At 54.0% G+C, this 137,352-nt stretch overlaps 4 protein-coding genes across 10 annotated transcripts in view; 3 read left to right on the top strand and 1 right to left on the bottom strand.

Moving 5' to 3' along the window:
• ADGRB2 (adhesion G protein-coupled receptor B2) overlaps positions 1–17,635 on the top strand; it is a 37,524-nt gene extending 19,889 nt beyond the window's left edge. Inside the window, exons 5-33 of one of the 3 annotated variants that reach the window (XM_025387259.1) lie at positions 1–39; positions 329–493; positions 1,677–1,841; positions 2,444–2,608; positions 2,692–2,859; positions 2,934–3,035; positions 3,182–3,288; positions 4,129–4,323; positions 4,492–4,560; positions 4,636–4,744; positions 5,038–5,365; positions 5,735–5,840; positions 6,042–6,085; positions 6,346–6,472; positions 6,947–7,050; positions 7,170–7,272; positions 7,968–8,118; positions 8,301–8,370; positions 8,798–8,864; positions 9,026–9,111; positions 9,411–9,509; positions 11,552–11,723; positions 12,084–12,179; positions 12,540–12,579; positions 13,273–13,892; positions 16,104–16,139; positions 16,458–16,553; positions 16,654–16,710; positions 17,135–17,635. The exon at positions 1–39 is cut by the window's left edge and continues 45 nt beyond it. In XM_025387259.1, coding sequence (XP_025243044.1) covers positions 1–39; positions 329–493; positions 1,677–1,841; positions 2,444–2,608; positions 2,692–2,859; positions 2,934–3,035; positions 3,182–3,288; positions 4,129–4,323; positions 4,492–4,560; positions 4,636–4,744; positions 5,038–5,365; positions 5,735–5,840; positions 6,042–6,085; positions 6,346–6,472; positions 6,947–7,050; positions 7,170–7,272; positions 7,968–8,118; positions 8,301–8,370; positions 8,798–8,864; positions 9,026–9,111; positions 9,411–9,509; positions 11,552–11,723; positions 12,084–12,179; positions 12,540–12,579; positions 13,273–13,892; positions 16,104–16,139; positions 16,458–16,553; positions 16,654–16,710; positions 17,135–17,320 — 3,872 coding nt within the window. In that variant the 3' untranslated portion in view covers positions 17,321–17,635. Of the gene's footprint in view, positions 40–328; positions 494–1,676; positions 1,842–2,443; positions 2,609–2,691; positions 2,860–2,933; positions 3,036–3,181; positions 3,289–4,128; positions 4,324–4,491; positions 4,561–4,635; positions 4,745–5,037; positions 5,366–5,734; positions 5,841–6,041; positions 6,086–6,345; positions 6,473–6,946; positions 7,051–7,169; positions 7,273–7,967; positions 8,119–8,300; positions 8,371–8,797; positions 8,865–9,025; positions 9,112–9,410; positions 9,510–11,551; positions 11,724–12,083; positions 12,180–12,539; positions 12,580–13,272; positions 13,893–16,103; positions 16,140–16,454; positions 16,554–16,653; positions 16,711–17,134 lie in introns of all 3 variants that reach the window. The other 2 variants (XM_025387249.1, XM_025387266.1) reach the window with 2 other exon arrangements.
• A 22,253-nt stretch (positions 17,636–39,888) lies between these two features.
• Positions 39,889–91,782, top strand: COL16A1 (collagen type XVI alpha 1 chain). Of its 2 annotated transcripts, XM_025353934.1 has the most exons (72): positions 39,889–40,223; positions 41,848–41,954; positions 43,946–44,020; positions 44,131–44,248; positions 45,420–45,543; positions 45,853–46,119; positions 46,722–46,802; positions 46,934–47,059; positions 47,880–47,933; positions 48,231–48,257; positions 48,797–48,832; positions 49,872–49,898; positions 50,884–50,946; positions 51,229–51,270; positions 51,396–51,440; positions 51,542–51,577; positions 51,962–52,024; positions 52,485–52,529; positions 52,615–52,710; positions 52,903–52,941; positions 53,556–53,600; positions 53,735–53,761; positions 54,278–54,388; positions 54,770–54,805; positions 55,050–55,085; positions 55,164–55,274; positions 55,648–55,683; positions 58,136–58,171; positions 58,280–58,324; positions 58,644–58,775; positions 59,557–59,592; positions 59,781–59,888; positions 60,180–60,302; positions 60,408–60,461; positions 60,664–60,705; positions 61,043–61,078; positions 61,165–61,218; positions 61,410–61,478; positions 63,339–63,383; positions 63,475–63,501; positions 64,246–64,305; positions 64,497–64,544; positions 64,663–64,716; positions 69,020–69,073; positions 69,292–69,324; positions 71,488–71,604; positions 71,690–71,731; positions 71,825–71,911; positions 72,639–72,683; positions 73,641–73,685; positions 75,432–75,485; positions 76,059–76,112; positions 76,649–76,702; positions 78,197–78,241; positions 78,343–78,396; positions 78,660–78,695; positions 79,043–79,105; positions 81,558–81,629; positions 81,826–81,879; positions 82,509–82,553; positions 82,754–82,798; positions 83,096–83,149; positions 83,577–83,630; positions 85,256–85,306; positions 85,642–85,731; positions 87,168–87,203; positions 87,823–87,867; positions 88,807–88,995; positions 89,430–89,496; positions 90,244–90,420; positions 90,610–90,687; positions 91,433–91,782. In XM_025353934.1, the coding sequence occupies exons 2-72, from the start codon at positions 41,882–41,884 to the stop codon at positions 91,633–91,635; spliced, it is 4,851 nt and encodes a 1,616-aa protein (XP_025209719.1). In that variant the 5' UTR covers positions 39,889–40,223; positions 41,848–41,881; the 3' UTR covers positions 91,636–91,782. The 2 variants fall into 2 exon arrangements, with proteins under 2 accessions (XP_025209719.1, XP_025209727.1); XM_025353942.1 differs by lacking the exon at positions 64,497–64,544.
• Positions 91,783–99,032: 7,250 nt separating this feature from the next.
• Positions 99,033–114,328, top strand: PEF1 (penta-EF-hand domain containing 1). 4 transcript variants are annotated; one of them, XM_025389421.1, is made up of 6 exons: positions 99,410–99,427; positions 108,694–108,736; positions 108,899–108,991; positions 110,883–111,038; positions 111,551–111,694; positions 113,350–114,328. In XM_025389421.1, the coding sequence occupies exons 4-6, from the start codon at positions 110,963–110,965 to the stop codon at positions 113,577–113,579; spliced, it is 450 nt and encodes a 149-aa protein (XP_025245206.1). In that variant the 5' UTR covers positions 99,410–99,427; positions 108,694–108,736; positions 108,899–108,991; positions 110,883–110,962; the 3' UTR covers positions 113,580–114,328. The 4 variants fall into 4 exon arrangements, with proteins under 4 accessions (XP_025245198.1, XP_025245196.1, XP_025245206.1 ...); XM_025389413.1 differs by having other exon boundaries at positions 99,033–99,427; positions 108,694–108,991; positions 113,442–114,328; XM_025389411.1 differs by having other exon boundaries at positions 99,033–99,427; positions 108,694–108,991.
• A 2,679-nt stretch (positions 114,329–117,007) lies between these two features.
• HCRTR1 (hypocretin receptor 1) lies at positions 117,008–126,473 on the bottom strand. The gene is made up of 9 exons (XM_025389409.1): positions 126,292–126,473; positions 125,360–125,420; positions 124,787–125,127; positions 124,458–124,636; positions 123,082–123,325; positions 122,577–122,692; positions 120,436–120,662; positions 119,077–119,198; positions 117,008–117,409 (listed from the first exon to the last, which is right to left on the bottom strand). Exons 3-9 carry the CDS (start codon positions 124,983–124,985, stop codon positions 117,219–117,221), a joined length of 1,278 nt encoding a protein of 425 aa, XP_025245194.1. The 5' UTR covers positions 124,986–125,127; positions 125,360–125,420; positions 126,292–126,473; the 3' UTR covers positions 117,008–117,218.
• Between the last annotated feature and the right edge of the window lie 10,879 nt (positions 126,474–137,352).

The raw sequence follows: 137,352 nt of genomic DNA, 5'->3' as shown, positions 1-137,352 counted from the left end.
GGTCTGCAGATGAGCCTGGGCTATACATGGCACAGACAGGTAACTCGGGCCCGCCTCCCTTCCTCTGCGGCGGGGGCCCGACTGTGTGTGTCTGGTGGCGTGTGTGCTTGGTGTGTGCCTGTCTGTCTCTGTCCTGGAGTTCAGTCGCATCTGTGCCACATGAAGCTTGTGGGAAGGGCTGGGTGGCCTCCTGAAGAGTCTGTTACTTGGGGTCAGGGTAGGAGGATCCCTCTGATGCCTGCCCCCACCTTACTGCCGCTCCCCCATCCCTATGAGACTGAGTGCTTGGGAGGTGCCCCCTGCCGCCGACGCTGTCCCTCTCTCGTAGGCGACCCGGCGGCTGAGGAGTGGTCCCCGTGGAGCGTGTGTTCCCTGACGTGTGGGCAGGGTCTGCAGGTGCGGACCCGCTCCTGCGTGTCCTCCCCCTATGGGACCCTGTGCAGCGGGCCCCTGCGGGAGACCCGGCCCTGCAACAATTCAGCCACCTGCCCAGGTAGGCCCATCCTCCTCCCCACCCCATCTGCCTGCAGGGTTAGGTCCTGCCTGGGACTCGGGCAGATTAATCTCCAAAATGGTTGGTTGCCTCCTCCTTTCCTTCAATAAATGTGGCTGCTCCCCACACCATGCCCAACTGTGCACCATGCCAGCCTGGCGCAGGGCACTGGGGGCACAGATGGATCAGACCAGGGCCCATGCTACTGGGTCCGGTTCTGGGCACATCATTCCCCCAATGCCTGCATCCTGGTAACCAAGGCTCATGTTTTTACCCACTCCGCTCTGGCCATATCGGTAGCTTGCACACTGTCCCACCTCCCTGCATTTGCTGATTCTTGTCCTATCCTTCCTCCCCCACCTTGGCTATTCAAATTCAGCCTGTCCTTCAAGATCTAAGACAAATGCCACTTCCCTGACCTTCCCCTCCCTCCTTTGGACTCCCCCTCTCCAGGGAGCCTCCCCCAAGCCTCCCTCAGTTGAGTGTGTAGTTGTTAAGGAAATGCATGTGCTTGCTTGAGACAGTAAGGGCAGGGCAGCCTCAGCCAGTCCTGCTCCTTGCTCCCTGAGGGGGTGAAGTGGGGCCTAGGCCATGCCAGTGGTATTGTGGATTTAGAGCAGGGCCTACCTGGGAAGGGCTCTTGGTACCTGGGGGTGCGGCAGGAGTTTGCAAAGCCCTGGGGCAAAGCTGTGTTCCAGAGTGTGAGCTCGGTGTGTCGGTGTCTGTGTAGAGGTTAATGTTTATTTGTGTGTCTATGCGCTTGGGGCTGGGAAGGGCACTTCTCTTGCCCCCGGACTGCTGTGTTGTATTGAGGCTCTGGGTCTAGGGGTGGGGTGGGGAGGGGTGGAATGGCGTGGATCCTGGGTCCTTTCCTGAATTTTCCTGTGCCCTCAGGAGAGGACCCCTGGTTCTCCTCCTCTGTTGGTCCTGGCCTCCTTGTCCAGGCGTCCACAGGGGCTATCCTATGTGAATTAGGACCAGAAGCCTTGGTCTTGCACATCCCTTCGAAGGGTCGTGCCTTGGTGGGGCCCTGGGAGATCCCCCTGTCAACAGAACCCGGGGCAGAGCCAATGAGGAGCAGCCGCAGAGCTGCGGAGCTCCTGATTGGTGGGCGGATGGGCAGGCTCTGGTGGTGGGTGGGGCCATGGTGCCGCCCAGCCACCGGCCACGTGCTTCCTTGCAGTGCACGGCGTGTGGGAGGAGTGGGGGTCCTGGAGCCTGTGCTCCCGCAGCTGCGGGCGGGGGTCCCGGAGCCGGATGCGGACCTGCGTGCCCCCCCAGCACGGCGGCAAGGCCTGCGAGGGTCCCGAGCTGCAGACTAAGCTCTGCAGTATGGCTGCCTGCCCGGGTCAGTAGCGCCCGTGGGCTTCCATGAGGGCGCTGGCCAGCCCGGTGGGGGGTTGGGAGACCTGGGGAGGCAATCAGGTCCAGTGACCTGCCCCTGGGAGCCCCGTAAACTTTGACCAAGCATGGGGAGACTGGAGAAGTATGCCTGCCTGTGTGCGAGGTGACCCCCTAGCCCTGACTTGAGTTAGTACCCTGTGACTCCATCAAAAGGGGACCACTCTTTCTCCAAGTCGTGGGCTGCCCTTGCATTTTGGTGCATGGCCAGCTGGACTGTGAGAGGACACAAAGTTCGGCTGAAGTACTGGCAAAGATCAGAAGACACCCCTGCAGCCCCTTCCCTTAGCCAGAAGTGAGTTGTGCCTGGTGCTAAGAGGAGAGATGTCCTGTATTTCTGGAACTGGTGGCAGGCAGGCAGCATGAGGCCCAGGCACTACCTGCTCACTCCAGCCTCCCTCATAACCCCCTCCCCTCCCCACTCCAGTGGGTCTGGCCTGGCTCAAATCTGAATGCCTAGCAGGCTCTGGGTCTCCCTCTGGTGCTCCACACCACCAGCCCTCACACATCCTGCTCAACAGCCACCCCTGCTTGTGTCTCCCCATGCAGTGGAAGGCCAGTGGCTAGAATGGGGTCCCTGGGGCCCATGCTCCACGTCCTGTGCCAATGGGACCCAGCAGCGCAGCCGGAAGTGCAGTGTGGCGGGCCCAGCCTGGGCCACATGCACGGGTGCCCTCACTGACACCCGGGAGTGCAGCAACCTCGAGTGCCCGGGTGAGTGCTTGGCCCGGGGGTGGCAGGTGGCAGCTCTGGCCATGGGGGCACCTGGGCCCACTCATGCCTCCCCTCTCCCACAGCCACTGATAGCAAGTGGGGGCCATGGAATGCATGGAGCCTGTGCTCTAAGACGTGTGACACAGGCTGGCAGCGCCGCTTCCGCATGTGCCAGGCCACGGGCACGCAGGGCTACCCCTGCGAGGGCACCGGAGAGGAGGTGAAGCCTTGTAGTGAGAAGAGGTGTCCAGGTACTGCCCTAATGACCCTGGGGGCTGGGGGCCCCATGTACGGGCCCAGCTGAGCCTTACTCCTGCACCCACAGCCTTCCACGAGATGTGCAGGGATGAGTACGTGATGCTGATGACGTGGAAGAAGGCAGCTGCTGGTGAGATCATCTACAACAAGTGCCCCCCGAACGCCTCAGGTAAGGGGCAGGTGGCTTTCCCCGTTCATTCTCATTGCCCCCCTTCTCATTGTCCCCCTTCTGCACCCCCAGCCTCTCTGAGGTGTGGAGGAGTGTGGGTGAGAGCTCAGTGCCCATGCCCAGACCTCTGTCCTATTGCCCTGCAGGGTCTGCCAGCCGCCGCTGTCTCCTCAGTGCCCAAGGCGTGGCATACTGGGGGCTGCCCAGCTTTGCTCGCTGCATCTCCCATGAGTACCGCTACCTGTATCTGTCAGTGAGTGCGCCCTGCTGGGCTGGGGCACCGCAGAATCTGTCTCAGACTCTGCTAAGGGGTGGAGGGAGCGTGATTCTCACTTATTCCCACGTGCCTTGGCATATGCTGTGCCCACTTCTGCCTGGCTGTGCCTCTCCTTGTCTGGCAAACTCCTACTCATACCTCAAGGCCTGACTCTCAAGTGTCTTCTTTTATCCCTGGTGCCTACCTCTGCACTCCTGCAGAATGAGCTCCTCAGTCATTAGGTGCTCATCCAAGTATCTGTGTGTGCTGCTAGACTGGGGCCTCCTGGAAGGCAGGGGAAACATTGAATTTAGTTTTGTGTCCCCAGCGCCCAGCCCAGGGCCAGTCATAGGGTAAGAGCAGTGTCAGCAAATATGTGTACACGTTTGACTGTAACTGGGTATTAATTGTGTGAATGCATTTAGAGCTTGTGTTGAGAGAGAGTGAGAGAGAGAAAGAAAGAGACTGTGTGTGTGTGTGCGCGCGCGTGCACGCACGCGCCCACACATACACACTCATTACACATGACCCCTTTGGGATGGGGAGGTACCCTGTTCCCATACTGTGCTTATATCTTTCATATGTACATCTGAACACCTTTTTTTCTCCAGGTGTTTCTATTTCAGTCTTTTTTAAAGTACCCTTTGGGATTCTCTCTGTCTTTATGAGTCTCTTTCTCGGATTCTGTCTCCCCTGTGCGCCCCTTTGAGCCTCTTTGACCCTTTCCCCCTTTCTTTCCCTGTGGATGCAAGCAGTGGGTGGACTGGAGTGGGATGGGCCAGGGTCTGGTTCCAGCTCCTGACACTTCAGTGACTGTGGCCCCCTCATCACCTACAGCTTAGGGAGCACCTGGCCAAGGGGCAGCGCATGCTGGCGGGCGAGGGCATGTCACAGGTGGTGCGCAGCCTGCAGGAGCTACTGGCCCGGCGCACCTACTATAGTGGGGACCTGCTCTTCTCTGTGGACATTCTGAGGAATGTCACTGACACCTTTAAGAGGGCCACCTACGTGCCCTCAGCTGATGATGTGCAGGTACCGCCTAGGAGGAAGGAGGGCGGAGGGTGGAGAAGGCCCAGACTGAAGGGGGAGGCCAGGCCCCTAGGCAGAGTCTGCTGCAGAGGCAGCAAGTTTGGCTGTAGTGGGGGAAACCCCCTGTTCCCTGGGGCTAGGACCCCCTGCCACTCATTGCTCTCTCCCCAGCGCTTCTTCCAGGTGGTGAGCTTCATGGTGGATGCGGAAAACAAGGAGAAGTGGGACGATGCTCAGCAGGTGCGGGGCACAGCTGCCAGCTTCTCCTCCCGTGACCCACCCTGCCTTGGACCCTTACACACTCTCTGTCCCCAGGTGTCCCCTGGCTCTGTGCACCTGCTCCGTGTCGTGGAGGACTTCATTCACCTGGTGGGCGATGCTCTCAAGGCCTTCCAGAGCTCTCTGATTGTCACGGACAATCTAGGTAGAAGGAGGCAGGCAGGGGAGGGGGTCCTGAATGTGCCAGAACTCAGGAGGTTCCGTCTTTCCTCTACCTAACCCCATATTTGTGTCTTTCTCTCCACATTCCACCCTCTCCTTCTTCTCTGTGTGGTCTGTTTCTCTGTGTACATCTCTCTGTCTCTGTGTTTGTACCAACTTCGGTGTCCTCATCTTCCTTTCCTGGTATGTGTTTCCCTTACATCTCTCTCTTCCCCTGGTCTGCCACCCTTTTCCTCTGCCCCCTGTCTGTCTCTGCCCACCCTTCTCCCACTGCAGTGATCAGCATTCAGCGAGAGCCCGTCTCAGCTGTGTCCAGCGACATCACGTTCCCCATGCGGGGCCGCCGGGGCATGAAGGACTGGGTGCGGCACTCAGAGGACCGCCTCTTCCTGCCCAAGGAGGTGCTCAGCCTCTCCTCCCCAGGGAAGCCAGCCACATCTGGGGCAGCAGGCAGCCCTGGCAGGGGGAGGGGCCCAGGAACGGTGCCCCCTGGCCCGGGCCACTCCCACCAGCGCCTCCTCCCAGCAGACCCCGATGAGTCCTCCTACTTTGTGATTGGTGCTGTGCTCTACCGCACCCTTGGCCTCATCCTGCCGCCCCCCAGGTGAGTCCTGGGGATGGGTGGATGGGGCTGCTGAGGGTCCAGGAAGGCCCAGGTAAGGGAAGGAGGACTGAGCCAGTGCTGGCTGCAGAGATCCACGGCAGCCTCCTCCGCCTTCAGGAACCCCTTGCCTGGCTCTGGATACGTGCTTCTCAAATATATCCATGCTGCTCCCAGAGGCTGGGCTGCCACCCAGGGCGTGATGGACAGAGCTCTAGACCTCACCCGAGGTCCTGGACCCCACTGAACTAGGCCTTCCCCTAGGTCTTGGCTCCCTGGAAACCTCTGCCCCCCCAATCCAAAGCGGCTTCAGGGTTTCTGATGGGGGCTGGCACCCGCTGGCAGGAGCTGACTTCAGTACCTGTCCCCCAGGCCCCCACTGGCCGTCACATCGCGGGTGATGACAGTGACTGTGCGCCCCCCTACCCAGCCTCCAGCCGAGCCCCTCATCACTGTGGAGCTCTCCTACATCATCAATGTGAGTGGAGATCCACGCAGAAACCCTGGGTGCACCCCAACCTGGGTGGCCAGAGGCCTGCCTGGTGGGACGCGCTCTGTCCCTGATGGTGGGCTGAACCTTGGACCTGTGTAGGAGGTGCTGTGGCCCCCATGGCATGGGCAGTGGTGGGGTGTGGTGAGCTTCCCTCTTTAGACTGCACTCATGTCTTCTGCTCCCTAGGGCACCACGGATCCCCATTGCGCCAGCTGGGACTACTCCAGAGCGTGAGTTGGGTGGCTCCTCTGGGTGAGGAAGGGAGCAGCCCTAGGGCCCCTTGTCAGAAAGGGGTCTCCTGCCTGAAAGGCAAGAGGGATTTTTGGTGCCATCCTAGCCTAAGGGGTCAAGAACATATCCTGGGCCTCCCTGCTGTTGCCTCGTGGATGTGGCCTTAGTGTGGATTTAGCCTGTCCTTGGGCAGTGGCCAGGACTGGGGGCAAGGCCATGTAGCTGGCCTGGGGCTCACTGAATCTCTCCCCTACCCAAGAGATGCCAGCTCAGGAGACTGGGACACTGAAAATTGCCAGACCCTGGAGACCCAGGCAGCTCACACCCGCTGCCAGTGCCAGCACCTGTCCACCTTTGCTGTGCTGGCCCAGCCGCCCAAGGACCTGGTGAGTGGAACAGAGGCGCCTGGGCTGGACAAGGGAGGAGGCCCTGGGCTTCCAGCAGCCATCAGTGATGGTGTTGGCAGGCACCTGGGTGATCCTGAATGTGCATCTGCAGGTGCACTTGTGGGATTGCACGTGGAAGTCTGTGTCCCTGGGATTGTGCTGACAGCAATGATATTTGCCTGGGGGTATGCAGCAGTGGCCAGTTGTGTGTGTGTGTGTGCACATGTGTGTGTCTGGGTGTGTGGAAGAGTGCAGGTGACTGAGCGTAAATATGTGTCCACATGGATACCTGGGTCTGTTCTGTGCATGCATGAGTACAACATCTAGAAGGTGTTGCCCTTCTGCCTATGGGTATGCCAGTCTGTGGTAGATGAAGGAACGGGGCACCCCTGCAGCTCCCCTCTCCCAGCAACCCATCTGACCATCTACCCATCTGACCGTCTGCCCATCTGACCGTCTGCCCATCTTCTCCAGACCCTGGAGCTGGCGGGCTCCCCCTCGGTCCCCCTGGTGATCGGCTGTGCGGTGTCGTGCATGGCACTGCTCACTCTGCTCGCCATCTATGCCGCCTTTTGGAGGTAGGTCTGACACCTGGCTCTGGTGGCTGGTGAGGGGGGAGGGGCGCAGGAGGTGGCCAGCCACACCAGGTCGGGTAGGGCAGCCAGCGCCTCTGTCTCTGCCTGCTGTGCCCCGGCAGGTTCATAAAATCTGAGCGCTCCATCATCTTGCTGAACTTTTGCCTCTCCATCTTGGCATCCAACATCCTGATCCTCGTGGGCCAGTCCCGGGTGCTGAGCAAGGCAGGTGCAGGCTTCCAGGGCTGCCAGGGTGTGAGCGGGGTGGAGGGTGGAGGGGTGAGGGTGGAGAGCGCAGTGTGTGTGTTTGCTTGTATGTCCATCAGTGGTGGCGTGTGCGTGCCCCATGCTGAGATTAGAGTGTGTATGAAATAGTGTGTGAGACCGCATGTGAAGACGTTGGAGAGGGGGTGTGTACTCAAGTGAGGAACGTCTGTGAACATCAGCAAATGTGTGTGTGAGCTGAGCGCCGGGTGTGTTTTGGGCAGGTGGCATTGGGCCTCCTCGTGTCTGTGAGCGTGTGGGAGCCCGAGTGAGGCCTCCTTTGCCACCTACCTGTGGATGACCTGTGCAGACTGTTCCCTATGCCCCCTTGGCCTTCTCTGCACAGCGCCAGGCACGGGGCCTGCCCGGCTGTGATGTGGCAGGTGCTCATGTCTGTCCCCCTCCCTGCCAGCCGCGTCTGTGCGTGGGCGGCCTGCCCACCCGCCTCCCTAGATGCCGAGTGCTGTGTGTGTGTCACCAGGCCCGTGTCGTGCTGTGTGTGGGTGCAGGAAGGCGGGGGAGCCTGGCAGGGCTCTGTGGGGGGCGGGGCTCAGGTGGGCGGCTGTGGCAGCGCCCAGCAGCGGGCGTGGGAAGCCCGGCGCCTCCTGCCCTGGCGGCTGCTCAGGGCCACTCCCTCCCATTCCCTCTCCCTGCAGGGCGTGTGCACCATGACGGCTGCCTTCCTGCACTTCTTCTTTCTCTCCTCCTTTTGCTGGGTGCTTACCGAGGCCTGGCAGTCCTACCTGGCTGTCATTGGGCGGATGCGCACCCGCCTCGTTCGCAAGCGCTTCCTCTGCCTGGGCTGGGGTGAGCAGGGCCAGTGCTGGACTCTGCTGCTGGGCCTTGGTGGGCAGGGGCAGCCAGAGAGGTTCAGCTTTGGCCCTGGCCCAGCTCTCTGGGCACAGGGGTCAGCTGGGCTGGGAGTCTGGGAGAACAAGGGGTCCCTGAAGACCAGCAGCCGTCTCACTCTGGCGCCCCCACTCCCCCAGGTCTGCCTGCCCTGGTGGTGGCCGTGTCTGTTGGCTTTACCCGAACCAAAGGATACGGTACATCCAGCTAGTACGTGGGCCTCCCGTGGTGGGTGGTAGGGGTTAGTGGATCTGTTAGGGAACGGGACTGGGCGGCCAGCTGAAATCCTGGCCCATGCCTGTTGTGGGTCTTTGGGCAAGTTCCTCCCCATTTCTGAGCCTCAGTTTCCCTGACTGAGGGAATGTGCTGGGACTGGGTAATCCCTAAGGGACTGTTTAGCTCAGGAGTCAGCCTTGTGTCATCCCCATGGGAGCCCTGGGGGATGAGCCTAATGTTCTGGACCTTTGTTGGAGGGGAAACCGAGGCTCAGCAGGAGCCAGTGGATCACTCTCACTGTGTGGGGCTCAGACTGCACTGGCCATGCGGGCATGGCAGCCTGGGAGGACTGAGGGGTGGTGTTTGAGGGTGGGGAGGGAGGCTGCCGGGTGTCTGACACCCTTCTTCTCCCCCACCCCAGCTGCTGGCTCTCCCTGGAGGGCGGCCTGCTCTACGCCTTTGTGGGCCCTGCAGCCGTCATTGTCCTGGTACGTGCCCGTTCAGCATCCTGGAAGGGGCGTGGCCCCAGAGGGTCATCCTGTTTCTCCCTCTACCTCCTCCCTGCACTCCAGCTCCCATGCGGGAATTTCCCTGCCAGGAGGGCACCTGGTGATCCTGTCTCCCCCACTCCACTCCACTGGGCCCCCAGGTGAACATGCTCATCGGAATCATCGTCTTCAACAAGCTCATGGCACGTGATGGCATCTCCGACAAATCCAAGAAGCAGAGGGCCGGGTAAGGGGAGGGCCTCTGAGACTTGGCCTTTCTGGAAATGGTGCAGGGAGGGAGGGACATGGGTGCTCTTGGAGACTCAGGGCTCGATGATGCGACCCGGGCTCCCCAACCTTGGTTGCATCAAGGTTGCAGGCAAGGTGGGCACCTGGAGTGCTCAGCCGCAGCCCCTCACCCACCCTAACCCAGCTCTTTCTCTCTCGTCTGCCCTCCCCTCCCACCCCACTCGGGGCTCACTCTGCCCCATCTCCCGGCTTCCCATGTGTTTCCCCTCCTTCTCCCATGTCTGTGCCGCCCCCGAGGTCGGAGCGGTGCCCCTGGGCCAGCCTGCTCCTCCCCTGCTCAGCGTGTGGAGCGGTCCCCAGCCCCCTGCTCAGCTCAGCCTCGGCCAGGAACGCCATGTTAGTCGTGCCCCCTGGGGGGCGGTGGGGGTGGGTGGGGCAAAGGAATTGGGGGGGCAGTGCCCATGGTGGGGGGAGGAGGAGGGATATCAGCCCAGTGCCCTGGAAAGCTTACCCTTTCCTGCCAGCCGCCACACACTCTCAAGGGCTCGGCAAGAGGTGGCCAAGGCGATGAGGAGTGGATGTCTGTGCTTCCCATAGGTGCCCAGTTCCTTCGCCCACCCTTGGATCCCGCCCCTGCCCTCACTCCCAGCTAATGTTCTATCCTGCACAGCCCCACACCCCCAACCTACAGAGACTCAGACAATCTTAAGCCTTAGAATTTTTGAGCTATAGAACCTTAGAATTAGAATGATAGAATCTTAGAATAAGACAATCAGAAGCTAAGCATGTTAGAATGAGTGAATCATTGAGTCTTATCATCTGTCATAGAATCTGAGACTTAGCATTTCAGAGGCATTGAATCTCACCCTCAATTGGAGACAGAGAATCATGGAGGTAGAGAATTAATTCACTGAGACCCCCGCCCTAGCATCTGAGAATCTTAAAATCCCAGTTATGCGAGGGTGAGACGAATCCACAAAGACCGTAGGCCCAGCCTCCCACCCAGGGCCTGAAATCCATCCGAGCCTCCCTGCTTAGTGAGGTCCAGCTTTATCTTGCACACCTGCAGGGTCAGGGAGCTCAGAGCCTCTGGAGGCGGCTGGCACCGTCACTGCGAAGCTCCCTCTGTCTTGGGCTGCCGTCTGCCTCCCTCACCCTGTCTGCACTAGCTGTTTCAATGCTTGGGCTTTGGAGTCGGTCAAGCTGTGTTTGTATCCCAACTGTGCTTCTCCCTGCCCAGCTGGGCACACTCCAGTTTCCTCATCTATAAATTGGGATAATAATCCCATGCCTGTTAATTGGAGTTATTTTGATCACGATTTGAAGTAATATATGTAAAGTGTTCAGTGTAGGGCCTGGTAGAGAATTGGTGGTTAATCAGCGTAGCTCTTATTACTGTGATTAGACCCTCTCTTGGTCTTGGCTCCACCTCCAGGGGCTTCAGAGCCCATTGTGCCCGCCCCCTGCCAGGCTGAACAGCCCTGAACTGCTCTTCCTAGGGCAGGTCTTGGCCCCCTGCCCATCTCTCTGCCTTGGCCTCCCCCGGCTGTCTCTGTGGAATGGTGCCACCCTCCGCCTTGCCCAGAGCTGTGCCTGACTCTCCCACTGGGGGTGTTTGCAAAGGAGAGTGGGCTGAGTGTGGCACCTGGCCCGGGAGGGTATGGTGGCCCCGCTGTCCCTCATGTGCTGTAGCAGGTTAGGGAGGGGTAGGAATGGCTCGGACGCCAGGCCCCATCTGCTTTTTTTCTGCCTTCCCCTGGCAGGGAGGCCCCAACCCCAGCTTTCAGCCCCAGCTCTGATCCTTCTGCCCAAGGCTCTGAGCAGTCCCTGGGAGCCTGGCACCTTCTCTGTGTGTGTGGGGAGTTCTGCTTCACTGGTCCTGGCCCCCGGTCTTCTCCCTGAGGATTCATGCTCTGGATGTCCCCGGCGTGCTCTGCCTCTTTAATCTTTCTGTCTGGGTGTCTCTGTCGCATGCGTTCTCTCACTGGTTATTGTCTTTTTGTCCCTCTTCCAGTCCTCCTCCCTAGCCTACCCATTTAGGCTCTGGGGATGCCATCCAGGCCCTTTGCATTTTAAAAAAGCTTCTCAGGTGATTCTGTGCAAGTTGGGGCTGAAACAGCATCTGCTTCTGTCTACCTCCTCTTCTTTCTCCCCGTCCCTTTCCACTGTCTGTGGCTCGGTCCCACTGTGTCTGTGTGTCCCTCCCCACCTTCCTGGTCCCTGCTCTGACCCTGTAGTTCGCTGCTTTCGGTCTCTGTTCTGTTTCTCTGGCTCCGGCTCCTCAGCCCCTCTCTGCTTGGGGACATTACTGAGGCCCTGGGGTTTGGGGCCCTCCCAGTCTTGGGCAGCTGAAGGGCTCCAGCTGAGTGGAGGCCTAGGCTCAAGCCATCCTGTCCCCTGGAGTATCACTCTGATGGGCTCTGCCACTGTCCCCTCAGGGCCTCACTCTGGAGCTCCTGCGTGGTGCTGCCCCTGCTGGCGCTCACCTGGATGTCTGCCGTCCTGGCTATGACAGACCGCCGTTCCGTCCTCTTCCAGGCCCTCTTTGCTGTCTTCAACTCTGCGCAGGGCTTTGTCATCACTGCTGTGCACTGCTTCCTGCGCCGAGAGGTGGGGCTGGGCCTCTCCCGCCCCTGTGTACCCACCACACCTGCCAGGCCCCTGGCTTCTTCCCCACTGTGCAGACCGGGAGGGTCAAGGCCCTGACCAGGGTGTTCCAGGCCCCATCTGGGCAGCCCTTAGTGTGGAAGCTGATAGCCCGGGGTACCCACAACTGTCCCCTATGCTTATCCTTGGCATCCTGGGTCTCCTCCTCCCCTTGCACCCCACCCAGGTGTCATCACCTTCCCCAAGGCTGGATGTGTTGCCTGCTTTCCACACTTGCCTGGGCATCTGGGGTGGGAAGCACAGCCAGCTGTGGTCGGGGGCCCTGCAGTGGCCGCAGGCCTAGCAGGCGCCCTCTGTCCCCAGGTCCAGGATGTGGTGAAGTGCCAGATGGGGGTGTGCCGGGCTGATGAGAGCGAAGACTCCCCTGACTCATGTAAGAACGGGCAGCTGCAGATCCTGGTGAGTTAGGGGCCTGGGCAGGGCCTGGGCAGATTCTGGGCACCCCACACCCCAGTCTTCCTGCCCTAGACCATTTACCTTCCCCATCCATGGCAGGGTTGGGATAGGGATTGGGTTTGATTCAGGCTCAGCCACTAATGCATGGGTGGCATTGGGAAATCCTTCCCCCATTCAGTTTTCCCAGCCATCAGGTAGGGCTGGGGTAGACCATGCCTGGGCTCTGCTGGGCTGTGGACTGGGCCATGGGCAACCCTCAGGCAGGCAGACTGGGCAAAGCTGGCTGGGGAGAGCCTGAGCCTCCTCCCACCCTGTTACATTAATCCTCCCTCTGCCCACCTGCCCCTCCCTTTCCGCCTATAGTCAGACTTTGAAAAGGATGTGGATCTGGCTTGTCAAACAGGTGAGTGTGCCGTGACAGAGCTGAGAATGGCCCTGGGGTTGGAGAATGGGAGGCCCCGAGCCCCATCATGGGAGGCCCTGATGGAGTTCTGGCTGCTGGAGTCCAGCTTCGAAGTTAGACAGCCCTGAGTTGGATACAAGGCTGCGAATGTCCCTTTCTGTATGACCCTGGGCAAACAAACTGCATCTCTCAGCCTCAGTGAACACACCTGTAAAGGAGAGAATACTGTCCTCCCAGGGCAGGTTGGAGGCTCAGGGGCATGCCTGAATCACGGAACATCGAGTCCTTAGCAGGACCCCGGTACAGAGTGTTACGTTATTATATGATTTCCAGATTCTTACCAGAATCGCTTTCCATTTCTGTCTCCTGGGGAACTGCTGCACAGGGAGGTGGGAAGACAAAGCCCTTTGACAGCCCTGGGGCTATGGGGTCAAAGTCGGGACCTGCACCAGGACATTGGGAGCTGGGCCTTGCCTTTGTTTTTTGCCCTGTCTCACTGTGGGGACTTTGGGGCCATTGTCTTCTTAACCCCTCTTGTATGTGAGAGATTACCAACCACCCAGCCATCTCTCCAGAACCCAGTTTCCTTTCCTGTCCAAGCGCAGAGGCTTGGTACCTCCCCAGCCTGGGCAAGGACATCTGGAGGTTCCTTCTCCTCAGGACTCACCCCCTCCCTCCCACTCCTGCCCCCAGTTCTGTTCAAGGAGGTCAACACTTGCAACCCGTCCACCATCACGGGCACACTATCCCGCCTGTCCCTGGATGAGGATGAGGAGCCCAAGTCCTGCCTCGTGGGCCCTGAGGGCAGCCTCAGCTTCTCACCACTGCCTGGGAATATCCTGGTGCCCATGGCAGCCTCACCAGGGCTGGGGGAGCCGCCGCCCCCGCAGGAGGCCAACCCTGTGTACATGTGTGGGGAGGGCGGCCTGCGGCAGCTGGACCTCACATGGCTGCGGCCCACTGAGCCGGGCTCTGAGGGGGACTACATGGTGCTGCCTCGGCGGACTTTGAGCCTGCAGCCTGGCGGTGGGGGTGGAGGCGGCGAGGATGCCCCCAGGGCTCGGCCGGAGGGGACCCCCCGGCGGGCTGCCAAGACAGTGGCCCACACTGAAGGCTACCCCAGCTTCCTGTCCGTGGACCACTCGGGCCTGGGGCTGGGCCCTGCCTATGGGTCTCTCCAGAATCCCTATGGAATGACCTTCCAACCGCCACCACCGACACCCAGCGCCCGCCAAGTGCCCGAGCCAGGGGAGCGCAGCCGGACCATGCCTCGCACCGTGCCTGGCTCTACCATGAAGATGGGCTCCCTGGAGGTGAGGGGCTGTAGGGAATGGGGTGTGTGTCTGAGACTCTGGGTCAGAGACTGTGTGTCAATCACAGGCTGCAGCCAGGAAGGGACAGCCTCAACCTCCCCAGAGCAGCCTTTTGTAAAAGTCACTGGGGGTGGGTACACGGAGCATTTCTCCCTCTGTTTCTGCTCATGGCAGCTCTGTGGGGTCTGTGAATCTCTCAGACACGCTGGGACTTCATGCACTGGAAGTGCGCTTCTCGACTCGTTCGTACTTGCTTTACGGCCTACTTTGGGGTGACTGGTTGGGATGAGTCCTCATTTCAGGAGACTGTGGCTCAGGCAGTGTGCTATGCTGTTGGGGAAGCCACATCATAGGGTGTGGGCCTGGGCTTCCGCATCACGCAGGTCTGAGTTCCAGTCTGGACTCTGTGATTGGCAGTGAGATCAGTGAGCCTTAGTTTTCTTGTGTGCAAAGTGGGGATAATGTAGCAGTCTCTTCGTAGAGTAGTTTTGAGGATTGAGTGATGCAAAGCATTTATCTTCGTGTGGAGCAAGTAGAAAGTGCTAGATAATTGGGGATTGCTGCTGTTAGCGTCCCTGAAATCAGCTGCAGGCGCCGCCCACAGGCCTGTGATAACTGACCATCTCTTCCTGGGAAAAGCAAACCCCTCTGGGTCCCTGCCTGTGTGTGTTCTGTGAATGCTCCACCTTCCGCTGGCCTCCTCAGGTCTGCTCCCTGCAGAGGATCCCTGGGAACAGACAGACAGTAGTGACCTGCTGTGGAACTCTAGAACATTCTACAACTTTATTGGAGTCATGAAGTGGGTGTGGTTAAGGAAAGAGGCCAGAGTCATGGCTTAGCCACAATTGACTGTTCCTGCTCGGCCTCAGAAACCCACTCCCCATCCTCCACACAGTGAAAATTAAGTTAGTAGCTAGGGGGCTCGCAAGTTTGGTTTTTCTCCCCAAATGTTTCTGGAACATTTGGTGCCTGCTCCTGCCACAGATGGCAAAAACAGGAAGGCGTAACAAAGACAAAACACAACACCAGCGTCGGAGAAGGGCGCGCTTGGCGTCATGGCGGGTTTTGTTCTGTGGACACCTGCCTGCTGGCCACTGATGAGGGCGGACGTCAGGCTCCTTGTGTGGGAGGCAGCAGTAAATGCAGCAGCACTTTGAGGGGTCAAGGATGACATCCAGAATTCTGGCGTGGGCAACTGTGATGCGCGGAGGAGCAGGTTTGGGCAGGGAATTACAAGTGCATTCTATTGGTGTGAGCTGCACGTGCAGTGCGTGTGGGGCGTCAGACAGGGAGAGGTGCCCTGTTGCCCCCAGAAAGAGAGATGCGGCCAGGATGAGGAGGATACACAGGATGATGTGTGGTAAAGGCAAGATAAGGTGCCAGGGCAGAGCGTGAGTGCCTAGTATTAGAGAAGCCAGGGTGAGCAGCGGGGAGAAAGCAGGTAGGGAGAGGAGAGGAAAACCAGGAGAGTGGGTGCCATGGGCCCATGGTGGTCAGCACGTCCACAGGCCTGGGAGATCCAGATGGTGGTCCTAGTACCACCTTCGAAGGCCTGGGAGTGATTCCCTTCACCTCCCTGGGTCTCAGTTTCCCCATCTGTAACCTGGGAAAGTTGGCCTTGGCTTCATGGGTCTTCCTGTGCCAACATTTTAAGACTCTCAGGCCTCTTTCTTGAGTAGCACTGGGTGCGGTACAGCTTACTGGGGCCTTGAAAGTGGTCTGGGGCAAGGAGAGCCAGGAGAGGCATGAGGGAGCAGAGAGGCCAGGGAGGCAGTGCCTGGTTTGGCAGGAAAAGGGGCAGTGTGAGGTCAAAGGAAGGTTTCTGAAAGCCTGAATCCCTGTGTTTGCAGGACAAGTGGAAGATTCCAAGGGGAGGGGTAGCTATGGCTGGCAGAGAGAATGGGGCAAGATGGGGAAGGATGCAGGGTGGGCTCTAGGGCACAGAGAATGAGCATCGGCTCTGATTCCATGTGGGCATCGCAGCCTGCCATGTTGGAAGTTCGCACCATGCCATTTGACCCGTGTATGTGTGTCTGTGTATGTTCAGTGAGGCCTAAAAAGCTGCCCCATGAGGGTCCCTAACTTCTGGGCCTGGGCTGGGGGAGTTGCAGCGGGCAGACCCCTGGGGTGCCAGGCTTCCTGTCTCTAAAGCCCCTGCATGTGGTAAAAAGCTTTCTTCTCCTCCACCGCCTCCTTGTTGCTCCTTCCCAGCGAAAGAAATTACGGTATTCAGACCTGGACTTTGAGGTAAGGGCCGTGTGTGTGCTGGGCGGTGGGACATCTGGCTGCGGTGTCTGTCCCTGGAGGGCCCACTCCTAAAAGTAGTCCAAGCTCTGTTGCAGAGCCTGACCCCAGGAGCCCAAGCCTGTGGGTTCTGTGGGATCTTCCCATGATTCCCTCCCTGCCCAAGCCCATAGCACCGACGTGAAGAGAACCAGGGCTTGTCCCAGAGGGGCTGGCAGCAGGGAGGGATGTGGGGGGCCCGGGGTGCTGAGTGCCCTGGGTAGGGGGGATCATGGTTCTGCCTCAGGGAGCAACCCTCTGATGCCCTGTGGCCCCTAGAAGGTGATGCACACCCGGAAACGGCATTCAGAACTCTACCACGAGCTCAACCAGAAGTTCCACACTTTTGACCGCTACCGCAGCCAGTCCACGGCCAAGGTGAGGGCTCCTCCCATGGCTGCCCCTGCCCCGAAGCTCAGGGCCTGACCTGGTGCAGCAGCCCCTGGGGTTGGAGCCTGACCGGTGGCCCCCGTTGCAGAGGGAGAAGCGGTGGAGTGTGTCCTCGGGTGGGGCGGCCGAGCGGAGCGTGTGCACCGTGAGTCCCCCCGGGCTGGGTGTGGTGAGGTGGGCCTGAGGGACCCGTGCCCTCCCTGCCCTCCTGCCCCTCCCAGGCAACCCCAGCCTGTCTCACCAAGGGCCTCCCCCATGGCATGGGCAACAGTCTGGGGCCGTCTGGGGGTGGGGAAGGTGCCGCAGATGGCGAACAGGGGTGGAGGTCCTCCAGGATTGGGAGGGAGAGTGGTCAGCAGGAGACATGTCCTGGGGGCCACTGAGAACAGGCAGGGGTCAGGAGCCCCACCCTGGAACCAGGCAGGTCTGTATTTGAACTCTGCTTTGACACCTGATTGCTCCATAATTTTGGGCATTACCAGCCCTCTCTGGGCCTCCTCAGTTTGTTCTTCTGTACAATGGGTGAGGATACTGGACCATCTCCACGGCCCCTCCCGCTCCCTCCACAGGATAAGCCCAGCCCCGGGGAGCGCCCCAGCTTGTCCCAACATCGGCGCCATCAGAGCTGGAGCACCTTCAAATCTATGACACTGGGCTCGCTGCCCCCCAAGCCCCGAGAACGGCTGACTCTGCATCGGACAGCAGCCTGGGAGCCCACAGAACCACCGGATGGTGACTTCCAGACAGAGGTGTGAGTGCCACGCTGGACTGCCCACTGCATATAAATATATATATCTCTCTATTTTCACACTCCACTTTGGAACTACCCAGGAGCCAGCACCCTCTCCCCTCTCCCGAGGGCTGGGCAGGGAGGCGCCGTGGACTCAGCCAGGCTTGGGGAGCCAGACACGGCTTGGCCTAGGGGCCCAGGGCCCTTCCTTGTTTCTCAGAGGCCCCTCAGCCACTGGAACCCCATCTTCAGCCCAGCCTGTCCGTCCCTGTCCCGGGCTGGGGAGGGGGGAGGGGAACTTTGTTGGGAATAAACTTCACTCTGTGGATTTTGCTGCTGAGCTGTTTGCTTCCCTCAGGTAAAGGCCCAGCTCTGGGACCCTGACTTTGTTCCTGTCTCCTGGGTTGAACTCACTTGATCTCATCAGATTATGTGATGGGGTTGGGCCAGCCCTGCCTGGGAGGGGGCGGCCTAGGCTCTGACCCCATCTTTGTCCCTGACTCTCTGGGTGACTCATCCTTTCCCCGATCTGGGTTGGGGAAAGCAGATTGGGAGTGTGGGAGAGGACCTCTTATGGCTGGCCTTCCCTGGTGGCTGTGATGGTCATGGCTGCCATTCACTGGGGCTCAGAGGCCAGACTGCCTGGGCTAGAGCCAAGACAGAGCTTAGTGACCTCGGTTCCACATCTGTGAAGTGGGGATGGTAACAATGCCCACCTCACAGGGTTGTTACGGGGATGAAACAAATTCCTATGTATAACGTGCTCAGCAAATACCTGGGACAGGATAAGCTCTTGAAGGATTAGCTGTTACCACATGGCACCAGTCTCATGCAGTGCTCTAAGCTAGGAGCTTCACACACGTCCCCTGGCCCCTCATAACAACCCTGTTGTTGGCCCATTTTGTGGATAGGAAAATGAGGCCAGAGATGGGAAGTGCCCTGCTCAAGGCCACAGTCAGGCAGAGCTGGGACTTCAAACCCATGCTTGGTGGAGGTGGGGCTTCAGCTCAGCTTCCTGGAACTTGACCGTGGCTGCAAGGGGGGCCTCAGGCGCTGGGTTGTGGTGGAGCTGCAGGTGTTGGGCCAGGCCAGGGCTAGGGTGGGGTAGGGTGCGGGAGCCAGGCTGGCTTGGTGCCGGGGGCAGGAGGCTTGTGCTGAGTTGCATTCGTTACATGCCTGAGTGAGCAGATCCTTGCTCAGTTCTCAGGCCCCCGGAAAGAGGGGGCACAGGATGACATGTGGGAACATCTTCTCGAGTCAGGCAGCAGATGGAGCGGAGGCACAGTTAACAGAGTCAAAGGTCCTTGCTTGCCTGGTCATTTAGCAACATGGGCGCCTCTGGGCCCTTTCCCACGGACTCAGAGACACAGACACAGGTCCCTGGAGAGCTGAGGGAGGGCTAGGTGCTGCGGCAGCCTGGGTGGGAGTGACAGAAGTGACTGGCTGCTGGGGTAGGGGGTATCACAGATACTGGCCTGCCCAGGGGGGCTGGAGGAGGGGTGGAGGCCTCTTCAGAGTTTTGCAGGCCTTGATGGCACAGGCTTGCTCTCAGTCTCATTCCAATCCTGCCTGCTGTGAGACCTGGTCAGAGGAGCTGTGCAGGCAGAGTCCACTCAGGACTGTGCTCCTAGACCCTCGGAGCTCCTGCGAGTCACTCCTCTGCCTCCCTCCCTTCGGGCAGCCCCAGCACTTAAGTGTACACAGAGCTCACTCAAGCACTACCTCATTTGATTCTTCAAGGTAGGTATTGTGACTGCCCCATTTTAGAGATGAGTAAATCGAGGCTCAGAGAGGGGACATGACTTTCCCAAGTTCCCACAGCTTGTGACTGGGACTTGTGGCTGGGAGTGGCAGAATCTGATACCAGCCAGCTTAGGCACCTGGGAGCTTTGTTCATGCAGGAGCATGCTGTGGCAAGGACAGCAGTGGGCAAGTGCGGCCGGCCTTGGTGATAGGACCTGGGATCAGGAGTGCCACCACATGTTTCATCCTTTCCTGGCATTCTCTGGAATGTGTGTCAGCTTCATTCCTTAAAGCCTCTTCCCCCAGGGCCCGCCAGGCTTCCTCCTCCCAGCTCCATCACTCAGCATTGCCCCTAGAGGGGAAGGAACTTTCTCTCTTGAATCCCAATTAGAAAACCCTCAAGGAAGGAAGAGCTCGGGCTGGCCCCAGGCAGGAGGCTGGGGCACTGTGATTGGCGGTCCCATCAGGAACCTTGGGGGAGAGGGAGGGGGGAGAAAGGGGGGGCCTGTTTGTAGAAGGGGGTTTGCACAAACAAAGCCCCCATCCCGGACCGTGTACCAGCAGACCCTGCTCCACATCCTGGGCCATTCCTTCCTCTGACCATCACCTAAAGGCCCTCTTAGTGCCTTGTCCTGTGCTCTCACCTCCCTCCTTCGTGGTCTTGGGCTCCGCTGGTCACCACCTCTGGGGCCCTCTGGGGCTGAGGTGCAATGTGCACATCCCTGCCCTCCTGTCCATTCCTGCTTTGCATCTGGTTGAAGAGGAAGTTTAGTATTTACCTTGTTGATTCTGCTCCAACACAAACCACAGCTGCCAGCAGAGGCCTCTGCTGGTTTTGGGACCAGCCACTTAGCATTCCTGGGTTGGGGGCTTTGTCCCTTCCTAGCCCTCAGTCCCTGCTCCCCCAGGCACTGACTTGCTGTGTGACCTTGGACAGGCCACTGGATCCTGTCTGACTTGGGTTTCCCTATCTGCAAAATGAGTTGGTCCAATATCCCTTCCATTTGAGCTAATATCTAACAACCTGTCATTTCTTTTCTGGACTCAAATTTCTCACATCATTGCCCTCATTTTCTCTGCCTCCAGTCTCCAGCCCTTCATCCACGTGGCCCAAGTGATCTTTCCAAAATGCAGATCTGGCCAGGCCACTGCTCAGACGCCTTCTGTGGATCCTGGAATTAGCCTAGAGTTCAAGGCCCTTGGCAATGTGGCCCTTGCCTCCCTCCTCTGGCCCATCTCTCTGACCTCCATGCCTATGCATGTACCATTCCTTCTGCCTGAAACTCCCTCCTTCTCACAGAGGGAAAACTCTCCTTCAGCCTTCCAGACCCAGCCCAAGTAGCCCGCTGTGTGATGCTGTCTGTGAACTGCCTGGCCCAGCAATCAGCACTCTCTAGGCCCCCACAGGCCTTGGCAGCACTGTCACTACTGCACTGATCACACAGAACTGCTGTCATCTGTGTTGACCTTACTGCAGTTTATGCACTCAGAGGCCCACATGAAGCAGGCATCAGTGGATCTTTAGTGGGTGAAGGGTGGAATACACAAATCTTCCTGAGCATTGATTTCCTCGTCTGCAAAATTGGGATAATGACAATCCCTACCCAGTCTTCCTCACTGGATATCCGGAGCATGACTTAAGATGATTCATGGGAAGCATTTTGTAGGTGTTAATCTACTCCTCCCACAGTTATTCCTTCCTCAACCCCAAGTGGGAAGCCAGCCCTGGATGCTGTCCAGGGTGCTGAAAGGGACGTGTCTTCTCCCAAAGGATGAGGAGACAAGACTGAGAGGCCCACACAAGCTCAGCTGCAGCCTTTCCTTGCTTTCCTGACTGGCAGGGTCAAGGGTGAGCAAACCGTCCCTACCTTCATGAGAAAAGACCCTGCGAGATGTCCAATAAAAATACAATGTAAACGACATATGTAATTTAGAATTTTCTAGTAACCATTTAAAAGTTTAAAAAGGTGAAATTCATTTTAATATATTACATTCTATATATTAAAAAAGATCATTTCAACATATAATCAATATAAAAAATGACTGAGATATATTTAACATTCTTTTTTATACGAAGTCTTGGAAATCTCGTGTGTTTAATGCATACAGTGCACCTCAAGTCAGTCTCACCACCTTCTGACTGCTTAGTACTCCCATGAGGCTACCATGTTGGACAGCACAGCTCTAGGAAGAACAAAGGCAGTGACCTTGAGCAAGTGAACTCAGTGCCCTCTGTGAAAAGGAGGTACTTCCCCACAGCCTGCCTTATGGGGCCATGGAGAGGGCTTGAGGAGGCGAAGGAGGGAAAGTTGCCAGCACAGTGCCCGCACAAGGGAGGTCCAAAGCCAGGGTTCCTGGACTCCACATATCCTGGGGATACCGGTGGGCAGGGAGGAGGTGTTGGGGAAGTAGGGGAAGGTCCTGAGGAGACCTGTGGACTGGTATCAGGCCTCCCTCAGCAGCTCTGGGGGAAGGGTGCACCCTCACCCTCACCCTCACCCTTACCCTTACCCCTGCAGCCACAGACTCTGCGAGAAGGGAAGCAAGTTGAGGCTAGACTAGAACAGACACATTAAAACTCAATTGGGCTTAAATCACTTCCATTAGGTGCCAGTTTAAAGGAAATTAGGTGGCCTGAGGGAGGACCTGGGTGCGGGATGCTGCTGACTTCTGCTTCTCAGGACTCATTTCCCTTTAGGCTTCCTCATGCCCACCCTGGAACCTCATGGGGTCGCCCAGTTGGGGCTTTTCTAATCCAGTCCCCAGTACCCACCATATTCCTCCCTCCACTCCTCCAAGGCCACCTACTCCAGGAAGACTTCCACACTCTCAGGCCCTGAAAATACATGCTAAGTGTCCAAGGCAGAGGAGACTCCATTGGGGGTTTTGGCCCTTAAGGAGAGTGGGAAGCTATGGAAGAGTGTTGAGCAGGGGACTGGCATGATCAGATTTCTATATCAACACAATTTCTCTTGAGTAGATGGAAAATGGATTGGTGGGGGCAGGGACACTGAAGAGTGAGGGTGGATAGAGAGAGACCAGCAAGGAGATGATCTGCATTAAGGAGACTTTAGAGGGTGTTGTGGAGGAGGAATGGAATTTCTATATATGTAGTGGGTAGAATTGTCAGCACTCAGCACCTGGTGTGGATTGGGTATCAGAGGATGACACCTGGGCTTCTGTCTTACACACCTGGATGGATAACCGGGTCATTGGCATAGGGGTACAGGAAGAGGACCAGCTTTGGGGGAGACGGTCATGAATTTGTCCTTGGGCATTGTCTTAGTCTATTTTGTGCTGCTATAACAATACCTGAGACTGGGTCATTTATAAAGAACAGAGATTTATTTCTTGCAGTTCTGGAGGCTGGGAAGTCCAAGGTTGTGGAGTCATCATCTGGCAAGGTCTTTTTTTGCTACATCATCTTATGGCAGAAGGCGGAAGGGTGAGAGAGAGAGCAAGAGATTGAATTCAAAGACCCGAGCTCTTTTATAATCAGTGTTAATCCATTCATGAGGGCGGTGCCCTCATGACCTAAACACACCCCTCCATTGACCCTATCTCCCAGCACTGTTGCATTGGGGATTAAGTTTCCAACACATGCTTTTTGGGGGACACATTCAAACCATAGCAGGCATGTTAACTTTGAGATGGTCAAGGGGAGATGTCAAGTAGAAAGTAGGTAGTTGAACACACAGGGCTGGAACTCAGAATGAGGGGCTGGGCTGGAGTCATTACTATGGGAGGAACCAGCATTGAGGTGGGTTGTAGAGTGGGGTGGGAGGTCAATAAATCAAGGGACTAGAGACAGTTCTCAAAGTGGAGCTTTGAAAAGAGGGAGACCCCCTTTGTTCAGGACAGGTGAAAAAAAGAGTAAAGAGGGAGAGAAAGCTCAGGGCCTACTGTAGTCTCTAAAGGTGAGTTAGCTGGAGAGGATGATGGGAGATTTTCATGAATAGAGAGGCTGTCCCTACCTCTTCCCCAAGATCCTACATAATGATCAGAAATAACCAGCCCTACCACCTTGGGAGACCGGGTCCTGAGACCCAGTAATGAGTATCATCACAGAGATTGATTCTGCTCATTTGTTGCACTTCAGGTTAGCCACAGTTCCTGGAGATGGGAATGGGGTGGGGGGACACTCAACAAAGCCTGAACTCCAAGACCTTCTGGAAGGATGGGACTCTGGACTCCATGGGAAAGGTGGAGACGCAGGCACTGTGCTCCAGGCTCCCTGAAGCCCTCACCCCTACTCCTCCTGAGCAGGCAGAAGCAAAGGTGAGCCCCTCCTCTCCAGGCCTCAGCTTCCCTATGGACCTGCTCCAGGCTGTTATGTCCCCATCCCCTGTGGTGGCATGACAAAGCCTCAACCATCAATCCAAGTGTCCCTAGAGTCAACCAAGAAAGTCAATATTTAATTTGGGCACCATGTTAATGCCATCGATCGTCAGCTCCCCCCTCCTTCCTCAGGCTCATTTGTCACTTCCCACTCACTGGGGGTGGGGTGGGGTGCAACCTAGTAGAGGCAGAGCTCAGCCTGGACCTGGCCTGGGAGAACTGGCCTGGATGTGGAGGTGCTCCCCTGAACCACCCAGCTTCTAATCCCCCAACAATCACTGAGCTCCTTTGTCTGAGTTTCCTAAGTGCCATCCCTGGGGAGGTCAGTGAAGTGGGGAGGGGAGGTCAACTTTTCTCCCAGGCCCCCACATTGAGTCTAATTCCCTTCTGGGGCCATACATAGAGCAGGTGTGGTTGGGGGTTGACTGAGTGAAGGAGGGCTAGCACCTGCCACATATGCCACTGGGAGAGAAGTGAGAGCAAATCTTGAGACCCGGCTTCTGGATCCTTCCTAGGTGCCCGGTTCTGTAAGTGTGATGCTGTGGAAGTGGCATGGGAGCCCTGAGATGAGGTCATCTCTAGGACCCAGAGAGGAGGCTGAGGGAGCATTGAGCTTAGAGGTTTAGAGCTCAGCTGGGTAGCAAAAGAGGGGCTGGGGGAAGGGCAGTCCCCATTCAAATACTTGGCTGGGTCCAACTTCCAGTTTGTTCTTATCAGTTCTGTGGATCCAGATAAGGGCCCCTCAGCATTCTTCCCCAGCCCGGTTCACCCAGGGAGAGAATGCCTCCAGTCTGCTTCGGGGGCCAGGCTTTGGTCCCAACTGCAACTCCATCTCCAACTTGCTGAGTGACCTTGGACAAGTAACGTAACCTCTCTGAGCCTTAGGTACCTTCTCTGAGAGATCTCTTGGACCTTGGTCACTTTGTACTGTTTTTAGAAGGTCAGGGATGGGCAGGAGCAAGCCTTGATGGTCCAAGGAGGGTATTTCCGAGTTCTCACAACGAGCAGCTCCCAAACCTGCTGACAGTGCTACTGCCTTCTTCCTACCTGTAGGGCTGCTTGCTGTCAATTAGGCCTGGGCCACAACGGCACCCTTGGTTCTCCTCGTTATCCAGAGTGTACAAGCCAAGACCATGTCACTGAGGGGATGGTTGGGCAAGCCCTGCCATCTAGCACTGGGTGACCAATGGGCAGACTGAGTTCAGTTTGGGATGCCAGCAAGACAGTAACATATGCACACACACATAAGCAGAAAGAAATTCTGAGGCCAGGCGCGGTGGCTCACGCCTGTAATCCCAGCACGTTGGGAGGCCAAGGTGGATGGATCACCTGAGGTCAGGAGTTTGAGACCAGCCTGGCCAACATGGTGAAACCCTGTCTCTACTAAAAATACAAAAATTAGCCGGGTGTGGTGGCAGGTGCCTGTAATCCCAGCTACTTGGAAGACTGAGGCAGGAGAATCGCTTGAACCTGGGAGGCAGAGGTTGCAGTGAGCTGAGATTGTGCCATTGCACTCTAGCCTGGGCAACAAGAGTGAAACTCCATCTCGGGGAAAAAAAAAAACCCCCCCCAAAAAAACGGAAATAAAAGAAGTTCTGCTTTCATGAACTAATCCAGAATTTTGCAATTGAAAATCCAAAAGGAAGTGGTTTTCATTCCAGCATGTGCGTAAAGAAGTATGCACCATGGATTAATATTATTTCTGTTATGAATGATATATGGGAGTGCCAGACTTTTCCCAATGGATGGCATGTAAATGTCTTAATCTGGCCCCGTTGACCTACTCTGAGCCACTGAGTCAAGCCTTGAGCCAGGAGAACTTGATTTGGTCATTTATTTATCAGTAAATGGTGTCTGATGTCAACCCCATGCTGGGCCTTGGGGTGGGCACCAACAATGTAAAGATGAGGAAGGCATAATCTCTAAGAAGGCTCCCAAGATGGGGGAACTGGGGGAAGGGATGGATATTGTTTCCAGGGGCTTCCCATTGCTCTTTGATGAAAACAAAGTCTCTCACTGTGGCCCAGGAGGCTCGGCACACTCTGGTCCCTGCCCATTACCCTGTCCGAATGTCCTGCCACTTGCTGTCACTGACTGAGCAGTTCCATGGCCTCCTCTCCGCTCCTCAAACACATTTCATGGCTTCTCCCTTCCCAGGGCCTTTGTGTTTGCTGTGTCCTCAATTTGAAAGTCTCTTCCCTGGCTGTCTGCTTTGCTGGCTCTCATCTTTTGATAACTCCTCCAATGCCACCTCCTCAGAAACGCCTTCCTTGACTACCCCTTCCCCCCACCAAGTCATGTTTTAGAAATCACATCACCTAATGCTTTCCACAGTATCATTTCTCCTGATCTGAGTTTATATCACTTGTTTCCTATTTATTGTCTGTCTCCCCCACCGGACTGTGAGCCCCTGAGGGCAGAACAGGGTCATACCTTCATACTGTTGCTGGGACAGGATAGGAACTGCATAGATATTGCTGAATGAATGAATGAGGAGACATTGGGAGGGGGCTGTCCAGGAAGCAATTAGAGCCGAAGGTCTAGTTCTCAGTACCCTGCCGCAGGCAGACTATCTATGTCTGTGCCTGTGGTGGGGTGGGGAGGGCTTTTCCTGTGCAGGCCTGGGAAGGGGAGAGCCCCATAGGACACCAGCCTCAGGGCATGCATATTGCAGAAGGCTCATTCCTTGAATATTAACTCACTGCCAGACTGGCATCCCTGACTGCTGCTGAATTTTTCACTGTCAGAGCCAGTGGTTCATGGGGGATGGGGATTGGGAGGACAGCACATTCATGTCCAGAGGGTCACATGCACTTTTGTGTGACAGTGTCATGTGCAGCTGTTCAGGTAAGGGCTTGCTCCCAGGTGGCCATGCATGGATGCTATGGGCAGCTCTATGTCTGAGCATGTTCTGCTCTTAGCTGGTCTGCTTTGCACACAGGTGAGTTGTGTTTTACATGCTCTCATTTCCAAGTTCAATTGAGGGAAGAAAGGGCCCTTAGAGAACATTCCGTTCCACTCCTCCCATTGTGCAGAAAGGAAATCTGAGGCTCAGAAGGGAGAGGTTGCTCGAGGTCACACCATGAGTCCTTGGAGGATCAAGGCTAAAGCCCAGTGAATAGTGAGCATTTATTGAGAGTCTGTCGTGTACCTGACACCATGCTGGGCACGGGGGACTCACTCTACTAGAGATGCCCACAGTCCAGGAAACCAGGCTTGGGGAAGAGAGAGACAGACATGGGCCTGAGCATTAGGCTGCAGAGCAGGAGAGGTTTCCTCTGCCTTCAGAAGAGGGTGTCAGGGAAGACAAGGAAACACTTGCACTGAGCTCTGAAGACTAATTGAAAGCTCAGCAGGCAGAGAAAGGGGAAAGGGCACTCCAGGCAGAGGGTGCCTCATAAGCAAAGGCACGAGGCATGAAACAACTTGGCAAGTTTGGGGAATTGCAAATAGTGCAGTTCAGCTGGAGAGGATGGGCTGCGGATACGGGGCGGTGAGATCACAGTGGCTTTGTGGGCCATCATCAGGGTTTGGATTTTATTCTGAGGGCCAGAGAGGAACCACTGAAGCAGACTTGGGTTTTAGAAGGATTTCTGTAGTTACAGAAGAAAAGTGAATTCAACCGATATATTTTGAGCTCTCAATATATGCCAGGTACCACGCTGGGTGCTGAGGATACAATTCTGAATGAGGTACATACAGTCTCAGCTCTGCAGTGTATTAAGAGACACACAGGTGTAGTAGGGAGGAAGCTTGGCACACAAATAAGAAATACCCCATTTCTGTGTTCACTTTAAACCAACTCCAGTCTGACTCACTCTAAACGTTTTCCTATGAGTTGGCAAAAAATTTAATCTCAACCATCACTGAGGCTCCCTACCACCTCTCCCACTGACGTGTGCAAGGAGCTGCTGGCCCCCCTGAACATGGGCACAGAAGAAGTGCCTCCTGTATTCAGTCTACATTGATTACACAGAGATGTCCATTATCCTAGTAGTCCATATGGTCTCTTGAGGCTCAGTGACTAAGGTGTTCCCCTGCTACTTTGGGGCACTAAGGCTGGTTCCCCAGTGTTCGCACTCCAGCCACCCCAGGTGCGTTACCACACATCCCCACAGCTCCTGTCACCTGTCAAGGGAGCTACCACCTGTCAGGGGAGCTAGACACAGGTCCCTACCACCCAAAGGACCCCCAGCTTCTGCACCCTCTGCAGCTAGCTTTCATCCCTCATTTCTCTGTCCTCTTCTCCCCATCCCTTGGGAACACCTGGCACGCCTGCTTCCAGAAGTTTAGCTCTTTCCAAACGCAGGATGAGCCATCAGACTTCAAGCAGCTCTTTGCATTCAGGCCTGCACAGTTCCCCGAGGCTAGAAAAATCAAAGGGCTTCGCTACCAGCTTGCAAGTGGGAGGGGAAACTACAGGAGAGCAAAGCAATTAATATCTCAATCAATTGTCCTGCCACGGGAATGAATAAGCCATTAGAGACCCAGGCAGTGACTGCTCTGAGAGAGGCAGGCACATACTGGGGGCTGTGGGAGCTTAGACAAGGGGCACCTAACTTAGACCTGGGGTTCAGGAAAGGCCTCCCAAGAAGGGGAGTCTGCCAGACTAAGCCCTGAAGACAGCAAGGATTAGGCCAGGGAGGGCGTTCCTGGAAAAGGGATGAGGAGCTGACAGTTCCCCCGTATGGGTGGAACGTAGAAAGCCCCAGAGAGGGACTGGGGCTGAGGGAGGTGGAGCTGGATGGTGAAGAGCTCAAGCTCCAAGTGTTTGGAGTCTATTTGGATCATGAGATGCCATTGAATGATTCTAATCAAGAAAGTGACACAACCAGATTCCTGTTTAGAAATGCCACATGGCAATGAAAAACGGATGGGGGAGAAGGTAAAACTGGTGGCCGGAAGAGCGGTTTTCAGGTGTTCCAGGGCCTGGAACGGACAGAGGCAGCTCCCAAGGATAACTGCAAGGAAGAAGGGAAGGGGATGGGACCTGGAGGTGGGAGGAAGAAGGGAAGACAAATGTTAGAATGACTCCCCTTTCTATCTGGGGCGAATCCCGGGGATGGAGCAGACTGGGCAGGATGGTGGTGGGTAGGCGCCAGTGGGACCTCCAGGGAGAAAAAGGAGCCCGGCGCGGCGGTGGAACTCTTTCCCGCACCCCACCTCTGCACTCCGCGATTCCCAAGCTTCCCGCTAGGTGGAGGGCTGGTGCCCCGGAGACCGGGCTCCGCCTCCCACCCTCCGCCCCTCACCCCAGAAGGATGGACCTTGACATGGGCCTCCCCAAACCCTGCATCCCTGTACTCGCCACCAGAGCTCATGTGTCTTGAGCCATCAGCTGCCCCCACTCCAGGGTTCCGTGGCAGGGGCATCGTCCTAGATAGACACTTCTGCCCAGGCGCCTCCCTGGGCCTTTCTGTTCCCACGTATACAAAGTTGTTTCTATGCTCGGGACGGCCTCGGCCACTCCAGCCTCGCAGACTGCCGGGTCCCCGCAGCTACGTCCTGCCGCCTGGAGGCTTCCCGTTCGCGGCGCCAGGAACGTTTCCTCACCCCTTCTTCTCACCCTCAACGCCCCCCTTCTCCCTGACCCCACGCGGGAGGAGGGCTCCATGCCTCTCAGAGGCAGACTACCCCTCATCTAGGCCTCTCTGGACCTTGGGACAGGATCTAAGGTTGGCCAGGGCTGGGCGGAGCCAGATAGGAGGCAGGGCCTAGGGCGGAGTCAGGGAAGGCACCCCGGCCACGAGTGTGACCCAAAGGCAGACCGGGGGCGTGGCCAGAGTGGGCTGGAGGCGTGGCCGTCGGCGGGGTGGGGTCGGGATCCCCAGAACCTGGCAGCTTCCTCTCCTCTCCCATCCTGGCCAGTTCTGTCGCCCAACGCCCCGCCCGCCCTGGCCCCTGGTCCAATAGGCAGACAGCGACCATCAGGAGGCTCCTGGTCCCACTTAACAGAGGTCGTTATTTGGGAGGCCGCGCCCAGTTCTCTGGAACTGCCAGGCCTTGTGGGGAAGGGGGGCGCATTCTCTGGGCCTGCGCCGCACCCCGTGACACCCACCCTCCATGTGCTTTCATCCTTTTCCAGGTAGACAACTGGAGGTCCTGGGGCTTGAACCCCGAGCTGGAGGAGCTGGTCAGGCCCTTGCGCCTCCCATGAGGGCCCCCTTCCCTCCAGTCTGCGCTCAGGCCCAGAGCCGGCTCTAAAAGTAGACCGGGGCGCAGGGACGTGCCCACCCAGGAGGGCCTGAGTCACCGTGTCGGGAGAGCCTTCTTCTTCTCCAACCCCGCAACCTCCCACCTCGGGGGCTGAGGACTCCTGGATGGCCAGGCATCAATCCGGCTCTGCTGGCCCGACTCTGCACCCTTGGCAGGGCGGTGCCCCCCTCCCAGGCGGGGCAAGCGGTAGCAGCCACAGCCGGGAAGGATTAGGAGTTCCTGGGTCTGATTTATTTGGTTGTTTTCGTGCGTCTGGCGGCGGCGCCCCCGCCTGGCAGGACAGTCACGTCTGCATTGCCCTTCTCTCCCACCCAAGCTCATGGGGCTGTCCTAGACTTCAGGGTGGGGACCTGGGCTCACAGCAACACAAAGTCCCGACCTGGATATTAGAGGTACTGGAGCAAACACTGCTATTCTGTAGATGAGAAAACCGAGTTCCAAAGACAGGAAGAGGCCTATGGCACAGCGGAGTACCCTGTGACAGCTCTGGATTTCACTCCACTTCCTAGGGCCTGTTTCCTACTGTAGGTGCTCCACCCGAGGATGACACCCAGGTTTATGGCCCATTCCCCTGTCAATTGGGAGTGAGACATACTTGAGATTGTCCTAATGATTGAAATTTTTTTTTTTTTTTTTTTTTTTTGAGACAGAGTCTCGCTCTGTCGCCCAGGCTGGAGTGCAATGGCGCAATCTCAGCTCACCGCAACCTCCACCTCCTGGGTTCAAGCGATTCTCCTGTCTCAGCCTCCCAAATAGCCGGGATTACAGGTGCCCGCCAACACACCAGGCTAATTTTTTTGTATTTAGTAGAGACGGGGTTTCACCATGTTGGTCAGGCTGGTCTTAAACTCCTGACCTCAGGTGATCCACCCGCCTCCCAAAAGTGTTGGCATTACAGACGTGAGCGACTGCGCCTGGCCGAAATAATTTTTTAAAAAGCAGTGGTGGCATATTGAGAATCACACACATCTGGCTTCAGTTCCGCTCAGCAAGTTACCATCTCTGACACCTATTTTTCTCCTCTTCCAGAGGAGGATTAATGGGTGTGGTGTGGTGAGCTCCTTTCCCTGGAAGGACTTAGCTGAGGTGTTATGGGGAATGGTCACAGGGTACCTGGATGGATCTGGAACACCTGGTAAACTGAGGCATGTAAGAGGCCTGAATTGGGGGTGAGGGAGAGGGTGGCACCCTGGCCCTCACACAGGTCTGTCTCACTTCACCCCACTCCGGTTCCCCTTCCCCATCCCAAAGAGGGGACATGTTTGGATCATTACAGGTTTAAGACCCTCAGACTTCGGAGGAATGGAGTGGGCTCAGGAGTCTCCAAGTTCAGCCTTCCCTTGTTTCCCAAGGGCAAGAAGCCTCCTAAAGCCAAACAATGCATCAAGGTAGACCTCGGCCTTGAACCTAGGCCCCCAGACCCCCAGTCCCAGGCTCTTTCTCCCATCCTCCCACCAGCTGTCCTATTTTGTTCAAACACACCAGTGTCGGGCCTTTTCTGAATGGTCAAGGCTGACAAACAAATACTCCAGTTGGTTTTCTTTCTTTACATATTATTGTTTAGACCGCTTCATGGAAAAAGGTCTTATGTCTGTCAGAAATGTCATTGAGCTCTTAAAGCTACATGAAACCAGCTATGTAAATAATAAAATGGGGGATCAGGGGGAAATGTCAGAGATGAACATGGGTGTAAGATGCAGGACAAGAGTCCGCTCCCATAAAAATAAGGTACATAAGAATAAGCATTGTTGAATGTTCACTATGGACTTGGCGTAGTCTCATGCATTATCTCATTGACTCCTCACAATTCCATGTGGTTAGTGTTATTACTATCACCCGCTTTTACAGATATGGAAACTATGCCTCACAGAGGTGAAGGAATTTGCCCAAGATAACAAAGCCAGGAAGTAGCAGAGCCAGGATCGCACCCTTTCTTGTTCTCCGATTTATTTTCTGCTTTGGTGAAACAGTGGGGGTTTCTCCCTGAACTTTCCCTTAGCCTGATCACTCCCTTAGCCTCCTTTCTAGCCAGGTCATCAGGCCTCTCCCACCCAGCCCCAGTCCAGGCACTGCTGGGAGGAGGAGGAGCTGGGCAGCTGCCAGAGCTTCTCTCCACCCAGAGATTCCAGGATTCGAAGAATTTATGAAACCAACTGTCTGAGTTTCTTGCATGCAAAGAAAGAATCTGGGAGTCCCTGAATACTCCCCTCATCACCAAGTATCCCCCAGGAGACTCCTTGGTTTGTACTTCATGGAGGGGAGTTTGTCCTCAGAAGGAGCTCGACACCCTCTTTCATTCATGCAGCAACTATTTATAAAACACCTAGTCTCTGTCACAGGCTCTAGGGAGAAATGGTAACAAAAGCAGCTCCTTCTGTGGCTTCCGGTTTCGCAGGACACAAAGACGCTCAAGCAAATCAATGGCCAATAATTGATGATCCTCCTCCCTCCTCCAAGCTTCTGCCCAGATCTACCCCCTCTGGGGGCCTGTTCCCGATTTCCTTCTCCACCTCCAAGTGGGAAGGAAAGCGAAGATAGCCTCAAAGTTAAACGTTGAGGGGAGGGAAGCCCGCCAAGGCACTGCATGTGTTGTGGTGGTGAAGATTACATACTCTCTTTGTGGTGGCAATAAGAGTTACACACTCTCATTGTACATCTAGAATGGCTGGCATTCACTGAGTTCCAGGAACCAAGCTCAGCACTTTAAATGTCCTGTCACAGGTAACCCTCACAGCATCCTTGTGAGGTAGGGACAATTCTGGTTCACCAACGAGAAAACTGAGGCTTACTCCAGAAAGATAGGATAGTTTGTCAAAAGCCACACAGCTAGTAAGTGGTACAGGTGGGATTTGAACCCAGTTCCCCTGGAACTAGAGTTCCTTCACCCCTTCCTTTAGCCACTATGCTGAGTTTTTTTTTTTTTTTTTTTTTTTTTTTTTAGAGGGAGTCTTGCTCTGTTGCCCAGGCTGGAGTGCAAGGGCGCAATCTCAGCTCACTGCAACCTCCGCCTCCCAGGTTCAAGGAATTTTCCTGCCTCAGCCTCCCAGGTAGCTGGGATTACAGGCGCCTGCCACCGCACCTGGCAATTTTTGTATTTTTAGTAGAGACAGGGTTTCACGATCTTGGCCAGGCTAGTCTTGAACTCCTGACCTGTGATCCACCTGCCACGACCTCCCAAAGTGCTGGGATTACCTCAGGCTTATCTCAGATGGCATCTCGTGCCTTGCTCTGCTTAGGCCTGGAGAAATATCTGATAGGCAGGAGAAGAGGATGTTTTAGTTCTCTGCTCTCTGGGAGCTTCCGTTTGGAGAGGGTGAGCATTGCCTGGGTTGGGGATCCTAATGCTGGTGAGCACTTCTGAGAGTTCACTAGGTGCCAGCATCCTGTGAGGGGCTTTCTCTTTGTCACTATCTCCCTTAATCCTTCCAGCAACCCTAAGTGATAGGCACTGCTGTTTTCTCTGCTTGCAGAGGAAGAGGTTAAATGATATCCCCAAGTCATAGACTCAGTAAGGGCTGGAGTCAGGATTTGAACCCATGTGCAGATAATCAAACATCATACTCTCCTGCAGGGGTTCTCAAATGTGGTCCCTGGGTCCACAACATCAGCATCACCTGGGAACTTGTTAGGAAAGCAAACTACTGAATCAGAAACTCCGAGAGTGGGATCTGCCGACCTGTGTTTAACAAGTCCTCCAAGCTGTACGCCTATCCTCCTGCTTTACAGAACTTGGGGGACTGCAGGTGACCTGAGTAAACTCATGGGTCCTGGGGTTAGGTAGAGTAAAGTTCCAATCTCTGGCCCACCTGACTTTCCAGCCTTAATTTTTTTTTTTTTTTTTTTTTGAGATGGAGTCTTGCTCCGTTGCCCAGGCAGGAGTGCAGTGGCGTGATCTCAGCTCACTGCAACCTCCGCCTCCCAGGTTCAAGTGATTCTTCTGCGTCAGCCTCCCAAGTAGCTGGGATCACAGGTGTGCGCCGCCATGCCTGGCTAATTTTTGTACTTTTAGTAGAGATGGGATTGCACCATGTTGGCCAGGCTGGTCTCGAACTCCTGACCTCAAGTGATCCACCTACCTCCACCTCCCAGAGTGTTGGGATTACAGGCGTGAGCCATCGTGACCGGCCCAGAACAGGATTTCTCCCCTTCAGCACTACTGAGATTTGGGGCCAGATAATTCTGATTGTGAGGGACTGTCCTGGGTATTGTAGGATGGTTGGCATATCATTGACCTCTATCCTCTAGATGCCAGTGGCAACCCCTCCCCCATTATGACAATCAGAAATGGCTCCAAACATTGCCAGATGTCCCCTGGGAGCAAAGGTGCCCCCTGGGGAGAACCACTGGGGTAGAATAATTAGGCCAGTTTCTTTTTTTCTCTTCCTTCCTTCCTTCCTTCCTTCCTTCCTTCCTTCCTTCCTTCCTTCCTTCCTTCCTTCCTTCCTTCCTTCCTNTTCTTTTTTTCCTTCCTTCCTTCCTTCCTTCCTTCCTTCCTTCCTTCCTTCCTTCCTCCTTCCCTCCTTCCCTCCCTCCCTCCCTCCCTCCCTCCTTCCTTCCTTCCTTCCTCCTTCCTTCCTTCCTTTCTTTTTTGAAACAGAGTTTCACTTTTGTTGCCCAGGCTAGAGTGCAATGCCACAATCTCAGCTCACTGCAACCTCCACCTCCCGGGTTCAAACGATTCTCCTGCCTCAGCCTCCCAAGTAGCTGGGACTAAAGGGGTGCACCACCACATCCGGCTAATTTTTATATTTAGAGATGGGGTTTCACTATGTTGGCCAGGCTGGCCTCTAACTCCTGACCTCGTGATCCACCTGCCTCAGCCTCCCAAAGTGCTTGGATTACAGGTGTGAGCCACCACGCCCGGCCTAGGCCTGTTTCTTTTAGATGTTGTAACACACCAGGCTAGGTAGTTTAAGCTGGGATTGTATGACACATGGGGACCAGGGCCCAGGGCCACACAGTGGCTAGAGATAAGACTGGAATCCAGGGCTTTTGTGCCTGCCACAACTCTCTGTGAGTCATTCAGAACAGGTGGGTCGAGTCCAGGGGCAGCCAAGCTGAGGCCAGGATACCTGGAGTGTCTCCCTCCTCCCGTGTCCACCTTCCCTGGCCATTGCCACATCCACACCAGTGCCCATCAGGCTCTGGGCTCACCTCTCTTGCAGCTCCGGGGTGGTCAAACCAAGCAGGTGTCTGGTAACATGAGCTGCTTGAAGTAAGATGCCCTGTCTGGGCCTGGTTGCTGGGGAAGGTTGCCAGGACCCAGGTCTCAGTGAGGAGTTTGCCATGGCCCGTAGCGGAGGTGGGGCATTATCAGAGAGGAGCGCTGGCCTTCCCACTGCGACCACCAAGCTGCCAGTCAGAGGTGAAAGATGGGTCTCCCTGCCACAGGGACGCGGACAGCCGTGAAGACGTGGTGGCCTAGCTGATTTAGGACAAGAGGAAGGAAGAAGGAAAGGCAGAGAGGCAGAGATCTAGAGCCAGCAAGATGGAGACCAGACCCAGAAACAGAGACGGGCAGATGGAGAATGAGACACACATGGAGAGACAGAGACAGGGTGAAGAGAGATGCAAACGCGCAGAGAGATAGTGACAGGGAAGACAGAGACAAAGAGAGACAGAAGACAGAAACGTAAAGACGCAGAAAGTGTGAGAAAAAGAGACCAGAGACACAAAGACATAGAGATGCCAAGTTAGATACACAGGATCCCAAACACAGAGGAAAACAGAGGGACCTACGAGAGAGAGCTAGAGATGGGACAGACTCGCTGAGAAGGAAGAAAGAGCCACAGAGATTTCACACAGACAGAGGATAGAGACAGTGAGAGACACACTCCAAGAAACCAAAGCAGCCAGAAAGAGTCCTGGTTCTCTGGTCTCAGTCTCTCCTCTGTGACCCCGAAGCTGCACTGGTGTGTCTGCATATGAGGACGCAGGTGCATAATCATGTGTGCTTATGCCATACCTCCTGCAGTGCATGGCTGTGTCTGTGCGCTTGGACGCTGCTTGCATGCATTTAGCCACTCATTCAATAGTGGGTGCCTGCAGGGTGCCAGGCTCAGCTGAAGGACGGTATTAATGGTGGACAGGGACACTCATGGAGCTTTCATGCTTATTAGTGGAGAAAGACAACAAACAAACAAATACCAGAGCTATGTAGAGATTTAAAACAGGGTCAGGCTGGGCGTAGTGACTCACGCCTGTAATCCCAGCACTTTGGGAGACGGAGGCAGAAGGATCACTTGAGGCCAGGAATTCAAGACCAGCCTAGGCAACATAGCAAGACCCTGCCTCTACAAAAATATTTTTAAAATAGCCAGGAGTGGTGGTGCCAGCCTGTAGTCCTAGCTACTCAGGAGGCTGAGGAGGGAGGATCACTTGAACCCAGGAGTTCAAGGCTGCAGTGAGCTGTGATCACACCACTGCACTCCAGCCTGGGCGACAGAATGAGTCCCTGTCTCAAAAAAACCAAACCAAACCAACCAAGCAAACGAACCCCAAACCGGGATCATGTGATGGGGAGCAACTTGGGGCTCCTCATATCTGGTGATCAGGGAGGGCCACTCTGAGGAGTTGACTTAGGAGGTGAGACCTGGATATCAAAAAGCCACCCTGGCAAAGACAAGGGGCAAATCCTTGCCGGCAGAGAGAAGAGTTGGTGCACAAGGGCTGAGGGGAAAGTGAACTTAGTGAATTCAGGAATGAGAAAGGAAGTGAGTGGGTGGCTATAGCTTTTGGGGTGAGGTGGCTGGACAGGAAGGCAGAGGCGAGATCATGAAGGACTTGGCAAGGCCAAGGGAAAGATTTGGGGCTTTATTCTAAGAAGACTGATAAAACAGAGTGAAGCCAACGGATATGGGTTTGAAAAGGTCTTCCTGGCCGGGTGCAGTGGTTCACGTCTGTAATCCCAGCTCTTTGGGAGGCCAAGGCGGGTGGATTACCTGAGGTCAGGAGTTCGGGACCAGCCTGGCCAACATGGTGAAACCCTGTCTCTACTAAAAATACAAAAATTAGCCAGGCGTCGTGGCAGGGGCCTGTAATCCCAGCTACTTGGGAGGCTGACAGGAGAACTGCTTGAACCAGGGAGGCAGAGGTTGCAGTGAGCCGAGATTGTGCCATTGCACTCCAGCCTGGGCGACAAGAGCAAAACTCTGTCTCAAAAAAAAAAAGAAAGAAAGAAAAGTCTTACTGGCTGACGGATGGGAAGTAAGTGGGTGGTGGGGCCCCATGGCAGCAGGCAGATCAGTTGGGAGCTCTTGCAACAAACAGCCCAGCAGAAGATGATCGTGGCCTGGGTGAGGGTTGCAGCTGTGGAGGTGGGGAGGAGTAGATGGATATGGGCTGTATTTGCGGGGTAGAATTGACAGGATTGGATGGGGGTGGTGGGGAAAAGGAAGGAGCCAAGGTTTTCAGGTTTTCACCTGAGCAACAGAATGAATTATGGTGGCATTTAAAAGGGATGAGGAAGTCAGGAAGGGCATATCTGTGGAAGAGTAATCAATTATGTGTGATGTGTCTGCGTGTGAGCCCATATGCGCATATGCCAGGGCCCAGGTGTGCACATGTACATGTGGGGGTTCTGGTCCACTGTTCAAGCCTCAGACCTTCACACCATCTCTGCCTGAACGCATGGGGGCTCCTGGGCCTGTCCTGGGACCAGGCCCTGGGTTGGCTCTTCACCCTGTCCCAGCCTCAGGGGCTACCCCTGCCATACGGGGATTCCCCAGTGGGGGGCAGAGGGCCCTTGGGCACTGCCAGCATCTGGGCATACTACCAGAAGGCCTTGGTAGCCCCACCCAGCAGCAGCACGCAGGCTCCAGGGCAGCTGGTGGTGATTAGCAGCATTGATTACCTCGTGGTGATGCCATCTGAGGTAAGGGCACTGAGCCCAGCCCCATGGGATACCCAGATTGCTGGCGTGCAGGGCTTTCTGGCACTGAATGCGTGTAAAAGTGTCAGCATAGCTGCATGTATGTGTATGTGTACATGTGTCATTGTGTGCATGTCCCAGCTGGTGTTTCTCTGGGAGCCAAGTCTGTGTGGCCATCTATGTCTGTGTGCACACATGTATGTGCTGCAGGACTGCAGGCTTCTCTGCTTGCATATTTGAGTAATTATGCCTGTGGGCACATGTATGTTTGCATGCACACATGTCTGTGTGTACATGCATGTGTCTGTGCACATTCAAGTATATGCAGTGCTGTTTGCACGCATTCTGAGAATTATGCACCTGTGTTTGGATATGTCCAGGGATATATTTCTGTGGGGTAATCTGGGCTCTTACATGTGTCTCTGTGTATCTTTTATGTGGAGGCGTATCCTGTGTGTCTACACATCTGTGTGTAACTGTTTCTAGGGCCAGGGTGTGTCTGTGTGAACATGAGTGCCTATACACGCATATGGAGTCTGCATACCCAAGTGCTGTGCTAGAACTTTACCTGACTGCGTGTTTCTGGATGTGCGCACGTATGTGTGGAAGGGAGGAAGGGGCACGGGCACATTCCTAGACTGTGTCTATGATAGTGTTTCTAGGCGTCAGGTGTGTCCCAGGCTTGGCTGTTCCTGTGAGCACCCTTGGGGTGCTGTGGGAAGGCATCTGGCTCTCCCTTCTCAGGTTCCTCCATCCCCGGCCCAGTCACCTGCCCTGTCTGGGGCGCGGGTGGGAGCTGTCGGGATGGCACGGTGGTTAAGAGCACGTGCTGAGTCTAGGCTGGCTGGACATGAGTCCTGCTCCACCGCTGACTAGCTGTGGGATCCTGGGCAAGTTGTGTTTTTCCTGTGCTGCAGATTTGGGAATAAAAGTGGAATTCAGCCTTAAGGTGTTGTTGCAAAGATCGAAAGAGTTAGCATATGTGAAGTTCTCAGCACAGAGCCTGACCTATGTGTGTTTCCCACCTCTCCCGAGTGCCCACTGCTGGGGCAGCACCCTCTGGCAGGGCAGGCGGGGCTTGTGCCCACCCACCCCTCAAGCCAGAGTGCTCAGAAGGCCCCACCCCCTCCACTTCCCGCCTGCTAAGCTCAGCACTTCCCAGGCCCCACCACTGCCACCGCCACATCTGGGCCAGCTCCTCACTGGGACCACAGTGGGGCGCCTCTGTGGCCTGGTTGGGGTTTCCGCTGACTCAGCGCCTCTGGGTCTGGAGACGGGAAATCCCAGGCCTGCCCCCCACAACCTCCCCCTGCGTTAGCGTTAGCTGGGGCCACAGGGCTGGGTGCCTTGCTTCCACAGGGCCCCCTTTAATTGGGGACGCTTAGTTTCTCCCTCTTCAGCCCAGCATCTCATGGCCTCTTGAACCTACTTTGTGGATCCTCAGCCTTGGTGCCAGTAAATTTGCTTTTGGTCTACAGGGGGAGGAGACCCTTGGTGGGGGATTCACCTTGGTCAACGGCCCTGCCTCTGGACAGAACTGGAAACATTACCAGCTCCTTCTGCCTCAGAGCTCCAATCTTTCAGCCCAGCTCAATTCCTCTTGCGTCCTTGGACCGTGAATATAAAGCAGGCCCCTCCACAGTTCTGGTATAAAGGCTTGAAATTCAGTCCCGTCCCCTGCCAGGGATCACAGTAATAACGATAATAGCAGCAAATATTTACTGAGCTCCTCTTATGTGCCAGACCATGTGCTAAACGCTTACAGCCTTTGGCCCATTTCCTGCTTACAGCAAAGGTCTATGAGGCACATACTCTCACGATCCCATCTTCCAGATGAGAAAAAGGAGTATGGTTACATAGCACATTTGGAACTGCAAAGCCAGAGTAGGGGCCAGGGATTTGAGCCCTTCCAACCTCATGGAGTAAGGAGGAATAAGGGGACTCCCTCAGTCTCGCCTCTCTGGGAGTCAGGCCAGAGCAGAAGGGGTTAATTTAGCACGGGGGGGGGGGGGGGGGGGGGGGGGGGGGGGGGGGATTCCCCCCCTCCTCCCAGTACAGACAGACTTAGGGACTGACTGACTGGGAATGTTAGGCAGAGGAACTGGAAAAAGCTGACCACCAAGGCTTGGGTGGCAGCCACATCATGGGTGCCACGCACTTGGGAGGAGGGTCTCTACCCTTCTCCCTCCACCCCTGTCCCTCCCCCGCACCCCCCCCGCAGCCTTCTGGGGGCCCAGCCAGGGACATGGAAAGGGGGGCACTTCAAACTCCAGGCCTGGCTCTTAAAGGGCCCGCAGGAACCCCCTTCCAGGGCAGCTCTGGACACGCAGGGTCCCGCCTAGCTCGAGGCTCGCTCACCTGGCGGTGAGGCAGGAGGGGCGGGCCTGGGAGCTCGGCCAGACCCAGGGCGGGGCTGCGCACCCCGCAGTCCAGCCGCCTCTGCTGCTGCTGGAGCCCCCTCTCGGCCCTCCTCCTCCTCCTCCCTGGCGGGCCAGTCCAGCTGTGTTCCATTAGTGTCCCTGGCAGGTCCCCAGCCCCCTGGAACCACCCCTCTTCCCCCACCCGGAGTGGCCGGCAGTCCCCGGCAGGCGTGCGCCGGGCCGCAGACAGCCGGGAGAGCTCTAGAGAGTGTCAGGAAGCTGGGGACCTGTGACTGTCAGGGAGAGATGGAGAACCCCCAGCGGGCCTGAGGAACCCAGCCTCTGCTTCCTCCGGCTGCTGCCTGCACTGCTCAGCGAGGTGGGGGGATCCCCGGCCACCGGTAAGTGGGGATACAGTGGGTGGCCTCAGGGCTCTGAGCTGAGAGGCCCTTTCTGCCAGACTTGCTGTGTGACCTGGGGAAAGTGGTATTCCCTCTCTGGGCCTTGGTCATCTTCTCTAGAGCGAGATGAGCTCTAAACTCCATCCTGGTTCTGACTGTCCCTGTGCCCAAATCTACGCCTCTGTATTGGGGTGAGCCATCTCCTTGGAAGCTTCTCTGGCTGTCCTTGTAGCCCTCTACTCTGGCTGGAGCCTGAGGAGTGGCGACCAGAGACTAGGAGCCAGAAGGGGACAGGATCACATCCATCCTCACGCCTCCACATGCACCCACATGGCGCCACAACTGGCAGCTCTTCTATTGGCTGGCAGGAGGAAGGCCAGGATAGGGTTTGAGAGCTGGGATGTGTATATCACTAGGATGGGGGATGAATAGGTTGGGGGCACAGTTCTGTCCCAGGGGGAAGGGGGCTGGAGTCCTATCCCAAATATATTGGGGTAAGGGGCCCTTTCTGTTTTCATTTCCTATCCATGATTGAGGGAAGGAAAATTGGATTCCATTAGAGTTGGAAGGAATGCAGTCAGACTTGCATTAGAACTTTCCAACAGGAAGACCTACAGGAGGGGTGGTCATAGGCTGGCTGTGCGCATGTGGGTATGTGCAAGCTGGTGTGTCTGGGTATATCAGTGAGCATATGTTTCTGTGAGCATGCCTGTGGGCAGATAGCTTTGTATGCACACTGGTACCACATATGTGTGTCCTTATGTACGTGTACCTGTGCATCTGCGTGTGCTGCGCTGACACATGCATGGCTCTGTGTTTGTGCACGTGAGCTGCCTGTCCTGGGGGAGGCCAGATGATGTATGGCTCTGCTGGCCGCTTGCTGAGCCTGCATTGATTTATCTGGGCCGATCCATCAGAGTTTAATAAAACTAAAAGACAAGCATCCATCAGTGGGTGGGGGGGGGGGTGGACAGGAGGAGGTTGGCAATGAGGTCCTGAGCCCTAGAGACCTGCTCTCCTACCCACTGTCCCCATGGGGAAAGCTTCCTTGGCCCCCCCACAGCCCTGTGGAAGCCTGTGGCCCACAATCTCAGCCCAGTCACCAGCCCCTGACCCTGTGGGTGCCTGGCAGGGCTTCCCGGCCTGAGCTAGGTGCAACTAGTAAAGTATCAGGCTGGTATAAATACCAGGACAGTGCACAAGGTGTTAGAATATTGAAATACTTCCATGTGTCTTGATAAATAGCCTCTGCTTTAAGCCCCCATCACTATTCCAACTTCTCTGGCCTTTTAAGACCTTCTAGACCTCTCCTCAATCCAGCAAGTGTCCACTGGCGCAGCCGGATGCTGCCTGGACACTATTTCAGTGCAGTAGGCAGTTTTCTGCATTGCCTGAAAGCTGGTATCCGTGCCATACCGGTGGTTAAATATTTTGAATATCACCTCTGCTCAAATCCTAGCCCAGGGCCTGTGGTTGGGCCTCTGAGAGAGACCGTTGCCTGGCCAGACCTCCTGCCACCCCAATACCAGTGCCTGGGCCCCACGGGCGGGCCACGACTTGCCCACGTGTGGAGTTGTGCTGTGTGAACTCAGAAATCCACCTTCCCGGTGTCTGTGGTTTTCAGGTGCTGTGGCTGTAGCCGACCTCTTTGGACCAGGATGTGGGTATCCTGGGCTCCTGGCCTGTGGCTGCTCGGTCTTTGGGCTACCTTCAGCCATGGGGCAAATACAGGTGAGATGACACAGGAGAGTCAGAGTATCATAGGCCTGCAACTGGTTTCCTGGGGTGCTGCGGTCCTTGCACATATGTGACCATGTATGTGTGGTCATGTGGGCAATTATAGCAGAGTCTGGGCTCAGGGTGGTCTGAAGTGTTGGCGCCCTCGAGCCTACGTGCGGTGAGCTGGAGAGTGTGTGCACGTGTGTCTTCATATGTTTATGTCTCTGAGCATCTCTGCGTTTGTCTCTTAGACTGGCTGTGTGCATTCGTATGTATTCCTGTGTCTCTGTGTGTAACAGGACAATCCCCCACCCCAATAAGTAAGCCAATCCTGTGGACACATTGCTGGTAGGACCAGTGGGGTGGGGAGGAACAGGCGGTGAACTCTCCCTGCACAAGGACGCCGCCTCCCCAGAGAACCCCAAGTCCCGCTGATCCTTTTCATGGTGGAGACTCCATCCCTCTAGCTCACGTGCTTCTTCTCCTCCACGGCTGGCCCCGAATTTCTAATAAAAGGCCCGCCCCAAGGCCCAGACTCTGGATGAGACAGAGGGTGCAGCTTTCCAGGGCCCAAAGCCAGGGGAAGTTGACCGGGCAACTTGCCTGGCCTTGCTGGGTGCCCTCTGGGCTTAGTAGCTCAGCTGCCTAGCCAAGCAGGAACAGAACTCCTAGGACCCAAATCCAGCTAGGAAAAGCAAAAAAACCAAGAAGCTGAGGTGAAAGGGATTGTGGACCCGGGTGAGTGCGGCTGCCTGCCCCTTGTATGTGCACACATGTGCTTCTGCTTGTGTGTGCGTGAGCTTTGCTCCCTCTCCCTCACTGGGTCCCCTGGGGGGATGGGGCAGAGAATTTCAACATCTGTAAGGAATCTGGGCCCATTGCCAAGGGGTGAGTCACCCATTGCTGCTGTGATGCTGAAGACAGTGATGGTCTTTCTGACCAGACCTGGGGGAGGGAGAATCCGGTGGGGTCACTGGGACCGGGCCCCTGGGTCCCAGGATTTCTTCTTCCAGCCAGTCGAGCCAGGGAGTGCAAGGCCAGCTTCTAGGAGCTGTCTGCACTGTCTTCTCCCACCTATCCCTCTGCATTGATGAGAAGGCCTTTTTGATTCTGGCCTCTTTCCTGTTGTAGCACCTCCCCCAACACTTCTGCTCAGTCAACCCCAGGGAGAGGGAGGCCATGGCTGCCCACCTGCTCTTTCAGGGCTTTGGAAACCTGAATTACGCTATCTCCTTCTCTGGGAGCCCTTACCCATTAATATGCCCTTCCTGGAGCTCCAAGGCCCTGGTGGTACCCTTAAGCTTGTGGTGCCCTCAGACCCTCAGTCTCTTCTCACTGTTTCACAAGGTGGTTATTCAGGTAAATATTCATTCTGTTGGCTCATACTTGTGTCTGGCCTGCTTGTCTGATTTGGACATAGGAAGTTCCCATTGCTGAGAGCACATGTGCCAGCTGCACATGTCATCCCTTGTGGCATGGGCACCTACAACTCCCACAGGTACAGACATGTACATATAATTGCACATAACACACAGTGTGCATGATTCTGACGTTTCCTTACCCCTGAAGAGCTCCTCTGTCCCCTACCTGGGTGTGCGTCATGGAGGGGCACATGTATAAACACACAGCCCCCCACTCCATCTGTGCTCGAGAGCCACCTAGAGTTTCGTGTATTCCCTCCCTTGCCGGCCTAGCTCCTGACTTGGGAGTGTTGGGAGATTTGGGTTCCTGGAGTTCTGGGCCTGCTCTGTTGTTGGCTCACTTAGTGAGCTTGGCCTGGGCCTCAGTCTCTGGGCCTCAGTCTTCCCAACCGTTTGCTGGGTTGCTGGGCCTCCAGGCTCGCTGGGGAGCCAGGGTCAGAAGGCAGGTGGTGAAGGCAGGATCTAGCTGATGGTCCAGAGTGAGGACTAGAAACTTGCTCCCTCCCAGGTTCCCCAAGCGTCCAGCCATGCAGCAATCTTGGCCTGAGCGCACCTAATGCCCCCCTGCCCCTTCTCTTCCAGGTGCACATTGCCCACCTTCACAGCAGGAAGGACTCAAATTGGAACACAGTAGTAGCCTGCCAGCCAATGTGACTGGTGAGTGCCCATCCATCTCATCCCGCCGTCCCCACGACCTTCCTCTGGGAGTGATCTGTACCCCGCTCCGCCTGCTCAGCTGAGCTCTTCACCTGATGTCTCCCCCAAAGGCTTCAACCTCATCCGCCGACTCAGCCTCATGAAGATGTCTGCCATCAAGAAGATCCGCAACCCCAAGGGGCCTCTCATCCTGCGCCTGGGGGCGGCCTCCGTGACCCAGCCTACGCGGTAAAGGCATCCATGCGACCACTGAGAATCAACACTGACCTCAGCCACACTCCTCAGCAACTCTGGATGTGGGGCTTAAACCCAGGGGCCTCTCTGTGGGTCATTTCATCCCACCCCTTGCCAGGAGTCAACCTGGTCTCCACCCCTGGGCTTGCGGGGTGTGCTGAGAGGCGGTACCTGGCAGACCTACCTTCTGTCTTTCCCCTGTCTCTGGCCAGCAGTGGGTGGGAACATGTCTGCATCCTATGGGCACTGTGAGAACACAGGATGTGGGCGGGAACCTGGCAAGTCATGTGCGTGTGTGTGTGTGTGTGTGTGCGCGGCACATGCATGTGAGTGTGTGCACCATGTGTGTGAAGTCCAAACTCCCACAAGCCCCTGGGTGATCTGGCCCCTGCTTGCCTCTTCAACCTCAGCTCTCAAAAGGCTCTTTTTTATCTCTTGCTGCTCTAGTCATGCTGAACCCTTTCCATCTTTTTTTCAGCATCTCTCCTTCCACCCTAGGCTCAGTTATTCACCCAGAGTATTCTGGGTTCATTGGAAGTACTTATTCAAATTGCAATGCAATAGCGAAATAGTCATTCTGGGGATTCTTTGCTCATGGCTTCCCTGCCCCCATCAGACTTGAAGGCTCCATGAAGGCAAGCACTGCCTCTGTATTTTCACAACTGTGTACTTTTTTTTGAGACCAAGTCTTGCTCTGTTGCCCAGGCTGGAGTGCAGTGGCATGATCTTGGCTCACCATAACCTCCACCTCCTGGGTTCAAGCGATTCTCCTGCCTCAGCCTCCCAAGTAACTGGGATTACAGGAGCCTGCCACTACACCTGCCTAATTTTTGTATTTTTAGTAGAGATGGGGTTTCACCATGTTGCCCAGGCTGGTTTCCAACTCCTGGCCTCAAGTGATCCGCCCGCCTCGGCCTCCCACAGTGCTGGGATTACAGGTGTGAGCCACCGTGCCTGGCCTTCACCACTGTTATTCCCAGCAGCCAGACCCACACCTAGCTCACGGAAGGCACTCAGTAAAGGTGTGGAGAGTGAATGAATATATATGATGGAAGGTGTGTGCCTGTGGATGTCTTGGGTAGGCTCAGCAGTCCTGAGGGCCCATGGTGGGCAGCAGTTGGGTCCTCACGGGAGCCTCGGGGCACCCTCCCTGCTCCATCTCCAGACGAGTATTCCCTCGGGGCCTCCCGGAGGAGTTTGCCCTGGTGCTGACACTACTGCTGAAGAAACACACCCACCAGAAGACGTGGTATCTGTTTCAAGTGACCGATGCAGATGGGTATCCACAGGTGAACTTCCCCCGTGCCCTGATTGCTTCTTAGGGCATTGGGTAGTACCAGGCCAGCCCAACTTTCATCCCGGCTTGTGATTTCTGGGATCTCCCTGCTTCATCCTGTGCCTACCCTCAAACCTGCCCCCAGCCCACCAATACCTGCCTCATTCTTTCAGGATGTATAGCTCCTTGACCCCAGCCAGCTTTCTTCTCTTCCTGGGCCTCAGTTTCCCCTCCTGTGAAATGAGTTCGAGGTCCCTGAATGTGCCTGTGCTGACTCTGGAGCTCTGAATCTCTGTCCTTTCCCCTTCCAAATTCTACCCAGATTTCCCTGGAAGTCAACAACCAAGAGCGGAGCCTGGAGCTCAGGGCCCAGGGCCAGGATGGCGACTTTGTGTCCTGCATCTTCCCAGTGCCCCAGCTCTTCGACCTGCGTTGGCACAAGCTGATGCTGAGTGTGGCTGGACGTGTGGCCTCTGTGCACGTGGACTGCAGCTCAGCCTCCTCCCAGCCTCTGGGGCCCCGGCGACCCCTGAGGCCTGTGGGCCATGTATTTCTAGGCTTGGACGCTGAGCAGGGCAAGCCTGTCTCGGTAAGTGCTAGGTCAGGCCCTGACCTCTGTTCCTGCCTTCTGGGAACCTGAGTGAGCTTCCTGGAATCTGTATCGGAGCAAGTCCTTCTGCTTAGAATCTTCCCCTGCTTTCCTGTTGCCCTCCAAATGCAGCGTAAACATATTCACCCGGCATTCAAGGTCCTTCATGATCTGGTCCTTATAAGTGTCTGCAGCATTGTCTTCCTTTACCTCTCTCCATGCAGCTCTGCTCTGATCAATTCCATCCTAGCCAACCAGCTCACCGAGTACTTTCACACTGCCGTGCCTTTGCCTACACTGTTACCTCCACCTGGAATGCCTTTCCTTGCATACTCATCTGCTGAGTAGCTACCAGCCCTTCAAAGCCCAGCATGAATGGAACCTCCTCCTCTTTTGTTCCTCTGGGCCTCCTCTCCCTCGCTCCTGTGCGCGCAGTTTTGTTCTGCCTTTGGTGACAGCTCTATTTTTGATGTCTCCCAGGCCAGCCTGGAAACACCCTGAGGTCACATCCTGGGGCGGAGACATCTCTGTGCCTCCTGGGGGACCAGGATACAGAGCTATTTGATAAAATGAAGTGAAATTGATGTACGTGTCCCCTGCAGTTTGACCTTCAGCAGGTGCACATCTACTGTGACCCGGAGCTCGTGCTGGAGGAGGGCTGCTGTGAGATTTTACCGGCAGGGGTGAGTGGCCCGGCCCTTGGACTGCCCAGGGACACACTGTGCTGGAGATGAGGGTCTGGAAGGTGATGCCTGGAGGTCTTAGGAGGAGTTTGCTCCTGTGCTGACCCTAGCCCTGCTCTTCCACTGAACAGTGCCCCCCAGAGACCTCCAAGGCCCGCCGGGATACCCAGAGCAATGAGCTCATTGAGATCAATCCACAGTCTGAAGGCAAGGTCTACACCCGCTGCTTCTGCCTGGAGGAACCTCAAAACAGCCAGGTCGGTGGGCAGGACAGGAAGATGCCAGCACAGGCAGGCATACGTGAGATACCCCTCCCCTGAGCTGACTGACGTCTGCCACTAGGGTCAGTTGGCCATGGGCCCATGGCAGGAGGGGCACTGGAAGCCCTCCCTATTTGTACACCACCCCTAAATGATTCAAGGAGGCAGAAACAGCCCACTGGCCACCACTGGGTGGCCCTGTGCCCACCTACCTATGGGTGTTGAGAGTGGTACCATCTACCTCTGGCACTGCCTAGACCCTCATGGATGCCATCCAGACTCTTCTGATGAGGGCAGGACTAAGCTTGTCCCTCAAAGGCAGTTTCTCCAGGACAGAGGTACCTGGGATCAGAGGTCAGGTCATATTGCTTCCCCGCAGGGATGGCTCAATCTCCTGGGCCCAGGGCCAGCCAGTGCCAGACTGGTTTTACACCCAGCACCATGGCCAGCTGCCCTGCCCATTCTCAGGTTCTTTAGAGGTGGCACGGAAACCTGATTCCTCCCTTAGCCCCACCCCCTGGCTGGCAGTCTCCCTGCCCGCCTGGGCGTCCTGCCCAGCCTTGGGCTGCAGGAACACAGGATCCCATTGATGCATGGTCCTGTTTGCTCTGACATCACATGGGTGGGTGGGGGAGAAGGAGGGGGACCTGTTGGGGCAGCCACAGGGGCCTGAGCAGGCCCTCGATGCCCCAGGAGGTGCCAGATGCCAGGCTGAGGGCATACCTGGGGTCCATGCCCCCTGCCTGGGTACCCCTTTCCAGCATGAGCCCCAGAATGTCCCCCTCCTCAAGGATTTCTCTTCGCTCTGTCTGCCCAGGTGGATGCCCAGCTAACGGGAAGAATCAACCAGAAGGCAGAAAGGGGAGCAAAGGTAGAGGTGGGGTGTGGAGGACCCCACACGCCATCAGTCTGCCCTCTGTGCCCCTGTAAACCCCAGGGATAAGGTGCTCCACTCCCACTCTCCTCCCGCCTTTCCCACCTCCTGGACAGAGCTTAGGACATGTAGGTGCCAGCTCTGATCAAGAAGGACGGATGGGGGTGAGACAGATGCAGTGCCTGGCTCTCTCTAGAGTGCCCACTCCTGTTGGTTTGGGGGTAGGGGTGTTGGAAACAGTGCTCGGCCCCCTGAGCTCCCTGCCCATTCCCACGCCCCCCACCCTTCCCTCAGGTCCATCGGGAGACAGCAGCCGATGAGGTAAGCCTCCCAAGGGACTGGCAGCAGGGGAGGTGCCAGTGTGAACCCTTTGGACCAGGCTTTGGGCACGGAGCCTCAGCATAGGGGTGCTGGCTGACTACACAGCTCCTGGCATTCCTTGGGGGCCTGATGCTGGGCCCTGTCTGCCCACTGCCTCTCCTTGGGTTGGGGGGTAGGTAGCCCTGGAGGACATTCCTGCTGAGTTGGCAGCAAAGGGCCACAGGCATCATGGGGAGAGCCCAGCCTTCAGTCACGGTGCCCTTGGATTCTGGGCCATACTCTGCCCCAGCATGCTGTGTGACCTAGAGTGTATTGCTATTCCTCTCTGGGCTTCAGTTTCCCCTTCTGAAAAACGACTGTGGGGCTGGGTGGGTGGGAAATGAGGGGTGAGGCTTGTTTTATAGGATTCGTATTTTCAGGCTCCCCTCAGATTCCACTCAAGACATGTGTGATGTTCTGTGGGCCTGATGGTGATGGAGGTGGGGAGGGCTCACCCCAGGGGCTCAGAATTGACCTCTTGGCCTGCTTTTCCCTTTCAGTGTCCACCCTGTGTCCATGGTGCCCAGGACAGCAATGTGAGTGAATGGAGGGTGTGCAGGGTGGAGCGGGCAAGAGCCGGGAATGGACGTTGCCTAGAGCTGGCTTGGCAGCCTCCTGGGTGAGGACAAGGGGGTCTTTGTACACTTTCATTCTCACTCCCTGCCCATCTCCCAGAGCCGGACTTGACCCCCACTGCCATCCCCACCAAACCAGGGCTGTGTAGAAGAAAGCCGGTGACCTGCCTTGTCATCTGCAGTGTGTTCGGGTTCAGGGGCTGGGCAGGGGGTGGTGGCCGGCAGGACTGGGGTGGTGGCTGGCAGGACCAGGGCCTTGGTTGCTGATTCCAGCTTTGCACTCCCCACAAGGTCTCCCCCTGCTCTGGTGGAGGCTTCCTGCGTTCTCCTAGAGGCCTAGAGAAGGGGAAGAGCTGGCTCAGCACGCGGCAAGGGCTCCCACAGCATTGGTTCGGAGCCTGCTATCCCTTTCTAGCTGGCCCTGGTCCAGCCTTCCTCTGGGGGTCCAGAAGGGCAAGGAGAGGGGCTCAGTGTGAGGCCACCTGGCACCCAACTGTGCCTCTTCCATAGGCAGCAAGAGTCACCATTTTTCTGTGGTCTAACGTTCTGAGTTGACCTCCCACATTGGTCCACCAAGGGCACAACCCTGGCTCCCCTCAGCTCCAAGGCCCCCTGACTTTGAGGGATATCAGGAGTACCTCCTCTGCTCCCCACCCCCTCTTTCAATCCAGTCCCCCACCAAATCTGGTAAGGCTGATGGTCCCCAGATGTGCAGGGGTTACCATGGAAACCAAGCAGCCATGTTATCCCAGCAACTGGGAGGCAGAGCTAACCAAAGCCAGGCAGGTTAGAGGAGGTAGGTTAGACTCTCTGCAAATGTTACAGGCTGAGGAAATGGAGTCCACTCGCTAGTTTGCCTGGGAGGCAGAGCAGGGGCTGGGATACAGGCTGCCGGTCCTGCTATCATGCTGTGTGACCCTGTCTAAATTGCTTGACTTCTCTGGGCCCCTGGTTTTCTCTCTCTACCGGAAGTGTGATGCCCTCTCCTCTGTCCCTTCAGGTGACACTTGCTCCCTCTGGCCCCAAGGTGAGTCCTAATGGAGAACAGGACACTCCTGTCCTCTTTGGCAACCCCAGCCATTCCCACAGCATGTGACCCTGTGGCTGTGTGTTTATGTCAGGGCCACCTAAGCCTGTATGTGTGTAGGGTGATTAGGTGTATGCGTGGTAGAGAAAGCAGGGAGTTGTGTGTGTACAAAGATGCTAAAAGCTGCCCTTTTCTGAGACCCTTCTGTGTCCCAGGCCCTGGGCCAGAGCTGTGCACATTTGTTACCCTTCTGAACCCTCTCAATACTCAGCCTGCAGCGTAGGTGCTATCATTTTACTTCAGGGGAAACTGAGGCCCAGCTGTGCCCACATATGTCTGACTAGGTGTGTTAGAATGATTGTGTATGGGTGTGGCTACATGCATCTTTGGGACACATGTTTGCATATGTGTGGCACACAAAGGCTGGAGTTGAACCCATGTACCTGTGGGCCTAACGAGGCCACAGAGCTTGTGAGTGACGGGGAGGGAAGCTATGCAACTGTGAATTAGGCTTGTATGTGCTGGTCAATACCGTTTTATTGATGAAGAAACTGAGGCTCAGAAAGGTGACATGACCTGCTCTGAGTGACATGCTAGCAAGTACAGGGTTTGAAGTCCGGCAGCCTGACACTCAGCCAGCGTGGGTTTCTGCCACCGTGCGTGTGTGTGTCCATACGCCTCCAGCTGTGCTGTGTGTGAGCTGATGTGCTTGGGTACGGGTGTGGGGGATGGGATACCCCCCTTGAGACTGTAGATTTGCCATATATAGTCTCTTGGGGTAGGAGAGCATGTGGATGAATGGGTGTGGAATCCACATGCTTGTGTGTGGTGGGGGGAGGGGCGGGGCAGGACACTGCTCACATGTGTGCGTATTTTCGTACCCATGTGTGGGGGATGGGTGGAGGGGGACAGGGGTGGGGAGAGCTTCCTCGAGGCTCCCATGTGCCCCCTCTGGTCCTAGCTTCCATTCTGGTTTCACTCTCAGGGAGGGAAAGGTGAGCGGGGCCTGCCTGGTCCACCAGGCTCCAAGGGAGAGAAGGGAGCACGGGTAAGTGTCTCAGCCCTGCCCGTGGCAGGACCTTTGCCAGCTGTGCCCTGGGGTGAGGTGGGATGTGAGCCATCATCTCATCATCCCAGCAGAAAGCCTGCAGCCTGGCCCAGATCAGGGGAGTGGGGTGAGGGCCAGGGTCTTTCTAGGGGTTCAGGTGTGGAAGCCCCTCTTTTCTAGGGATACTTAGGACTATGGGGTTCCCAGGCCGATCCTCCTCACAACACGTCTAGGGGACTTCCCCAGAGTTCCCACCCCTGATCCCTTGTTGCCTACCCTCAGGGCAATGACTGTGTTCGAATCTCCCCGGATGCCCCACTTCAGGTAAGACTTGGAGGTGATGCCTGCTTCAGGGCCAATATGGGGCCAGCCCCTGGGGAGGGGCTGTGGGCTTGGCAGCCCATCAGGTGACCCTCTGCCCCCGCTCAACACCATGTTCCCCTGTTCAGTGTGCAGAAGGCCCAAAGGGAGAGAAGGGGCAGTCAGGAGCTCTGGTGAGTGTGGGATCAGGGATAGGGCAGGGGTGCTGGGTCCAGGGTCCAGCCTTACCCTCCCTTCCTTCCCTCCCTTCTTTTGTCTCCCCTCCTCATCTCAGGGACCCTCAGGACTCCCAGGCTCAACAGGCGAGAAGGTAACAAGCCTGGATTTGGAGGGGCGGGTTCTAGGGAGGTCTGCAGGCTCTACAGCCATGAGCAAGGAGGAATTGGGGTTCTCTTAGGAGAGGATGTCAGTGGGCACAGAGCTGGCAGGACCCTCCTCCCCCGCCCTAGTCATCCTGCCTTGTCCAAATACCCAACCGACCTGGAGGGAAATGCCACAGATTCCCCCAGTGAGTGGCCTGGCTGGTCTGGAAGTTCTTCCTGTTGTCCACCCTCCCGTGGTGATTGAAGCCATTCACTCTCAGGGGAGACAGAGACCAGGGGTCTAGAAGGCAGTTGTCCCTCCCCCAGATGGAGCTGCCCAGCTGTCCCAGGCCTTTCCCTCATCCTGGTCACTGTGCTTCTTCCTTCCCCAGGGCCAGAAAGGCGAGAAGGGCGACGGAGGCCTCAAGGGTGTGCCGGGAAAGCCAGGCCGGGACGTAGGTGCCTGGGACCCCCTTCCCCACCACAACCCCCAGCACGGGGTCTGAGAATGCTGGGATTTAACCTTCGGAATCCAGCCTCCTCCCCTTGCTCACACAGGGTGGGGAGGGGCTGTGCCCCAGGAGGCATAAGCAGGGACAGAAAAGGACCTGAGCCCAGGCCTCCTTACTCCCAGCCTCAGAGCCCCGAACCTCTAACACCCTAAGGTTGACAATGTGCTGACCTCGGGGCACCAGGGTGGGCTCTGGTTTGGGGGAGGGGTGGGGAGGGTGGGACAGGTGGGCATTCACCTCTCCCAGTGGGTGCACTGAAACATAATACTCACTAAACACAGTACTACTAACACTCATAGCCCAAAAACTAATGACAGCCTGATCCCGTAATCTCACATGATTAGCGTGCATGATAGCCAGGCCTCAGGGCTGTTTGTACACCCTCCCCCTTATCCCCCGACAGGGCCGGCCAGGAGAGATCTGTGTCATTGGGCCCAAAGGGCAGAAGGTGAGTTGTGGATGTTTGTGGGGTGGAGATGGGGTGGCAGGGCTGGGGTAGCAGGTCTCTGATGCCCACCTTATGTCTGTGCCAGGGAGACCCTGGCTTTGTTGGGCCTGAGGGGCTGGCAGGAGAGCCCGGACCCCCTGGCCTCCCTGGACCCCCTGGGATAGGACTGCCTGGGACCCCGGTGAGTACCTCCTTGCTTCTCCTGCTGCTGTGTTTTTCTTAGAGACCCCTCTCCCACTCTGGCCAGGGAAGGAAGCGGGGAAGATAAGGCTCTGTCCCAGGAGTCCTGGCTGGAGGAGAGGGTGAGGGTAGAAGATCTCGCTGTGGTGAGAGGTCCCTGGAAACTTCCACTTGACTCTGTTTCTGCCCTCAGGGGGATCCAGGTGGCCCACCAGGCCCTAAGGGAGACAAGGTAAGCATAGATGGGAGTGCAGTCACATGGGGAGCTCCATGCTTGACAGGAAGAGACAGGAGAAGGGGCCGGGGCAGCTTCCCACAGGGGAAACAAGTCCCAGGGAGGAGGCCGGGCCTTTGGAGGAGGAGGCTGGGCTCGGCTTGGCCAGGCCCCTTGGCGGGGAGTGTCCTGTCCCCATCCCGGTGCTCATTGAGGTTGAAACCTTAGCCTGTGTTCCAGGTATAGGGATAGGCAGGTCTAAGTGTTGTAAAGACCAAAGTGGACTTTGCTGGAGGGCCCAAGCTCATTTTAGGGCCTTGTGCCTGGATGTGCAGAAAGCTCTGGAAATTTCTGTGTGTGATGCTGGGGTTTCCTTGGGGTCGCGCGGATGACCTCCTAACCTGTGCACAGTGAAGGGGCACACAGAGGCCTCATTTTCTCTCTTCCTTTGAAATGACGTGGGTTAGACATGGAGGGCAGGCAACAGGAACCGACCAAATGGGACAAATGGCGATGGGGAGATTTGGCAAAGAATGTTCTGCCATCACAGAGGGGCACGGGTGGGGAAAGGGGAATGCACCGAGGTCGCATTGGCCAGGAGGCAACCCCCTTATCCTTTCTTCTGACCACAGGGCAGCTCTGGGATCCCAGGAAAGGAAGGCCCTGGTGGGAAACCTGTGAGTGACTTCAATCCAGTGGGGGAGGGTTGCTCTTCCAAGGCCTCTGGAGGGAGGGGCTAGGTCCTCCAGCCCTCAGTTGGCACACCAGCCCTCTGCCCTGGCACTGATGCCCATTGCCTCTTTTCTAACAGGGGAAACCAGGTGTGAAGGGAGAGAAGGTGAGTCCCAGGCCTGGCTGTCCAGATCGGGGTGGGAATGGGACCCCCCTCTCTGCAAACGACAGTGACCATCAAGGGCCCTATGCCTAGGGGTGCTGGACCTTCCTCAGGGGACCCCCACCCTTTCTTCCTCTGATGTCCATGTGCAATGAGTACATAAAGAACCTGGCTTGGGGGTGAGCTGGGTTCAAACCCTGCCTCCACCACACACATGGTTATGAAAGGTCTGAGTCAATTAGCTTGTCTCTTAGCCCAAGTTTCCATGTCTGTCAGTGGGACACAGTCATGTTTCAAGGCTTACAGCGAGGATGTAGATCTGTGCCGCCCTGGAATCTTGTGGTGAATGAATGAGTCAGTTGAACAGGAAGCCCCAGCGGCATTCCTGCTGTCCACTTTGATGTTGGGGGTGGGGCTCTGGCAGACCCAACGTCTAAGGCTGGTATGTGCAAGAGGCCCCTTGCCTTCCCCGGGGTCTCAGCCCCACCCTGTCCACTTATTGCCTTTCCGTTCTGCTAGGGTGACCCCTGTGAAGTGTGCCCAACACTGCCTGAAGGGTTCCAGAGCTTTGTCGGACTCCCGGGAAAGCCAGGGCCCAAAGGGGAGCCTGGTGATCCTGTATCAGCCAGGGTGAGTGCCCAGGGTGACCACTGAGGGACCTCCCCCAGCACACAAAGAAACCTGGGGGCATGATCATAGAGAGGAGTTGGGCAGAGGGACTGTGTACTTCTCGTGGCTACTGAGAGATTATGGGCAGAGCGTCTAGGCTCTTATGGTATTAAGGGGTCTGAACCACAGAGCTCAGGGCTGGGCTAGAGTGTCACCTCAGGTCTCCATGGCAACCTCCCAGGGGTTTCCAGGAGACTCTAGGATGCCTCTTGGGCAAGCTGGGAGGGAGCCCACCCTTATTGTGAGTGAGGCTGTGTCCTAGGATTGGGTGTGTTTTGGGGGTGGAGGAAAGGAGTGAGCAGGACTGGGTGAGCCCCCTCTCTCACAGACCCCTTCTTTCAGGACCACCCGAAAACTGTCGGACCAAAAGGCGACAGGGTACGTGCGGGAACTTTCCACTGGGGTAACTTAACCTGGCCTCATTCCCTCCCCCGCCATGCTCCTGCTTGTTATGTGGGTTGATGAACCCTGCCTCTGGGGTGCTGGCCTTGAACCCCATGGGACCCCTAGGTGTTTGGATGGTTTGCGTGTGTGACATTGATGTCCTCGCATATTGCCAGGGAGTTTGGGGGTGCCCCATCGTGCCCTGTCTCAGCCCACAAACCTTTTTTTTTCCCTGCAGGGAGACCCTGGCATCCAAGGCATCAAAGGAGAGAAGGTGAGGGAACCCCGCTCTCCTGGTTGCTCTCCTCTGCCTACCTGGGAGTATTTCTGATCCTTCCTCTTCTTTACACAGGGGGAGTCCTGCTTGTCCTGCAGCTCGGTTGTAGGGGCCCAGCATCTTGCATCCTCCACAGGGGCCAGTGGAGATGTGGGCTCCCCTGGCTTTGGTCTGCCTGGCCTTCCGGTGAGTGACTACTTTCTCCCAGTCCAGCCCAGTTCAGCCCATCCTTGCCATACTGGTGATCTCCTTGGCTTTTCAGATCCCAAGTCTCAGGGCAGGGATCAGGAGGGAGCGGAAGAGGCAGGTGTCCCAGGCCTGTCTCCTCGTCCCTCCCTCCGTCCCTGTGCTGCCCCAGGCTCCTTGCCCTGGAACTTCCTCTTAGCACCTCTGGCTTCAGTTGTCTAACTGAAGAAACTGTCCAGCTACCTGAAGGACACAATTTTCTTTCCGGTTATGTTTCTTTATGTTTCTCTTTCCGGTTGGACACTGGGACCCAGGGAGCCTTGGAGAGGTGGGAGTGGGGAGATGTTGAGACTCTGTCTTGGTTGTTTTTCAGGGGAAAGCTGGGTTGCCAGGGCTGAAAGGAGAGAAGGTGAGACCTGGGTTAGATGTCAGGGACACTGGGGTTTCTAGGCAGGGAGGCAGGGGAGGAGCGGCGCGGGCGGGGAATAAGGGTAATATAAACAAGAGATTCAGACGGTAAATTCACAGTAAAATTAATTTACTGGTGCTTTGCAGACTGGAGTCAAAGAATGTATTTCTGAGAGCCCTCATGTTCTGTAAGAGAATTCCTTAGTGTAGGTGTGATGATATTCTAAAACTATTAAGCACATTCAAGGTTACTTTATATGGGAGGCCGAGGCGGGAGGATCACGAAGTCAGAAGATCGAGACCACCCTGGCTGACACGGTGAAACCCCGTCTCTACTAAAAATACAAAAAATTAGCCGGGTGTGCTGGCGGGCGCCAGTGGTCCCAGCTACTCGGGAGGCTGTGGCAGGAGAGTGGCGTGAACCCAGGAGGCGGAGCTTGCAGTGAGCCGAGATTGCGCCTCTGCACTCCAGTCTGGGTGACAGAGCGAGACTCCGTCCCCCCTCCCCCCCAAAAAAAAAACAACAAAAACAAAACAAAACAACAAAAAAAAAAAACAAAGATTACTTTATAATACTGACAATATGTAACACTTCTTTATTGCTTATTATGTGCCGGGCACTATTCCAAATCTTGTAAGTGTGTTCACTTGTTTTGTCCTCCCAGTTTTTATGGGGTAGGTGCTCCCTTATTCCCGTTTCACAGATGAGGAAACGGAGGCACAGAAAGGCCAAGTAAATTGCCCAAAGTTACACAGGTGATTGGATGCAGAGCTGGGATTGAGCCCAGGAAGCCTAGCTCCAGAGACTGTAATCTTCATTATGCCACTGGGTCAATTTCAGTGCCTGTGTTAACGTATCTATTTATGATTGCATTGGAGACAAACGGCAGGCTTGAACTTCTAATGCAGTGTTACCCAAATGAGGGGTTCTGTGGGTGTACGAATGTTCAAGTGTGAGAAACACTGAAGTATGTGTGCAGACTCAACCCTAACAGGGGAAGCCCACGTGTCACATCGCATGTGGGGCCTTTGCACCCCCACCCCGCCTGCCGCCTCTTCCCAGCTTCTCCATCTCAGTCATCAGCTCACAGCCAGCCCCTCAAAGCCCAGCCTTACGGTCGTCCTCAGGTCCTCCACTCCTGACACTGTCCCCTCCTGCCTCTAGCCCCCCAGCGAGCCCTGACAGTTCTGCCCATGAGGGTTCTCTCACTCCTCCACTTCTCTCCATGCCCACCACTGTCATGGTAATCTGCGTTACCATGGCCTCTCTCCTGTATGGTGGAACCTCCTCTGGCCTGCCCGTGGCCACTGCAGCCCTGCAGCAGTCCAGTTTTCATCTGGTAGTTTTTTTTTGAGACGGAGTCTCACTCTGTTGCCCAGGCTGGAGTGCAGTGGCATGATCTCTGCTCACTGCAACCTTCGTCTCCCAGGTTCAAGCGATTCTCCTGCCTCAGCCTCCCGATTTGCTGGGATTACAGCCGTGCACCACCACACTCAGCTAATTTTTGTAGTTTTCGCAGAGATGGGGTTTTGCCATGTTGGCCAGGCTGGTCTCAAACTCCTGACCTCCAGTGATCTACCCTCCTTGGCCTCCCAAAGTGCTGGGATTACAGGTGTGAGCCATCGTGCCCGGCCTTCATCCAGTAGTTTAATGTGGCTTTGTAGAAGAATCAGTATTTCCCTCCTTACAGTCCCTCTGTGACTTGCTTTCTACCATAGCTCTGCTGTGCCTCACAGGACCCGGGATGCCCCAGCCCCCATCCTTCCCACATTCATCCACTTCTTCCCCTTCTCTTCTGGTTTACCGTGCTTCAGCCATGTGAACCTTCTTTCCATTATGGAATATGTCTGGACTACTCCCACCTGTCAGATTTTGTACTTGTGGTTCCCACTAGAAACATCTAGAATGTTTTTCCTTTCTACCCTCCCCCTATTCTTTCATTGGATGACCTTATTCTCATTCTTCTGGTAATAATCAGGGTTAACACCTCTCTGACCACCTCCACTTACTCTGTCTCATCACCTTGTTGATTTCCTTCATAGTACTCACCATTGTTTAAAATGATTTAGAAAGTTCTGCATGTGCAAGCTCAACAGGCATTACTGTTTGTGCTGCTCACTGCTGTCTACCCACTGCCTCAGCCCAGTGCTCTGTGTATAAAGGTGTCCAATGAAAGGCTGTTGGAAAAATGCATTCATGATTTTTGTGTTCTGAGCCAGGGCTGAGGGTGGACTGGATTCCATGAGGTGAGGCTGGGAGCAGAAATAGGGCTTCTAGCCCCTGGCTGGTCACAGACTCCCTTGGGGACCTTGGAGAAAGCCCTCTTCCTCTCTGGACATGAGAGGGTAGTCTGGATATCCAAAGGGGCTGCTTTTATAGTTTTGGGTTTGCAATTGCTCTGGCACCTAGACTGCATCCCCTCTTCAATCATGGCTTTTGTGCTTTCTCTCAGGGTAACTTCGGGGAGGCAGGGCCAGCTGGCAGTCCAGTGAGTATGTTTGGGATGGCAACAGCTTGGGAGAGGACAAGGTGGGAGGGGCTGACAGGCATGGCCCCAGCAGCTGCTGGGCATTACCTGGAGCATCTTAACATGCAGGGGCCACCAGGACCAGTGGGACCAGTAGGCATCAAAGGGGCGAAGGTGAGTCTGGGGACATTCTCCGTGCTGCAGCCTGGGTAAGCTTCCTAGACAGACACTCGTCTTGCTCGACTTCAAACCCTCTGGGGCTCCTTGCTGTCTGTTAGGCAGAGTCTGACTCCTTGGCAAGGCACGAGACCCCTGATCACTCAGCTCTACCTTTGTTTCTTTCCTGTTCTCCCTTCATCTTTCCTGAGATAACCCCTCACCCAGCAGAGGTGCAGTGTCAGACCCAGTGACATTCCCCAGCCCTAGATTCCAAACCTGGCTCAAGTGCACTAGGGCCTGGAGGACCCCCTAACCCAATGTCCTTGCCTGGCAGGGGGAGCCTTGTGAGCCGTGTCCAGCCCTGTCCAACCTTCAGGATGGGGATGTCCGTGTGGTGGCCTTGCCTGGCCCATCCGGAGAGAAGGGGGAACCTGGGCCTCCAGGCTTTGGCTTGCCAGGAAAACAGGTGAGGTGGGATATAGGCAGGGGCCTCTGGAGGGGGATGCAGGTGGGGCTTAGGACAGGGGAGGGGTCCTGCCTGAGTCTCTTGACTCCCTGGGCAGTTGGGGGTAGTGGGGAGGGTGTGGCGGGGTCAGAGCCTCTGTCTCCAGAAGGAGCTGCCCTCACAGGTCTCTGCCCTTTATCCTGGGACAGAGTATGGCAGAGTGGGCAGAAAGAGCGTCATCCTAGGACCAGAGAGACCTGGGTTCCAATCTTAGCTTTGCCTCTTACTAAGTCTTTGACTTGAGCAAGTCACTTCTCTCCACCTCTGTTTCTTGCACAGAGTAAAGCCTAGTAATGACGTGTGTGAAGTGCTTAGCAGCACACCATGGGCACTGGGGAAATGGCAGTTACCACTGTGGTTATTATCACTGTTACTGCTTTCATAGTAACGGCCAGCACTGCCACAGTGGACGCTATGTGCCAGGCACTGCTGCACATGACATATTCGCTTGTCTAACCTCACAGGATCCCTATAGGGCAGAAGCCTATACTATTTTTATCATCCCCATTTGACAGCTGAAGAAACTGAGGTACAGAGATAGATGAGCTAATTTGCCCATGTCACCCAGGCAAGGAGTCTGGCACAAATCTCTCCTCTGACCCTGGGCAATAATGTTTCACTGGCACGAAAGCAGAGATTTGGTTTTGTTTATTTACTGTTGTATGCCCCGAACTGATGTGGTGCCAGGCACTTCAGGGTGGCTGGTATGAGTGAGCGGGTGCTGGAAATTCTTTCTCCTCAGGGCAAGGCTGGAGAGCGTGGACTGAAGGGGCAGAAGGTGAGAGGGCCTCTGTGGGCATGGGGGTGGGCACAGCATCCTCTCAGATCCCCTCCTTGCCTCCTTTTCCTCCTTCCCTAGCCCTGAACCCTCAGCCCCAGCAAAGGACCGTGAGTGCCTGCTGGTCCCGGGGGCAACTTGCCCCCGGCTGGGCCGGCCTTGCCTTCCTTGAACTCCGCTCCTTACAGGGTGATGCTGGGAATCCCGGAGACCCTGGAACGCCGGGAACCACAGGGCGGCCAGGACTGTCAGGAGAGCCTGGAGTTCGGGGCCCTGCGGGGCCAAAAGGAGAAAAGGTTAGTCAGGTGGGGTGGTTGGGGTCAGGGGAGTTTGCTGCATAAAAAAATCAGGTGGCGCACCAGTGAGGGAAGGACTGCAGGGCCAGCTGGGGCCTTAACGGCTGTCAGAGTCACTGAGTGGAGGCTCCTCAGGGCTTCTCCTCTGCTAGGAGTGTCAGGGGCCTGTTTTGATTTCCCAGGCTGAGGTGGGAGCATTCAAGGGGCAGAGTGTTCAGAGGGGTGCAGGGTATCCTGGCCTGGGTGCCAGCGCTGGCTCATGGGCTCCAGGCTGTACCCATCTTTGACCAGGGTGATGGCTGCACTGCCTGCCCCAGCCTGCAGGGGACAGTGACAGATGTGGCAGGACGGCCTGGGCAGCCCGGCCCCAAAGGAGAACCGGGTCCCGAAGGCATGGGCCGACCTGGTAAACCCGTGAGTTGCCTGCCCTCTGGCCCTTCCCTGCCTGGGCTTTGCCTCCTCTCCCTCCTGTCCCCCTTTCCCCTGCAGGGACTCCATGGGCCACCTTGTGCCTTTTAGGGCCAACCCGGTCTACCAGGAGTACAAGGGCCCCCAGGTCTGAAGGGCATGCAGGTATGTGTGAGTCTTGGGGTCCTGGGCTGCAGCTATGTGAGGGCAAGGGGTGGGATAGACCGATCCATGGGGGCAGTGGGCCTGGAGTGGGAAATGGAGGCAGGGTGCAGGGCAGGGAGAAGCTAGGGGAGAAGGGGCTGGGGAGAAGGGTGAAGGGTGACTGGGGAACCTCGAGCCAGGGACTGTCCTTCTGCCTCTTCAGGGAGAGCCAGGGCCTCCAGGAAGGGGAGTCCAGGGACCCCAGGTGAGTCTCTAGCCTTGCCTTTGCCTGTCCCCTCAACACTTCTATTAGCCAACTACCTAATTCCATCCACTCCCAAACTGCAGGGCTCTGCCTGCCCCCAGATGCACAGGACTTAGTTCTGGGACCAGGAGTCAGGCCATAACCCTGGCCTGCTGTTGCTTCTGTCAGGGACTTGCCTTTGACCCCAGCCTCTCTGACCCTCAGGGTCTCCTTGGGGAGCTCTTCTGAATTTGGGCTGGTAGATGCCCCACCCAGACCAGGTCTGCCGGTGTGGCAGGGCCAGAGGAACAGGTTGGCTGTGGCTGCTGTGTGCTAGTCTGCCCTTTCTGACTTGCAGGGGGAGCCTGGAGCCCCGGGTTTGCCTGGCATTCAGGTACGTCTGCCTGAGTCCTGGAGGAGGATAGCAGGCGAGAGGGCCATTCTAGGATATGGGTTAACTAACTGTGCTTCCATCTGCAGGGACTTCCGGGACCTCGGGGACCACCTGGCCCCACTGGAGAGAAGGGTGCCCAGGTGAGCCTCTGCCTCCATGGGCATTGGGCCTGCAGTATTCCAGAGTGTCCCAGCAGCAGGCACAGGGGACACAGGGGCCAAGTGCTGCCTATCAGAGGGCTGCCTAAGACCTGTCGGGATGTGTCTTACCTGCTGGGTTGTAGCTGGCTTCCAATTCTGCCCCTGCAACCTTTGTACCCTCTCTTACACAGGGATCTCCAGGGGTGAAAGGAGCCACCGGACCCGTGGGACCTCCTGGGGCCAGTGTCTCTGGGCCTCCGGTAAGTCTTCTCTGTGCTCCATTCTGGTGGTGTTGCTGGAACGAAGGATGTTTCTGCTGGGAAGAGGGCATGGAGCTGACCCTGCCCATCCCAGCAGCACAGGGCATGGGAGGAGAGAGGCCTCAGCCCAGCCTCAGACAAGGAAGACCTCACTCCTTTAAGGGAATGCTTGAATAATACAATAATGTTCACCACCATTTTTTGAGCAGTGATCATGCTGAGGTCCTGTGCTAAGCTCTAAACACAGAAATTCATGTCATCCTCACATCAGCCCTGTAAGGGAACTCACTTCATAGATCAGGAAATTGAAGGTCAGAGGGTGAGGAGGCAGAGCCACGGACTTCAACCTAGGCCTGTCTGACTCAAAGCCCATCCCTAGTCATTAGGGACATGTGAACCGGTGCTGCCCAGTACAACTGTCTATGAGGATGGAAACGCTGTGTTCGGCACAACCACAGGCGGCTGTTGAGCGCACCTGAAATGCAGCTAGTGTGACTGAGGAACTCAGTTTTAAGTGACATTTAATTTTAATTAATTTAAATTTAAATAGCCCCATGTGGCTATGGACTCCAGTATCAGACAGCACAGATCCAGACCAGCAACTACTTCCAGTGTAATTGGAAAGACCTTCCCTTTGTACTATTCCCCCAGTGGCTCCCATGTTTTAAAAGACGTGTCTATTGAACAAGTTGCACGGATTAAGTCATCATAAGTGCATTTTCTCATTTTTAGTCATCAAAGACCTGTGTAGTCGTCAGCTTCTACTCCACATGAACCTGCTAGAATTTTACCAGATAATCTAATTGCAGCCTAAATCAAAGGCATGCTACCTTTCAGCCAGTCTGTTCCATGCCAGGTGGTGGGCAAATGCGTAATTTGTCTTGGGCTTTTGTTAATGTTAAAAATAGCCCAGTGAACTGTATCCTCTTCTATCTTTGCGGATCCCTGGAGAAATTCTAGTTCCAGTTTGGGATTCACTGATAGGAGAGTGCACCAACGTCCAAAGCGGGCGGGGACTCGCCCAAGTCCACACAGCCAGTCTCTATTGCCCCGCAGAGCTGGACAGCCAGGATTCCTGCCTGTCCCAGGGAGCCCCAGGGCAGAATGAAAGACATGGGCCAGGTCCTCAGGGAGCTTCAAGTCCCAAGTGTGAAGGTGGAGGAGCCCACATGAAGGAGCTATGGGAACGCCCTGTGTGGCCAGGCTGGCCCCTCCTGGCCTGAGCAGACTCCATGCCGTTGTCCAAGCTGCTTGCCTTTCCAGGAGAATGTTCCAGACCTCTCCTCATGCTGAATTCCATCCAGCAGGCTTCCCGTCCTCAGCCGCACACTTGCTAGGGGTGTGACCTTAGGCAAGTGACAGCTTCTCAAAGTCTCCAGTTTTTTGTGGATAAAAAAGGGGCTGAAATCCCGTTCTCCCAGTTAGGTCAACAGACACAACTTTTGTGATAGGGAGAAAGTGTATCAAGCACTAAAGAGAGAGAGGAGAGAGCAGAGACTTCAGGCTACACACGCCTGGCTGCAGCTGGCTGCTGGGTCTATCATGAAGTTTCTTTCAGGCTCAGTTTCCTCACCTGAAAACCAGAACAATACTGTCCTGCTGGACTGGGAGAGGGGATTCCATTCAATGTTCCCTGACGGGTGCTTGGCCCGGTGGCTGGCACCCAGATGTGCTCAGGAAATGCCAGTCTTCTTCCTTGTTCGGCACCTCAGTCTGCTCCTCTGGAACGTGGGCCCTGGGCCCTGGGTGCCAGAGGAGCCTGGCGCTGCTTCTGTTTGTCCTACAGCCTCTTTCTGCAGCAGGCCAGATGGCTGGCCGCTGCCCAGTCTCACCCTCTGACTCTGGGCTCTCTCCCTTCAGGGCCGTGATGGGCAGCAAGGACAGACGGGACCCAGAGGGACACCAGTGAGTACAGTGTCTCGGGACAGCAGGAAGCCATGGCTGGCCCTGCCTCGGCACCCATATCTGCTCACCTTTCTGTGTTTCTTCCCTGCAGGGTGAAAAGGGACCACGAGGAGAGAAGGTGAGTTCCAAGGGCCTGTGACCCATACGCTGGGGGGTTAGCAGCCCCTCCAGCCTTCCCACCACAAATCAGGGGAGCCTGTGCACATGAAGCTGCCTTGGACTGGAGGATGGGGGTGGAGGAGGCATCCTGGGCTCCTTCCTACCCCCAGCTCCCTGGTTTCAGGGGCTCCACATATCCCTAACTTCACCTGGTTGCTGGCCTGAGACTCAACCAGGATTATGGGAGACTGGAAAACTCCAAGGCCCCCTTAGGAGGGCAGCTGCATTTTCAAATGGGGGCTGAGTCAGAGGATGGGGCAGGAAGTGAGCTGGGAAGGGCTAGTGGTAAGAGGGCAGAGAGGTGAGGGGCCCCTGAGAGAAGGGCATGGAAGCCAGGGGAGCGGGGCTGCAGTTGTACTGAAGACGAGATTACCTGCATGGCAGCAGACAAGGTTATAACTGATGACTGTAACAGCAGGACCATGGTTTGCTGAATAATCTCCATGCGACAGGACCCCTGTATACACGAATCCATTTTGTCTTCCTGAGACTCCGTGCGCCTGTAATGACTGTTCCCATTTTACAGGCGAGGAGGCTGAGGTGCAGAGAGGTTGAACAGGTTGCCCAAGGGCAACATCATAAGAGGCCGATCCTGGATTGAAACCCTGGCCTCTCCATCTCTAGAGCCCCATGCCTCTCGGATGTCCATTTCAAGAGGCCCTTTGTCTTCGTCCATGTCTCACAAAGGCTCTTATCTTTTCAGGGTGAGCCAGGGGAGTGCTCCTGCCCCTCTCGAGGAGACCTCGTCTTCTCTGGCATGCCGGTAAGTGGCACTGTGAGAGCCTTCCCCCAGCCCGGGGGAGAGGAGCAGCTTCAGCCTCGTCTGGTGCCCAGGGTGCAAGGGCTCCGCAGGGCCGCACACCCCAGCCATCCGCCTCTCCACGCAGCCCCGCGCTTGGTGTAGACGTTGCCTATAACCTCTCCCCTTCTTTTGCGACCCCCACTCCCACCCAGGGTGCTCCGGGACTTTGGATGGGCAGCTCCTGGCAGCCGGGCCCGCAGGTGTGTCGCTTGTCTCCTCTTGTCCGCCAGCACCCCACGGCTTGTCCACCCTAAACAGCTGCTCTCAGCCATGGGGCAGAGCTCTTTGCTGGCTCTGACTCTTCCCTCTCTCCCTCAGGGTCCACCAGGTATTCCTGGACCACCAGGCCCCCCTGGAGTGCCCGGGCTGCAGGTAAAGGGGGAGAAGAGAAGGAGGAGTTTGGGTGGCAGAGCTCATGCGGTCAGGGTGGCTGCTCCAGGCTGGACCCCAAGGACGCTTCTCCCCCACCCCAAAAACACAGACATGCCATTTCTCATTCCTCTATTCAGCTGCCTACCAGGGTGGCAAGGAGGGCCCACTGAGCCTCTCGGCCAGGCTCTGCACTCCCAGCACGGTTTCAAGGAATGCCCTGTTGCATCAGCTGTCAGGAATCCACAATCTGGGTCAGATAAAAATCCCTTACCCTGGTACAGAGCCCGGCCCACTGTTTTGGAGCAGCATTCAACACTCATTCATGCAACACGTGTTTTTGCACATTTGCTATTTTTCCAGCACTGTTTTAAGTGCTGTGAATACAGTAGTGGCTAAAAATAAAAGCCCCTGCCCTCTTGGAGCTTATATTCAGTAGGAAAGACAGACAATAAGCAAGATAAATAAATAAAATATAGTGTGTTAGAAAGTGATATGTACGAAGGAGAAAGGTAAAGAAGGGAGTGAGGCTAGAAAATGGGACGAGGGCAGGAGAAGTATTTGCAAAATGTACTGAAAAGAAGGTAACGTTTGAATCAAAACTGAAAGGAGATGAGGAGAGAAGCTGTGAGGGAGAGGCTTTGTGGCAGAGAAAGCAGCCAGTGCAAAGGCCCAGAGGTGGGAATGTGCCTGATGTGTTTGGGGAATTGCAAGGAAGCCAGAGATAGTGAGGGGAGAGCATTAGGAGCCAAGATCTGTGTGACGCTGTGAATAAAGGGTACATTCCAGAGCCAGGCAGCCTGAACTTGAATCCCGGCTCTGCCTTGTGCTAGCTGTGTGATGGTAGGCAAGTTCCTTAACCTCTCTGTGTCTCACTGCCCTCTTCTGCTAAGTGCACCTAACTCATAGGGCTTTTGTGAGTATTAAACAAGTTAATGCATGTGAAGTGTATAGAATTGTGCCCATGACTATTATATATTATTTATATGACAAATGCTTAGAAGGCATTAGCTATCATTATTATGATGACGAGTACTATTACTATTTTACATCCATTCTTTCATTCATTTGAGCCTTACATAAAAAGCCCCAACAGGAAGGCAGTGTTATTATTCCTAAGTCACAGCTGGACAAGCTGAGGCTCTGAGAGACGAAGTATCTTGTCTAAGGCCACCCAATTAGGAATTGACAATGCTGGACTGGGGCTTCCCCATGCAAGGTCCTTTTGCCTTCTTCTGATGCCTTTCAGGACAGTTCCCAGTGGTTTGCATACCAAGCCATGTTTTCCAGAGGTTCTAGGTGGCATAGACACCACCGTCTGTGTGTCTGGCTCCCAGCTCCTAAGAGAGTGATTCTCACCTGAAGAAGCAGGGCAGCATCACAGGGAAGCTTTTTACAAGCTGCTACTCCTTGCCCCAATGATTTGATACATTTCGTATCTTCCCTCCCCGCTCCCGCTACCTTGGCACACCTCCCCTGCCACCGTGGGCTGGGAGTCTGCTCTAGTGAGCCACTGTTGCTGATGGGAGTCTCTGCCAGGATCCCAATTCTCTCTACCCCATTGGAAGTGCTGAACTAGAGCCCAGGCCACATATTTGCAGCCACACATTTGCCGAGTGTCTGGGGCTTCCTGCCACACTGCCAGGAAGCAGGATTCTGTCTGCAGAGGGCTTGCAGTTTCCTTGGGGAAGCATAAGAGTCATTTCAAAGTGACCCATTAATAAGTGAGAGCTGATGTAGCGTGAACCCTGCCAAGACATGCTGGGGAATGAGGCAGAAAAGAGTGACTGCTGAGTCTGGTCCCAGGCACCAGAGTCCTCGCCTAGTGCCAGCGCGTGAGACCAAGCCGAGGCTGCTGCTGACAGGCACCTGCCCCATGCCAGGTGGGATCCAGAAGGGCCGAGCAGCTCCTTTATTGAAGTATAGACACAGGCTCAGGGATGTACAGCACTTGCTCATCCAAGGCCATATAGTCCCAGTGCTTAGTTATCTCATTTCATCTCAATCCATTTCACAGAGGAGGAAGCTGAGGCACTGAGGTCACGAAAGTTGCCTGAGGCAACTAGTAGGTCATTGAGCCTAGGTTTCAATTCTGGCTGCACTTCGCTTCCACAGTAGGACAGCAGGTAGAACATTTAGTTCTGGGAGGTTGGGTAAACAATTACAAAACATCAGGCCTGAACTAACACACTGGCCATGGAGAGGGGAGCAGGGGATGAATAATGATTTAGGGCATAATAATCAACATGTTTGGGCCGTCATGGTGGCTCATGCCTGTAATCCCAGCACTTTGGGAGGCCGAGGTCGGCGGATCATTTGAGGTCAGGAGTTCGAGACCAGCCTGGCCAACATGGCAAAACCCCATCTCTACTAAAAATACAAAAAGAATTAACCAGGTTTTGTGGCACATGCCTGTAATCCCAGCTACTTGGGAGGCTGAGGCAGGAGAATTACTTGAACCCAGGAAGTGGAGGTTTCGATGAGCTGAGATTGCACCACTGCACTCCAGCCTGGGAGACAGAGTGAGACATCTCAAAATAAATAAATAAATAAATAAATAAAAATAGTTCACATGTTCAAGGCATTTTCCCTGTGCCAGGCACTGCTCTAAGCCCTGATGGTGCACGGAGATGCCAGCAGAGCTGGATAGTGGCTGGCTCCAGGTCTGACCCAGGCTTGGTAGAGTCTGCCTGGAAATTGCTCGGGGGCTGGTGATATGTTCCATTGCTGGGAGCTGGGACTTGAAGGGAGGCCATATCTCAGAGTGCGCCAAGGAAATCCTGTGCAGGGAGGAGCAGGCTGAGCAGCAGTGCATTCACTCAACACGTACTTAATGCGCACCTCCTCCATGTCGGGCACTGGGGATTCAAAATGGAACATACTCCCTGCCTCCATGGAGTGTTTAATATGCAAATGTGCCTCAGGAATCTGCAAGGGGAACAGTGTCCGGATGACATGCATCTAACGTAACCATCCTTGCAGCCATTGTCTCCTTGAAGCCTCACCATAAACTATCCCTGTTTTACAGATAAGGAAACTGAGGCATAGAATTTCTTCCCCCAAATAAATTGCCAAAAGTTACACAGGTAGTCAGAATTTTGTATCTAGATGAATCTGACTGGCAAGCACCCACCCTTGCTGTGTCCGTGAATGTTCTGGGGATGTCTGTTGAGGACTGATGCTGGAATCGTGGTTAAGAGAGGGATTAGAAGCCAGTGATCCTCGCTCTGGACCTCAGCTCTGTGCCTTGCTCAACTTGTGACCTCTGGCAAGTACTTACTCTGGGTTCTCTTTTTTCTTTTTGAGATTGCCCAGACTAAAGTTTAGTGGTATGATCTTGGCTCACTGCAACCTCCATCTCCCAGGTTCAAGTGATTCTCCTGCCTCAGCCTCCCGTGTATCTGGGACCACAGGTACACACCACCAAGCCCTGCTAATTTTTGTATTTTTAGTAGAGACAGAGTTTCGCCATGTTGGCCAGGCTAGTCTTGAACTCCTGGCCTCAGGTGATCCGCCCGCCTCAGCCTCCCAAAGTGCTAGGATTGCAGGTGTGAGCCGCCGCACCCGGCCTCCTCTGGATTTTTTGTGCTATTTTTAAGATGGAGATAACAGTACCTAGTTCAACAAGATAACTGTGATGATTAAATGAGAAAGTAGGCTGGGTGTGGTGGCTCATGCCTATAATTCCAACATTTTGAGAGGCCGAGGTGGGAGGATCACTTAAGCCCAGAAGTTTGAGACCAGCCTACCAGTGAGACCTGGTCTCTACAATAAATACAAAAGAATTAGCCGAGCGTGGTGGTGAGCGCCTCTAGTCCCAGCTACTCAGGAGGCTGAGGTGGGAGAATCGCTTGAGCTGAGTTCGAGGCTAAGTGAGCTATAATTATGCCATTGCACTCCAGCCTGGGTGACAGAGTGAGACCCCGTCTCTAAAAAAAAAAAAGAAAAAAGAAAAAAGAAAGGAAAAAGAAAGAGAAAGAGAAAATATAGAAAAATGACTTAGCACAGAAATAAACAGTAGTTCCATGGAAGACCCTCTACTCAATTTCTGACCTTCCTCTGGTGTGTGGGGAAAACACTCGCTGTTGGACTGGTTTGGGGGGTCACTCTTCTGGGCCTCCTTGGCTTTCCCTATAAAGAGGGTCGAGAGGCTTTTGAGCCAAGAATAGATGTCAGCCTTGTGCCAACCAGGGCTCTCAGCTCTGCAGGACAAGGGGAAGAGGAGGCGGGGTGATGAGAAGGAAACAGGCTGACCAGCAGGCTAGAGAGATGGAGCCCACTCACTCGTGTCTCTTCTTGGCTATAGGGAGTGCCTGGAAACAACGGTTTGCCAGGACAGCCTGGGCTCACTGCGGAACTGGTGGGTACCAGCCAGGACTCCCTGTCCATGCCCCTTCCCTGCCCCTCCCAGGGCTGCTCAAGCTATGAAGCTGGCCCGGTAGCTGCAGTGGGGGTCCCTCTTCTCTCCCCCTTCTGAGGCTGGAAGGTGCATGGCATGTGCCAAGGCTCTACCTGATCCCATAAGTCTCCATGTCCCTTCCCCTCACCTGCTTGAGCCCACACATCTGTCTCTTGCAGGGATCCTTACCAATTGAACAGCACCTCCTTAAGGTAAGAGGGTACCCAGGAGAGAAGTGTGAGCTGGCGGGGGTGTCTCCTAAGGGGATTCTCTCAGTAAGTGCTCAGCTGTGTGGCACCTCGCAGAGAGAGCAGCAGTTTGCAGGGAATACGCGTTCCAAGCATCTGTCTATGAGGGCCTAGCTGATGCCTGGCTTGTAACAGGCCCCCAGGCAACATTTGCTGAATGAGTGCTTAAAGGAATCCTGTGAAGGTGCCCACATGGCAGATGCTGTCGGCAGAACCCAGCCCTGAAGCCTGCCCGCAGCAGCTGGCAATGAGACCCCGTAGCACCCGGGTCACACCACGGCAGAGCCCAGCAGCTTCCAAAGCAAAGCAGAGCGGGGGAAAGTGCAGTGGTAGGGGGCTGTGAGATTGGGTGTGGCCTGGAAGAAAGCTTCAGCCGTTCTCTAGTCAATCCAGAAGGAATCCAGGGAGGAGATGGATTTGAGAAGCCCTTCTGATAGTCCAAGAAAGGGGACTTCGGACCTGGTCAGAGGGTCGGCCTGTGCCAGGGCCTGTACACAGCCTTAATACCCTACCAGAGGGCTGGGGCCTGGTCCGGCTTCCCAAACTGAGCAGAAGTTCCGATTGGAATCAAGGGTTGCATAGCCCATCTTTGCTTAGTCACCTCTAGAAACGAGAGCACAGTAATTCCCCAGGTTGCCTTCAGGTTTTTGAAGGAGGCCCTTATGTTCCTGGACTTTCTCTCCTCTGACTCAGCATCCTCAGGAGTCCTTCCCATGTGTTGGCCTCCAGAGCCCCCCTCATCCTGGCCACCCTCTTCTGACACTGGCTAGTCAGTGCCCTGGACATCCGGTGACCCTGATGGGCCTTGGTCAGGGCAGAGCGTGGGGACTCTCTATCCCTCCCCTGCTCTGAACGGCAGATTTCTCCAGAAGCAGCCAGAGGAGGTCTGGGTAATCTCTAGGGAATAGTTACATGTTGGATTACAGTGGGGTTGTGGCAACAAAACCCCAAGCTCTTCTCCCCTCTGCTTCTGTCAATGACTGGGCAGTGATCGTGTGACTCCAAATCCAGGATTTGACATTTCTCCTGTAACATTTCATCTGCTGGCATCGTCATCAGGTGCTCTTCAGAGGATCCCAAATAGAAACTGTGCATAGTGTGGAGAAGGGGTCAGATGGCACCCCGGGGCATGCTGACCCAGCCCCAGCACCACCTGCACCCACAGTCCAGGAAGCCTGGGGAGAGAGTGCTGACTGTGGCCTAGGACGGGCCCACGCCAATCCAGACTCCCACTTTCCTCAGACAAGTCACGCCGCCTGTCTTGAGTGCTGGCTTTCCCATCTCCACACTGCTTATAGATTCCCTGCCTCACTGCACCGTCACGATGGGATGTGATCATGTGCAGGGCTTATTATGTATAGTGCCCAGCGTCATGGGTGCTGAGTAAATGCCAGCCATGATCACTGGGCTTGGTGGTGAGCAGTGAAAGTGAGCAGGGGCTCCTGCCTGGGCGTCTGTGGACGCCACACTGGCCACAGACAGGCTCCAGGCTCCTGAGTCCTCAGAAACTACAGACTGGTTTTCACTAGTGGGTTTGATTTTTCTGGGAAAAGGACCCACAGCTTCCATCAAACTCTCAGAGGGGTCTGTGACCTAAAGAAGGTTAAACCCCTTCCTGTGGGAAAGACAATTCTGGTGGCGCAATCTGAGCCAGGAGCCTGTGAGCAATCCGAGATCTGTCCCAGGGGCTCCTGGGAAGGGCCTGGCTCCTCCTGCAGCTGTTCCTTTGCTCTCTTGGGCAGAGAAGCTGGCATTCGGAGCCAGCCTTTCCAGCCTCGCTCCTCGTGGCTTGTCCTCGCAGTGGGTGCAGGTTGCAGGAACAGCCGGGACAGATGGTCCCTCTGCGGGCCCCTCGCCTCCGCCCACACGCCTGTCTGGAAAGTGGCTTTGGCTTAGCTCTACCAGAGCTTCTTCCTGGAGGAAACTCAAAGCCAATTGATGGGAGTGGGTCCCCCGAGGATGGAGCAAAGCTGCCGTAGGGATGTGGTTGGGGAGAGAGGGAGTGTGGGAAGAAGGAAGACTGCGGGGCAGGGAGCCCCGGCTCTGGGTTCTCAGGTGGGCTCCCCAGTTGGCCCATCCTGGCCTTCTCTGACCCAGACCCCACTCCTCTCCCCACTCCCTGATCAGAGTATCTGCGGGGACTGTGTCCAGGGGCAGAGGGCCCACCCAGCATACCTCGTGGAGAAGGGAGAGAAGGGAGACCAGGGCATCCCTGGTGTGCCAGGCCTCGACAACTGCGCCCAGGTAGGGACTGGGCTTGAGGCCGCCCCGTGTGGGAGGGCTCCCTGGCTGCCTCATCAGACAGAGTGCCTCTCATTGTCCCTTGCAGTGCTTTTTGTCGCTGGAGCGTCCAAGAGCCGAGGAGGCACGGGTGAGTGCCTCACCTTATCTCCCCTGACCATGCCCCATGCCCCACAGAAAGAGGCCCTGATTGCCCACTGTCACCATCTCCATCCTTTTCCAGGGCGACAACAACGAGGGAGATCCCGGATGCATTGGGAGCCCAGGCCTGCCTGGTCCTCCGGGATTGCCAGGCCAGAGAGGAGAAGAGGTAAGACTAGGGATGAGGCTTCATCCTTAAAGGGGCTGGGGCCCGTCTGCCTTTGAGACCTTCTGGGGGCCTCTGAGGCCTCACGTGACTGATGCCCTTTACCACTCTGGGCTCATCTGCTCTCCTGGCACATGGCTCCTCTGGGATACACAGGACCCAGGGTAGGACACATTCTTCCTTCCCAGTGCCCAGCTGTGTCCTCTGCCTGCAACACTCTTCGGGGCTCATTCCTGCACTCCTTCAGCTCTGCTCAAGTGTCTCCTTCTCAGACTTCCCCTGACCACCCTCTTTAAAATGGAACACCACACCAACCCCAGAGCCTCCAGTCCCCTTGGCCTGCATCATACTAATCACCCTCCAGCATCCTGCCTATTTACTTCATTCAGGAACATTCCACAGGTGTCAACTCAACACCACTACGTGCCAGCTCCTATTCTATTTGTTAGTGTCCATGTCTCCCCTAGAATGTAACTGCTTTGAGGCAAGGGTTTTTATTTATTTTGTTTATGCTGTGATCCTAGCCCCTGGACTAATGCCTGGTACATAATAGTTGCTCAATAAATGTTTGTAGGATGATTGAATGAGCCAAATGAAAGATTGTTCTGCTTGGACAACAGCTGCCCTCTGTTGACCTTGGCCCTGGCAAGCTGGGAGGAAAGCTGCTGGAACCCCGGGGGCTCTATGGGGCCTGGTCCTCTTCATCCATTTCCCTTGGCTTCCTTTGCAGGGTCCGCCTGGCATGAGGGGCTCCCCGGGTCCTCCAGGCCCTATTGTAAGTATCTGTGGTGCCCTGGCCTGCTTGAGAGGCTCTCAAAGGGGTCGTTACGCTCAGACACGGCCTTGTCCCCAAAAGGCTGGGCAAGGCAGGAGGAGGGAACTTCCACTGCCCTCCCTGTCCCTCCACAGAGCATCTGCAGGAACTGTGCTCTCCTACCACCAAATGCCCTGGAACCACCCTGCTCTGCCCACTGCCTATGGTCCTGCTTAGGGGAGGTCCTCAGAGGCACATCTTTGCTTCCCTGTCCCCACCCCCTGCTGCACTTTCCACAGTGGCCCCAGGCTGCCCTCAGCAGGGGGCCTAGGCTTCAGGCTCCCAGCCTCCCAGCCCAGGAAGCACGCGGCATGCCGGCCAGACCTCTCCATGCCCCTGTGATGCCAGTCCCCACAAGGGCTCGGGGCTTAGATGGAGCTGTCCTCCATTGCTCTGTAGGGCCATCTCTAGGGTAAATCTACAAAAACCAGACCAGGGCATCTATTCTGGAGTCCTCTGTGATGTCGACATGGCAGGAAAATAGAAGTGACTAGGAAAGATTGAAAGAACTGAAAATGCTTTCTTTGGAGAAGAAAATGGCTGGTGGGAGCTGTCTTAGAGCCAGGGAGCCCCCACTCGGGGGACAGTTGGAGGTTGGGTGGCAGGCATGGTGGGCAAGGCTGAAAGAAACGGGCTTCTGCGGCAACCGGGTCTTCAGTTAGACTCCGGAAGACTCAGGAAGCACTCTGACTCTGGAGCCGTTCCGCATCTCTGTCAACGGAGGAGCCCTTCTTCCCGGAGCCAAGGGAGGAACAGTTGTCTTTTGAGCCAAGACTTTCAAGGAGTCTCTTTTCCAGTTGCCTTGAAAATACTCCCATGACCTCCTCTCCCCATGACCCCCAAGCCCCAGACTGTGCCCTCCAGGCTGTCCAGGGTTACTGTGCCTACGAGATGTGACCTGCCTGTTTCTCCCACCAGGGCCCCCCAGGTTTTCCTGGTGCTGTTGGCTCCCCCGGATTGCCTGTAAGAACCTAGCACTGCTCGACCTCCCCTCCCCTCATCAGCCAGGTCTCTGTGGCTTTTGCTTGTCTCCCTCCTGTCGTGCCTTCACCTCCGTCCTCCGTGTTTGTTGTCCCCCTTCAGGCACGGTAGCTAACGACACGGGTTCTCTGAGGTCACAGCAGCTTGGACATCCTCCCAGTCTCTGACTCCTTTTCATTTTCTCCTCTCCCTCCTCTCCTGCGTTCTTTCTCTCCTCTTCTCTCTCTTACCACGTTCTGTCTTCCTTCTCCATTTCTCCCACCATCCTGCAGCACTCCCGCAAGTCCTCCTGAGCTTGTGAACCTCCCTCTTAAGCTGGTGCCTCTAGGGGGCTCCTCCATTCCTGCCTTCTCACTCTGCCTCCTGCTTCTCACCACCTTCGGTGTTGCCTGAAGATTTGCTGAAAGTAGTTCTTGGGACCCTGCCAGGCACCTGGCTCAGAGCCCAGCAGAGATGCCAAAGCTTTAGGGCTTCACATTGCAGGCTGGCACAGGTTTGCTGCCCTGCTGCTTGGCAGGGCTGTCCAGAGGCACCCAGGGATTTAAAGGCAGCCCTTCCTGCACCTTTTCCATCGTCCTAGAGGAAACTCTCAGCTGCCTCCTCTTCCCTTCCTCTTCCTTGGCTCCAGTCCCAGTCTGCTCCAAGGTGGGGCATGTGATACCAGCCAGTTGGGTTTCTGGGTGTCGTGCGGCCCTGCCCCTCTGTGCCCGGCACCTTGGCCGGCTCCTTCTGCCAGGTGTCGTTAATTGCTCTGCCTTCGTGATCGTCACAGGTGTGTTTACATCACCCCCAGCCTCACTGTTGCTCCCTCCTGGGTCACGGAAACTAACCTCCTGTTTGTCAGGTTGCGTGTTCCTGGGGCCTGGCTCCTCTCCTCCCAGGCCTGGTGATGGAGGCTCAGGGAGCAGGGCCCCTCCTCGTCACAGTTCCATCTGTCCCCACCTCCTCATCTGTGGCCGGGCCTTGTCTGTTTCTGCTTGCTTGGGTGAAGGGGCCATCTGTCCGTCTAGCCATCTGTCTTGTGTCGTGGAAAGGTTTGGGTGCCGTCTCTTGAGGGGATGAGGGAGAAGGGGGCACAAAAGATGCCCGTAATGGCGCGGCACCCGCAAAGGCCGGGGTAAGGATTTAGGGGTGGGGGCTGTAGCTCTCGTGGAAAGTGACATGCCCTCTCACCCTACAAAGTGACAGGGACTGCTCTGGAGGCAGCCTTCCTGTGTCTCTCCCCTGCCTCCCTCCAAGAAAGTGATCTTTGGCTTGGGGTGGGGGACTTGGACAGGTAAGTGTTGGGTGTCTGATGATGTGATACACTTTGGTGGCAGCATCTATCCGGGGTACCTCTCCTGATGGTTGCCCCTCAGAATGAGCACACATCTGATCTGTCAGCTTCCTAAAGGTGTACCCCAGTCAGTTACCATGGCAGGGCATACCAGTGACGGGCACCTGAGAGGTACCCTCCCAGAGTCACCCCCACTGGAGGGCATATCTCTACAGTTACCTGTCTTGCAGAGTATCCTCCTGAAAGGCACTCATATGTGGGGGTTCACACCTCTACCACTCATCCTGCTGGAGCACACCCTTACGGGTCACCTTGCTAGGGACACTAGAGAGCCACTTTGGCCTCCACATTTGCCTGGAGTGGGAACAGAAGGCAGTGGGGCAGGGGGAAGGAGTCAGGGGCTGGGTGGGGACAGCCCGCTCCTGCAGTTTCTTATGATTTTTCTCTCCAAGGGCCTTCAAGGAGAGCGAGGCCTCACAGGCCTGACTGGAGACAAGGGGGAGCCGGTAAGAGGAAGCTGGCAGGGGCTGGAAAGGGAGGAAGAGCTGGGGAGGCAGAGCTTGGGCTCCGAGGGGTGGCTGCCAAGTGGAAGCTGGGAGGTGGACTCCTTATGACTCTCTGCCCTTCTGCCAGGATTCCCTCAGTGTGAGGTTTCCACACTCCCCCAGGAGCAAAGGAGGCCGATCTCCATGCGCCCTGACTCCCTGCCAGAAGCATGCATAGCCCCTGTCCTCCAGCAGCGTCCCTGAGGGCTCCCCTCCCGCCCTCCGCCTTCGTCACTCAGCATCCCTGCCCACCCCCTCTTCCCTGGTCCTCACGCCTGCTCTGGGATCCCTGTTCCGGCTCAGCTGTCAGGGTCTGGGCCAGGCTGGGGTTCGCACCCCCAGCCCAGGTCTGTGGTGGAGGTCACGACCAAGGGGACCTGGGGCTTGGGGAGATGGCCCAGTGTGCAGTGCTGGGGCAGGCTGGCACCTGCTAGATGGCAGCCTCAGAGGTTTTAGCTTTGGCTACCCTCTTACCCAGCGAGGGGAGAACAGAAATGTTGGGGGGCTATCCATCATGTCTGCCTTTCTTCGTAGGGTCCTCCAGGGCAACCAGGTTACCCAGGTGCCATGGGCCCCCCAGGACTGCCTGTGAGTAAGGGGACTCTTGCTGGGGAGTGGGTGCTGGGTACCGGAGGCTTGGGCTGGTGGTCAGGACAGAGCCAGGCTGGGCAACCCTCGGCGGGCTCCCCATTCACGGGCATTTCAGCCTCTTCCTTTGCCTAAAGTCCATGCAGCCTCCTCTCCCCATTGTAGGCCCCCTTGCAGCGTGGCTTGGTCCCACCACTCTGCTCAGGCCTGACTCTCAGAACACTCTGCCAGGCCCAGACACGGCAAGAACTGAGATCTACCTCCTGGGGGTGGGGGGTTTGGGAGATTGGAGAGACAGCTTAGAGGTGCCACCCCCACAGAAGCTGCTGGGTGGGTGTGTCCTCCTTTTCCAATGGGGGCTTGGGGGGCACGGTGGCTGGTGGGAGGCACGGCAGCTTTGGAGCCCCCAGCAGTCCTCCCAGTGCCATCCCCCCAGAACCGGTCTGGGTGCCAGCTACAGTCTCCACTCCTCGCATTAGCGCCGTGACGGGCTAATTCTGCGGGGCTAATTCCACTGTCTCTTTGCCACTTGTCAGGGCATCAAGGGGGAACGTGGCTACACCGGGTCAGCGGGAGAGAAAGGAGAGCCGGTGAGTCCCAGCAGCGCGGGGGCGGGTGCAGGGCTGCACGTGGAGCCGCACAGCCTCCGGCTAGAGACTTGGCAGCAGCCTGTGAAGGGGAGGACTGTGACCCCTGCTGCCCGCCCCCGCCCCCGAGCCTGCAGCACAGGCTGGGCCCTGCGGAGGTGGAGGCTGTGAGGAGAATCCCCGCAGGGCTGCCAAGGGGAGGGGGCCAGGAGGCAGCTGCAGAAGCATTCCTCTGCCTCACGCAAAGGAGGACCTGGGACTGTAGACCCCCAGTGGTCCCCAGGCCCCCCAGGACCACCCTCCAGAGCCAAGGCCTGCCAGGCCCCATGTTGAGCACGGGAGTTGGGCTGTGACCAGATGAGGACACTGGGGCCCCCAGAGTGACAAAGCTGAGACTCACCCAGGGTCCCGAAGCTAGTGAGTGAGTCAGTGGTGGAACCTGGACTTGAACCCACATCTATCTGGTGACAAACCTCACAAACCTCAGATCTAGGATCAAACTGGGACTGCAGCCTTACAGAGTCACCAATTTCAGTGAGGCCCCAGTAGAATTCAGCAAACCCCATCAGGCCTTTACTCAGTAACAGATATTTCTCAGGGGCCTGCGGGGTGCCGGGCTCACCTCTGAGGATGTCTCTGTGAACACAGCAGGCAGTTGCCCTCTTGCCCTGCCATGGGGGAGGCAGCTGCCAGATGAATAAACAAGTGCCTAGGAACGATGAGGGCTGGGACTCCTGGAGGAAGTGGGACGGGGGAAGGGGCTGGAGAGGTGTTTGGGCACCATCGAAGCGGAGGGGCAGGAAGGCCTCTCTGAGCAGGTGGCATTTGAGCTTAGAGCTGACTAGCAGGAGGGAGGGATCCCTGTGGCTGTCTGTACTGGGGAATTCCAGAGGGAGAGGCTGGGCGGGGCACTGCAGGAACAGCTTCCAGCCATCAAATGATTTGGCAAGAGTTCAGGAGACCTAGAACGGGGAGAAGGGGGCATTCTAGGTAGGAGGGAAAGCTGTGCCAAGGGTGCAAAGGCCTGGGGGTGGGAGGGTATAGAGTGTGTCAGAGAACAGCAGTCTGACTGAGCAAGGCGGAAGATGAGAAGGAGAGAGGGAGGAGAAGTGGGAAAGGGTGGCTGGTGCCAGATCACAGGCTGCCGCAAAGACCAACGTTGTTGGGAAGTGTGCGCCCCACTCAGATGCAGAGGGAGCCGCACAAGGTGTTTGAGCAAGAGAGTGACATAATCAGAGCTGTGTCGGAGGAGAAGAGGGCAGCCATTTGCTGGCTGACTTGGAGTGAACCAGGAGGTGGCAGGACAAGTTAGGAGGCTGGTTCAGCAGCTCAGGCAAGAGCAGGGAAGCCTGAGCAGACCAGGCAGAGGGGGCCTGCCAGCTCAGGGGCCTCCCAGCATGTGCCGCTTCTGTTCTAGGCAGTCCCCTGTCACATCCCCCTACCTCATCCTTCACCTCCCCAGGAGGAGTGACTGATTCTGTTCCTTTGTGTCCTTAGGGCCCCCCAGGATCTGAAGGCCTCCCGGGCCCCCCAGGCCCAGCGGTGAGTGAAGGAGGGCATGGGGAGACGTAGTCCTGATCTTGTCCTGGGATCTGAGGGCAGGAAGATTAGGTTTCGGCTGCATTGTTCTCTGTGGGTGACAGGGTCCCAGAGGAGAGCGAGGACCCCAAGGGAACTCGGGTGAGAAGGGCGACCAGGTGAGTGACGATTGGGACCCGGCTGCAGGGAGGCAGAGAAGGGGCTGGGTCCCTGATGATCACCAGCTCTAGTCTCCCCACCCTACCTGTCCTTGGGCTGTTACCTACCTCATGCCCAGAGCCTTACCTGCCAGCCATGGTGGGCCGAGGGGAGAGCAATGCCCGTGGGTTTGAGGGTGCCCCACCTGTCACTCTTTCCTCCTGGGCAGCCAGGCAGGAGAGAGGGGGTGGCACAGTACACTGTCCCTTGCTTCTCACCCTAGGGATTTCAAGGCCAGCCAGGCTTTCCGGGCCCACCGGTGAGTGAAGAAGACACAAAGCCGGCTCTGTCTGATGTGGTCTCATCGGGAGGGGCAGGCCTGACCAGGCCAGGCTAGGGGAGGATGGTCCTGGGGAGAAGAGGGGAGAGGCAGGGGAGAACGGCCTGGGTGGCCAGGCCTGATTCCAGGAACCAGGACCTGAGAGCCCAGCCTCTTGGGTGGGCCCCAGCCCGGCAGGCCCGGCAGATGTCATGCTCCCGGGTGGTGCTTCTAGGAAGTCGAAATGAATTGCATTAACAACAGTGCATCACACACAGGAAGAAGAAAGAAGGGGAGCTCCCCCTCCAGCCCCACTTTCATTCCTGCCTGCCCCTTTGTTGATACAGGGTCCCCCTGGATTCCCAGGCAAAGTTGGAGCACCTGGCCCACCTGGCCCTCAAGCAGAGAAGGTGAGCAGGACCCCGGGCTGGCCAAAGTCAGAGATCTGAGCCATGCAGCTCCCATGCCCTTGTCCCACCCCTAGCATCAGGCTTTCAGGAAATTCCAAGACTGACCCAGTTGCATCAAGGCTGGAAAAAGAGGCCTCCAGGATGGGCCCAGTGACTACTGGAGGCTGACACGGCCTGCAGCGGACCAGTGGGCTCCTCGGGATGTCTGCTTGGCCCAGGATGCCTGCGGCCTCTGTTCAGCCCAGGTCCTTGTCTGCTGGGATGGGGGGGAAGGCAGGGAGGTAGGTGGGGAGGAGGCGGCGGTCTGATGGAGGACTAGAATGCGACAGGCAGCCCAGGCCACCTTCGTCTCCTGGGCGGGAGGACGAGCAAGGAGCTGAGAGAAGGGGAAGCACGTCCTGAAGGAGGACACAAGCGTGGAAGGGGAATGGGCTCCTCCTGGGTAGCCATGCTCCAGTTGTCCCCAAGGGCCCAGAGAGGGCAGGGGTGGCCTGTGTCCTGCCTGGTGGCAAGGGTTGGGGGAGCAGCAGTTGGGGGAGCTCCTATGCTGGCTGCTCTTGACTTTGGCTTGATAAATGCTGGAGACATGGCTCTGCCTTGGTTTGGGGCTGACATCCCTGTCTCGGCCCAACCTCTGGGCTCCCTAGATGTGCTGAGTGGGTGGTATAAGAAGCCCCAAGATTGACTTCTGAGCTGGGGGTCGGGGGCATCTGGGTCCAGAGGGACAGGTAGGAGCCTACAGCCTTGTGGAGAGCCTCTTTCCCCTGAGAGCACACACATGAACGTCTCACTGTGCAGGTGAGGAAACTGATGCCCATAAGGCTTGGGGCAGCCCAGAGGCACACAGTGGTGTTAGCAGCAGAGCTGAGACGTCCTTCCCAGCTCCAGGAGGACCTGGGACCCTCACTACCTCCCCAGAGCCCACGCTGATCAGCCATGGTTGGGACAGTGGTGGTTGCTAGCTCTCTTCACTTGCCTTCCCTGCAGAGGACCTGAGTGGCAGCCCCTGCTCTCCTTAGGCTGGTCATTGCAGAGAATCCCAAACCTCTGGCCAGTGGTTCTTCATCCCAACTCCCAGTGGGGGCCAACATTGGTTGGGGCTGTGCTGACCCCTCCTGGTGGCTGGTGGCATTGCAATGCCCCCCCCAAGTTCTTTTTCCCCTTTGCTGAGTCTCTCTAGTGGGATCCCTTCCCTTGACCACCCTACAGCCACTGATCCAGGGCAGCCACCCTCTCCACACTGGGAGAATGCAGCAGCCTCCCCTGCTATGCTGCTTGCCTCCCCCTGCCTTTTCTAGTAAACTCCAATCCATGCATCAGTTCTCATCACTCTTCTGCTTTGAACCTTCAATGGCTCCCCAGTGCCTGTAGCAGGGGTTTTTAGACTTTATTTCGTAGTCCCAGAGCCTTTTTATCACATAAAAGCAAATGTAAAAACCTCAATCTACAAAACAAACACAAGTGGAGTTCCCTGGCTGAGACAACGATGGGGGTCCTGGAGTCCCCCTCTTCAGTCCCCACTTCATGCCCCCAGCTTCGAGACTCCCCCAGGAGCCCCAGCGCTCTGAGAAGTACAGCTTAAAAACCACTGACTGTTCAATAAAGTTTAGCACAGCGTTCAGGGCCCCCACTCATTAAGGTGACTCTTCCAGCCTCTTCTGCCTGCTGGCCCGTCCCACAGGCTCCCCCAGACACCCTGGCCAGGCCAGGCATGTGACCACTTGCAAATCTTTATCCTTCTCTTAGGTTCCCTTTGGCATGTGCTTTTCTCTTCCACCTGCCCAATCCCAGAGTCTAGCATCTGGTGACACTTCTGTGACACTTTCCCTGATCCCCAGCCAGAGGGAACTGCTCCCCATTCTGGGCTCCCTCAGCTCCTTTCCACACAGAACACATGGACTGTTGTATTGCCCCTGGTTGTGTTGGGCCCGTGACCCTCAGTGGATTGTGAGCTCCTGGAGGACAGGGGCACCCACTTTTTCATCTTGGGGAATCAGAGCCCACATGGCACTGGGTGCGCTGTTGAGGCCTTTGTGCAGCCCCGGCCCATGTCTCTTGGGGTGGGGGGAAAGGCAGGGAGGTAGGTGGGGAGGAGGCAGAGGGTCTGATGGAGGAGTAGAATGCAACAGGCAGCATTCGCAGTGGATGGAAGCTGTGCTTTCAGTTCAGCACATGCTACTGAGCCCCTGCCATGCCAGCCCCTGGGTCAGCACTGGAGAAGATGCCCTGTCCCTTCCTCATGGGGCAGCAAGGAAAGGGGATGCTTTGCAGATGAAGACAGATCCTCCTGGGGAGGCAACGAGTGGCACATATGCAGTTAGACAGGGACAGACGGGGCCCAGAAGCCAGCTGTCCTGATTCCAGCAGTCACCAGGACCCTTGACCCAGGGCCTGGTCTCCACAGGGAGGGCAAAGCCCTGATGACTTTATTGGTGGGGGGGATGGTTTCCAGGGCAGCGAAGGGATTCGAGGCCCATCAGGCATGCCTGGTTCCCCTGGGCCACCGGGACCTCCTGGGATTCAGGTGAGTGTGTGCCCTTTTAGCGTGGCAGGTGTGTGGGGTGTGTGCACATGTGTGTGGTGCACGTGTGTGGTGCACGTGTGTGTGTGCTGGGATGGGAGTCAGGGGAGGGGTGGAGAGAACTGAGGGGCTGGGCCAGGTCTCCCACCTCCTAGGGCTCCCACACCAGCATGCAGAAATGCCTCTTTCCTGTTTCCAGGGCCCCGCCGGTCTGGATGGTCTGGATGGGAAGGACGGCAAGCCTGGCTTGAGGGTGAGATGATGGGCCGGGAGGGCAAGCATCCCTTCCCCTCCTTTTTGCCGAGGGAGCCAAAGTCAAGGTAACCTTGATGGAAAGAACCAACATATCCCTGTCTTTGTCAGGAGGCACCCATGCCCTCCCTTGGTCTGTCTTTCTCTGCACTCCAGCTCCCCGATGGCATCACAGCCCCTTGGCTTCCCAGTTCTCCTAGTGGCCTTAAGCAGGTTAGGCGAGCTAGGTCTCACCAAAGGCAGATGGTGAAGGCACTATGTATGCAGAAACTCAGACAGCCGAGGAAACCAGGCTGGGCTTCAGGAAGAATCAGGGTGTGGACATGGAAGGACTTGAGCAAGCCCTGGCTCCTTGGGTTTTGCTGGGGAATCTGAAAGGGCTGGGGCCATGGGACAGGGTAGAATATCAAAGTCAGCCCCCTTATATATCCCAAAGAAGGAAAGCTAAGGCCCGGAGAGGGGCTGGAAGTCACTGAGGATCCACAGCCAGTCAGAGGCTGAGCCAGGTTTGGATTCTTCCCTCCATCCTGGGATAGCTGAGGAGGGCTTGAGAGAGGGGAGGACAGTGGTATGAGTTGGATACAAGCTGAGCAAAACTCTTGTCTCAATCCTCCTCGTCTCTTTTCCTAGGGGGACCCTGGTCCTGCTGGCCCCCCTGGACTCATGGGACCACCGGTAAGTTGAGCTGGAGGAAGGAGTTGGAAGCTGCGAAGTTGCAGCTTCTGTCTGGGTGGCTGCAACAGCTCAAATCCAGATCTTCCATGGACCGTGTTATGACTTTGGATTGGTTTGAATGGTTTGAACTGAGAAAGGAGGAGTGGGAAGAGGCCCCAGCTGACATGAGGGACAGGAGAACTCCCTGCCTTTTCTTTCAGGGCTTCAAGGGGAAAACAGGACATCCTGGCCTCCCAGGACCTAAGGTAAGGGCTGGTGACCTCTGCCAAGCAGGTTGTGTCTGCTTTCCTGAAGGCCTGCCCCCAGGCGGACATGGCAGCCTATCCTGGACAGAGAGGCCATCCCAGTATCAGAGCCTCCTGGGGCCACTGGTGCCTGGCAGCAGACTGGGTCAGGGTTTCTCTGTCTACCAGCTGGAGGGCATCAGAGGGCCTCTGGCCAAAGCTGGGGCAGGTGGCAGGGCCCCTCTAATGTGAGGTTGACTTGGGGTAGGGATGTCAAGTGAAGGTCTGGTGAGCTCCAGCTGTTCCTCTCTCTTCTAGGGTGACTGTGGCAAACCAGGTCCCCCTGGCAGCACTGGCCGGCCTGGCGCAGAGGTGAGGACCAGGGATCCACACGGCTGCCTTCAGTTTGCCTTTGGACTCTGAGGAGTCTGGGATGTAGCTGCTTCTTCCTGCTCACTGGCAAATTGGCTGCTTTCCGTCCTCAGCCTTCTGGGAGGGGTGTCACCCAACACTGCACGTCTTGAACTTTCTCTCTCCTCTTAAGGATTGTAACTGGTTCTGCTCCCTGGAGGTTGCTGGGTCGCCAACCTAAAAAGGCAGGGCCTGGCCTGCTCAGGCTGAGGGTCCGCCTTCTCTACCTAACTCTCTGGGAGACTTGGGTCTGGAGGCTGGGAATTGGCCCGGCTCCTTTGGCCATTGGCGTTACCACCTATTCTGCCTAGCCCCCTCCCACCCGACAGCCACATGGTGCAAGCCAGTCAGTTTCAGTGTCATTTTTTCCTTTTTCTGGCTCCTGCAGGGTGAACCTGGTGCCATGGGACCCCAGGGAAGACCTGGTCCCCCCGGCCACGTTGTGAGTTGAACCACTTTTGTCTCTGTCTCCATAAGAATTAGCATTTTGGTGGGGTGGGTGGTGGCGCGTAGGCTGTCATGACCTGAGAGAACTTGCCATAGGGGCTGCCCCAGCCATGGGAGCTAGACGGGGCATTGGGCCACTCTTTCTGTGGTTTCCAGGCTTTTTGTTATTTTCTTATTTTCTGGGCACATTCAAGTTCACTTATCAGATGAAGGTCATTCAGTCAACAAATAATCGTGGAGCCCCTGCGCCATGCCAGGCTCGGGGGATTTGCTGATGAGCTGGATTGGGGCTGGGGAGACAGAGTGACAGAAAGAGAGGAACCAGGGGTGACTTCTGCATTTGGCTTGGGCAACCGGGTAAAGAGGTGGTGTGTTTCCCAAGATGAGGTGACTTGGAGAGGACATTTATCAAGCAATAATGAATTTCCTGTCTACTTTACTCATCACTAACATAGACGACTGCCAGGCAGTGCCTTTGATCAGTGTGACAGCACTGAGCTGATGGGACTCCAGAGAAAAGCGAAGATACTGGCATTTTGTTGCAGCCCTGTTGTGGCTGGCTGCATAATAATTTCCAGGAGGCTCTTGGAAATGTTAAAAATAGTTCACGACCAAAAAAAAAAAAAAAAGAACTCTCAGGCCCCCATCACTATTTTTATGCATCTCAAGGGGTCCAGAGGCCCTGGATTGGGAACGCCATATTGAGCCTGGTTCCCCCTCACATTGCAGATGACAGGGGGAGGCACGCTCAGAAGTGTGGCCCCGTTGGAGACTCAGTGGGGCTGGGGCCAAGGGGGTGCAGGGTTCTGCCTCTCACTTCTGTCCATCTGGCCCCGTCGTCTTGCAGTGTGGCAGTCTCCATGCTGGACACTTCCACCCCAGGAGACTGGAGATGAATAGAACACAGGCCATGGCCTCTGGAACGTGCCACCTGGGCGTGTGAAGGGAAGCGCTCTGAGAGAGACCCAAGTGCCCGGGGGGTTCAGAGAAGTTGTCACTCTGACCAGGGAGGTGACCTTTTGCACTGCAGAGGCATGGATGTAGGCATCAGAGCTAGAGGAGGGCATTTTAGACGCCGCCCTAGTGCAGCAGCCGGGTCTGTCTGGGTATTGGAGTCCTGTGCACCCCAGTGTTGGCCAGTGAGTGTTGGCTCCTTGTCACTGTGGATGGCGGGGTCAGTGCCAAGCCCCTGCCCCTCCCCCACTGCTACACAGACCCCCAGCTCCTGGTCTTCCCTTCTCCATAGACCAGCAGGAAGTGGGCTGCCTTTAGGGAAGCAGGGGTCTCAGTAGCCACCTAGGCCAGGGAGTAACTCCCCCAGGCCTTTCTCCTCTGCACTTGGCCTCTGGCCATGGCTTTCAGATCATTTCCCTCAGCACAGCCCCAGATGCTCCACTCAGCCTGCGTTGGAGGGAGGGTCCTGTGTGCCCAGGACCCCCAGGCCTCAGCTCTGGGCGCAAATCTTGTCAGAAGCTCAAGTGCAAGACCAGAGCGAAGGAAGGTTTCCAGAGGAAATGGAGGCGCTGCAGTTTAGAGCTGGCTCCTGCTCTCAGGCCCTGTGCCTCCCAGGGGTCTTACTGTTAGAATCTGTTTCTATCCCACTGACTCATCTCTCTTTAGGGGCCACCAGGGCCTCCAGGCCAGCCAGGACCCGCTGGGATCTCTGCAGTGGTGAGTAGCACACTCCGCTCCTTCCTCCCTCCCAGGAGTTTTGCCCTGCTTGGCTGTGGCGCCATTCAGAGCAAGCTGTGGGGATGCAGAACACTTTGTCTCATCCCCTACTTCCCTGGCGTCAGCCCCTCCGGCCTCCAAAGATCTCGCCTTCCAGGATGTGGTAGCGGGCTTTGGAGAGGGCTGGAGGTCATCTCAGAGTCCTGTTGCAAGTTCAGGCAGTGCCACCTCTCCCTGTAGTCCCTGGCACAGGATGGGGTGTCTGTCTCTGTCTACATGGGGGTCCATTTTGCCTGCTTCCCTCCCCTCTCACTGTCCCCCTTCCTATTCTCTAGGGTCTAAAAGGAGACCGAGGAGCCACCGGAGAAAGGGGCCTTGCAGGCCTCCCAGGCCAGCCCGGCCCCCCTGGACACCCTGGCCCCCCGGTAAGATCCCACATCCCACAGCATAGCCCAGGGGGAAAGAGCAGTTGGCTTAAGGCCCATTGAGCACAGCACAATATATCTGGGGTCTCCAAGGAAAGAGAGGCTGTCAGCATGGCAGGATGGCAGCGTGGTGCTCAGGCCTGAGGATCATGCTGAGTTTGGAAGAACAGGCCCTGCAAGGCAGTGCTGTGCCAGGCTGCACACGAGGTCACTGCCTGTGACGGTGCCACAGCATCAACCTTCTGCAGACCCCTCGGCTATGTGTCCCTGTTCTGCCCCTGCCCCTTCCCCAGGGGAGCTTGTCGGTAACCACAGAAAATCTTGCTAAATGTTAGGAAGCAGAAATGCAGTGCTGTTACTGTAACTTCCCGAGGTCCTCGGAAACCAGGACTTGGTCTCAGCTCACGTTTAACACTAAGAGCGCTGATATATCGGTCATCGATGTGTGCCGAATGGTGGACTAAGTGCTTGCTGTGCATTTTGTCTTAATCTGTGCTGCAGCCCCGTTTAGTGGATCTGATTGTCCCTGTTTTACAGATGAGGAAACGGGGGCTCTGCAAGGTTTCCTTAGAGGCAGGTTGCTCGGAGTCACATAGCTAGTGAGTGGAAGAGCTCTGACTTGACCCCAGCCTGCCTGACTCCAGAACTTGGTCCTTAGCCACTCTGAAAATCTACCTCTCTTAAAAGTTCCAGACAGGTGAACCCCATCAGGTGCAACTGATTGCCAGGGTCAGGGATGAAAAGTCTCCTGGGAGAGCAGAGGCAGGGACCCAGGCCTCCTGGGACCCATCAGGATGCATTCCGTCAACGCAGACTTTTTCTGGGGGGCAGCAGCAGTGACCGTGGGGCTGGTGGCCTGGGCTGGGGTGTCTGACTCTAGTTAGCCCATCTGCCAGGAGGGCCCAGTCTCACCACACCTATTTGCCCTGATTCGTGCCAAGGACCCTGCCTCCCTTTTTGCAGGCTCAGGAGCCTCCATGGCCCCTGGATGAATCTCCCACTTACCTAGCAATCAGAGTCCTCTTCCCCAGCAGCCATCAGAAGGGGGCTGGCCAAAGGAGGCAGCCTTGCTGGTCTCGGGGAGGGGGCCGGCTCAGGCTGCTCATGTGTTCATTCAGCAAACGTTTAACATAGACTCAGAGCCAGGGAGTGTGTAAGGTGCCAGGATCCAAGCACACAGCAAGGCAGGCACGGTCTGTTCTTCCCTTGTAAAGCTCTTGTAGATGGGGGCTGGGAGCTGTTGGGGCTCTGGGATCAGGCTGGAGTAGGGGGTGGGGGTCTGAGTTTCCATGGCCCAGAGTGTCAGAGGGTGAGGGCTGGAGGATCGTGGCCTCTGGGTGGAACAGGGGGCTGGGCATGCCCTGTGTACACAGCGAGGCATCTGACACCAAACTGGGATGGAGCTCATCACGTCTCCATTGCTCTCTACTCCCCAGGGTGAACCTGGTACGGATGGTGCAGCTGGCAAAGAGGTATGGTTGTACTGGTCTTCTCTGTTTCCTTGGGGATGCTTCTCCCTCCTCACCTTGCCCTGACTCCTCTTCATTTATTCAGTAAACATTCCCTCTATGTACGGACTATCTCTGGACAGATATACAGGAAATTGTTAACCCTTGTTGTCCTGGGGAGAGGAATTAGAGACTTGAGGCCAAGGATGGGAGTGAGATTTGTTTTACCATTTTTTAAAACTCTGTACCTGGTCAAAAAGAAAACAACAACAACAACAACAACAACAATAATAATGATAATAATACATTCCAAACAAACATCTCCTGGGCACCACGTCTTTCCAGGCCCCCCAGTATGCCACAGACTGGCCCTCTCATTCTGACTTCTTCTCGACTCTCTTCATCTGTGATGGGGGCCCAACCAACACGCTTCAACAAGGCCATGCTCCAGAAGACATCACTCTCCCTTCCAGCTGTCAGCCCCTCTGCGGGCAGGGAGGCGGCAGTCCTTGCTCACACAGAGCCTGGTTGGACACACTTGGGGGCCTCGGGCTGTGGAAAGGGCCTCTTCACCGCTCCTCCCTCCCCAGGGAGCCTCAGAGATGCTGCCCGGACTTCAGCTCTGACTTTTGCTTTCCTCTAGGGACCCCCTGGAAAGCAGGGACTCTATGGACCTCCTGGTCCCAAGGTGAGTGGGCACTGGCTGGGTTTGAGAGGAGAAGCTCATGAGTGGATGTAGCCCAGCTCCAAGTTATGACTTTAGCCACAGAGAGGAGACACAGGAAGGCCACGGGGCAAGGTAAAAAATTGCAGAACTTGGAGCAGCATAGTGTCTGAAAATTTCTCCTATGGGGTCATTACCCGGCCCCCCGGGTAGGTTTTTATTGGTTGTGAGGAAGGAAATCTCCAATTCATTTACACACTGATGGACTGATTCACTCATTCATTGCTTCCATTTCCCGAGTACCCCCTTGCTCCTGCTCACATTCCAGGCTCTTGTCCTGGCCTCAGGTAAACAGAGGTCCCTGAACAATAGGTGCTCACAATAGACCAGTCACACTTACACTAGGGATTGACAAGTTTTCCAGAAGATGATGAGACATAGTGCTGTGGGATGAGAGGGAGGAGCACCTAACCCAGCCTGGGGAGTTGGAGAGGCTATGGAGAGAACGGGAACGGGAGCTTCAGCTCTGGAGGGGTGCACCGGGTAGAGAGAGATGAGGAGAAAGGGATTTCAGGCCAGGAGGACCACAACAACACGGCAGAAGCAGAGAATTATCACCAGTGAGGTCTGGCGGGAAGTGGAGGGTGGGGAGAGGAGGCTGAGGAAGGAAAGATCAGGACCACATCATGAATGGCCTTGCATGCCCAGCCAACGAATGAGTGCTTTATCCTGAGGACATTTGGGAGCCATCGGAATTTCTAAGCAGGGAGTAAAGGGAGTAATGCCAGGAGAACTCTTCTAGAAGGACCACTCTGGGGCAGTGAGGCGGAGTGACCTGTCAGGATGCTGTGGCCACAGTCTAGAGGGAGACACTGGGGGCCTTGTGGGAGGATGGAGAGAAAAGGGCAGATTGGTGAGACATCATGATGTAAATTTGACAGCACTAAGTATCTATCTTTGTAGGGTGATCCGGGAGCCGCAGGACAGAAGGGCCAGGCAGGGGAGAAGGGGAGAGCCGGCATGCCTGGTGGGCCTGGCAAGAGTGGTTCCATGGGGCCTGTTGGGCCACCAGGCCCTGCAGGAGAGAGAGGCCACCCTGGAGCTCCAGGGCCTTCAGGGAGCCCTGGCTTGCCTGGTGTGCCTGGCTCCATGGTAAGGGGGAAGGCTGGCGGCTGTGGGCACTGTCCCATAGAGCAGGCATGTGGGGTGGAGCACAGATCATCTTCCAAGCTCCTGCTGACATTCTGTGGGAAAGAGCATGGCTCCCACAGAGGGCGGCTCTTAACTGTGTGCAGAAGGGTGGGGAAGACAGGACCCTCACCCCAGAAAAATGCACTTAAGCACACAATGTTTTGTACCATTTCTGGGTGGTTAGGACTTTGGATTAAGGACTTATGGAGGTTGCTGTGAGCCGAGATCGCGCCACTGCACTCCAGTCTGGGTGACAAAGTGAGACTCTGTCTCAAAAAAAAAGAATCTGTGGGAGGCTCCTGGGACCTTTGCCTTCCTCCCCATCCTTTATTTCCATAGGGGAAAGTGCCAGGCTTGGAAGTATAATTGAGGCAGGTTTTCTTCTCTTTCTTCAGGGAGACATGGTGAATTATGATGAAATCAAGAGGTTCATCAGACAAGAGATCATTAAAATGTTTGATGGTAACTGGCAGCCAGCTGGGTGGCAGTGGGTGCTGCCTGCCCTTCCTGAGACTTCTCTGCCCTGCTTTGGCCTCCTTTTCCTTAAACCTCAATGTCCTCCTGCTCTCACCCTCCACACACTCACAGGCCTGGGGTTGATAGGCAGATGTTCAATTATCCTTCAGACCTTCCTTGTCACCTGCTCTGTTCAGAGATAAAATGATTCCCTCCCGCGTTCCCCAAGCCCCCACTTGAGCAAAGGAGACAGACAAGAAAATTGGTATCAAACGAGTCTGCCTGAAGTGAGCTCTAAATACAGGGGCGAGTGGCACTGGAAGATGGCTGGGGTGGTTTATTTGAAGTGTTTTTTCTGTTCATTTGTTCATCCAACATTGATGTGCCAGGGACTGGGGGAAACACAGGCCCTGTCCTGAAGGGGCTGAACGTCTTGCTTGGGAAGCAGACCTTGAATGCCAAGCAAGGGATCCAGGCTTTATTCTGAAGCCGGCGGTGAACTAATGAGGGCTGTTGGAGCAGAGATGCCATAGTCAGATCTGTGCTTGGGAAGGATCTCCATGGGGAGCGATGTGGAGGCCAGGACATGGGACCCCCCTTGGGAGACTGACCGCCATACTCCTTGCCCTGACATCCCTGTGAAGGAAGGCTGCTGTGGACTCCATGCTGGTGACCTATATGCGGCATCTGCATTCATTCTGAGTCCCCGGGGGACCCTCTGACCTGTCCCTGTCCTTGTCCTTTTTTTTACAGAGAGAATGGCTTACTACACCTCCAGGATGCAGTTCCCCATGGAGATGGCGGCGGCTCCGGGTCGACCAGGGCCCCCAGGGAAGGATGGTGCTCCCGGCAGGCCAGGCGCTCCAGGGTCACCTGGGCTCCCTGGTCAGATTGGCAGAGAAGGACGGCAGGGCTTGCCAGGAATGAGAGGTAGCTCTGCCCTAGTTTCCAAGGGACACATGTAGTCCTTTGGGGCAGACCTAAGTATTCCATGAGGTCTGTTGTGAATATGGGATGTGTGTGTGTGTGTGTGTGTGTGTGTGTTTGTTTCAAGTAATCTGACTGGCTGCGTCATTTTTCTGCTCAGGGATAGGACTTGTTTTATTTCTTTTGTTCCAGGACTGCCTGGTACCAAAGGTGAAAAGGGGGACATTGGTGTTGGCATTGCAGGAGAAAACGGTCTTCCCGGCCCCCCAGGTAGGAAAACCACCATTTGAGACCATGAATCCAGAGCAGCAGAGACCCCTTTTCTTTCCGTTTCTTCTATGACACAGCTGTGTCAAACTCCAAACAACGACAGGCCAGTCAACCACATTTATAGTAATGCCGCTGTGTGCAAGACACTCTGCCAGGGCCTGTGGGGATGTGGGGGCGGAAGACTCAGTGCCTGTTCTTAAGTCTTAAACTGGGCTAGCGTGACACAGTAGGAAAGACCTGCATGGAGTTGGGGCCGAGGAACTCGAGTTCAAGTTCTACTCAGCACCTCACTGGCTGTACACCTTGAAGAGGCCATTGAAACCCTCTGGAAGTGCTCTCTAAGATGCATGCTTAGCTGTATAGCCTGAAGGAAAATGGCCAAAGCCTGATGACCTGGCTCTGAGACCCAGCATCACAACTTAGCAGAGGTGCAACCTCTCTGAGCCTGTATCCTCATCTACAAAATTAGAAAATAGCTTCTTTCTCAGGAAATTGTGCAGATTCAATGAATAATGCATCAAAAGCACTCAGCCCTGTGCCTGGCACATGGAAGTTCTAAATAAAACTTGCCAGCAGTATTGTTATTGTTGAATCAATGTGAGGATCAGACTAGGTCTTCATGAAAACATGTGGTAACTTGAGAAACAGTCATCAAATGTAAGTTATTATTTGATGCCATTATGGCTTTTTTTCCCCTTATGATCTGGGTCTTCTGATTTTCCCTCTGTGGCCCTTCCCTCCCTAGGTCCTCAAGGTCCTCCAGGCTATGGCAAGATGGGCGCAACAGGACCAATGGGCCAGCAAGGCATCCCTGGCATCCCTGGGCCCCCGGGTCCCATGGGCCAGCCAGGCAAGGCTGGCCACTGTAGCCCCTCTGACTGCTTTGGGGCCATGCCGATGGAGCAGCAGTACCCACCCATGAAAACCATGAAGGGGCCTTTTGGCTGAAATCGCCACCTGCCTTTGGATGAAGGACTCCGTTGGGAATAAACGGCCAAAGCTTTTAGGACTCTGTGACAGGTTGTGAATGTTTTTGTTGTTGGTGTTATTTTTAATTGCTGTTAATATTTTTTAAATAATAAAGAAACAAAACTATCTGCCCTTTCCCTTCCAGTGGGTTCCTCTGGTGCTGCAGCCAGAGCTCCCTGTTGCCCTCCTTTTCTCATTTAGCCCCAGGATCAAAAAAGAGCATTTTGGGTACAGGGGCACACACCTGTAATCCCAGCTATTCAAGGGGCTGAGATGGGAGGATCGCCTGAGCCCAGGAGTTTGAGACCAGTCTAGGCAACATAATGAGACTCAGTCTTAGGAAAATAAAAAGTAAAAAATAAAGGGTATTTCTCTCTTTGCCTGTGGTCAGCCAGTGGCGCTGTGGGATATTGCTGGATAGGGGCAGCTGATGATCCTTTGCTCCTCGGGACCTTGTGCCCTGTCTTTCATGCCTACGTCTCTTAAGTTAGACAAGGAGCATCATTCAGCCCCTCCTCTCAAGTGAACCAAAGCATGCTGGAAGGCCCCACTTCCGGCTTTAAAGGTCCCTCCCTATTTGATTCCCTAAAGAAACCAGTGTTCGGTACCCCACCCACTCTTTGCCCATCCACTTCACCTTGTCAGTGTGACCCAGAGCCGGTCCGGGTTGCACCCTGGGAAAATGCTACCCGGTGCTGAGGTGTGTTCATCCGCCTGGAAGCCCTTCCAAGCATGCAGGCACTTCTTGATGCTCCAGTAATTCTGTGATTAGAAAACCTGTGCAAACAGGAGAGAAGACAGGCTCCAGCTCTGTCCTAGGTGGCCAGGGAATGCTTCTCTGGGAAATGAGATGGAACCTTCTGCCTGTACCAACGCATGGCCCCGTCACCAGCTCTCTATAAGTGCTTCCAGCAATGACTTTCTGGAGGGCAAATAATATCTCCTGTTATTCTTCATTATTCTAACATATGTGGTACTTTTCCTGTACATTTTAGCCTAGATCTTTAGAAACAGCCAGGTTGTATCAGTACAAAGGGGTCATGGGCAAGCCACGAGCAGATCTAAGCTCATGCTCCTCAAAGTCCACTGGGAGTTTGGTGATCTATCTGTTGTCCCCTTCTCCCTATGTAAAAAAGGCTAGGAAGGGGAAAAAAGACAGTGAACTGAACATTATAGAAACATTCTCTCTTGAGCTTCTTCCTTCTCTACTTTTTAGATCACTTGTCCTGATGGGCTGGATGCCCTGCGAGAAAGCAACAAGGCACTTCCAGGGGGATTTCCAAAGAAAGCTTTTGCACTGGCCCCAGTTATCTGGAAGGTTTATTCAAGTTGGATACACTTCAAAGGACTCACAGAGCAGGCTCAGAAATGTACCCAAAGTCTAGATGCTTATCCAAACTGCCTAAAGCCTTCAAACCGGCTGTCAAATCTCTGCAGAGCTGGTATTTCTAGCACATTTCTGAAAATTCCCTTCTCTAGTTGGGTCCCAAATAACAGGAGACCAGCCTATTGATGGCTTTTCAGAACCTCTGCCCTGTTTTTTTTTTTTTTTTTTCCTGCCAGGAGCAAAGGTGTGCTGGTGGCCAGGAGAATGAAATCAGACTCCTGAGCACGCCCGAGTGTCTCATGTGATGTTTTTAGATAAAGGAGGTGCTGATTCTTTTTTCATTTCTCCCCAGCTATTCTCAGTTAACCCTGGTTCTAACATAAAACATTAAAAAGCAAAGGCATCATTTTTGCATTGAAGTAGCGGCCAGGTTTTGGACAGTGGAAGAGGACAGATGTTAAAGCACTCCCATTGGAAGGCCAGCTTCCTCTTTCAGCCTAGTCTGCCGAGTACTAGCTGATGATAGGCCTTATGATGAGGAGCATGTTGGCGCCGGCAGAAAGAAAGAGAAGCAAGGACCAGCTGTGGAATTGAGCAGGTTGGCTTTGAAGACCAGAGGGGAAAAACTGCTATGAGGAAATATCAAACTCATCCCCTTTAAGGGTCACCAGGGAATCGATCCTTATAGAGTAAATGATGCCTTCTTCACTTTTCTTCCTCAGTCAAATTCATGCTACTCTTAAGGGATTCTACGACAGGCTAGGTTTAAGCTTTCATGATTTGAATGCATGTCTCCCTGGAGTTTGAAATTGCTGTATTTTCTTGGACCATGAAGAACCAGATGGAAAGCTGAATTTTATAGTCTCTTCTGTTACTGTGGTCAGCAAAAAATCCATGGATCTTGCTCATCAGTTCGGGAGCTGGGTAAGCTGAAGAGAAAGCAAGGAGGGGCATGTGTCGTCCATTCCTCTTAGGCAGCTTTTGCACATTCCAACCCCATTATCCTTCTGTCTTCACTTCTTAATCTACTCCAGACTTTCGAGGCAGCACACAGATCATTCAGATTGGAAAAGTCTAACTTGATGAGTCCATTCCTTTTCCCACTTTGTCCCAGGGACTGTACTAAGGCTCTGGGGATCCCAAGGCAAACTACACAGATATGGTCCCTGCCCCCACAGTGTCCACAGGGAGAGCAGACAGTTAAACAAGCACTTACAATAAAGTGGGATGACAGGGCAGTGCCAGGTACCAGGGGAGTGCACAGCTGGGGAACCTAAACGTGTCTAGACAAAGAGATGGATTCAGGCAGAGGGAACAGCACATGCCAAGGCCCAGAAATGACTGGGTGCAGCAGGCTGAGTGATGGGAGACAGAATAGTGTGGTTGGATTTTGGAGCATGAGCAGGGGAGACACAGTGTGAAGCCACTGGTGAGTTTCTCACAAAGGTGCGTCAAGTCAGGTTTGCCGAGTGGGGAGTTCGCCGATTGCAGTGTGAAGGATAGGACTGGAGGGTCCTTAGTTAGAAACCCTCTGCTCAATAAGATGGAGAAAAGGCTGCTGTGTATTTATTCTGCAGAGAAATATCTAAACTTTGATGCTTCTGGAATTTAAATCTTCCTTTTTGTCATAATATTTTTCTCTGTCACTCAAATTCAACAGAATCTAATTAGACTCTTTCTTCATTTGGGGTCTGTTAACCCCTTTACAAGAATAGATTTTTCTTTTTTTGGAGGTGGGGGGACGGAGTCTCACTCTGTCACTCAGGCTGGAGTGCAGTGGTGCGATCTCAGCTCACTCAATCTCCGCCTCCTGGGTTCAAGTGATTCTCCTGCCTCAGCCTCCGGAGCAGATGGGACTACAGGCGTAAGCCACCATGCCCAGCTAATTTTTGTATTAGTAGAGACAGAGTTTCACCATGTTGGCTAGGCTGGTCTTGAACTCCTGACCTCAGGTGATCCGCCTGCCTCAGCCTCCCAAAGTGCTGGGATTATAGATAGATGTGAGCCACCATGCCCAGCATTGGATTTTTTTTTTTTTTTTTTGGTGCTGGAGATCCCAAAGGACTAGATCTTTTTTGTGGCTGTCCTGAATAGTTTATGGGAATAGACAATGTCAATGTACTCTCCTTATGATCCCATAATGGAAGGGAAGTGTGGCCAAATTGCCACGTCTGCTGTTCTCATTCCTCGGTTGCTTCTGTGGAAAGTTGCAAATCATCCTCTGATCCACAGCATCCAACTGGAATTTAAATTTCAGAACTGGATCTAGTTGGAATCAAAGAGAATTAATTCCATAATAATTAGGTGGGTGTTGGTATTCCTTCTCAGTAAGCCATACAGAAGCTTGGTGCAGAGCCAAGTGGCTCTTGGGAGGCTGTGTCTCTAGGGGAGGCAATATTTTCCAGTGGATGGGCCTTTCATTACCAAGCTCTGCCTCACCTCTAATGGGTCAACCGCAGGGCTTCCACCAACTCAGGAAAGTGCTCTGTGCTCTAAAAAAAGGCTGGAATCCATGCTTTCCCCTTGGGCTACAAGTGAAACAATAACAGGAACTTCTCCACCCACCTCTGTCTGCCTCAGGTAGTTGAGGTTTTGGAAGCGAGTTGATTGTTTTTCAGTCTTAGGAAGATCCTGATCTCTCTTTTATCCAGCCCCCTCCAAAACAAACATACCTGGGCCTGTGTGGGTCCTCAGGGGCACAGCCCCGGCTGTTGGCTTTGGCGGGTCCCTGACTCCCTAAGAGAAGACATGGATGCCCCATCATGAAATAGCACAGACCTCCCACAGATAGTTCTCCTAAGCCCTTTGCTGGGCATAGGGGAATGGGGGCAAATAATTCTCATAGGAGCTGGATTCTCATCACCTAGAACAGAGCCTGGCAAGAGGTGGGAACTCAATGGGATAATATGTTTATGGAATAAGTGAGTGTGTGTCACATGACTCCAGTTTGCAGGCCAGCTTGTCACTGTTCTCTCTCAGGCAAATATACCCCCTTGACCTTCAACCTTCTTCCCTTCTGAAGTTTTGCAGTTCAATTCCACCAATATTTTTTTGAACTAGGGAGTTAGAAAGGTAAAGAAGACACAACTTACTATTAAATACTGAGTAGTTAAAAAAAAATGCAGACCTGGGATCAAGTCCTACTTCTCCATTTATCTTCCCCCCCCCCCCCACCCCCAGACAGAGTCTCTCTGATGCCCAGGCTGGAGTGCAGTGATGCAAACACAGCTCATTGCAGCCTTGACCTCCTGGGCTCAAGCAATCCTCCCATCTTGGCCTCTGGAGTGGCTGGGACTCCAGACACATGCCACCATGCCTGGCTAATTTTTTAAAACTATTTTTTATAGAGACAGCATCTCACTATGTTGTCCAGGCTGGTTTTGAACTCCTAGGCTCAAGTGGTCCTCCCTTCTGCTCCCAAAGTGTTGGGATTATAGGTGTGAGTCACTGCGCCTGGGTTCCATTTACCTTTTTGATAACAGGAAGGTCACTTAACCTCTCTGAGCCTCAGCTCCTCATTATAAATGGGTAATAGTATCTATCTCAAAAGACTGTGGTGAAAATTAAACAACACATAGTACTTAGCACAATGTCTGGCACCTAGTAAGCACTCAATACATGACGATAATAACTACTAACGCTGAATTCATGCTAGGCACTATTCTAGGTGCTGAGGTTAAAGGAATACATAAGAAAATGACAGTTCTACAATATACATGTAAACAAATTGGACAATTCAACTAGTGACACGTATTATGAAAAAATAAGAGAGATGATGGGAATGTGTGGGGTACAGTGTCAAGAAATGCCCCCCACCCCAGGTGATATCTTAATTGAGACCTGAACGATAAGGAAAAGCCAACCGGTGAAAAGTCAAGGGAAGAATATCCCAGACAGAGGGAAGAGCTAGTCCAAAGACCTGGAGGCAGGAATGAGCAGGCAGTCAGAGATCAGCCAAAGCCAACATCCAGGAATGAGCTCTGTACATTCCAGGAGTGGCACAACCAGACCAGCATGGCTGGAATGAGGCAAGGGGGACAGCAACAGCAAGAAATGAGGCTGGAGATGCTGGTATGTGTGGCCATGAATGTCATTAGGATGAGTTTAGCTTTTGTTGTAAGAGTGATGGGAAGTCCCCAGGGAGTTGAAGTCAAGGAATAAGATAACCACTTTGGCTGCCTGTGGAGAAAATGAAGTGTGCGGAGAAGAGTGAGAGCAGGAACATTAGTCAATCGGCTATTGTAGCGATCCAGGCACGGATGATAGTGTCTTGGACTATAGTGATAGTACGAACAGGGAGAAAAGAGCAGATGTGTACATGTTTGAATTAGAGCTAATGGAGATGAGGGAGGTGGGGGATTGTATGGAGAAAAAAAGGACACACAGGAATGATCTTAGGTTTTTGGCCTGAGAGACTGGGTGGATTTTCTGAGATGGAGAGGACTGGGTTTTGGGGAAAACATCAAAAGAAAACCCTTATACAAGGTAGGCTGGAATATGGCACAGTGACAGTACCAAGTGCAAAGGGGGAGTGGCAAGAGAGAGTGGCTAACTCTGGAGCTAAGGGGAATGTGGGAGGGTTAGGTGGAGAATGGAATTGGAACTAAGACTTGCAGGACAGGAGATGGGAGGGCTGCTGGTCCAGGTGAAAGGAGTGGTTTGAACCTAAGTCTAGGGCATGAGCAGGTACAATAAGCTCATTTTCAAATTTACACATGTGTTCCTGTCAGCTAAGAAAGCTGAAATTTAGAGAGGTTAAATAACTTGCCTAAATAAAATGTGGTAAATATACACCAAGGAATACTATGCAGCCACAAAAAGGAATAAGATCATGTCCTTTGCAGGGACATGGATGGAATTGGAAGCCATTATCCTCAGCAAACTAACACAGAAACAGAAAACCAAACACTGCATGTTCTCACTTATAAGTGGGAGCTGAATGAAGAGAGCACATATACACACGGGAGTCTGTCGGAGGGTAGGGGGAGGTGGGAGGAGGGAGAGCATCACGAAGAATAGCTAATGGATGCTGGGCTTAATACCTACGTGATGGGATGATCTGTGCGACAAACCACCACGGCACACATTTACCTATGTAACAAACCACATCCTGCATATATACCCCTGATCTTAAAATAAAAGTTGGAAATTTGAAAAAAAAAAAAAAAAAAAAAAAACTTGCCAAAGGTGATACAGTTAGAAAGTGATAAAACAAAGATCCTCCCTCCAAAGCAGAAGTGCTGAATGGTGGAACTGAGCACAGAAATACAGAGTAGCAGAAGGGGCGGTAAGATTGGAAAGGTGAGGTTGGGCCAGATTCTGAAGGGGCCTGGAGTGCCAGAATGAAGAGACTGGGCCTTATTTTGTAGGCGTGGATGAACAGCATCCGTTGTAGGCTGTGCAATGGGTAAGTGGCATGATCAGCACTGTGATTTTGGAAAGTGCACTTGGTTAGATAGATGGGCTAGGCTGGATAACACTTCGTAATAATCGTGTCAGTCGCTGTACTAGATACTGGAGTTATAATGACAAGCAAAACCGGACAAAACCCTAGCCCACCTGGAAGAACTTGACAAAGTAATCAAATAAGCACACAAATAAGTGTACAACCGGAACCACTGAGTGGCAAGTACATGGTGCTGAGATCACTCAGTCACCAGGATTTGACCTGCGATGGGGAACAACCTAGACTTCCCTGCTGAGAACTGGACATCCATTGACCCCGGTTCTAGGCCACCCACTGTGAGCTAGGGCAAGTCAATTGCCTCTCTGGACCTCAGTTTCACCATTTATGAAGAAAGAGGCACTAGATAATTCAATTTTCCTTCAACTCTAACGGTCTGGGATTTTTTTCTCCAAAGACCACAGATCTGTATCCCACTACAAGGCTACTAACTGGTACCCAGTGTTTTGACATTAGAAAAGCAATTCCGCCATTGCCTCTCCCTACCGGGAAGAGTCGGTGGGTTCCCCCTTGTCAGGGGAACCGCCCGCCCCCCTCCTCTCCTTTCCCGCGGCTCCTCTGCGGAAACTCAGGAGCTACGCCAGCAACTACGTCACTATCATGCGTCCCACTTGCCAGGTTATAACATGGCTACCGCAGCGACATCCCACCCAGGCTTCTCACTAAATATCCCAACCTGACCACCGCTTGGGCCCACTCCAGCTCAGAAAAGGGAGGAACATTAGCGCCGGCACAGCGGCCAAGACTTCCGGAAGCTCCATCAGTCACTTAGCTCCCCTGGTCTCTCGGGTAGGCATCCGCCCACCGCCCTATCGTCACTTCCGTCGGCCGATTGCGCCCAAGATTGACAGGCATGGACGTCCAGTCAGATGCGGGCCCAGCCCCAAAACCGGGCGAGGGGCGGGTTTGAGAGCGGAAAGCCCCACCCCTTGCCTGCGTGTGACGTCAGAATCGCCATGGCCAGCTATCCGTACCGGCAGGTGAGTGTGTGAGGGACCCGCGAATCCAGGTAGCGGCCGTGCCAAGCGCAGGACCGGCGCCCTCCTGCTCTTTTTCCCCGCTTTCTCCGCGCCCTTCCCACGATGGGTTCGCTTCAGCGAGGCCTCGCGCTGTAGAGAACCGAAAAGGGACCGTCGGTCGCGCCCGGCTCACGTCATGAAGGACCGCACATTCGCGAGGTTGTGTCGCGTCCCCTTTGACGTCGCTCACGCGAGGATTTGGGGACCTTGGACCCCACAGGTCCAGGCTGGCGCTGGCCTGGGCTCCACAGCCCCCCAAGGCCCCCACGGGGGCCTTGGGCGGGGGCATCAGCCATGACCGGACGTTTAGAGTTCTGGTTCCGTCGATCTAGTTTGAGGCGTCGGATAAAAATCCAGGCTTCCGGACCCACCCCACACTACATCAGAGTCATCAGGAAACTTTGGTCGTAGCAGGCGCCACAAGTGAGCTGGTTTGACCACTGACTTAGTTCAGCACCGCCATTTCGCATGTAGAAAAGTGAACCCCGAGAAGACACAGAACTTACCTGAAGTCACCAGGCAGTTAGGCAGCAGGGCCGAGGTCAGAACCCGGGCTGCCTTCAGATTCCTCTTCCCCAGCGTATATTCAGTGAGGAATACCACAGCAAGGTGATTCTGTGGCCAGAATTGTTTGTTGGGTGATAGTAGGGTGTTGAAGTGCACTTTGGAGTCAGAGGTAGGTTCATACCTTAGCTCTCCTACCTAAATAGTTGTGAGCCCTTGAGCAAGATGTTTTGCCTTTCTGAGTCCAAGTATCCTCCTGTAAAATAGGGCCGAATAATAGGATCTGCCTCATAAAGCTATTGTGGAGAGTCAGGAGGTGATGCTTACGAAGCGTTTGGTACATAGTGAGGTGTAACAAGTGTTGCCCTTTAGCATTTTGATTTTTACTAGACTAAAAGGCCAGTGCCCAGAGGGTCCTCAAAATAGACCCCTCATTTTACAGAGGAGGAAATGAAGCCCACAGAGGCCTGCGATCGCACAGTTATTTAGGAGATGAAACCCGTGCAGGAAATTTGGGAAAACAAGGTCAACTGGTATATTACACAGTGCTCAGCTGAGTATAGTCACATGCCAAAAGATGTAACAGCCCTTCCAAAGAGTGCAGTCTTGTACGGGTTACACAGTATTCGGACCTCCATTATCCTAATCACGAAGGCTCTATCGGCAAGCAGGTATTATTACCCCTAATTAACTGCTAAGGAACAAACCCAAAGAGGTTAAGTGGCTTCCCAAAAGTCACATGTAGTAAGTGAGGGTGAGGCCATGACCAGAGCTTAGGACTTCTCTTATTGCATCCGTCGAGAGAGGTAGGAAAGAGGCCACTGCAGGCTGGAGTTAGGAGGAAGTGTAACATAGCAGTTGTTTCCTAAAGTCCGTTCCGTTTGCTGAGTCTTGTGAGGTATTAATAGATATTGTTAATATAGGAGGATTCTGTAGTTAACTAAAGTTTTGGAAATACTCTTCTTTAAGTATAGCTGAATAAGTTTGTTGACCACAAACAATTTCAAAATTCTTAATTTGCTAATGTACATGGTAAATCTTCCAGAAAGGAATATAATATGCAGTATTTCTTAAACACATTTAACCATAGAAACTCCCCCTTCCCTCTTTCTTTTCAGATGTCTGGTCACTTTTTGTGACTTTAGTATTTCTGAGCAACACAGGCTGAGAAAACATTCATAGTGCCTTGTTTCCCAGTGGCTGGTCTTCTGCCACAGAATCACCTGAGAGTTTGTTTAAGAAAGCACGCTTTCGGGTCCCGCTTCAGACCTGTTCTGTACCCAGGAATCTACATACTAATAAGCATTAGGGACAATTTGTGTGCATCCTAAAAACAGTGACAGGTTAGACAGACCTGTGCTAGAATTTTAGCTGTGTTAATAGTTATATACCCTTGGACAAACTAAGGGCTCTAAGCCTCAGCTTCCTCACCTGTTATATAAAGGGAGAAATAATACCTGTGAAAAGGGCTAAAATGAGGTTGAAATGCAGGGAGCCTGGCACGTTGCTAGTGCCTAGTACATGCCAGTGTCTGGTGGCAGCTCTTGCTGCTGTGACTGCTCTCATGATGCTATGCTGCCTGGGCTATTCTTGGAGTGAAATACTGAAAAGGAGCACAGAGAGAGGAGTCTGGAATAGAAAAAGAAATGTTGCTTTTTTTCCTACCATACCCTTGTCCGCCTCCTGGTCTCAGGTGTTCTAAGAAAGGAAACCGGTTGTTTTAGAGCATCTCAGTCAGTGCTGCCTCCCCTCCACCCACTACATAGCTTTGGAGGATTCCAGCCTATTGTTAGGAGTCAGAATTCCTGTAATTTTCCACTGCTTCCAGTCCAGGGTACCCAAGCAGGGACTGGGTATTGGAGTAGTAAAATTCAGGCACCCTTTGGTCTTACAGGGGAACCACCTTGGTGGATTTCAGTGCTTAAGAGCTTAGTTTCTGAAGCCAGAGAGAGTTGGTGTCAAATCCCTGCTTTGCCACTCCTTTGCAGAAGTTTGTTGCAAAAATCTGAGACTCAGTTTTCCCTTTTTTTAAAAAAACATTTTTATTTATTTATTTATTTTTGAGACAGAGTCTCGCTCTGTCACCCAGGCTGGAGTGCAGTGGCACAATCTTGGCTCACTGCAACCTCTGCCTCCCGGGTTCAAGCAGTTCTCCTGCCTCAGCCTCCCAAGTAGCTGGAATTACAGGTGCCTGCCACCACACCTGGCTGATTTTTTTTGTATTTTTAGTAGAGATGGGGTTTCGCCATGTTGGCCAGGTTGGTCTCAAACTCCTGACCTCAGGTGATCCACCTGCCTCAGCCTCCCAAAGTGCTGGGATTACAGGGATGAGCCACCATGCCTGGACTAGTTTTCCCTTCTTTAAAATGGAGTCATAATAGTATATACCTCAGAATTACTCTAAAGATTAAATACGATAATCCATGTAAAGTGCCAGGTATGGTGTTGGGCATGTAGAATACTCCCAAGTGGAGGAGTAATGCAGTTATGCAGATTGAAGAGGCAATGTGATAAGTATTAAATGGGAGTAAGCGTAAGGTACAGCACCGGAGAGTGAGATACCTAACTCAGTCTAGGGGTACATCAAGCCTTTTTAAAAAGAGGTGATATTTAAGCCAAAAACTGAATCACTGGTAGAACTTAGCTGAGTGAAGAAAGGAATGATATTCCAGTGGAGGAAATAGCTGCACAAAGCCCAGGAAGCAAGTAAGACAGCCTAGGATTTTGGAGGAACTTTAAGAAGTTCAGTGTAGTTGTAGTGATGTGGGGGAAAGGGGTAGGAAATTAGACTAGAAAGGTAAGCAAGGGCCAGATCCCAAAGGGACTTGTGTGCGTTTTTGGGGAGTGTGGCTTCATCCTAAGAGTAGGGAGGGAGCCAGTGAAGTGTTTTGTCCCATTTGTACTTCAGAGCGCTCACCGTGGGGTGCTGTGAGAATGGATTGAAGCAGGAGAAACAGGAAGCAGGGATACCGATTTTGACGCTATTGAGGTAATCTAGGCTAAAGAGAACTGTGACCTGGTAGAGGAGATTTGAGAAGCACGTAGGAGGTAGAGTTGAGAAAACTTGGTGCCTAAGTAAGGTGACAGAGAGGAAGAAGGAGGAGGTTCCCAGGAGGGCACTAAGGCTTTAGGTTTGCATGATTAGGCGGAAGGGGGCCCCATTCACTGAGATGAGAACACAGGGAGGCATGGGTTTGGAGGGAAGGTCCAGGAGGCTGCTGGTCTGTAGCTCCGGAGTGATGAAGCTGGAAAGATTTGAAAGTGTGAGCACAGAGGTAATTGAAGTCTGGGGATGGTTCTTGGCTCATTGTTTACTGGTTGCATACTTCTCTCCTATTTCAAGTGGTTCTGCTGGTGAATGCTTGAACCATTCCTTTTGTCTAGTGATTGTTTAACCCCTTAGTTTGGGCTTCCCACCTCCTCCCATGCACTTAAGAATAGCTCTGGGGTGCAGACCTGTCTTTGCAATGCTCCCTCCTCCATTCGTTGTCAGGGCTCAGCTTGGAACAGCCTTTGATACCTTTGAGCTTTACGGGGTCTTGAGGTTAGAAGAGTGAGTCCTCAGAACTGGAAAGAAAAAAGAAAAAAAACCCCGGACTTTCTGAGGTGGTTATTTGGGAGGAGGTAAGCTCCCTACTGCTTGCACGAGTGCAAGTAGAGATTCCACGTGGTGCTGCAGAGATTCCCTTATTAACTGAGAGGTTAGACTGAAGAATCTTTGGGGTGTTTTACAAAATGTGGCTCTTGAACTGGGTCTAGGTGCTGGGATGAAAAAGAATAAGATTTTCCTGAGACTCCCTGATTTCTGGGCTTGAAGGCTCTGAGAGATCACCTAATCCAGCCTTCCCCCTCTACCTCTGTCCGCGGTAGAAATTCATTATATTTGACAAAGACATTTAGCACAATCCCTCGCACAGACACATGCTAGGCTCTCACTCATTTATTGAGTGAACAAACGGGAGGGGGTAGTGTAGAGTCATGCAGACCCTGACTGGAATCCCAACTCACCAATTCTAGCTACATGATCTCAGGTATGGTATTAAACTCTCTGCCCCTTAATTTTCTCATCTGCAAAATGGAGATGATAGTGTTTACCTCACAGGACTGAGGATCAGTGAGAGCTGATTGAACTGGAAGCCCCTAGCAGAGCCTCAATAAATGTTCATTGCCCCCCGCTCCCCCAGGGCGTCAGGTGTAGCTTATTTGCAATCAGCCAGAGCCCTAGAGATAGTTTTTCTGTGTTGCTTCAGAAGCTGCAGTTACTGAACTCTTCCTGTCTTTTTTCTCCCACTTCACAATCTTGTGTTTATCGGTATGAAATAACTCTTGGAAAAGCTCTGAAAAGGGCTGGGAGCATGGAGTAGTGTAAAAGAACATGGAGTCAGGGACGCTGTTTTTCATTTCTGGTTCAGACCTTTGCTGACAACTCAGTGACACTGGGTGACCCTCTGTGAGGCAGGGACCACCTCATCTTCTTCCCCAAACTTCCTGTGTAGCCTGGATTCTGTCTCAGTTGGCTCCACCTCCTTCATCTTGTGCAAGCTAGAAAAACCCGAGTCATTCTAAACACTTTCCTCACTCCTCCATCTCTTTCCTAATCTAATTAGTCACCAAGTCATGTCTGGTCTATCTCTGAAATAGCTTCAGAATCCATTCCGTTCTCTTCATCCCCCAGTGTGCTGTCTGGTTCATGCCCTGCCTGCCCAACACCTGGGCTACTGCCTCCCTCGCTGGCTCATCCTCTACACCGCTGCTGGCTACTTCCCTAAACAAGGTTCTGATCACGTTCCTCTCCTATTGGAAACCCTTCTATAGTGCTCTCTTTTCTCCGGCATAAAGCCCCAACCAGACTCTTTAGAGTGGTGTTCATTTGTTCAAATATTTGTGGAGACTTGCAGGTGCCAGGCACTGTGCTGGGCCCTGGGGTACCATGATGAGTGAGGCCCAGTGTCTGTCCCTTGGGAGCTTGCTGTTGGATGGGGGAGATGCTAGACAGACAGAAACTACTCTTAGACACTGATACCTCACAGCTAACTGAAATGCAGTGGGAGAGGTGCTTGGTCAAGGAGTGTATAAAGGGCCTGCCTTTCTGGGTTCACAAGGCATTCTTGGCTCTGCAGTTTAACTCATTCCCTGAATGCACTATGCTCACTCTGAAGTCTGTGCCTTTGTCTTTCTTCTCCCTTCTGTCTGGAGTGTCCTTCCCTGCCTGCCTTTTGGAGAATGCCTCTGCATCCTTCAAGGACCAATTCCAATATCACTGCCACTTCCTCCAGGAAGCTTTCCTTGATCCACCTCATGCGTTGTTTATTTATTCATTCTTCAAACAGCACAAAGTCCTCCATCTAAGCTTCCTTGATAGCACATAAGTAGATTTTTCTGTGGGCTCCTTAAGGACAGGACTTCATTTAGTTGTGTCCTCACATCTACCACAGAGCCTAGTACAATATCGTCACTCTGAAAATGTGTGCCAAATGAAGTCCTTTAACAGCTCTGTGGCTTAGTTTCTTCATCTGTAAAAGAGGCCAACTAACATCTTCCTTTTTTCTGTTAGGAGGCCATTGGCAAAATTCTGCCAGTAGTGTTTGTGTTTGTGAAAGTACTTTGTAAACTACAGAGGAGGTCTTTAATGCAGGACAGAAAGGAAAGGGTTTAATTGCTGCCAGACTACAGTAGCCGGAAGGGCAGGAGACCTGCCTGGCGCACCTGCTTTGTTGGCCTGGGGGTGTTTCTTGGGTGGTTTATAGGTGGTTTCCTAGATGCCAGATGCAGTTTATAGCTTTGTTCACAGGGCTTATAGTGGGGCAGCTACTTCTGGCTTCATGTCTGGCCTGTTCTTTGGGTGTGCCCAGATTCTGTAAAGTCCCCACTCCCTTTCCATCCTATGCTAGAATCCTGAGCCCTATTGCTTAAGGAAGGAACATTGTAGCAGGAGGCAGGGGGAGTCCTTGGGTGCAGAGGAGTGGTCCAGCCTTGTCTCTGCCTCCAGCTCACAGCATGACTTGGGCAAGTCCCTCCCTCCTCCCCGTCTGTCAAATGAGGGGGTTAGGTTAAGTGACTTGTCTTCTGGGTATTTCTCTTATCACACCTCTCCAACCCCTTGGGAATCTTGTTCATTCTCTAAGCCCTAGCTCAAATGCCACTCTCATGGAAGCACTCCCTGATTTTGCCCTCCTTCCTTTGCAGCCCTGTGGCACATGACTTATGTCTCCATTTCAAACACCTATTTTCCTTATGCTGTTTTGTTAGACATTACACAGTGTCTACATATTAAGTCCTGTTAACTGTGAGCTCCTTCAGATTGCTTCACTCTCCTTTATACCCCACCCCCCACAGTTCACCTGGCCCAGGATTTTGCTGATAATAGTAATTAATATAACAATAGCAGCTATGACTTATTGATCATTTGCTTTATGCCAGGCACTGTTGTGAAAACTATTTTTCTTATGTGAGTGGTTTTCAGACTGTCTTTTCAGTCACTGTGAGGGTTCTTCAGAGCCCCTCAGAATCTAGCAAGGGAAGGGGGTTCCATATGGTAGGGCTCTGGAGCCCCCACCTTACTTCAGCCAGAGCAACTTTCTTGTATTAGTTTTATTTATTTTAGCAAAGGATTCGTTCTTTCTCTTTTTTCTTTTTTCTTTTTTGGAGACAGGGTCTCTCTCTGTTACTCAGGTTGGAGTGTTGTGGCACAGTCACAGCTCACTGCAGCCTCCAACTCAGGCTCAAGTGATCCTCCCGCTTTAGCCTCCCAAGTAACAGGGACTACTGGTGTACCACCATGCCCAGCTGATTTAAAAAATTTTTTTGTAGAGGTGGGATCTTACTATGTTGCCCAGGTTGGTTATCAAAGGATTCTTTAGCTAAAAATTAAACAGAATTTTGCTGCATTTATTTCTTATACTCTGTAGAACAGTCCAATGAGGAAGGAATTGTTCTATTTGTGAGGAAGCAGGCTCAGAAAGATGAAGCCACAGGCCCACAGTCATGAACTCAGCTGATGGGAGCAGAGTTTTAAATTGAGATCTGTCTGACCCATTCTTGTCTGTGAAGGAGTCTTGCTAGTATAGTAGCTCTGACAGCTTCTAGGGAGGAAAAGCTCCCAAGGATTGCTGAGTTGGGGAGGTGACAGGGCCTGCTTCCTGCTCTCCCCACAAAAAACCTCATGAATTTGGCCTTAGCCTTAAGAGTAATTATCTCAAGCTATCAAACACAACAAAAAGAGAAAGCTCAGGCTCTCGGCAGCTTGGCCACTGGTGCACTCACAGCTTGATCTAGAACATATCTAGATGGTGCCATCCTCGGAGCTGGGCCTAGCTGCTGTCTGTGCCCTTGAGTTCAGCTTGTCTGCAGATGTGTTGGGGCTGTGCTCTGCTGCATCCTGTGCTAGCCATTTAGGGAGATGGAGCGGAACACTCCGAGCCTCAGGGATCCCTGGCTATTGGTGTGCGAAGATGGATGAAAGAGGGAATGCCCCCATGTATGTTCTAATGCACAGATGCCCTGGACATAGAGCCAAGAGACCCAGGTTCTGGTCCCAGCCCCTCCACACAGCCTGTGTGTGACTTTCCTGGACTTGAGTCTTGTCCTCTGTAGGAGGCTATTATTAATAGTGTTTATTGAGTGCTTAATCTGTGCCAGGCCCTGTGTCATGACTGGCCTCATTTCATTCACAAACTAACCTGAGAGGTAGCTTTATTATTCCCATTTTACAGCAGAAGATATTGAGGCTTAGAGAGGATAAGTCAGTCCAGTTAGTAAGTGGCAGAACCTGAACTTGAACTCTTGAACTGATTGTTTTTTGTTTGTTTGTTTGTTTTGAGACTGGGTCTTACTCTGTCACCCAGGCTGGAGTACAGTGGTGCGATCATGGCTCACTGTAGCCTCGATCTCCCCAGGCTCAGGTGAGCCTCCCACTTTAGCCTCCTGAGTCACTGGGACTAGAGGTGTACACCACCACACCTGGCTAATTTTTGTATTTTTTTTAGTAGAGATGTAGTTTTTCTATGTTGCTCAGGCTGGTCTCTAACTTCTGGGCTCAAGCGGTCTGCCTGCCTCAGACTTCCAAAGTGCTGTGATTACACAGGTGTGAACCACCATGCCTGGCTGTTGAACTGGCCGTTTAAACCACTGTATCATATTGCCTTAGAAATAGGGTCTCCCCTGCCTGCCTCACAGAGTTGTGAGTGAGGATAGGGAAATGTTTTTACATTAGGGTAAGGAAGACATGCTGTGGATGAATCCATGCTATAGCTATGTCATTTGTCCCTGATGAGGGTCAAGGGTGTGTGTTAGAGACTACATTTGCCCCATGAGTTCTGCAAATAGAGATGGGAGTACCACAGGATGGACATTTAGAATTCTGTTTGATTCATTTGCCTATTCATTCATACAGGAAATATTTACTGAGCATCCATTCTACAGTGGGAGCTGGGGATAAAGTAACAAACCAGACAGGATCCCACCCTTTGGTGTGCAGAAAAGGAGACTTAGGAAAGGAGGATTTCAACCCTGATTCTGCAAGTCATTGGCAGTGTGACTTTGGGTAACTCGTTGCTCCTCTGGAAGCCTCAGTTTACCCACCTGAGCAGTGAGATCGTAATTCCAACCCTGCCTATAGATCAGTTGAAAGGATGGTGGTGGAAGTGCTTTATGGCTGTGAAGTGCCATACTCTGCCTAGTTTCTGGCCTCATCATTCTGACTGATAATCTTGCTCTTCCTACAGGGCTGCCCAGGAGCTGCAGGACAAGCACCAGGAGCCCCTCCGGGTAGCTACTACCCTGGACCCCCCAATAGTGGAGGGCAGTATGGCAGTGGGCTACCCCCTGGTGGTTATGGGGGTCCTGCCCCTGGAGGGCCTTATGGACCACCAGCTGGTGGAGGGCCTTATGGACACCCCAATCCTGGCATGTTCCCCTCTGGAACTCCAGGAGGACCATATGGTGGTGCAGCTCCAGGGGGCCCCTATGGTCAGCCACCTCCAAGTTCCTATGGTGCCCAGCAGCCTGGGCCTTATGGACAGGGTAAGTAGTGATCTTGGACTCTGGGTACCTCTTGATGTGGTTCTGAGTTATCCATGGCCAGCCCTTGTCCTTCCTGTGGGTGTGCAGGCAGCCTGGTCTCTGGCACCTTAGCACCTTGCTTCCAGCTTCAGTGTGTGTCCTTAAAATGAGAAGTCTGTCAGCTAGTTTTGTTGCAAGCATTTATTTGTATTACTTGCTCATGCTTACTTTCTTTTGCTTATATGTCAGCAGCTGTTAGTTGGCTGTTAAGTTTCTGTTCCGTGTGTGTTTTCATTCAGGGATCCATGCTGAAGGAGCAGCTCCTGTTTGGGATATGTTATCTTTGTGGCAGAGAGAAAGAGCAGGAGAGCTAGCAGGAATGCACAATGCCTCTAAAAGTGTCTCTGAAGTACTGTATGTCTTGCCCACTCGCATTCTTTTGGCCAGAGCACCCCCTGATCAAGACTGACATCAGTAGGATGGGAATGGATGCCCCTCTGCAAGCCACCAGGCAGTGGGAGAGGATGTACAATGCTCTTATAGGGAAGGGGAGATTAGCAAATAATCTAATAATAGATTATTGAACTGGCCTTTTCAACCATTGTACCATATTAGTACAATGTCTGTGGGTGTGCAGACTGTGTCTCCTGGCTAGAGATTATTAGCCAGGAGAGGATAATATAGCCTACCATAGGGAGAAACTCAGTTTAAATATCCGTTTTTCTGTGAAAATATCTCAGAATACACACATTCCAGGCTCTTTGCTGAGGATTTTATTTTACTGTTATCTCATTTAATCATCACAACGATTCTGGGGAAATGGGTTCGTTTTAGAAACGTGGAAGTCATTATTCAGAAAATTAAACATTTTGCCTAACGTCACATAAGCTAGTAAAGATCAGAACTAGGGTTTGAATCCAGCTCTGCTTTGATTCCAAAGCCTGAGCTCTTCTATACAAACTACACAGATCAAACATGTTACAGAATCTCTCCTGCCCCAGGGCTGTGGCCCTTGCTCCCCTATGACACCGATGTTTTAGGATGATGGGTAGAACCTGCCTGGATTTTCCCAAGGAGGTCAGACTAATCCCTAAGTCAAGCAGATCTTTTTCCGTCTGTCGTTACTGAACTTTGGTACTAGGCAGTGGTTTCTGTCTTCCACAACTGCCCATGGCTGTCTTTGTGTGAAGGGACCCTTACTGTGGCCAGTTAACTCAGTGTCCTAAGATAGACAGACTTACCAGCTTCTACACCTTTTTTTTTTTTTTTGAGATGGAGTTTCGCTCTTGTTGTTCAGGCTGGAGTGCAATGGCGTGATCTTGGCTTACCACAACCTCCACCTCCCGGGTTCAAGAGATTCTCCTGCCTCCATCTCCCCAGTAGCTGGGATTACAGGCATGCGCCACCACGCCTGGCTAATTTTGTATTTTTAGTAGAGACGGGGTTTCTCCATGTTGGTCAGGCTGGTCTCGAACTCCCGACCTCAGGTGATATGCCTGCCTCGGCTTCCCAAAGTGGTGGGATTACAGGCGTGAGCCACCGTGCCCGGCCACTTCTACACTTTTATCTACCACCCATTCCCCCCCATCTCGCAGTTCAGCTTTTCCAGAGAATTCTTGAAATGCTACAGGAGTATGGGTCCCTGTTCCTTAAAAACATAAAATCAATTAAGAGTAGTGTCTGGAACATTATACAAGAACTCCAGAGGACTCATGGAATAGAAATCAACTGCAAATACTCATGAATCTTCACTGAAAGTCCTCTTCCATCAGAGTAAGAATGTCAGCTTGGTGGAAGACAGGGAAGGTGAATTTGTGAGGCTTTGTGTGTAGGAAAAACCTGTAGCCAGGAAGTTACTGAGGCTGGCCCTTCCTGGCATTTCTGTTGATGGCCTTCACACCCCTTCCTCCAGGTGGCACCCCTCCCAATGTGGATCCTGAGGCCTACTCCTGGTTCCAGTCGGTGGACTCAGATCACAGTGGCTATATCTCCATGAAGGAGCTAAAGCAGGCCCTGGTCAACTGCAATTGGTCCTCATTCAATGATGAGACCTGCCTCATGATGATAAGTGAGTCTCCGCCTTGCCCTTGGGCCCGAGCTGGGGCAGAGCCACCTGATAGTGTATAGTAGTTGGGTAGGTAGACATTCTGAAGAGAAATTCATTGACCAGGGAGGACTGCGGGGAGGAAGCTAGGTTCAGGGTGAGATCCCCTAGACTGAGAGCTCTTTTCCTGAGATCTTTCTTAAGTTCTAGACCCTGCCTAGTTACAGGCTAACTCAGTTTCCTCTTCGTAGAATGGTACTCCCTCCCCTGGTAGGAAACAGCAGGGAGGGGTCAGGTGCCAAGGCTGCAGAGAAAATGCAGTTCTGGATGGGGTGGGGCTAAAGGTGTCCAGAGTAGGAGGACGGTGCAACGCTTGATGTGGGTGTCTCAGGTGCAAGCATCTAGGCCCTAGGCCTTGGTTCTGTGAAGTCGCCTACTCCAGCCTTGGGAGAAGGGCTGCCTCAGTGGGGCCTGAGGGGGACCCTTGGCTTTCAGTCTTGAAGCCTTCCTTCCCTCCTTTCCCTCCTCACCTTCAGACATGTTTGACAAGACCAAGTCAGGCCGCATCGATGTCTACGGCTTCTCAGCCCTGTGGAAATTCATCCAGCAGTGGAAGAACCTCTTCCAGCAGTATGACCGGGACCGCTCGGGCTCCATTAGCTACACAGAGCTGCAGCAAGGTGCGGGTCATGGCTGGGGCACGATGGGCAGGACAGAGCTAGACTCTTCTCTTTACACCCTAAGATACACAAAGGGATTTCCTCTCGCTACGGAATGCCCACCTGCACTACAGAATGCTGTTCTCAGTGCAGGCCTGCGTCCCTCACCCCTTCTGTGACCCAGTTGGGGCACTGAGCCAAGATCCAGGGCAAGGAAACACCTGGGTCCAGAATCAGGGCTGGACCCTGGAGTGCTGGGTGAGATGGGCCCAGCCACAGGGAGCCTTAAGGATGGAAAACTGGCACCTTAAGGGCTATGAGACCAGTGTGTGTGGCTGAGGTGACTCCTTCCTCTCCAGTTTCTAGCATGTAGAATGGAAAGAGCCCTGAACAGGGCTCAGAAAGATGGGTCTGTTGCCACCCCAGCTAGTGGGCAGTTTCTCTCCCAACTTTGGGACCCCGAGCACTCTAAAAGTTGCAGTTGGGGAAGATGACCTGAGGCCACAGCCCCAGGTCTGGTTCCAAACTGACTCTGTAAGGCAGGAGGCCACAGTTTGGGCTCAGGCAGGTTAGTAAGAGGTGGAGGGGGAGGACCCAAGAGGGAGCTTTGCCACCCAGGAGGGAGAAAGGGCTCCCCAGAGAGTCTAGTCCTTTGCCCAGGCTGTGGATTTCATTCAGACTAAGGAGGTCTGTGGGCAGGAGTGAGTGCACCACATCTGCCCCCAGCAGAAGGGAGGGGAGGTGGCCTATAGTAATGACCTACTCTTGCCAGCTTTTGCCATGGATATTAGTAAGGGTGATAGTAACCACAGCAAAACAGATATTTACTGAATGCTTGCTATTTTTAATAGGCTTATGTGATTCATTCTTCCCATGTGCTAGGTACTATTTATAATTCCACACCCTTCAATTAAGAATCCCTTGTTATCTCCCTTTTACAGGTGAGAAAACTGAGGTTTAGTGTGGGTAACCTGCCTAAGGGCCTGCATAACAAATGGAGAGTTGAGGTTTTAGCCTGGCCTGGTAAGTTATGAACAGAGGAAGGAAGGAAGCAAGCATCCCAGTGAAGAGACAGGATGCTCCAAGAGACCTTGGAGTGGCGGTGACTTTATTAAAATAGCACTTACTGAGTGCTTTTTATGTGCCAGTCACTGTGCTAAGTAGCTTTACATGATCACCCATTTTAATCCTTGCTAGAACCTACAAGTTAAGTATTATCCCCATTTTAGAGATGATAAGATAGGGATAGTGAGGCTAAGCAACTTGCCCAGGGGCTGACTCCAGAGTGGGTCCTCATACCTCTGCTGTGCTGCCTCTGATGTCTGCCCCAAGCAGGGTGGTCCTGGGAGCTCAGGCTTCCTTTTGGAATGCAAATGAGTCAGAGATGATTGTGGATAGTCCGTTGTCATCTCTGGAATCCCATGAGCCTCAGTTGAAGAGACAATAATGGAGACTGGGAGAAAGAGGGATGAGGGCCTTCCACCTAAGGGTAGCATCCAGACAGGGCCCCTGTTGTGTTCCTGATATCTTAGACCCTTGGGATTTCTCTGCCCTCTTTATGCTTCTGTACCCGTCCTCTCGAAGTTCCTTGAACTGCTGTGATCCAGTATTGCTGATTGATGGAGGTGCTCATGGCAGGTTTTTGTGTGTCTGGTCTGTGTGCCCCTCTTCTCCAGCTCTGTCCCAAATGGGCTACAACCTGAGCCCCCAGTTCACCCAGCTTCTGGTCTCCCGCTACTGCCCACGCTCTGCCAATCCTGCCATGCAGCTGGACCGCTTCATCCAGGTGTGCACTCAGCTGCAGGTGCTGACAGAGGCCTTCCGGGAGAAGGACACAGCTGTACAAGGCAACATTCGGCTCAGCTTCGAGGACTTCGTCACCATGACAGCTTCTCGGATGCTATGACCCAACCCATCTGTGGAGAGTGGAGTGCACCAGTGACCTTTCCTGGCTTCTTAGAGTGAGAGAAGTATGTGGACATCTCTTCTTTTCCTGTCCCTTTAGAAGAACATTCTCCCTTGCTTGATGCAACACTGTTCCAAAAGAGGGTTGAGAGTCCTGCATCATAGCCACCAAATAGTGAGGACCGGGGCTAAGGCCACACAGATAGGGGCCTGATGGAGGAGAGGATGGAAGTTGAATGTCCTGATGGCCATGAGCAGTTGAGTGGCACAGCCTGGCACCAGGAGCAGGTTCTTGTAATGGAGTTAGTGTCCAGTCAGCTGAGCTCCACCCTGATGCCAGTGGTGAGTGTTCATTGGCCCATTATCGTTACTACCTGTGTTCCCTCACCAGGCCATCCTGTCACACGAGCCCATTTTCTCCAAAGTGGAATCTGACCAAGCATGAGAGAGATCTGCCCATGGGACCAGTGGCTTGGATTCCGCCACACCCGTAAATCCTTGTGTGTTAACTTCTAACTGCCTGGGGCTGGCTCTGCTCAGACAAATCTGCTCCCTGGGCCCCTCTGGCCAGGCTCTGCCTCCGCGGCTGGGACCCCTCACTTGCCTGCCATGCCCTGCCTGCTCGGCTTCAGTCTCCAGGGGACAGTGGGCACCTCTCTCTGCCAATACTTTTTTTAATTTGCATTTTTTTTCATTTGGGGCCAAAAGTCCAGTGAAATTGTAAGCTTCAATAAAAGGATGAAACTCTGGGGTTCCATGTTTTCCACCGTGATTTCTCAGCTACAGGTCCATCCACTCCTTCTTTCACCGACTATTTAAGTACATCCTATACACCAGCCATGCGGAAAGCAGCAGCTTGTGGGGACATGGCCTATGTGGGGCTCCTATCCACTGCCAGAGGGAAGTGAAGTGTAGGGTAGCCAGCTGGGGGCCCTGCCAGGTTCAGTTCAGTATGGCCTGAAGGTCTATTCAGGAAGCTATTTCATAGCAGTTTTAGGGCAGGCATTCTGGGTTGAAAGCAGCTACCTCAAACTTCATAGCCTGGCCTTTCTATTTTCTCAGGCCCTAGTTTTATCTTCCAGACAAACTCCATTTATTAAGTCATAACTTTCCCCCCATTTTTATTAAGCACAGACACCTGTACTTGCAAGTCAGATCTTTAGATCAGCATAATACCCAGTCTACACCGAGTGTCTATAATGAGCTGACCACATTTCAATCAAAAGCCAAAGACACCAGACATTCTAGTTTGCCAGGGGGCTTTATTCTGGGTAATGGTGATTATCTTTTGGCTTTTTGAGAGAGCTCTGAGGCCCTGTGCAGGGCTCTCCTCCCTGCAGTGGGTAGTTGGAAGTAACTATGACTGTTTTGCAGGTCAGTGAGGCCCAGCAGTGTGTCGGGCTTAGCCAGGTCAGCTGCATTCTCCTCTGGGCTGCTGTAGTGCTAGAATCCCAGCATTAGATGGAATCCGGTTCCCAGAGGCCAGCCCCTATCCAGAGCTATAATTCCCTTCATAGGCCCCATGTGAGTCTGGCCTCTGCTTCGCCAAAGGCGAAGAACCCAGTGCCTTTCCAGGCAGCCCATTTCCTCCATGACTGGCAGAACATCTTCCTGGTGTGGATTCTAAATCCTGCCATCTTGAAGACACCACCATTGGCTGTGGTTTTCTCTGTGGGCCACTCAGGACATACATCACCCTTTCTGCATGCCAACCCTCTACATAGTGGAGCCTGCCCTATATACCACATTTTCCCCAAGTCCTCCCTTCCCTAGGCCAGATAGCCCCGGGCTCTTGAGCAGTCCCTCGCTGAGCATCTCTCCCCTCGGCATCCTGTTCACCTCCCCTGAATTTTCTTCAGTTTATCTGAGTCCCCCAGAGTGGAGGGCTGAGGCCCCCCATGGTGCTGGGTTCAGCCAGCAGAGCGTGGAGTAGAACTGCAGCCATTAGGAGCAGCGCCTGTTGTTTCTTTGTTCCCACTGAACCAAGTGTCTGCTGAAACCCAATGGTGCCAATTGTAGTCTCTCACCTTTGTGCTCAGCTGAGGCTGAGGAGCCCAAGACCTGGATTGATCTTATGAGCATGGTTGGTTGGTTCTGAGCTTGGGGGCCAGCTGTCACACCTCATCCTGCACACTCACCTCCAAGCCTGCCTACGCACTGTGCCAACCGCTTTGGATCCTATGGCCCAGTGGGAGTGTGGAATGGGCAGGAGAACCCATCATGGCAGCAGCTGGAGCTCTGCGCCATCCACAGAGAGCTGGGCTGGTAAGTCGTGTGGAGAGCAGGTGGCATACTTAGGCCACACATTCCACCTGCTCTGGGTAAAGCGGGGTGCCTAGGATGAGCAGTGCTTCAACACTCCTGGGCCGGGCCCCTGGCAGCACCAAGGCTCTGCCCACCTTCTTGACGGTTGAGGTCAGAGGGAGCCCACAGCTCCATTAATCAAGTTAAGCAGACCTGGTGGTGTGCATAGCAGAGCTGGCCCCTGCCAGATGTCCTTGTTCCTCTCAGCAGAGTAGCACTTCAGACTGCGCTCCACGTCCTGCTCTGGCAACAAGGCTCAGAGCCTTTGGCAGCCTTAAAATCATCTCGGTGGCAGACGGAGCATGTCTGGCCAAGTCTGTGGCTTTCTCTTTCTATCCTGTGAGTTCATAGAAAATAGACGCAAGCCTTGGTTTCCAAGATGAGGATAACAGTAAATCAGCCCATTAACCCGCTATCTGCCCACCCGGCCCCCCTTACCTTCCCCAGGCCATTGGGCCTGTGAGCAGACAGTTGTGTCGAGGGGCGAGGTTCTGGCGTCACAGGATTGGCACCGCATGAGGAGGCAGCACCACGTGTGCCGAGGCCTGGCTGAGTCCATCTTGGATCCCGTGTGGTGGGGGTGGGAGGTCAGCAGATAAGAGCATTCTAGTGCCTTCTTGTCTTCCCTCCCCCTAGCTTCCCCACCTTCTTCTGCTCCTAACCTCAGCAGCACAGATTTCGTGCAATGACAAGGAAAGGGAACATTCAGTGCCAGGCTTTAATTACAGTTGCTTCAGGCTGCTGGCCTCTGTGCCAAGTGGCCATGGAGAGTGTTTTATCACACCACAAAGCCAACAAGGTCAGGTCTGTGGTGTGTGCCCTTGGCACCTGGTTAGGGTGGGGCTGCGCTTGTGGCCCACTGGAGAAAGGCTGGGCCCAGATTAGTTCACACAGGCATCAGAAGAGCTGGCCAAGCGCAGCCCTGGGCTTCAGGGAGCCACGGAACCAGATGGAAATGCCTGTTGGGACCTTTAGGGCAGACTCTAGGGAAGGCCGGTAATTGGGTAGGGAAGCGGTCTTTAGGAGGATGGCCAAGCTCTGGAAGGATGATGGGGACAGATTATACTGTGGGGTATGGCCAAGTGAGAGAAGTTCAACAATAATCGTGTCCACAACACTTCACAGTTTACAGGGAGCTTTCCACTTGCTTCAGCATGCTTAATCCTCACATCAACCCTGCTTAGGGGACACAAGCTCAGAGAGGGCAAGTGACTTATCCAGAGTCACACAGGCAGAAACCCAGGACTGAAGCCCCAGCCTTTTACCACATCCAGCTGTCTTTCCATGAGGGGTAGGGGCAGATCCCCCGAGCTGGAGCCTCCAGGGCAGCCCTCGCTCAGGGCAGCACTGTGGTGACGCTGGTGAGCACCACATGCTCAGAGAGTTTGGAGACGGAGCATCGGCTCTGCAAGGACAAGGACTTGTGGCTGGCAGAGGAGCGGGGACTAGGGGCCTTCAGAGAGCCGCAGGGACCCGGGCCGGGCAGGCAGCAGGAGAAGGCAGCCTTAAACTGCTCCCGGAATTTGCCTTGGTTGGGAGACAAAAGACACAGCCATAAGGAGACAGATGCAGCAGGAAGGGGCCTTGAGCCCAGGGACACCCACGCAGCTCCAGCCAAGCTGCCTGTGAGGAGGCGGGGAGGGAGGGAGGGATAGAGTTGGGAGGGAGAGCCCTGAGGCAACCTCAGCACCGCCAGGGAGAGAGGACAGAGGCCCTGGAGCGGGTTCCCAAGGAGAGACGCAGTTGCCATCTGATTCCTTGACTGCGCTCTGGCTCAGAGGCTGGCTCAAAACGTGGTGTCTGGCTCAGGGGCCTCAGGTCACCTCTGCTCTCCTTGGTGTGTACATGGGGGTCACTATCTGTTGCTAGGCTTGTGCCCTCTCTGCCCTTTAATGATGAAAATGACAGTGGCAGCAGCCCTTTTGCATTTGGCAGTCACGCTGTGCCGGGCGCCTCAGCCTCTGTTCCCCAGAGCATCCCAGCACCCTGAAAGACTGGAGTCCTTTATCCTCACTTCACAGATGAGATGCACATAGGTACAGTGGCTTGCCCAAGGCCACCCAGCCAGAAGCTGAACCCAATTCTAATTCCAAAGCCCTTCTCAAGGGGGAGGAGGGAAGGAGGGACCGCCACACCACCTTGTTCAGCCCAAGTATACCATGGAAACAGATTTTGTCAGGCTGAAGCCCCTTTGATCATGTGTCATTAGCCTGCCAGCCTCTCTGGTACCCAGCACAGGGCCAGGCACACAGTAGGTGCTCAGTAAACATAGGCCAAACAAAGGCATATGTATCAGTAAGTCTGTCTGCCCTCCCCTCCCCACAGAGCTCATCTTCTGTTCTCTTTTCTGAGCTGGAAACCCACAGCCAGCCTTGTTGAGTAATTCTTGAGTCTCAATGAGGGTTATACTATTGACTCCGGATCCCTTCTTTAACCTTTTAATAGTTCCTCAAAGATTATTTCTGTCCAGGCTTGAACAGTCATCTGGACCTGTTCTTTAGAAGTCTAGTCCCAAAGTCAGAGGGCTGGTGAGTCACACTTCTGCTGAGCTCAGCCTCAGGGCCATTACCACCCTGAGACTGGGAGGTAGAGGGAGGGAGTGGGCACTGGGACAGCAGAGAGGAGAGGCCTGGAGTGGGAGTGGGAGCGGCAGGGGAGGAAGACTTCCAGAGGGGACAACCCCTGAGATTCTGGTCGCTCTGCCAGTGTGTCTAGCTGAGAGGGGGAAGCCCTTTCCTGGGCCTGGCCTATCTGCCAGTGACCCTCCTTTAGCCTTGACACCTGGACTGTGCAATCCTTCCTCAGGCAGGGGCTCCAGGGCCCTCCTCTCACAGGTCTGACTCCCTCTGGGGAGGGTGGACTCCTCTGCCTGTGCTGATTGGAGGTCTTGCTGTGCCTGCACCCGTGGTGGGAGTGGGGGGTGAACTGACCTAGCCCCTGCCCTTCCACTCACTCACTGGTCTGCAGAATCTGCACAACTGGATCCTGGGTGCCAGCCACCGTGGGGAGTGTGGCCCGTCTCCCACTCAGGACAGGGCTCCTCGGGGTGGGTCCTCCCAGAGCAGGATCACTGTGCCCACAGCAGATACATCCTCACCCACCGTCCTTTATTTGGGCTCTGGCTTGGGGATGGGGAGACTTGTCATGTGGACTGTTGGCCACCCTCAGTGAGTTTGCATCCCCAGCCTGCTCACCACTGAGGAAGTTGTAGATGATGGGGTTGGCAGCACTGTTGGCGTACACCAGCCAGTGGGAGAAGGTGAAGCAGGCGTAGACAGCTTCGCGGTCACTGGCTTGGCGGAACATCCCGAACACCCTAGGCCCAGGGTAGAGGAGCGTCAGAAGTGGAGTAGCTGTGTGCGCGTGTATTGGGGGAGTGCTGCTCACAGAACCTGAGCTGTAAAGGGCAAGAGTTCCTGCTGCCCACTTCCGTCCACATTTCCTGCCTTCTGTACCTGAGGTCTTGGCCAGGCTTTGGGGTTCTCAAGCATGGAGGGTATCAAGCACCGCGATGGGCATCTCTAGCCTCCTGGCCATTGGATCCCATAGGGCTTCCCATCCACTTTCTCATCCATCCTCACAGCAACATGATGAGTCATAGACATCATCCATTTTTCTATTAGGGAAACTGAGGCTCAGAGAAGTAAAGTGACATGCCGAAGATCACACAACCAGGAGGTGGCCAAGCACAGTCTCAAAGTGAGACTGTCTTCTGTCCGATAGCCTGCATTCTTTCCCCGGCGCCCTATGACCCTCTTTTGCTGTCCCTCCAGACACATGCATGGTTAGCTCTCTCACTTCCTTCAAGTCTCTGCTCAAAGGTCATTTCCTTGGAAAGGCTTTTTTTTTTTTTTTTTTTCTTTTGACAGCTCTGTCACCCAGGCTAGAGTGCAGCGGTGCAATCATGGCTCGCTGCAGCCTCAACCTCCTGGACTCAGGCTATTCTTCCACCTCAGTCTGTGTAGCTAGAACTACAGGCACATGCCACCATGCCCGGCTAATTTTTTGAATTTTAGTAGAGATGAAGTCTCATTATATTGCTCGGGCTGATCTTGAACTCATGGCCTCAAGCGATCCTCCCTCCTTGGCCTCCCAACATGTTGGAATTACAGACGTGAGCCAATGCGCCTGGCCCCCTGCTTTTTTTAAACCATTATATCTAAAGCAAAAGCAAAAACCCACCAACCCTTGTCATTGTCACTCTCTGTCCTATTTTATTTTTCTTCCCAGCAGTTGTCATTTCCTGACATTATAATATACATTGATTTTTCTATTTACTTCCCTTCTCTCCCGCTAGAATGCAGCCTCCATGAAGGCAGGGACTTTGTCTGTCTTGTGCACTTGTTCACTGTATTTCCAACCCCCTAAAATGTGATGATTAAGTGAATAAATTTTCACAATAGCCCTAGGAGACAGAGGCTCAGAGAAGAGAAATGGCCTGCCCAAGGTCACATAGTGGAGAAGGGGTGGAGCCAGGTCTTTCTCCCAAGCAAGGAGAGCTCCTTCCCCAACCTCAAACTTCTCCCCACCCCAACCATACCCCAGGCTCTCACCTCTTAAGGACATTGAGGACACTGATGGGCAGGTAGCAGAGGGCAAAGACCAGCAGCACCACCATCAGCATCTTGGCTGTCTTCCTCCGCGCACGCATCTGCTTCACTTCAGCCAGGAAGGCGCGGGCCCGGGGCTGGGGCTGTCCACTCAGGCCCTGCTCCAGGTCCCCCAGCTGGTCTGAGGGGCGCTTCCAGTTTCGCACCAGTGCTGAGGTGGTGCCGGGAATCTGTCCAGCACACATAGAGACAGCAGCGGTGGGTATAGCACCTTGGGAGGGTGGTTGCCTTTTGTGGGGCCCACTCCAGGCTGGACCCTGGGCAGGGTGGAGATGGGCAAAGGGATAAAACCTTTGCGAGAGGAAGGAATCTGATGTTTATGATAAAGACTAACACTCTGGACTTGAGAGTGAATGATAGACTTTCATTTTCTTTTCTTTTCTTTTTTTTTTTTTTGAGATGGCATTTCACTCTAGTCACCCAGGCTAGAGTGCAATGGTGCGATCTTGGCTCTCTTCAACCTCAGCCTCCCGAGTAGCTGGAGTTACAGGTGTGTGCCACCACACCGGGCTAATTTTTGTATTTTTAGTAGAAACAGGGTTTCACCACATTGGCCAGGCTGGTCTTGAACTCCTGACCTCAGGTGATCCGCCCGCCTCAGCCTCCCAAAGTGCTGGGATTACAGGTGTGAACCACTGTGCCCAGCCTAGACTTTCATTTTCCATTAGCTGTTTGTGAAACCCCCTACAACATGCCTTGTGGAAAGATATTATTGGTCCTTAGGGATAGATGAGGCAACTAAGACTCAAAGAGGTGGGGACCCTTGACAAGGCCCCAGGCCACATCCTCTCAACTGCCCATCCATCCTCCCTAAATCTCCAACACTGTCTTTGAGAGTAGGGGTGGGGGTGAGTTGTGCCTCCTCTGGGTCATACCAGACTGTGAGGAGCTCTGGGCAAGGGGTGGGCAGGTGGGCAGCATGGAATGGCCTGGACCAGTGCCTATAAGCCTGGAGTGGTTCTGGGCTCCTGGAGAAGCCTGTCCTGCCACCGGACACTCGAATCACCCACCACAGAGGGGCATGGGGCTAGAGTTCTGGAAACGTGGGTCTAGAGCTAGCTCAGACATTTGTGAGCTATGTGACCTTGGCCACCTCATTTTCCTTTCTAAGCCTTGCTTTCATGTCTGTCAAATGAGGAGGATCGTGCCTGTGTCCTGCTTGGCTGGGGGTTCTGTGGGAGCAGGTGATGAGTGTTGGTGGACTGCAGGGCTGGCCAGCCAGGAAGGGCCCTGCTGGATTGGGTGTGCCTCCAAGGCAGGACCTGGGTCACAGCCAGTCCGTGTCCCCACCCACTGCCCGGCATGGCCTGGGCGCAAGCCAGTACTTCCTGTGGAATGTAGGTGACGTCCCCAGGTGTGAGAGTCCCTTCCTGAGCCTGGTCATGTTCTGGCCTGCCTTTTCTTACCGCCCAGACACCAGTCCAGGACTCCCACTCACTAGGCCAAGGGCCTCTGAGCACCCCTGCCCCAAAAAAACCTAGGAAACCCACCGAGGGTCAGTCTGTAATGCAGGAAAGAAGACAGGCCCTGGAACCAGAAGGCTCTGCTGCTGTTGAATCTGGCAAGTTGGTTGCCCTTATTTGGCATTTGTGACGTGGGTAACGTTGCTTCTTTTGTTAGAAGTTGTTAAGACACTGGATGCAAAGTGCCTAATTTGGCAAGCAACACGGAGTTGCTATTATTATTGTTGCAGTGGTACTAAACTCAGCAGTGGAAGCTCACGGATCTGGGCTTTAGTTCCTGATCTACTCACTAGCTGAGTGGTTTGGGGGAAGTTACGTTGATCTTCTGGGTCTCGGTTTTCTCATATACTTAATGTGGGTAATATATGGTGGCTAAGAGGATGCAAGACTATCTGGGAGTAGATACTTCAATAAACAGCAGCCACTAATATTAGAAGGATGTGTTACTATTCCATTCCAGGGTAGCCACTGGTGCTTTTGGCCTTGAGTTTGACGTGTCTCTGGGCTTCCCCTCTCTTTGGTTGCAGCCAAGATGGCACGTGCTGATGGCAGAGGACTGTCTACTCAGACCAGTAGCACCCCCACCCCCAGCCCACACAGTGACACCAGAGTGGGCCTCACCTGGCGGCCCCAGAGCTTGCGGAATATCTGGAAATAGGCCATGGCCATGAGGCCCAGTGGGGCCAGGTAGGTGACAATGAAGAAGCAACTGTGGTAGATCTTGGGATATAGGTCATCTGCAGGGGTCAAGAGATACAGAGTCAGGCCCAATCCGCGAGCCCCACCCTGCCCTGGTTAGCAATGCCACCCTGTCCTGACTAGGGTCAACGCAAGGCCTAGGAGCAGCTGGACCCCATACAGCCACCATGACAGACAGAGACCCTGGAGTTGTCCAACTTGGGGTGTCCCTCCTGGAAGGATGTCTGCACTAGAGCAGATATCTGCATGAGGGAGGCACCCACCCTGGGAGTATCCCTGGTAGGAGCCACTCTAGGGTGTCCCCTGGGGAAATACCTGCCCTGGGATTTCCCACTTTGGAAGGGACCCTGCTAGATGCTTGCCCTTGGGGTACGTGCTCCCGAAGTGCCCACCTGAGGGGATGCCTGCTTGAGGCTTCCACCATTACCTGCCCAGCGTTCATCACAGACCGAGAAGAGCCGTGTGCGGTTGGCTAGCTCGGGCAGCACACTGCTGCATTCCATGACTGCAGCCTGGGGCACCATGACAGTCAGCGACACAGCCCAGATGCCCAGGATGGAGCCACGGGCCCGCCGGGCCGTGCTCTTGAACAATAGTGGGTGGCAGATGGCATACCAGCGGTCCAGGGCGATGAAGCTGAGAGTCAGCACTGCCACTGACACGGACACGGCCTGTCCCACGGGGACACAATGTCAGTCATTTTGGGGGCCACCCAGAGATGTGAGAGTAGGTGAGTGAGGAGGCTGACGGCAGGTGCAGGGCAGTGCAAATCCTGACTCCACCACTTACTGGCTGTGTAAATGTGGGCAAGTCACTCACCGTCTCTGAGCCTTGTCTACAGAAATGGGTTTATACCATCTACCTGGCAGGATTCTTGTGCGAATAAGTGAAATCATGTGTAAACAATGTCCAGCTTCAGAGCTGGCACATGGTAGGTGGACCCCTCCGGTGAATAATAACTTGTACCTATGTAACTTACTGTGTGCTGGGCACTGTTCTCTTCATCCTCATGGCAATCCCACAAAGTAAGTGCTCTTGCCCCCCTGTTACAGATGAGGAAACAGGCACAGAATTCCCTCATCCATCTGTCTTTATGCTCAGGGTCACCAGAGTTAACCGGTTGAGTGGGAAGCCTCAAAACTGGGAAATCCAAGAGGCATTTATCTCTGCCATGGAATGCAATCCCTACCCCAGGCTGTTAGGAAAAAACCCTCATTCTGGGAGACGGAGATGAGTCTGGGCCACAGGTGTGTAGGCATTGCCTCTAGGGGTACCCCCTGCCCTCTGGGGTACAGGAAGTGGATCACAGGATACAAACTGAGAGAAGCCTTCTTCCACCCCACTAACCCCATCTGGACATCCTGGTTTCCGCCACTGGGGTCTTTCCTGGCCAGTGCAGGAGGGAGAGGAGAAGGCTGTTTCCATCAGGCTCCTCACGTCTGCCCCTTTGGGATTGGGGAGCAGGCCCAGGGTGTTGTGTATGTGTCACTGTTGGCTGATGCCTCTTTCCTTGACTGTGTGCCTGTGTACCTGGAGGTGACTCTATGTGTCCACACGTGCCTATGTATACGTCTGTGGCTGTGACCAGGAGGGGATCTCTGTGATTGTGTGGGGTTGTGTCTGTGTCCTGGAGTGTCCAATCTGGTGGCTTGCCCTTGCTAGCAGCAGAGGATGACACTTCAGGGGTCACGAGCCACTGACCTGTCTGAAAGGCAAGTCTGAGGGTCACTGAGACCTATGCAAGGCCGTCGTTTTTGTACAGGTGTGACAAGGAGTGGTGAGGGGTGCCTGGGCAGAGCTCACCTGTAGATAGGGGATGACCTTGCAGAGGGCATGGCCGAACAGCCAGGACTCAGTGATGTCCACCAGCAGGCTGACCGGCAGGCAGATGGCAGTTACCAGAACGTCAGCCAGGGACAGGTTGACGATGAAGTAGTTGGTGACCGTCCTCATGTGGTGGTTCCGCCACACGGCCAGGCAGACTGCAGGGTGCAGCGGGGTGAGGTGAAGCTGATGGCAGAGCCACACCCATCCTAGTTCTGCCCAATCAGCGAGCCCCTCCCCACATACACGCCCCCCCCTTCAATCCCCAGGGAAAGCCAGCAGCACTGAAGGGCAAGCACTGGACCTACCCAGCGTGTTGCCCACCAGGGCCACAAGGAACACAGCCACATAGGCTGCGATGAGGACCCACTCGTACTGTTTTGGGTACAGATAATCGCGCCACAGATAGCGGAGAAACTCGTCTTCATAGTCTGGAGGCACAGGGGATGGCTCCCTGCTGCCAGTGGGGACCCCCATCTGGGCCCCTGGGGTGGCTGAGGGCTCCATGAGCTCAGGAGTTGCTGCGGCGGAGGGGCATCCTAGGCTCTGCAGAGGGGGAGGAGGGAACTTGGGCCAGCCCTCAGCCCACTCCCCTCAGGGTGCCTGGAGGCTTGCACCCAGTTCTTTTTGGATCTCAGCCCCAAACTTCCTGAAGGGAGGAAGGAAAGGAGAGAGTGGAGAAAGAGAGAAGGAAGGAAATTAGGGAGTGTGCCAGGTGCTTTGCATATAAGTTCCCTCTTAATTCTCACAGTCATGAAATTGGTGGAAGAAGACAGACCTGAGTTGCATCCCAATTCCACACCAGTTGCCTTGGGTAGCTTACCTGGCCTCTTTCAGCCTTGGCTTCCCCATCTGTCTAATGGGGTGACAGCCCTACTTACCTTACAGGGCCGCGATGAGGAGTAATGAGCTCCGCTGCGTGCCAAGTGCTTCACCAAGAACCTGGTACAAGAAGGTAGTTTAGGGGACGTTTCGGGTTACCATTATTAGGGTACCCTGCTTTGCAGATGAGAGGGAAGCTCAGATTGAGTATCTTGCTCAAGGTCACAAAGCTCCTAAGCCAGGTCTGTTCGAACCCATCAAACACCATAGATTTGAGAGGATAAGCCATCCCGATTGCAAATATTTCTTGAGCCAGTTCACAAGCTTTAACTTTGGGTTGGGAAAACGGGCCAAAGGAGGTGTTAAGAGACCCAAGCCCCACCCGCCATACCTGCCAGACCCTCCGGTGGGCACGCGCGCACACGCACACATACAACACACACACAATGTGGGTGGTGCGCGGAGGCACTGACGACCCCTTGGGAGCAAGGGGAGCGTCCAGGCCCGCTAAGAAGCCCCCTTTGGGTCCCCAGGGCCGCGACGCTCCCCGACGGCCGCCAGGAGGCGCTGTTCCGGCGTGCGGGCCGCTCTCCATTCATAAATCCAGCCAGCCCAGCTCCCCGCCCCTCCCTCCTCCCGCACTCAGCCCCTCCTTCCCCCTGCTGGGCTAAGACGACCCCGGCCGGGTGCCGGAGGGTTGCGGATCCCTGGAGACCCCTGGGGAGGGTGAGGGGACGCCTTCATACCCCACTGAACGCTGGCAGGCCCGCCCCGTCCACGGGACCTTCCTGCACCTCGGGGGCTGCGGGGGACTCCTGGAAGGCACGGGGAGCGAGGGCACTCGGAGCCTGCCTGGAGGAGAGCAGCGCTGGCCGAGGAGCCAGTCTCCCAGCACCCAGGTTACCCCCCGAGACTCTTGGCTCCTCCCATCCCTCGCCGCGGGTCCTTTGGAACCCCCATCCCGGGCCTGGGGGTCCCCCACACCCCGCACCTGTTGGCTCCGGGACCCGGGTGTTCTCGGCTGCTGGTACCCGGACCTGGCATCGGGGACTTCGCCTTCCTACGAGGAAGGCCGACCCTCTGGGGGCCGGGGCTGCGGGAGGGGGACGGGGCAGCCCCCTCCCTAGGCTGCGCTGCCTGGGCTCGCGGGGCTGAGCGCGAGCCCCGGCAACTGCGCGGGCTGTGGTTCGGCGCGGGCTCCGCCGGGCTGCGCGCTGCGGGAAGGGAGGGCCGGCGGGAGGGGCAGGGCGGGGTGGGAGCCCCCAGACGGTCTTGGCTCCGTGTCTTCCAGCCCCGAGACCCGCAGGGCGGAGGGAGACGCTCGTTTCTTCTCGTCTCCCACTTCACGCTTCCATCCCACCTCCATTCATGCGTCCATCCGTTCATTCATTCCATCCTCATTCATTCAACATTTATGCCCCTGGCCACCCCGCATTCTGGGCGCACTTAGTGTGTGCCGGCGGGCCTGGCAGCTTCGGAGGGCCACAGTGCAGAGGTGGAGCCCAGCCGCGCCTCTCCTTGCTGCCTGACATAACTGAGGAGGAGGATGGCACAGGTGGGTCACAGGGATGAGACAGAGAGGACGCCTGCACCGCCTCCAGCCCAGCTCCAGATGCTGCTGGAACAGCTAGCTCCCAACGATGCCAGACAGCCCTTCTCTCCCATCTCCCAATCCCCCATCCTATCTGCCCCCAATTCTTCTTTTTGTTATACCTACTGTTGCCCCCAAAAAACAAGGACACTGATGGGGACAGAAGTGGGGGTTCGTTAATTCCACAAATAACGATTTATTAAGCTGTGTGCCAGGCAATGAGTTATAATAATACAGCTACCATTTGTATAATGCACATGATGCCTGATCTCATTTAATCTTCATATTAGCCTGGTGAGGTGGTCGTTATTGTCCCCATTTTAGAGATGAGGACACTGGACCCACATGGGGCAATGACTTGCCCAAGGTCGCACAGCAGAGGCAGAGCGGGGCTTCAAGCCTCTGCCCCTCTCAGGCCTATGAGCCTCTCTCACCAGACAGAGGCTCCCTCACCTGCTGGCTCCCTCCCTCCCTCTGGCTGCTGGGGGAGGCAGGGGTACACCCAGGCAATTAACCTGTGGTGTGAGGAGAGTGTGAGGGCCCTGGGAACTGTGGGGCACGGGAGGACAGACCGACTCAGCCAGGGCATGAGAACAGGCTTCCTGGAGCAGGGGCATCTCCATGGAGACCTGAAGAATAAGAAGGTAGCCCTGCAAGGGGGATCGTGGTATTTGAGGAAGGTATTCAAGGTCAGGAAACAGCAGGTGCAAAGGTTTGAAGGTTGGGGATTCTGGAAATCACAGGTAGGTGAAGGGTGACTGCCTGAGCATCATGCAGTCACCTTGGCCATCCCTTACCTCAGGATAGGACCTTCCTAACACGTCACCCTCTGAAACTCACACTCTTTCCCTCCTGGGAGGTGACTCCTGGGATGTAACCACCATCTTTCCCGTTGCAGCCAAAGCCCTTTTCAAAGGCTCTGGAGATGCACTGTTAGGCATAAGAGGTGTGGGAGAGGAACTGGAGCAGCCTAAGGGAGGGGGCCAGTGACCTTCACCTCTGCAGAACAGGAGGATGGACTGAAGCTAAACTCAAGGCAGAACTTTGTCCTTGGGCAGGTATGGCATCTGCATGGTGGGTGATATCCTGCCTGCCCTAGGTGCTGGCCAAGGTAGGAGAATGAGTGAAGAGACTCAGAAGAGGGGCGGGTGTGTGTGTGTGTGTGTGTGTGTGTGTGGGTGGGTGGGTGCGTGCATGTCTGCATATGTATGCATGCGTGTGTGTTTGTGTTTGAGTCTTGAATTCAAGTAAGGGCAGTGGTGTGTGTCTAGGGAATCCAGTGTGTTTGTGTCTGACTGTGCATATGAGCAGGGGATGGGCTCTGGGTTGATGACTGGAGGTCACCCTGGGTGGGATGTGTCTGTCTGGGTCTTGATCTGTCTCTGTGTTTTGGTGTCTGGGAGGAATGTGTATGTGTGAGGAGATGTCTGTTTCTCAGTGTGGATCTGAATGTTCAACTGTGGCTTTGACTAGCACTGGCCCCCCAGTGTGTTTCCCTGTGAGTGAGGGAATGTGAGTGTGGCCATGCCTTTGTGTGCAAGGCTATGTGAGTGTGCGTATGTGGAACTTGGTACATCTGTTCCTACAGCAGTGACTCATCTTATCCCCCCACATTCTCCCCCCAACCTGGAGCTGTGACTGTTTGCTATGTAGGGGCTGAAGAGGGGGCTGCAGCACGTGGGGGGGATGGGAGGCAGATCGTGTGGGGACACTCCAATGACAGCTGCGGCAAACAAGGTGCAGCCAGCGGTGTGGAAGGTACAGATTCATGTTTTTCTGTGTGGGCGGTAGGCACCGGCCAAGCCCAGCACAGCCCAGGCTTAGAACCTAGCCCAGAGTGCAGATCTCCATATTTCAGGGCTTCGCAGATACCACGGGTTGGAGTGGGCAAGGGGCTCGCCAGGTTCTCCCAAGTCATGATACAGGGTGGTGCATGTCTATGTAGGGAGGAAATCATAGCTGGGAATTCCCCCCAGTATACAATTTCACAGAGTCAGTCCCATCTCCACTTAAGAGGGATCTCAATTGCTAACCTTCCCCCACCCTTTATCCCTTGGTACCCCGAAGATGGCTGCTCCCCAGGTCAAGGGATCCTGAGAGATTCCTGCCATCACAAGCAACAGATCTCCCTTCTCCCCTAGCAGACCCTGGCCAGGCATTTTCAAGTCAGCAGCAGGAGCCAGGGCTGTGGCCTGGAGGCACTAGGCCTCGCAGCCCCTCTGGTCCTGAATCTGGCCTATTTCGCCACAGCCTAAGGGTGGGAGAGACCAGTTACTTGGCCTAGATGGGCATGAGAGACAGTGGGTGTATGCTCAGAGAAAATCCTGGGGGCAGGGCAGTGGGAACCAGCAGAGCTCTAGAAGACCTACAAGAAGCTGCCGGATTTTGGTCCTCAGCACAACAGCACTGGGCTCTGGGAACTCTGGCAAAATGCCCATGTCTAAGGGAGGGCCCCAGGGACCTCAGGTCCTCCATGTCCAGGCTGGGCTCCCAGCCCTGGCGCCTCCTCTGCCCAGGGAGGACTGGCCTCAAGGCTTTGCTGTGCTTGAGCTGTCTGTCAACAGGGGCCCACACGACCTCTTTCCTGGAACCAGCCAGCCCCAGCCTTGTTGATCTAATCCTGAGCCTCTGAGCCACAGGTCCCTGTCATATCCATCTTCAAGTGTCACCCTAGGCACTGGCCCCAGGTGCTACCTCCTCCTCCTTCCCAATCCTGCTGTGACTTACAGTAACCTCTGTCTGGCTAGGACTAGAGTAATTGGAATGTAATTGGGTTTCCTCTTGCTAATGCCGCTACAGACCTGGGAACGTGGATAGGAAAACTCTGGAGAAGGCAGAGGTGCTTTGTAGAAGAGCAGAGATCAGGCAGCAGGCCAAGGTGTGGGGTGGGTGAGGGGAGGCCAGCAGAGATGGGCTGTGCTGTGGGAAAGGGGGATTCTGAGGGCGGAGCCTAGGGAGACCACTGAGCAGCTGCAGTGTTTTGGTCTTTGGCCAACAGCAGTGGCCTCTGGGAGCTCATGCCCCGGAAGGGACCCAGAGACCTCCTGTTCCCCATATCCAGGTCCTCAGCCTTTGTGCCTCTTCTCCTCTGGATGGGCCCCCTCCTTCAGGGTCTGGGTGACTTGAAGGAGACAGGCAGCCACTAGGAGAGGAGGAGCCCAGGACCCAGAGTCAGGCTTTCTCTGTGACTCCCAAAGCTAGAGATCATTTTCCCTTTCTGTTTTGTTTTGTTTTTTGAGACAGAGTCTTGCTCTGTCGCCCAAGCTGGAGTGCAATGGCATGATCATGACTCACTGCAACCTCCACCTCCTGGGCTCAAGTGATTCTCCTGCTTTGGCCTCCCAAAGTGCTGGGATTACAGGTGTGAGCCACCGCTCCCGGCCTAGAGAACATCTTCAAGTCAGTGGCAGGAGCCAGGGAGAAGGGACTGGAGCCGGCAGCCTTCTGTCTGTCCCCTTACCCACATACTCACTCAACAAACTCGGAGACTGGGTAGGCTGCAGAGACGGAGACTCTCCTGGTTAGGCTAGGGAGACCCTCATGGAGACGAGTGGACAGGGGTGGTGTGAAATGCATCAGGATGGAGCTTGTGGAGGCAGGGTGGGGGCGGAATGGGACAGCACAAACAACAGTGCGCAGAAACCACAGAAAATACATCTCCACCCACCCGCCCCCCCCCCCCCCCCCCCCCGCCCCCCCCCCGCCCCCACCCCGCCCCTGGTGTTGAGGGGAGGTCAGGAGCCAGGATTTGGGGTCAGGAAGACTGGGATTAGACCGCCACTCTGCTGCTTACTACTGGGTGATCTTGGGCTGGTCACTTCCTTCATCTCTGTGATAGGCTGAATAATGGCCCCCAAAGATGTCCACGTCCTAAACCCCGGAACCTGTGGCTATGTTCCATGGCAAAAGCGGCTTTGCAGATGTGGCTAAATTAAGGGTCTTGAGATGAGGAGTTTATCCTGGATTATGCAGGTGGGCCCAGTGTGATCACATGGTCCTTATAAGAGGGAGCCGGGAGGGTCCGAAAGAGAAGACAAGATGATGAAGAGGAAATGCAGCCCTGCCAACCCCTGGATTTTAGCCCCACAAGACTCATTTTGGACTTCTGACTTCTAGTGCCATAAGAGAATAAACTTCTGTTGTTTTTATTTGTGTATATATACACATATTATATATATACATATAATGTATACACACGTGTGTGTGTGTGTGTGTGTGTGTGTGTATATATATATATATATATATTTTTTTTTTTGAGACAGAGCCTCACTCTGTCGCCCAGGCTGGAGAGCAGTGGAGCAATCATGGCTTACTGCAGCCTCGACTTCCCCAGCTCAAGCAATCCTCCTGCTTCAGCCTCCCAAGTAGCCAGGACCACAGGCACACACCACCACACCTGGCTAATTTCTGTATTCTTTGTAGAGATAGGGTTTCGCTATGTTGCCCAGGCTGGTCTCGAACTCCTGAGCTCAAACCATCCACCTTCCTTGACCTTCCAAAGTGTTGCGATTACAGGCGTGAGCTATTGTGCCCGGCTTTGTGTTGTTTGAAGCTGCTAAATTTGTGGTAATCTGTTACAGCAGCAATAGAAAACTAACAGCTTCTCTGTACCTCACTTTGCTGGTTATAAGAGGAAACTAACAAGGACCTTTACAAATTCTTTGCCATACAGAATTTGTAAGGATTGTCTGAGACCAGATAGGTGTGCAGGGCATCAGGAGCTGCGGCACCAGCAGGGCAGAGACAGACATAATCATACACATGCACATATTTAAAAATAATTTAACATTTTAAGAAGTCAGAGTGGTCATCATTTGTCAGACATCGTGACATAAGTGGACATTTGGTATTGTTTTGAGCCATGTATTGGTCCTGGGAGCTGCTAAAGATCTAAATCCTAAAATAATAAATAATATTAATAATAAACAATGGTCATAGTAAATGTGTGCTGGTGTGATTATTTTGACACAGGGACACACAAGTGGGGGAAGGCAAAGAAGGAGGGGCCGGTTCTTCCTGGGAGGTGTGTGTGTGTGTGTGTGTGTGTGTGTGTGTGTGTGTGTATGGTGGGAAAGGTGGGGAGCTGGGGTTTCAAACTATAACCTGGATCACCAGACATTTGAGGAAAATATTTAGCAGGGCAGAGAAAGACCAAGATAAACAGAAAAAATTTCCAGAGGCAATTTGGGCTAGGTATTGAGGGATGAATAGGAGCTCACAGCTAGGCTTTGAATGAGACATGCTAGACAGGAGTGGGAGAGGAAGAAGGGGCAGTATTCCGGGTAGAGGAGACAGCATGAGCACAGCCAAGGAGTGGGCATGGTGAAAGGCCTGTTGCAAACTAGTATGCAACAAATACTAGTTTGGCCTGAGAGTCTTCCCATGAAGAGGAGCAATGAGAAACAAAAAGATGGGTGAAACGCTGGCCTCCAGGGCAGGCTGAGGTGCTTGAACTCAATCTATCCCAAAGATGGTGGGAGGGTTTAACCCAGGTGCGACGTAGACAGGTCGGCAGTTTTGTCCCGCAACTTAAGCAGGTTTGATTTTAAAATTTGTGTTATTTGAAATTAACAACACATTTTCCTTGTAAAATATTCAAACCATTCAGAAAAAATGAAAAGCGTTATTTTTATTTCTGTGGATTACCTATTAACTCCTGTATTTGAATATAGCGACTGTAACAAAGAGCCCCACCAAATGACAGTGGCTTCGAAAGTTGAAAGTGTTTTTATTGGCTGGGTGAGGTGTCTCACACCTGTAATCCCAGCACTCTGGGAGGCCAAGGCGGGTCAATCACTTGAGGTCAGGAGTTTGAGACCAGCCTGGTCTCAACATGGTGAAACTAAAAGTACAAAAATAAAAAAATTCTACTAAATTTTTCTACTAAAAAAATTTCTACTAAAAATACAAAAATTAACTAGGTGTGGTGGTGGGCGCCTGTAAGCCCAGTTACTCGGGAGGCTGAGGCAGGAGAATCGCTTGAACCTAGGGGACGGAGGTTGCAGTGAGCCGAGATCATGCCATTGCACTCCAGCTGGGCGACAGAATGAGACTTGGTCTTAAAAAAAAAAAAGTGTCTTTCTCTCTGCAGGATATCCAGGGCTGCTCAGGCAACTCCACGGTCATCAGAAAGCCAGAATTCTGCCAGGATAGAAGAGTATGGTGGTTACATGAACAGATTCTAGGACCATATTGTATGGGTTTAAACCATGGATCTGCCACTTACTAGCTATGTGATCCTGGGCATGAAACATTGAGTTTCATAATCTCTAAAAGCGGATGATATAGCACCCATCTGTGGTAGGGAGAATAATATTTCCCCAAAGATGTCCGAGTGCTAATCTCTAGAATCTTTGAATGTTACCTTATGTGGCAAAAAGGACTTTGCAGAAGAGATTAAGCTAAATATTTTGAGTTGGGGGTGTTAACCTGGATTATCTGGGTGGGCTCCTTGAAATCCAAGGGTCCTTATAAGAGGAGGCAAGAGGTCAGAGTAGTGATACGAGATGTGAGGATGGAAGCAAGCGGTCGTGGTGATAAGAGGAAAGGCCCACAAGCCAAGGAATGCAGGTGACCTGTAGAAGCTGAAGAAGGCAAGGAAATGGATTTTCCTGTGTGTTCAGAAGGAAAGAAATACTGATTTTAGATGTCTGACCTCCAGAACTGTAGGAGAATAACTTTGTGTTGCTTTAAGCCACTAAGTTTGTGGTTAATTTGTTACAGCAGCAATAGGAGGTGACTACACATCCCCATTGAGTTAAATGAGTTAATACATGCAAAACACTTTGAAAGGTGCCCCATGGGTACTTAGCATGTATATAACTATTAGCTACTATAATATTTATGACAAAACTCTTGGCCTAGGCTGGGTGGAGTGGCTGACACCTGTAATCCCAGCACTTTGGGAGGCCAAGGTGGGTGGATCACTTGAAGTCAGGAGTTCGAGACCAGCCTGGCCAACATGGTGAAACCCTGTCTCTATTAAAAATGCAAAGATTAGCCAGGTGTGGTGGTACACAGCTGTAAGACCAGCTATTCAGGAGGCTGAGGCATAAGAATCACTTGAATCTTGGGAGGCAGAGGTTGCAGTGAGCCAAGATCATGCCACTGCACTCCAGCCTAGGTGACACAGCAAGACTCTGTCACAAAAATTAAAAAACTCTCGACCTAGGTCAGAGATGGCTGGTCACGTCCGTAATTCAACTAAGCGGAAAGGCGCATCACTTCTGCTAACATCAACTTGACCTGAATTTGGTCAACTGATCACATGTAGCTGCAATGGAGGCTGGGAAATATAATTTTTGTCTGGGTAGCCATGTCAGGTGGTGTCCAGCTGAGATGTAAGGGTTCTGTGACTAAAGGTAGAGGAAGGGGTGGTTATTGAAGAACTAACAGCATCCGAAACAATTCCTACTATGAAAGACGAGTTTATGGCCAGGTGTTGTGGCTCCCACCGGTAATGCCCATGCCTGTAATCCCAGCACTTTGGGAGGCCAAGACTGGCAGATCACTTGAGCCTAGAAGTTCAAGACCAGCCTGGGCAACATGGGAAAACCCCATCTGTGCAAAAAATACAAAAAAATTAGCTGGACTTGGTGGCAGGTGCCTGTAGTCCCAGCTACTTGGGAGGCTGAGGTGGGAGGATCATCTGAGCCCAGGAGATTGAGGCTGCAGTGAGCTGTGATTGCACCACTGCACTCCAGCCTGGGCATCAGAGGAAGACCCTGCCTGAAAAAAAAAAAAAAAAAGAAGAAAGGAAAAAGAAAAAGAAAAGAAAGATGAGATGAATTTAGCAAAGGTAACTTCCCTCCAGAGTTTGGTTAGATACAAATATTTCCAGCTCTTTTTTCTTGTGCCATTAATTTCATGCGCTATCTGTTAACTCCCCACTGTGTAAGATGAGACATCACTCTTGCTTTCTCTCCTAATTCCTTTTGCTAAACCGCTACATTTGCATGTAGTTCTATATCCATAACTGAAATGTTCTAGTTTTGTGTATTGTCTATCTCTGAATTTCAACTATTGAAAATCAATAACGTGTTCTTAAATAATATGATGATTCTATAAACATTATTCTCTACAGAGCCAAATAGAATCCTGGGACACACAGAGAAGGAACTATAATCTTATGGTTTAAATGCTACTCAAAGGGAAACGCTCCAGGCTTCAAGCTGAAGTTATTCTCCTCCACTCCCTCAGCTATTCAGAGTCATATGACATTTTAATTCACTTCATATTTGGACCATGACTTTCTTACACAATTTCTTGTTCTCGTGGAGTTTGTAATTGCTTTCCTCTTTTCTCCTTGAGACAAGAAACATATGCCTTTTAAGTCAAGTCATTAAAATCTTCCAGCTTCTTAATTACATTATTTGTTGAATGGAGCCCATTTTCTTCCTAAAGACGTTCTTCTCCAAACCTTCTGACTTCCTGTTGTAATTTTGACGGATGGCTTTATGGACCTCTGGTATTTCTATTCACTGTGCTACTGGGTTAATTCCACTGTTTTGTGAATCCGCTATGTCTCTCTTTCTCGAATTATGTCCCTTTATCTGAAGTATATTTTCAAATAGCATTTTTAAAAGGGGGTACATGGAAGGAAAGCTTTCTGAATCTTTGCATGTCTGAAAATGTCATTAGGTTGTCCTTTCACGGACTGAGTGGGGGAGGATGAACCAGCAGGCTTAGGGTACGTGGCAGGGGGGCAGACATGCAAACAGACACTCCAGCCTCCACCCTGGGCCACATAAGGAAGGATTTACCCTAGACATCAACACTCCCTGTAGGCACTCTAGTCCTTATGAAAAATATCACTCACTTTTTTTTTCTTTTTTTGAGACGGAGTCTGACTCTGTCGCCCAGGCTGGAGTGCAGTGGTGCGATCTCAGCTCACTGCAACCTCCACCCCCCAGGTTCAAGTGATTCTCCTGCCTCAGCTTCCTGAGTAGCTGGGACTACAGGCACGTGCCACCATGCCTGGTTAATTTTTGTATTTTTAGTAGAGACGAGGTTTCGTCATGTTGGCCAGGCTGGTCTTGAGCTACTGACCTCAGGTGATCTGCCTGTCTCGGCTTCCCAAAGTGCTGGGATTACAAGTGTGAACCATCATGACTGTCGAAGATCATTTAATTTTTTTCAGAAAGCAGTTCCCTCTCTTTAAAAATCTCTCCCCTCCTTGTATGTTCCAGATGTCTGCATTTGTTAGGGGGTGGGGTGTTGATGGCGAATACTGGTTTGTTACTCACTAAATAGGCTTTTACTTGAGTATTTTCTAAACTTTTGTTATCTTATACCACATCTCAATTTTTGTAGCATCTTCTTGCTACTTTATTGTTATGTACTTATGCATGGTATGATGGTTAATATTAGGTGTCAACTTGATTGGATAAAGGGATGCCTAGATGGCTGGTGTTGTTTCTGGGTGTGTTTGTGAGGGTGTGGGCAGAGGAGACTGATGTTTGAATCGGTGGACTGGAGAGGAAGACCCACCCTCAGTGTGGGTGAACGCCATCCTGTCGGCTGCCAGCAGCTAGAACAAGGCAGGTGGAATGAAGATGGGATAACTTTGCTGATGTTGAGAAACTTTTCATATGCCTGTTTGCCATTTGTATGTCTTCTTTTGAGAAATGTCTATTCAGGTATTTTGCCCATTTTTAATCAGATTATTAGATTCATAGAGTTGCTTGAGCTCCTTATATATTCCTTTTTGTTTGTTCGTTTGTTTTTAATAGAGAAGGAGTCTCGCTCTGTCACCCAGGCGGAGTGCAGTGGCTGATCTTGGCTCACTGCAACCTCTGCCTCCTGGGTTCACACTATTCTCCTGCCTCAGCCTCCCGAGTAGCTGGGACTACAGGCGCAAGATGACATACTCGGCTAATTTCTTTTGCATTTTAGTAGAGGCGGGTTTCACCGTGTTGCCCAGGCTGGTCTCAAACTCCTGAGCTCAGGCGATCCACCCGCCTCGGCCTCCTAAAGTACTAGGACTATAGGTGTGAGCCACCGCGCCAGGCTGAGCTCCTTATATATTCTTCTGATTAATCCCTTGTTGGATGGATAGTTTGCAGATATTTTCTCCTGTTCTGTGGGTTGTATCTTCACTTTGTTGATTGTTTCCTTTGCTGTGCAGAATCGTTTTAAGTTGATGTATTCCCATTTGCCCATTTTTGCTTTGGTTGCCAGTGCTTGTGGGATTTAATTCAAGAAATCTTTTCCTAGTCCAATGTCCTGGGGAATTTTCTTGTAGCAGTTTCATAGTTTGAGGTCTTAGATTTAAGTTTTTAACCCATTTGGTTGGATTTTTGTATACGGTGAGAGATAGGGGTCTAGTTTCATTCTTCTGCATATGGATATCCAGTTTTCAAGGGGGTCTCCTTTAAATAGTCCTTTTCCTCCTCACCCAGATTCCGACATGCTGGGAAAGAAAGCAAAAGACTGATTATGGAAGAACAATATCCCTTTTAT

The sequence above is a fragment of the Theropithecus gelada genome, chromosome 1 (assembly GCF_003255815.1).
Source record: "Theropithecus gelada isolate Dixy chromosome 1, Tgel_1.0, whole genome shotgun sequence".
Taxonomy (NCBI): Eukaryota; Metazoa; Chordata; class Mammalia; order Primates; family Cercopithecidae; genus Theropithecus; species Theropithecus gelada.
The sequence above is the reverse complement of the archived record's forward strand: the minus strand, read 5'-3'. Positions and strand labels throughout refer to the sequence as shown.

Excerpts from the sequence above, each read along its gene's own strand:
- HCRTR1 (XM_025389409.1), bottom strand. The coding sequence starts at position 124,985 with ATGGAGCCCTCAGCCACCCCAGGGGCCCAGATGGGGGTCCCCACTGGC. Across the intron at positions 120,663-122,576 it reads GCAAGCTCTGGGGCCGCCAG|ATTCCCGGCACCACCTCAGC; the intron begins GTGAGGCCCACT and ends TGTGCTGGACAG. Across the intron at positions 117,410-119,076 it reads CATCTACAACTTCCTCAGTG|GCAAATTCCGGGAGCAGTTT; the intron begins GTGAGCAGGCTG and ends CTCCCAACCAAG.
- PEF1 (XM_025389411.1), top strand. The coding sequence starts at position 99,317 with ATGCGGGCCCAGCCCCAAAACCGGGCGAGGGGCGGGTTTGAGAGCGGA. Across the intron at positions 111,039-111,550 it reads GACCTGCCTCATGATGATAA|ACATGTTTGACAAGACCAAG; the intron begins GTGAGTCTCCGC and ends CCTCACCTTCAG. Across the intron at positions 111,695-113,349 it reads CTACACAGAGCTGCAGCAAG|CTCTGTCCCAAATGGGCTAC; the intron begins GTGCGGGTCATG and ends CCTCTTCTCCAG.
- COL16A1 (XM_025353934.1), top strand. The coding sequence starts at position 41,882 with ATGTGGGTATCCTGGGCTCCTGGCCTGTGGCTGCTCGGTCTTTGGGCT. Across the intron at positions 60,462-60,663 it reads CAGGTCTGAAGGGCATGCAG|GGAGAGCCAGGGCCTCCAGG; the intron begins GTATGTGTGAGT and ends CTGCCTCTTCAG. Across the intron at positions 63,502-64,245 it reads AGGGACCACGAGGAGAGAAG|GGTGAGCCAGGGGAGTGCTC; the intron begins GTGAGTTCCAAG and ends TTATCTTTTCAG.